Raw genomic sequence first — 139,125 nt, forward strand, 5'->3', positions numbered from 1 at the left:
GCAGCATGGTGACACTCACCCATCCAGAACATATCCTTATATGGAGGCAGAACAAGCCTTTTGGGAGGGTTACAGTTAGGGCAATTAGTCTGTAATTGGCACAAATGAGCTGACCCTTGCTGTGGTCAGCTATGCAGTTCAGTGGTGGACTGCATGGCATGGACTACAAACACTCATAAATAAATAAAAAGCTATGGTTTGTCCATTGCTATGTTTAGATGCACGCATTTGGTGCATATTTCTTGTCACAACCCAAGAGCTGCATAGTCTGCTTTATGTAACCCAGAAACATCTCATGCAGGGGCGTAGCCAGAATAATATTTTTGGGTAGGCCTAGAAAAATATGGATAGGCATCTTTTCTGGGGGTTTTTTTCCTCATTTACTTTGCGACGTGCAACCGGTGCATAATTTTTCGTTTTTGGGTAGGCCTTAGAACAAATGGGGTAGGCCTGTGCCTACCCAGGCCTACCCGTGGCTACGCCCCTGATCTCGAGTAACATCTATGGGACTTGTTTATCTGTGGACATGACCATCTGAGATGTTGTTGTTTTTTACACTAGACGGTCCCTGAGAGAGAAATTAGGCTGGCCTTGTGGCTCATATGACGTCTCAGAAACGCCTATGTGAAAGACCATGTTACCTTGGAAACTGTGAGAGCCAGAGCTTGTGCAGAGCCCTATCCAAAACACCGTAGACACTGTCGCTGCTTTGGTATAAAGATCTATTGATCTTTCTGAATCTGCACTTGAAGCTGCAGACCTGACCAGCATTGCCCAGTTGTGACTTGGTTGTCCCTATCAGATTGTTTAAGGACACGGTCATCGTTTGAAGAAAGTGCCTTGGTGATTATAAAACTGTAGCCTATTAAAACTTTGAAAACCTCAGATCTACCATTATCATAAGGGTGGTGAAAAAACACGGAAGGGGTAAATATAGTGTTAACCGTTATTCAATTGTTCCATTACTCACACTATGTTAATGCTATTCTAGAACCTAGTTGCATATACGAAAAATGGTGAATAATTTATCGTCCAATAATAATTTAGGCAATATGCTATTGAGGACCTAGACCTTCAACATGTGCCTTATGATCGCTAATGGCGGGTCATACGCCCGACCGCTGTTTATGAGCGCAGTTTACCAGAAGTTGTCAAGCCCTTTTGCTTTATCACGCCCCCTAGCCCAGTTTTCTGGCTTTGGATTAGTCGCTGTCAGGTGCAAAACCTTCCGATCTGCGCTTAGACAGCCTGCCTTTCGGAGCGGCCGCACCGTTACTAGGCAAAAAAATGGACCAGCGAACCGATTAGAGCTATAATCACAGAATCACTCCGGGGAGAGTGATCATGGCTAGTCAGCGAAAAGACAACCCTCGCATCCGCATCGGAGACAGTGGCGTCGACATAAAAACATCGAGGAAGCCGCGGCAACGGGATTCACCAAGCGAGGCAGGGGACTCAACCGAATCAATGACGGATCTACCACAATGGATGCGCCTGTATTTCTATGGGATGCACGGTGTAACTCTGGACATCCTGCTGTCCTCTGTACGCGGGTTTATGGGTAACCAAGACCCGAAACTATTTGGTTTCTCATCTCCTTATCTGTGCATCATGCATTCGCTGACCTATTTTGTATTAGAGAAAGTCTATATGCAAAAGAGGTGTTTTCAGGGACGACCCGCTGTTTTTCATCTAGTTTTCTACCCCTCGGTTTATATCGGGCTGCAGATTCTGATTGGGAATATAAATACTCTGACTGAGCAGGTTAGAATGGTGTCAGCGTCGCAGCTCGCAGTTCACTACATTCTAGCGCTGTACTTCACCCAAGTGTTCCACAAGGGGCTGTCGCAGCTTCAGTACGACGGCCCCAGCCAAAGCATCCAGGCTGATATCACTCAGGAGCTGCGGAGGTCAAACGGACTGCCTGGTGCTATGCGGTTCTTGTTTTTTGGAATGCACGGTTTTCTGGACGAGGTCGTGTTCACTTCAGTGTTTAACCTGGTGGAGAAATCCGACCGGACAATGAGCGGGCACACGTCCCTGTGGTCGTTTTTTATGTACGGGAGCTGCAGCTTCGTGGTGGAGAAGCTCTACCTGCACTTGCACTTCAAACGCGGCTGGGGAACTTGGAAGAGACTCCCTATCTACATATGCTTTATCTATACTTGGGAGTTCTGCTGGGGACTGGCTCTGCGTCAGTACGACGCTTGTTCGTGGGACTACTCGCATTACCCATTCAATTTCATGGGTCTAATCACTCTACTGTACCTTCCTGGATGGGTCTGCCTTAGCCTCTATCAAGACGTCCTGTCCAACGTTCTGCTGCGAGTCAAGTGCAGCACCAAAGATGAAGAGAGGGACCCGGGCGCCGGTGTCAACGGACGCCTGCTGCTGAAAAAGAAATGAATTAACTAAATTGAAAGGAGATATGAAAAAGAAAATATATCAGATAACCTTATCCCATAGTCCAATCCTATATGAATTAATACCGTTATAACGATATTAATGGTTGTCCACTGATTATTTAAGGCAGGGGTTTTCAACTGGTTTTGTCCCAGGGACCACCATTCTTACTGGAAAGTAATCCGCGGCCCACTGATGTGCCTTCGCGCGCGCGCGCCTACGTGTGTGTGTGCGTGCGTGCATGTGGATAGAAGGAGGTTTTAACATTTTGTTTTCCATGTAGCTTTTATTTAAAAACCTCAAACAAATCTAGATATATGTACTTAAAAACCTCAAACAATATACGTAGAATCTGAAAAATTGAAATATGTGTATGTGAGATTTTGAGCAATTCTGAAAAATATGTGTAAAAACCAACAAAAACGCATTTTCTTTTTGTAGTTTGTAGTTGTACTAATAGTTGTTGTTCTAGCCCCAAGCCGGTTTCATCACCTTTATATTATTTTAGACATATTTTTCTTATTTAAGATATTTTTCACGATATTCAAGACTAATCTGGAAATATGTCGAAATATCAAAGCAAATTTATAAAAATACAAAATCAATGGTAGACTGATCAACATGGGCTTGTGTCGCGGACCCCCTGCAATGCCTTCGCGGACCACCAGGGGGCCGCGGACCCCCCGTTGAAAACCCCTGATTTAAGAACAAGGTCTTCGTTTGATAAGAGAAGGCCTTTAAGACTATGATGAGTGTAACCTACTTACACTTAAAAATGTGTATTTCCTAAACGGAACAAATGGGTAGCTGTCAACAGCTTTAATCTGTGATACACTAAATATTGTCAGTCTGCGCACTCAAGCAAGGTGACACATTTCCTACTACAAACTGCCGTTTATAACTTGCTTGATTTGAGTGAGTCGTTACCGCTCTAATATTCCTAATATTTCAATTGAGCTGTTTTCTATTTTGATGTCGGTCTATTTTGATAGCTAATATTGAGTAGCAGCCTTAGATATGCATGATGGACTTTAACAAGAGATCGATAGCATGCTTTTCAACTCATTTTTTGCATGATATTGCCTGATTGCTGATGTTTTTCCTTCTCGAGAAACGCACGACGAGTAGAATTCGTTTGATAGACTGTACAGTCAGTGACAGGAAAGCAACCGAGCAAATGACCGAGAGATAACTTTACTGTGAATCTTTTATGTACCAAATCTGTTTCGGAGTGCCTTTCTGAGTAACCTTGGGCAGACAGAAAACAGCACTAAACTAGTTCTAGTGCAAGGCACTATCCTCCGTATTTTAGATGTGTGCAAAGGCGTTGACATGGAGGTCAATTGGAACTCACAGAGAAGGGTGTGGGAACATCGATAAAGCAGCTGATATGGTGATTGTTATCGTCTGCCTATGGTTGTGTGTTACTGTTAGGACCTGACTTGTCCAATTTGGGTGATGCTGTCACGGCCACAGCCATGTGTGCAGGATCAATACATGCATTGTACCGTATGAATTATTTTTGACCAGACCTTCATCACTTTGTCACTCTACCCAGACTATTGCCTTATGGTACTCTTTGTACGCACTAAACATAGTATCATATTTTAGAAAATGTACTACCATACAGATTGTAGTACCACATTTGAGAATATAGTACAGTGGACAGATCTGTGTTCTAGAGTCTTGTAAAATTGTCTCTCCTTCAGTACTTTGTCTAAAGGGGGCCATACCACAGACACGTGTCTGAATACCTTGCACTGTGACTTTGAAATATAAATAGATATTCAACTGGAACTTGAAATTGAAAATGTACCTTTGTTACACTGGATTACACTGCATGTTTGAATGAAATCTGTGTCCTGACCTTGTGTTGGGGCTACCTTGTACGCACTGGGTAACAAACCTTTTTTTCTGAAGACTCAGGTTGTTGAATAGGAGACCCAGTGTCCTAGACATGTGATGGAGACTGCATTTGTATATCTGACTGCCATTTCAAAACAAGCATTCCTATTGGTGGACTGTGTGCAGAATTGGTTCAGTTACCACAGAAGCACAATTTACAATATGATTATTCTGATGAGTTTGTTTCATAATAGTTAGTTACATGGACATCTGCTAAAATGTCAGCTAACATCGCATATCTAAGTATAAAATGACCGTTTTTAAACTATTAAAAAGTGTGATACCCAGAATGGGGGAATATTTAACATGGCAAGGTTGGCAGTGTGATATATATAATATTAAAAAATGACATTGCAGAGATTAATTTAATGATTGAATGAGAATTGTTTGTTAAGATTTGTTATTTATTTACTTGATTAAAAAAAATGAAGATCCACCACAAATGGTGTTCTTTGATGCTCTTATTTAATTCGTATTTTTACCATAAATATTTTCTCATTTTAAATCCTTTTAGAGAATGTGTAAAGTGTGTGTGTGTGTGTGTGTGTTAACCACTGTAGCTTTTGAAGCTTATCTTATTTTAGACCACTTCTCTAAATCCACACCAGACTGTCATCACAGATCCCTTTATTCTGGTCAGAATATAGGACACTGCTGGTTTAGACCTTCACTGCTGTTGAATAAAGGAGTAGGCTACATGTTAAATCATGTGGTGCCAGAGGCCACTAGAACAAATTCAATCTAATCTCGAAACTTGAGTTCCTATCACTTGGTCACCATTAAGTGTGGTCACAGAGACCATTCAGAATCTCTTCCATTAACACACACACACACATACACGCACACATGCTCACCATTATCAGAGGGAAGTTCGATTATCGCTTTAGGGAACTCCCCCTAAGTGTCGCACAGTAATATCTAAAGGGCTGGCGTGCAATCCCTGGGTGACTACATTGTGCTCTGGAACACTTATCAACCCCAACACTTCCTCCTTTTGGGAGCATGCGTAAGAACACACAAATATATCACTTTTAACACCACTTGTGGTGCTAACTTCTTTCGCACATCTCTCTAAAGCCTTTACTCCCAAAATAGCATTGCAATGCCGCAAACCCGCGATTGGGGCTTAGACACCAGAGATGGTTGACTTCCAAGGCTATTCTCTTCCCATTCAGAGCTTGGACATATCAAGGCCTTTCACAGTAATCACCTTTAGTAGGGTGTCACTTCAGATTCACTCAGTTCACAACAAGGAAATCATTCGGTTTGTCTTTACACACACAGTCAAATGGTACGCAAATGACTACAGGAACAATGTCGTCAGAGGTCAACTTTAGATATCCCATGAGCCCACATCAGTTTCTCCAATTAGCACCTAGGTTATTCTGTGGATTTATTATTTGTTCAAGTTGTGTTGCTCCTAGACACCGCAGGATGCACAGAGCAGATGTTACATTGTTTTAACACCACGAATAGTGTCTGTGTTCTCATTGGTGTACAGTATCTGTTTGATTGTTCGTGCGTTGAAGCAGCCCTCCCACGAATGCTATACGTTAGCACGCAATCCTTCCTTTGAATCACAGGCATACACTGCACGCCTATACTTTCTCCAGATAGCCAAGACGTGTCATTGCTTGAGTTGTTTTTTTCCTGTTCACCTTTTCCTTAACGTTGCTGGATTGCTCCAGGTGAGAAGTCACTTTCTTCTTCACAGTTTTGGTCTTCGTGGCATGGCCCTGCTTGTGCCTGTACAGCAGGGCTTTGGGCAGGTGTTTGGGCAGCTCGGGGGAGCAGGTGAGCCCGGCGTAACATTGGCAGGTGAACCTGCTGGTGAAGAACCTCAGATCGGCCGCAGAGGGTCGTCCCAGAGCCCTGTAGCGACCCCGGGAACGCCGAATGCGGAAGTTTCCGGGGCGGAGGTGGAGGTAGTGGTCAGAGTTGTAGTGTCGACGCACGCAGCGGCCGTTCCCCTGGCACAGGAAGTCGCTGCAGAGCTGGGCGGCGGCCGTCACGTTGGCGATGTAGGGGTTTAGCGTGGTGGTGAGGTAAGCGGAGAGGGCCTCGCATGAGGCCTGCGGGGGGACGGGGGGAGGGTAAAGAGGAAGAGAGGGAAAAAAAGGAGAAGAGGTAAACGTGTGACAGACATTGGACAAGGGACAGCAAGAGAAAGGGAGGAATGGGGAGAGCGGAAAGAAGAGAGGACAGAGGAAAAGGAGGGAAGGGGGAGGGCAAGGATCGGAGGGCAAGAAGGACAGACAACCAATCCAAGACGTCGTTGAGCGGGACGAGAACACAGACAAAAGGCTCTCATTGGTGAAGCGTTTGTGAATGGTGAGGCGCGGGTAGTCAGTTACCAGAGCCTTGTCACTGTCGGCCCACAGTAGCACTACAGCCGGAGTGTATTCTCTGTCAGTGCATCTCCAGAAAGTGGGGATGGGGCGGGGGGGTGTCTGGGGGTGTCAAATTACCTTGTCGTTGTAGTCAGCACTGGCTCCCCACATGACTGCCCCAGAAGCCCCTAGTGCTGCACTCTCCCCAATGGTGCTGACTAGATCCCTCTGGAAACACACAAGCACACACATACACGCACAGACAGCAGGGGGGCAAGGGTGAGGGGGGGGAGGGATAAGGATGACACAGGTCAGGTTGTTGTTACACCTCGAAACCAAACCCCCTGGAGGCGACCTTTATCTTTCCATCTCTCTGGATCTCTTTGTTTCTGACCTGGCTGAGGAACCGTCGGTTCCGGTCTATGAAGACGGGCCTTGTGTAGACAAACACGGGAGCGGTGGCGTGGTGCTTGGGCAGGGCCGACACCCTCAGGGCCTCGTGTACACGGTGTCTCACCAGCAAGGCGGCGCTGGGACTGTCCCCCAGAGAGGCCTGGCCCAGTTACAAACACAGCAACTCTCAACAAGGAACAACAACATGACTCGCTGTCCTCCGTAAGAGCCTACCAAGCCTCCAAAATACTGGATGCGTTGGATTTACTCCTAGTATTACTGTCCCAGTGACAGTACTAAAGGGATATATGCTAGTGTACCTGGAGGTACACTGAGGGGTAGAGGGCTGAGCTGGCCTCCCACAGCCAGAGCAGCTCATCGTTCTGGGCCCGGACCTCATGAGAGCAGCGTCCTGTGTAGCCTGGCTCCAGCCAGCCATAGTTGTAGCAGTTGGGGAACAGGTAGAAGCCCCACAGGTAGTTGGGCCGCAGTCTTCTGCCCAGGGACAAGGTCTCTGACATGTAGCTCCTGGCTGCTGCCTGGGAGGGTGGATGGGTGGATGGGTGGATGAATAAATAGATAGATTGATAAATTAATCAATTCTATATTATTATAATAACTGTAAGTGTATGAACAAATGAAATAATTAATGTATGGTCAATTAATGTGTGAGTGTTAATTAGTGAGTGCGTGGGTGGGTGAGTGGGTGAGTGGGGGAGGGAGGTAGGGAGGGAGGGAGGGAGGGAGGGAGGTAGGGAGGGAGGGAGGGAGGGAGGGAGGGAGGGAGGGAGGGAGGGAGGGAGGGAGGGAGGGAGGGAGGGAGGGAGGGAGGGAGGGAATTAGTAATGAGTGATTGAACAGGACAGTGCCGTATTCCTCTGACCTGGAACTGCTTCTTGGCCTGGATGTTTGCCTGGAGGGCTGTCAGAGAGGGTTTTTTCTGGCGAGCATGGCTCACTGACAGAGTCTTGTAGATATGCTTGGAGCCCCAGTTCCTCACCCACAGGGGGCGCCACTCCTCCCAGTCTATCACCGCCAGGCCTCGTCTGCTCCTGACAGGAAGAGAAGAAACAGGAAGCATGGAACTCCTGGACACTGACCTCAGTTCTGCATTCTTGTACGTTTTCACACCCATTTTTAAATCCTGTTTGTCATGGTATGCCACTATGCCATGGTATTTGGATAGGGAAAGTGTATACTTTTGATTTTTAACAAGGGCACATTGTTTTCTAGAAGGACGTTAAGCCTGTAGGCACTGCCTCTTATAATACTCTCAGTGTGACAAAACTCTCTTAGTGTTATGAAAATCGTTACATGAAATGAAAAGAAGCACTGTTGGACATTCTCAAAGCTAACTGATTTTATATTATTTTCCGGGTGGCTGCCATGTCCTCTAAGATCGGAGACCAGTTTAAACCAGTTATATCCAATTATCTGTATTCTAACTAGTTCACATCAGTTAATACCAATCCATCCCAGTTTGTACCAGTTTATGCTTGTTTCCCAGTTCATGAATCCTCTTTTATACTAGTTTATACCAGTTTGTACCTAGAGGGTATGTAGTAGATTATGTCAGAGCGGGCCTTGGCCAAACTGGCCCTCAGATTTCCCCTCTGAGGGATGCCGCCGTAGAGCTGTCGCTCTCCAGCCTGGACCACGCGGGGGTAAAGACCCAGACGGTCGGGATAGAAGAGAGACAGGAACTGGCCAGGGACCTGGAGACCAACCGACAGATTTATTTTTCCAGCCACTTCTGCAGCAGTGGTAGACAAAGGTAGGTAAAACGTGACATTTCACTCAAAATCTTTTGTCCTTAAATTAGAACAAGGAATGGGGAATGATAAGGAATAACAAGTGAAGAGAAGTATTGGTGCAGCTGTGTGAATTTGCACGTGGGTGGACGGACCGATGGATGGATAAGTTAGTTGTCTGGTTCCTGTGCTTTGCTCAAGACGGGTGTAGGCTGTTCATCGATTCGTCGTTTTTGCTCACCTTGGCCGGCGTGGCCACACCTTTAAAGGGCGAGCTGTCAAGGGTGACGTTGTACCGGTTACACACCAGTTCTGGGATGTTCCAGCTCACGATGAAGGGCTGGCGCTCAAACAGGGGGGGGGCTGTGTGGGGGAGGGGTGGCCTGGGGCGACGTGCAGGTGTGGGACGTTGTGGGGGGGTGGTTTTGGACGGAGGAGGAAGTGAAGTTTCGGGCCTGGGCGACGGTGAGTTTGAGGGAGAGGGGGACGTTTTAGGCGGGGGCGGTGAATATGGGGTTGTCAGGGATGAGGTAAGGATTGCCGTTGGAGGATGGGTAGGGATGGTCGTTGGGAGAGAGGAGGGGGAGGTTGTGGGGGGAGAGGAGGGGGGAGAGGCGGGGGAGGTTGCGGGGGGAGAGGAGGGGGAGGTTGCGGGGGGAGAGGAGGGGGAGGTTGCGGGGGGAGAGGAGGGGGAGGTTGCGGGGGGAGAGGCGGGGGAGGTTGCGGGGGGAGAGGAGGGGGAGGTTGTGGGGGGAGGGGAAAGGGCTTTTTTAGGGTGGGTCGAGGTAGGAGTGTTTGAACCTGCTGGTGTGGTAAAGGCAGGGGAGCTGGAGGTGGAGGGTTCTAGAAGGGTGGGAGTGCTGGTGAACAAGGAGGTAGCAGGAGCAGTGGTGGTGTGGGAGAGGGGTGGTATGGTGTTGGTCGTGGTGGTGGAGGCGTTGAAGGGAGTGGGTGTCGGGGCACCACCCAGGAGACAGAGGGCTAAGGTGGGCAGCAACAGCAGCATACAGCCTCCACTCTTCTGGATGAACCAATCCATCCTTTCCTCTGAGGGAAAACAGAAAACAGCAACAAAATAGCTTGGAGCTTGCAGTACACGACTGCTCATAATTCTACCGAACGGACTGAACACAAATCGACTCCCGTCCTGGACTACAATTGAAAAGACGCCAAATGACAAACTACAAATGCAAATGACAGAGAAGGATCCCAGATGAAGACCTGAGAGATCGATGCAGATTCTCCAAGGGCCTATTTCAGTTTCAAATGCATGTTTAATCTAAAACTTCAGCCGGGATCTTTAGCCAGGCCCGCGAGCCCGAGAAATCATCCACACATATCACTGAGGTGCAGCCTATGTATCAAAGATCTGCAGAGACACGCTGGTCAAGCTGAGGCTTGAATCTTGGCAGAGACAACACAATGCCATGAATCTCTGTCTAGAATCTCTGCCACCACGATCGACCGCTACCTCGCAATCCCCCCCCGTTTTCTCGCCCTGCCAAACCTAACCCACGGAAACGGCTGACAAATAGGGTAAATAGGATGAGTATGAAAACAGACACAATACCTGGACATCCCTCCAGCGCTTCGCCACAGGTACCTTGAGTCGGGAGCCTCTGTGTTCCAGGAGAACAGCGCCTCGCCAGCGGGCGAGGACGTCCAGTTTTCCCTCGCCGGTGCTGAAGGAGAGTGAGAGCGCCCCGGAGAAAGAGAAACAACTTTCTGGTCCGCCGCGCCGTCTGGTCAGGACAAGACCGGAGGAGAACGAGGCAGAGGGAGGAGGGTGGGGGGACGAGGGAGAAGGTGAAAGGAGAGAGGGAGAGAAAAGGGCCGTAGAGAGGAGAGGGGTCACTAGAGGGCATGGGAGGGGACAGGACTGGGCAAAGTGGAGGGACGGGGAGATGACAGGGGGGGCAGCGGGCAGGGGAGAGCAACCACACTGGAACAGTGCACAAGGACGTGGCCCGGATCGTGTTTGCCCATGAATATGTTGTTGTCTAGAGATAGTCTTGTTATGATTGCTCCGTGCCCAGTTTACCTTGGAACATGGGAGGAAGGAACACCCCTGTGTGAGGTTGTAGAGCTCTGCACTGAGTAGAGGCCTGGACCTTAGCCAGGGACGGAGGCTGGAACTGGGTCTAGGGAGGCTGATGGGACTGGGATTGGGGCTGAGGGCTGGTGTTGAGGCCAGGGTTGGAGCTGACAGCTGGATACTGGGGCTGGGATGATGGTTGATCAATTGTGCAGGGCCTGATTAGGCTTCCACAGGGATAAGAGTTTCGGCAAGAGACAAGATTAGGGCAGTGGCTTGAGAAAAGGGATAATAGGCTAGGGCCAGGACTAGTGTTAATAGCAGGGCTGGGACGAGAACTACGACTACGACGAGGACTAGGGCTAGGGCTAGGCTAGGGCTAGGGCTAGGGCTACTGGAACAATATTCATGAACAATTTTGTTGTTTTGATTCCACAGTTGCTTTCTAACAGTGACTCAAAGCCTCTGTCGCACAGAGGTGTGACCAGTCACACTAAACAGCACCACTGTACAACGACGTCACGGCAGTTAAAACAGGGTTGATTTGTGGCCAAAACCTGTATGTATTTGTAACAACAAAGCTGTGTTGCTCACAGTTATCTGTTTTTAACGTTTCACTGTATAGTGGGTAAATTAAAAGTCAGATATTACTCCATAACTCTAAAAGGACTGTAATATGATAAGTTACTAAATTGTTCTCTGTCTGTGTTTCGCTAGCTAGTGTCTTGTCCAGTTGTCAGACTGCCTTTCTCTTCAGACTGGACTGTCCTACCCTTGAGTGACAGGATAGCAGAATTACATACTAAGAACTTAGTTGAACCTACCTCTTGGCCACACACTGTTGTCAGGTTGTGAGGGTGCGTCACACTATGAAACGGTTGCAAATAACTGTTTTTGGCAGGGCGAGTTATAATCAGAACTGTGCAAGGTTGTTGGTTTTTCCCCTATAGGACACTAGAGTCTGTCTGACTGGCTTGTTGAACATGGTTGCCGCGTGGGCTGGAGAGTTCACAGACGCACGAGAAACCATAAACAATGTTTCTTCAGATGACCTTTGACCTCGTGAAGGTGGGTTAGGCCAGGGTTAGAGTCGAGGTTGTCTGGGGGGTTGTCTACGTGGAACCATTAATGTATGTGTGTGTGGAGGTGTGTGTGTGTGTGTGTGGAGGTGGTGTGGGATAGAGAAAGTCATTTAGGGGATGGAGCAGGCTATGAGATGTAGGGAGGGTGGGGTGAAAGACCTGGAGATGGTAATGATCAGACTGATGGGGGTGGGGAACAAGGGATATATTTTTTGAGGGGGGAGGGGGGCAGATGGTGATGTCAGAGACACCAAGAGCCTTCCGTCTTCGGAACACAGGGGGGGGGGGGGGGTTTGGGGGTTTGTCAAAAGAAGGGGCACCTGCTGTACCTATATAGCCTGTGCAAACATGAACGGTACATGTGACTTCTCTTGCTGTTCTGTCAAACACAGCCTCCTTAGTCACCACCAGAGGGCAGTCTCCATAACACGAATAAGGAACAGGAAGGTTTTTTTTTTAAATCAGAATCAGAATTGTGTTTGATGGCCAAGTAAGTTGTCACAAACAAGGAATTTACTTTGGTGGGCAGGTGCATACAATGAACACTTAAACATAGGGGGCCACAATGGAAAGGCTCAAAGTTCCCCCATTGACTCTCACCCAGTATGTGTCTTGCATTCTTCAAATGATCTACTCTTGAGAGTAGGGTCCTCTACTTGTGCCCTAAAACCATCTGCAATCCCCTAAGATATATATTTTGAGAGGGATATGGCCCCTTCATTATTCCTGGATCTTCATTACGGATAGTTTAAAAGGCACTGGTATACACAGTGAATACACTATGGGCTGCCACCTCTTGGCAAAAATAGAAAACTGTCACATGCACATATCATGAGCCTGTTCTATGAACATGATATGCCAACTTTCTGCCACTCCGAGCAGCCTTTGGTTGCGGATGTTACATTGGCATAACACATAAACATATCTCAGAGTTCATCAAAGTATATTTGGGGAACGCCTGTTGGCTCATGTCTTGGTGGGGCAGTAGTTTGGCCTCAGTGGGGGAGTCGGAAAGAACATACTGGAAGCATTATGACCTCAGACTTTATGATATACTATGCAGCAAAGCTACTTCAATCATCTGTAGTACTACTTAGCCTAATTGTTGTAAGATTGATTGTTTGAAAGAGCTTGGGGAGTCGACTGCCACAACTCATGGTATATTTGTCATATATTGCACTCCCGTGGGTGGACTATTACTGTTGTAAAACCGTTACATCATAGGGATTTAAAACCAAAGTGTGTGTTACATTGATATTGGTCATGTTGGGGTTTTACACAAGACCATGAGTGTGCAGAGTGTGTACAGGCCTGGACGGGTCGACAATGTGTGATGCACAACATTTATACTTGAGGACATGGCTGAATGTGTTGTTGTGATTGTGCGTGCATGATTCCCTTTGTGCGATCAATCTCATTTATCCCTGTCAGCTCATTGCTGCTCGTGATACCTACAAACTCATCCCGACTCTGCACCAGTGCATTATGTTTCTCTTATGACATTCTATGTAACACTTTATGTCCATTAAGAAAGGTAAGACGGTATTTCGATGGTCCATCTGTTGACACACTACAGGTTATCAGTAACTACTCAGTAGCATGTCAACAATGTATCTGCTTACATTCAACAAAACGGTTTCAACAGACATGTAGTTGTGCACTCAACTTACTGTCTGTAGATTATCAGGTGCATTTCAAGTGTTGATCTACAAGTTTGACTCAATGTGTCTGCTGACTTTCAAAGCTTGTTTTCAACAGGTCATTAACCAATATTCAACAAACTGTCTGAAGATTGTGTGTTGCATTTTGATCACCCATCTGTTGGCACACTTTAAGCTGTAAGCAGCTACTCAGTATCATGTCTACAGTGTGTCAGTTGACATTCAACACAGTTTCAACAGACAAGTACCATACATTCAACTAACTGTCTGTTGACTATCAGATGCATTTCAAGTGTTGATCTACAGACTTTACAAAATGTCTGCTGACTATCAAGGTTTTTTAACCAACATTCAACTAATTGTCAGTTAACTGATACGTTTACTATCTGTTGATAAAGTATTGATTCTCAACTAAAGATAATGTGCTTCTCTTCTTGATTTTTACAAACTATTAGTAGGCATTTCCACTAAATGTTTGTAGACGTGTTTTAGGACCATCCAATTAAAGTGAAAAAACGTTGGGTGTAGTAGAATGCCTATAAACTATCAACAGAACATGTATTAACCATTTGTACATAAAGAGGAAGGTTTTGCAAAACTGATCACTAACACTGGTTAGCTAAAGTCAATACCAGGGTTAGGGTTAGATACTCTGACATTTTGTAAAATATGTAGATCAACACTTGAAATGCCACCGACAGTCAGTTAGTTGAATGCATGGTACTTGTCTGTTGAAACTGTTGAATGTCGACTGATACATCGTTGACGTGCTACTGAGTAGCTACTTACAGTTTATAGTGTGCCAGATGGACTATCAAAATGCAACACACAATCTACAGACAGTTAGTTGAATATTTTCTTAATGACCTGTTGAAAAGAAGCTTTGAAAGTCAGCAGACACATTCACTTTCAGTCATTTAGCGGACACTCTTATGCAGAGCAACTTACATTCAGTCAAATCTTACGTAATTGAATGCATAACTACATATCTGTCGTTTTGTTGAATGTAAACGGATACATTGTTGACATGCTACTGAGTTGTTACTGATAACCTATAGCGTGCCTACAGACGGGCCATCAAAACAAAGTGTTACCTCAAGGAACTATTCTAAGACTGTAGTTGAGGAATTATAATGATTGCATTATTACTTTTCATTCACCATACATGGACGAGCTACTGTAATCTAGATGTTATTGTAGCACTGTTACGTTATATTTGGTTTATTGTGCCTGGTTACTGAGATGAGGTTCCTGTCCAATGTGGCCAGTAAATATATATAGTTTCTTGACTGATCACTGACACACTGGAAACATGGACACCTGATCCTTGATCTTCTGCTGTGCTCTGTGTAATATTTGTAAATAGCATCAGTATTTGAAGAGACACACCAGTGTTTTACACCGTTAAGTCAGATAAACATGTGGACTTTTGACAATATCTGAATGTCAGTGTTTACCTACAGTGTCACTCTAAGCTTCTGAGCCCTTAATCATTTAGCAGGATTCATTTAAAAAAGATTGTTTGGACCTGACTGTCTGATTTTCAGTTCCTGTTGACTTGCTTGAGAGAATGAATCCATGAAAAGGTTAACTTGGGAGGGGAGGAGCCTATTATCACTACTTCACTGAAACGAAACTAAAGAGATCCTTAACTCAGGAAGACACGTTATAATGAGTTTAGGTTGACAGTGTTTAGGTTATTTTATACACAGAGATCCAAGACAGCACAACAAGTACCAACAGGTGAGAAAAGATTCAGTCTGACCTGTTCAATTTAACCGTAGTTGTACATGTATTCATTTAGCAGACGCTTTTATCCAAAGCGACTTCCAAGACTGAGCTTTACAAAAGTGCATAGGCAGTGCCGCCGCTAGTCATTTTGGTGCCCTACGCATAATTCCTTTATGATGACCCCCCCCCTCCACCACCACCACAGCTGCCCTGTCAATGCATCCACATTCTGTGTTTGATATGATGCTGGTTACGGAGTTAATGCGAGCGCGCAATGCACGCGAGCGAAATGTTGGGGCCTTTATTTGAGTGCATAATAGTTTTTGGAGCATAAACAAAATATGTAAAATAAACAGTCGTTTTTCAATTGGTAGAACCTTGTCTTGTGAAGATGATGTATTTTTGTCTATTGATTTTTCAGCCCAACCATTACGTTTCTTAGCATGGTTTTCCAAATTAATTATAAACATTTAAAACTGAAAGCATGCAGCCAAGGAGCTCTCCACCTTTATTACTAATTTAAAAACTATTTGATCAATCGAATATAAAAGCATCATAGAATGTACAGTAAAGTAACATAGCTGGCGTCAGTTATTTCAAACGCATAGATAATGTTTAACAGTGAAATCTAAATTTAGTTTGCACCTAACATACTTGAGTGTGCTAAAATTAGCAATAACGTCAGCTAGTTCGAGGCGTATGCATAGGCTAACTATAAGTTAGCAGCACATTTCCCGTATTTAACAATAATTAAACATGGACTTACCTGAAAGTGATGCACGGGCATCATCTTGCAGTTGATTTCTTTTTCTGCCCCTGACTCCTGTTGTCTTTTTCAGGCCATTTTCGAAAAGTTTACCTAGCCTATACTGTCAAAGTTCGTCAGGCCACTGAGATAGGAAAGGGCACCCACGGCGAGCTTGGAAAGTTGAGTATTATTTTATTTTTTGTGGGGTGTGTGGGGGGGGGGGGGGGGGGGCACCATCGTAACGTTTTTTGAGCAATTAAGTATTTCTCTTGTTTTGTCTGTTTTGTGATATACATGCCTAAAAGGTGCGTAATATTTATATAGGCCTACTGAAATAATATCGGCATTATAATTAGGCTATAATAACTATGATGATTTTTCAGTTGGCAATTTTTTGGCAAAAAATTTGGCTGTAAAACGCTAGCTTTTCAACAAAGCTACCGGTCATACGTAGGACCGGTGATCGCCCTCTTATTGGCTCTGGTCTGTATCTTTGTCACGCCCCAGAATTTACATCCAGACCAGCCCGAGGTAGCGTCTATCTCCGATACTTGTATAGCTGCGCGCTGCTCTGTGTAAGCTACTTATAAGGAATTACAAAGAAGAACGTTTTGAATTATAACAAGGATATTGAAAATGGACCACGGTCGTAAATGCTGTGTTCCAGGCTGTAGCCTACAGGGAAGGCTACTCACAGTCATCCCAAGGAGCCAAACGTTCAACAGGCATGGCTGCTGAAGGTCCCGGCGAAGTTCGACACTCAATCATTCATTTGCTCTGAACATTTCCCCCAAGACAGTTTTGACAACCTTGGACAATTGCAAGCAGGATTTGCTAGGAAGCTGAACCTGGAAAGAGGTGCTGTTCCGACCGTATGCTCATTGCAACCGCCTATAAGGACAGTATGATGTTGTGCTAACAGTTATTAGCAATGCTAACGTTTCCTGTATAACTATAATATAGCATACCAGGTCGAATGCTAAATAAGTTTCTACACACATCAAATGACTCTAGCTAGACTAGCTGTAGGCATTAGAAGGGAAGCTTCCGAAAAATAGCCAGAAAACGAACAGCAGTCTGGCTTATTGCTGACGCCTGTCGAGATAATCTATTTGAAAGAACTGGAGAAAGGCAGGTGCTTGATACAGGATGCGGTAGCATTGCTGTTACTAGTAACACCTAGACTGTAGGCATGTAAACAAGTTTAGCTTGCTAAAGCAAGAGCATAGGTAGAATGTGTGATCATTTTGCCTAGTTTATTGGCAACGGGGCTAACGTTGATTCATGTTCCTGACTGTGTTTCATTCAAATAAATAACCTGTGTAATGCAAATCTACAATTCACGATGCATGTTTGTCTAGATCATGGTCATGTTATTTTTCAGCAAGTTATTTAGAGCTAGCTAGCTAACTGAAGCCGAGTAGAATCAGGATATGGTTTGGTTGCTAAGCTGTAGCCTAACGTTCTACCCACCCAAGTCAATCCAGTTTGCTTCAACAACAGAAGTGGAAACAAGTAATGTTATCATTTCAAATGATATCTAGTCAATCTGTTGAAAACAGTGTTGTGTAGACACAATAGATTTATTTGCACGTTTTTATTTCAAGTGTCCAACTTCGGTGTTTCAGCGAGTGCTGCTGTTTGCCGTGTTGCGTTTTTGCTCCCCAGCTTCACTTGTTGAAAACCAACCAATCAGCGCGCAGCTCATCTAAATATTAATGAGCATACCATAAAAGGAGAAAAGCTAGTTTATTTTCCCGGGAACATTTCAGAGGATCTGTCAGTGGGCATAGAACAGCACCCGGGCCATTTTCAACCCAACCAATGATACATACCCTATTTGGAGACCTTAAGGAACAGTGTGAAATACCCCCAAAAAACAGTCAATTGCCCCTTTAATGGTAAATGTTGATGGTAAATTGCTATTGGATAATGTAGATCCTGTGCTGCACATGTGACGTAAGTGATTGAGAATGAGAATATATGACTAGATTAGAGAGACGTGTGTAGCTGTGGAAGCATACAGCTTTTGACCATCATCCGTCAACGAATATTGAAGTGTGCAATTATTATTTTAGTTTGACATTGCAATTCCGTTCTTTGATGAAGAAGAAGACAATAAAATACATCAAAAGTCAGTCATCAGGGTCTTGTGAGTAGGAACTGTGGATCAAGAGCCACTGTAGAAATTGCAAGCTAGCCACGGATATGAGTCAAAACAACCTTTCATCTAGCACACATGAATAAGTGTCAAAATTAACAACTAAAATGTAAAGCCAAAATGTTGTCACTACATTAAGTTTATTTCAGCAAATATGACAAAAAGTGCATCTCAACAACATTTTCCAGCCCTGCCTGTGAGAAAGTACAATTTATACAATATACCATCAAAACTTTTTAATTTATGAGCTCATAGATTTACAAGATTCATCATTTAAGTTTTTTGTGTCATTCTAGAAATGGCTTCCTGCAGCAGTCTCCTGTCTGAAAATCAGTTCCAGTGTTCTATCTGTCTGGAAGTGTTCACTGACCCAGTCACCACTTCATGTGGACACAACTTCTGCAAGGGCTGTATTACTAAGAATTGGGACAGCAATGACCTGTACCAATGTCCATTGTGTATGAAGCATTTCTACAGAAGACCGGAGCTTCAAGTCAACATAGAATTCAGAGCTGTTATGGAACATTATAAAATCAGAAATTGTCACTTTGCCAAACCTGGAGAAATACCATGTGATATCTGCACTGGGCATAAGTTCAAAGCCCTGAAGTCCTGTCTGGTGTGTCTGACCTCTTACTGTGAGACTCACCTGGAGCCTCATCAGAGAGTTGCAGCCTTGAAGAAACACAAGCTGATCGACCCTGTGGAGAACCTGGAGGATAGGATGTGTCAGAACCATGAGAGACCCCTGGAGCTGTTCTGTAGGACTGACCAGATGTGTGTGTGTTTCATGTGCACGAGAACAGACCATAAGACCCATGACACTGTCACTTTTGAAGACGAGTTCAGACCAAAAAAGAGGTATCTGGTGAAGATGATGGCTGAGATGAAGCAGATAATGAAGGAAAGATCTAGGAAGGTCAAGGATATCAAACTCTCTGTACAGACCAGCAAGAGAGATGCAGAGAGAGAGATATCAGACAGTGTTCAGGTCTTCACTGCTCTGGTGCGCTCCATTGAGAAAAGCCAGGCTGAGCTCATTGAGGTGATAGAAGAGAAGCAGAAAGCAGCAGAGAAACAGGCTGAAGGGTTGATTCAAGCTCTGGAGCAGGAGATCACTGAGCTGAAAAGGAGAGGCACTGAGCTGGAGCAGCTCTCACACACTGAGGACCACCTCCACCTGCTCCAGAACTTTCCATCCCTGAGCACCCCTCCACACACCAAGGACTGGTCTGAGATCAGTCTCCACAGTGGTCTGAGTGTGGGGGCAGTGAGGAGAGCTGTGTCTCAGCTGGGGGAGACACTCAATAAAGAGATGGAGAAGCTGTCTGACACTGAACTGAAGAAGATTCAGCAGTATGCAGTGGATGTGACTCTGGACCCTGATACAGCATTTCTCTATCTCACCCTGTCTGAGGATGGAAAACAAGTCAGTTTTGGAGACATAAAGCAGGATCTCCCTGACAATCCAGAGAGGTTTGATCTTTGTCCCAGTGTCCTGGGAAAGCAGGGCTTCTCCTCAGGGAGGTTCTACTATGAGGTGCAGGTTGAGGGGAAAACTAAGTGGGATCTGGGAGTTGTCAGAGAGTCCATCGACAGAAAGGGGATTATCATAGTGAGTCCTGAGGATGGATACTGGACTGTATGGCTGAGGAATGGAGCTCAGTATAAGGCTTTGGGTGGCCCTGATGTCCTCCTCTCCCTGAGCCAGAAGCCCCAGAAGGTGGGGGTGTTTGTGGACTATGAGGAGGGTCTGGTCTCCTTTTATGATGTGGAAGCCAGGTGTCATATCTACTCTTTCACTGGCTGCACCTTCACCGAAAAAATCTATCCATATTTCGGTCCCTGTGCGAACAATGGAGGTAAAAACTCTGCCCCTCTGATCATCACTCCTGTCACACACTGATGAAAAAGGACGTGGATTTTGTGTAGATTTATTACATTCATTTTAGAAACCACACTACAATATTTTCTTGTAATAAAGACTACTGATTGTTTAAAGAATATTGCAATCAAGGGTTTAGTATCACTACAGTGAATGCTATGACTAATGAACAAATAAAAACATGTTTTGACAATACCAAAACTGATCATAATTGTGTATGTTATGAATGACAGATTTATGAATGTGTGTCCCTGATGTGTTACAGTAATCAATCATTATATTACGCACACCTCTCAAACCCATCCTCTGCTTGTATAACACACCTCTCAAACCCATCCTCTGCTTGTATAACACACCTCTTAAACTAGGATACATGTGTGTTCCCCACATCTGGTGTTGTCCTCCACTCTAGGTTCATCATAAGGTCAGGGGTCAGCAAGGTCAATCCTGGATCTACTGATGGTCCTCCTCTGCCCACCAGAGGGGACACATGTCAGGTCTTTGTTCTCAGTACCTCCATCTGGTCTGTCTCTTCCTCATCTCTTGTTCCTCTCTCTTTACTGTATACATGGAGCTCTCTGACCTTGAAGATCAGTGTCTACTCTCCCCGCAGTCAGTAAGACGCCTTTCCTGCATCTTTAACTTGGGGTGATTGACAGTTGATGTAGATGAGTCCGGTGTAGGTCTGTCTGACTCCTCCTGGGGCTCCTCTGACTCAGACCAGGGGGACGACACGGCCCAGAGGAGCTCAGCTCTGCAGCCTCCTGGAGGGCTCCCGTCCTGGCCTGCAGCGGCCTCCTTCATTCAGCTCTGATTTCTTTTTGTATTGTGGTGAATTTGTCTGCACGGGATCATGTCAGATTTGTACTTGTAAAAAAATTGAAAACCCCTTGACAGCAGTGTCACTGGTTTGGTCTATGAAGCTGGATGAACAAAGGTAAAGTCATACCCTGCAGAAGGTGGGTCAGGCTTCTCTGTGTGAACGTAAAAGCAACATGGAGAATGATGTATTGATGTCATGTTCTGGTAAACATGCCTCTGAGACCCCAAGCCCCCAACACAAGCCCCCTCTTCTAGAACATGTTAAGGTGCTGCGACGGGACGTGTGTCCCTGCTAGTACATAGTACAGTCTGGTTACGTGAATTACCACATTCTACCACTAGACGGCAGCAGTAGCCTGTACAGATGTTCAACAGATGCTAGGGGCCACTCACTGTCAACTCATTGAGAATCTCTTCTGTGCTGTGAATAATATTCATAGACAACACTCACACACCAATTTATATTGTAAGTGTACATTTTGATCCTTGCCATTATGCACCAGGCGCCAGACCGTTATGTATATCTGATTTCTGAGGTAAAGGGTCAACAACAATAAAGATCCTAAAATTGTCCTGACAGGACTACGCTGTATCTACAGTGATTCTAACAAATACACTGCAGTCATTCAATGCATTCAGTGTTTAAGCAAGGTTTTGTTTAGTCCACAGACTTGTGTGCTGAGAGTTTTGTAATTTCCATACCAACAAATGTGTTAGACCAATTGTAATTTTATGGTTGCTGCTTGTCACACTGTTTTGCTAATCTGTTTTGGATAGGTCACCGATTTCAGTTCATTTCAAATTTCATTTCGGTACAACACCTATACCTGTATTGTTTCGTCTCAGGCAAGGGCAGAGATTGCAGAATTCAAGGGGACAAACAATTGCCACAGGTGATTTAACTTGACTTTAAATTTGACCAAAGACCACAATGTTTTATTCTCCATCATTCAATGTGTTTTGCCCATACATAAATGAACCTCGCAAAGTCATTGCGTAAATTACTATACGAAATATTTCTTGCTTTTATGAGGAGGTGGCAGAACCTATCTATAGCACGTTGCCTGATGTCCAGTGTCCTTGGCTCGAGACGACACCAGCATAAAAGAGCTGAGGGAGTGCATTGACGCTGAACAAACTTGATGTGTGTGTTTTTTGAGGGGTGAGTCTTGCCTCATAAAATCATTCACAGCTGGGACACTCAATGATTCTCTAAAAAGAGAGAACGCTAAAAGAGAGAATCATTAATGAGTCGTGTATCTCAACACTTTTACCAAACTTAACATAAAATGATATTACATTGTACAGCATTATATCCATAGGAACTTGAATCAAAGTATGGTGTCCAAAATGAAGTCCTTATTAGAGAATTCGAAAACATGACCATGAAACTATAAACACTGTAATAAACTAAACAACAATAAAAAGAAATAGGTACAAATAATGCCTGTCTTGCTTGTTCTGGTTATTGATCTTCTGCTGTACTTTCTATGTGCACAATCTTGTGTTCATCAGAACTACTTTTATTCTTTAAATTACAGATACAGTTTCGAGAACAAACTGCCTGAGCTGCCCTCCACAGGTCTTGTCGTCAAAACAATAACAAACCAACCAATCTTACTCAACAATTGGGTCAAACTAATATTGAGGACCTTAATGGGTTTCTTATGAATTTACAAATATGTGCTTCAAAACTGAAAGGGGTCAGCCAGTGTTGACCAAGATTCTACCCAGTCTGACACAGATTGCCCTCCATTGTAACAGGGGTTGATGAAGAAAGTGTTTTGTCCGTCTCCATAAACGGAGTGACTAAGTTCAGTTGAGTTTTGGATTTTAATCTTTTTTAAGTATTTATCAATCTGCAGATTGGGAGAGAAAACCAGACCTCTAACAATAAATGACAACACAACACCAGGCTTAGGTCTTAATCAAGTCTCTCTCCGCTCTGAAGGCCGGAGGACCATCTTTTATAGGGCACAAGAATGTAAACATAGATAGTGACAGTCAGGCAGTAATAACGTTACAACAGTCTCAGAGAAAGAGATTGACAGCTCCCAACACATGACCACTCAGACTAAAGAGTTCATAGTTGGAGCTCTCCTTGTAGTCATGACAAGGATCATTTAGCCAGTACTTTCTCCTGATCTCAAACATCTATTAACCCTGACACATAGACACAATCTACTCTTATTACGTAATAGCAAGCTTACATGAGAACATACTAACTAGTATCCAATGACTAGTTCTCTTGATTAGTGAATAATGTAAGCACACAGGAAATCAAAATGTCTTCCACAGGGTAGAGTACCTTCCCTGTGTCCTGTCATGTTGGACTGTAGATCTGGTGTTACTGCATGTGCTGTCCCAGTCGGTGCAGGCCAGTAGTTCTTCCGGCTGTGGGTCACACAGAAGTTCTCTCAGGTGGTGACTGCTGGGACAGCTTGGCCCCAGACATCACTGCTTTAGGGTTTTTCTATTGTGGACACGCAGGTGACTCTTCAGATGGCTATTTGTTTTACCTGAATAGTCACAGAGGTCACAGCTGTAGGGCTTCTCCCCAGTGTGGATCCTGCTGTGAACTGTGAAACTGCTAACACTGCTGGATGTTTTACCACAGAGGTCACAGCTGTAAGTCTTCTCTCCAGTGTGGGTCCTATGGTGAATTGTCAATTTCCCACTCTCTTTAAAGGTTTTACCACAGAGGTCACAGCAGTATGGCTTCTCTCCAGTGTGGATCCTGCTATGAGCTCTGAGATTGCCAGCATGGCTAAAGGTTTTACCACAGAGGTCACAGCTGTAGTTCTTCTCTCCAGTGTGGGTCCTGCGGTGAATTGTCAATTGCCCGGTATGTCTAAAGGTTTTACCACAGAGCTCACAGCTGTAGGGTTTCTCTCCAGTGTGGATCCTGCGGTGACATGTGTAACTGCTAACATGGCTAAAGGTTTTGCCACAGAGGTCACAGCTGTAGGGCTTCTCTCCAGTGTGGATCCTGCTATGAGCTCTGAGATTGCCAGCATGGCTAAAGGTTTTGCCACAGAGGTCACAGCTGTAGGGCTTCTCTCCAGTGAGGATCATCACCTGCTTCTTGAGGTTCCTAGATGAGGAAAGGCTCTTCCCACATATATCACAGTGATGTGTCTTCATAACTCAGCTATCTCTGTGTTCTCTGCCTGGTCTCACTGGATCACGTCTTGTATAGTCTCTGGAAGCTTGTTTCTCTCATTACTCCTCTTTCTGGTTACTGCTGTTTCTGGTTGGGTCTCTCTATGGTTGAGTCTCTTTCTGTAGTCTCTCTGGTTGAGTCTGTGTAGTTTCTCTGGAGCCTTAAGATGTATTTTCTGTCTAGTCTCCGCCCATGACCAAGTATGATTGGTCAGTAGGGGATCTGGATGAAACAGTTCCAAGTTTGTAATGAGAATTCAGCTTTCCCATATGGAGGAACTCTTTTGTCTGTCATAATGTCCACTTTGCATATGTAATGTTGATCATTTGGTGAGAGGTGTATGTTTCTCTGGTTTATTTTTACTGGAGAAACACACATCACTTTGACTAAAACCGAGCGGCTGCCACCCCAATTTAGCCCCGCCCACCAAAAAAAATTGGTCGGCAAGTTGGGTCTGGGGTAGCGCAGTTGGGGAGCTGTACAGACCAATCAAATTGTCAGGGCGGGCTAATAGATGAAGGACAGATGATCAACAGGAACGTAATCAACCACGTCACCGAAGAGCGCTTGGGTTTTCAACAAACAACATATTACGTTGCTCTGATTGGTTGTAGGTCTATCCAATTTAGCTAAGAGGCATTTTTTCAGAGTTTGGTTGAAACACACTCCATACTCACAGCCCAAGGGAGCGGTTTCAGACTCATATTCTCACACACACACACACACACACACACACACACACACACATACATACATACATACATACATACATACATACATACATACATACATACATACATACATACATACATACATACATACATACATACATACATACATACATACATACATACATACATATGTGTTAAGTGTATGCTTAGAGTTTTGTAATTTCAGAACAAACAACAAATGTGCTAAACCCATTGTATTTTTTTGTTGTTGCTTGCTACACTGTTTGGCTAATCTGTTTTCGATAGGTCACCGATGTTGGTACAACACCTGTATTTTTTGCAATCTCAGGCAAGAGTTTATATTTACAGTTATTCTTGTCGTTTTGATAAAATAACGTATTTATTTTCGTCGATGTTATTGTTTGTTTGTTGAACTGTAATGTTATTTTTCACCATCAGTGATTGAGAACCGCACGGATCTGTTAACATTCAGTTATTGGAATAAATAGGCCTACGTCATAATGGATACGTCAAAAGTTAATATTATAAATGAAAAGACGAGTCACCAGTTATTGGACCTCGATCACGTTACGACCAATGTCGCGTTCCGTTGAATAATTTACTGCAAGAGAAGAAGAAAAACACAACGAAATCGCCAATTTAAATAACCGAATTTCTCAGGTAAGGCAGTAGGCGGTATGTGGTATTTTATTTAATGTAATAGGCCTACTTAAAAAGGTTAAGTCTTCTTTTCTATGTCAGTCCATAAATGTTGATTTGGGTTCATAGTATGTGGTTCAAAAGCAATCTCGGACAGGCCTGTGCTGTGCCGATATCTGGAAGTGAGTGTCACCTTTTGAACGTAGCAAGCAAAGCCAGTGATGAGCTCTGAACTAAATATTTGTTGGATAAGCTGTTGCGCTATGTTGTTATTAGGCTACCCTAAATTACTGCCGTCTTATTATTAGCAATTATGCCATATCAATTTAAGTCAATTTGTGGTAGAGGCAGTTTAAATGTTTGATGGACTAATGGCGCTGGTAGTTTCCCATGATTACAATTTTCAAACATGTAGGCAGCTTATATGAATGGACAGTATAAGCTATGGTTTATATAAATGACCCATACTGTGCATCATAACATTTATTTAGTTGGTATTATCATTGATTTCCACATCTAAATTTATGTAATTACCAGTAGGCTACCCTAATCAATATTCAGTTTCTCTGTACAGTTGTTTTGGTTTTGACAAGAACCATGACGCATCAATAACTGTGATGTCACAATGTCTTAATTTTCCATGATATCATTCCATTCTGAAGTACTAAAGTAAAAGCTTCTTTTTGTCCTCTTCACAACAGCACCAGCATTGTAGTAAACCGTATCTGCAATAGTTATCAGTAAACTGTAATAGACGTTATTTAGATATCTTTTTATAGACATTTTGATTGCCTATGTCATTCTTTAGGTAAATGACTGTTTCACCAAAATGGACAGTGAAGATGAATATGATGAGATTCAGGTAATATTACACAGTAGGAATTTATTTAAATCTGCTATTGCTGAATACTTAATATGTTAAAGATTAAGTAACCAATGCTTATTCAAAATGTAATGTGTCTGTAAAGAAAAGAAAAAGGCTCAGAAGTCATTATTTGAGTGACATTTTGGAGATGATTATTCAGTGTTAATATTTCAAATGTTGAATTCAGGAGGAGAACACCAAAACGCGTGAGCTAGTTTGTGAGCTGGAGAACATTCTCAGTGAAATGCAAGCATACGAACGTCGTTTGTCAGAGCTGTTTGACGGAAAGGTATGAATGACAACAGCATTCGTTTCTGTCCTTAGCCTCTCTCATGACACTGAGCAGATTTAGTTTGGTGACTAAAATATCTCAATTGGATCTCCTTATCTCTTTCTCTCTCCGTGAAGATCACAGTGGAGGGTCTGGAAACGTTCCTCCAAAAGATCCGGTCTGCGGCAGCTCAGGATGTGAGGACATGCCTCTCTCCGGCCTTGAAAGGCCTTCCTATTATGGCAACAGGGAGCATGAAGAGCACTTCCACATCATCGTCTGGACAAACTGAACCAGAGTCTTTAGCCCTGACCATGCCTAACTTCACCATGGGAGCTGAGGTCCTGGTCCCAAGCATGATGACCTGTTCCCTGAAACACCTGCTGGAGAAACCCGGAGAGATGGTTCAGCAGTCTCTGGCTAAGTTAACCATACAACTCAGTAACCTGGGCCTTGTCTCTGTTGTGGGAAAGAAGGCTGTGGCAGCCACTTGTGAAATCTATAATCTAGTCATGAGAGTAGTTTCCATCTTCCTGTCCCATTGTGGCAACTGCTCCAGGCACTTCTTGATCTCAGTTACAGGCATGATTGCAGGGGACAACATGGTCGGGGTGCTTCGGTGCTTCACAGAAACAGCCAAGACCTTCAACCAACTGGGCTTCAACAGCACCTTCTTCCAGTTGAGGCCTGTGGTCCAGGCGGCGGTGATCTATCTGGGAAAGATATACCAAAACAAAATGGCTGCTGCCTTCCATTTCCCGCTACCCGTGGCTGATGATTATTCCTCGGAGCTTGAGGAGCTTTGTGGGAAGATCGAGGCACCCATCCTTGTTGAGGAAGTCCCCAGTGAGCTCCTGGAGAAGGTGGTGGACTCAGAGCAGAAAATACATTTGTCTGACCTCTCTTACTGTCACAGGCCTATCCTGGCCAAACAGCTGGTATGAACCTAGACATATCTAAAGTTATTTTACCGGCCTTGTCATGTTCAATGTTCATATTGCAACATGTTCTATGTTTACGTTGTTTTTTTAAGAAAGAAGAGCTTGCTGCAGCTGGATACATCATTTATTACGATGATCCTGATGAACTCCTGGAGAAGACAGAGAAGAAGTCGGTGGAAAAGGGATCCCTGGCTGCTTCTGAACGTCTTTCCCTGGCCTTACTACCTCCTGAAGCCATACAGCTTGTGGCAACTGGACACATTGCTGATGTCCGTGCTGAAAAAGCTCTGGTGAAGGCTGAATCCAAGGAGTTGGTTATGGACGGCCTGAAAACTGCAGCTTGCAAAGTTGTGGAGGACCTCACAGCAGCAGCCAATAAAGTGGTTGGCATGGACACTCCCCTTAATACTGAGGTGAGGAATAATTACCTCAACATGGCACAGTCAACCTTCCCATTTTATGTTGGGTTTGTAGTGTTTTTTTGTTGAACAGATATATTTAATACAAATTTTTACAGATCTTTCAGACCGAGAAGGTTGCCCTCATCACTGGCAAGGCTAAGTCTCAGGTTACTACTGAAGATGTTCCTGATGAACTCCTGGAGAAGACAGAGAAGAAGTCGGTGGAAAAGGGATCCCTGGCTGCCATCTCTGAACGTCTTTCCCTGGCCTTACTGCCTCCTGAAGCCATACAGCTTGTGGCAACTGGACACATTGCTGATGTCCGTGCTGAAAAAGCTCTGGTGAAGGCTGAAGCCAAGGAGCTGGTGATGGCTGGCCTGAAGACTGCAGCTTCCAAAGTTGTGGAGAACCTCATAGCAGCTGCAGTAGAGATGGTTCACATGAACACTCCCCTGGATACCCAGGTCTGGCATCATTCATCAAAGCTTACTTTGCCGTTCAGACAACAGTACAAGTCTTTACACTGATTTGCTGTTTACAGATCTCTCAGACACGGAAGGTAGCCCTCATCAATGGGAAGTCTGACATTGCTGCTGAGGATGTTCTTAATGAACTCCTGGAGAAGGTTGTGAAAGAGTCAGAGAAGAAGAGATCCCTGGCCCTGATCTCTGTCTCTGACTGCCCCCCCTTGGCCACTCAGCTTCCTCAGGTAAGAGACAATATGGGTTGAGATTTTCAAAAGTTTGTGCACCTTGCTCTTTTTTACTAAACACCATCTTCACCTTTGGATGTTTTTACACATGTTCATTTCTGTGTCTCTGTATTCAGCTCACCGATCTCGTTCCTGAGCAGTGCAGTGGAGAGGCTGCAAAGTGTGCTGGTGAGTTATCCAAAGCTCCACGATGGCCTCCTTTTCGGCGTCCATTACCTTAGTTTGAAATGCGTGAAATGTATTCAGTGATGTATGCTGTTTTTATTCAGCAGATGAAGACAGACAGGTGAAGAAGGAGAAGAAGAAGAAGGGAATCCGTGCATTCTTCAGAGGGCTTTGGAAGAGGATGATATGTTGCTCTGGAATCCCAAAGGATGACTGAGGCCCTGTCACCTAGGAGTGTCTGTGCCCCTACAAGCAACACACAAAGTGTATTTTGAATCCAAAATAAAAGTTATTGGCATTTCCAAGAAGTTGTGATCCATGCAGAGATGTGTACACAGGTCAAAAAGTACTGGGGCTATATGTGTAGCGGGCTCCAGGATTGTAAATGAATCTTGCATCATGAACATAATTAAACTTGTATTTTATCCTCAACATATATGAAATCTCCATATCTGGTATAAATCAACTCGGTCTGTGCACAGTGTAAATGAAAACTTCTCATTTGTTTTTATATACATGGATTGTGCTGAAATGTAACATTAAATCTACTTTCTTGTTTTCATTATTCGGTAAAATACATTGGTGTATAGCTGCCTGTCTATGTTACAGCCTGAAAAGGGGAGATATCAATGAAGACTCTTGGACATGATGCATTCCTTCTGGCAGCTGCATTGAGAATCTGTATTATTTTCAAAATGATTTACATAGTTACAAAGGTTCTCAATAGATACAAGACACAATTTGGAACAATAATAAGCATATCTTTTACATTCCAAAGTCAACTTGCTAATGTAATTTTCTTATTCTCTTCCAGTAATCTTTTACAAGTAAATAAACAATAAATTGTAATTTCTTACTATTTTCTAAAACAGGTCAAATCAAATGTGACAGTATTCATAAAGATGATCTATTTGTCAATAACCAAGTTAAATTATAAAACATGTGTACTGGGGACAACCACAGAGATACCGCAAAACATTACTAGTCATTTGTCTACTCTATTCCTTGTTACCTACTATGGTTAATTCAGAAATGAACACACAACCACAAGTCATTAATCAAACACAAACATTGTCACAATATTAACACAATATTAACCATACACATTGCTAACCTCATACTCCATATGTCTTACTGAGCTAAACGCTATCAAAATGCATACAACACTTGTTATTCTCATGCCGCTTTGTACAGAGTTTAGCTAGGTGCGTTAGCGTCTCAGCTGGTCACATGGTCTGTCCACACTGAGGAAGTCACATGGTCTGTCCACATCACTGAGGAAGTCACATGGTCTGTCCCCACTGAGGCTGTTTTGAAGAAGGGACACCAGCGCCTCATCTTCTCGAGACGGAATAGAAGAGGATATTTGGAAAGAATCACCACATCCTCACGCTGTTCTACACCAGCACTGTGGAGAACCTCCTGACTGGCTGCATCGCTGTCTGGTACGGCAACAGCACTGCCCTCAACTGCATGTGTTGTGTATTTTATTGTACCTGTGTATTGTCTATACATATTGTAATTTGTTAGGTCCAATTTTTCACTAAAAAACTGAAAGAGGGAAATGTTATGACGATATGACTATGTGAAAACAGCAAGGTGGTGAGATTTTAATATAGATTGCTGTAAAAACGTTGATTTGTTTGCTACGTGAGAGCCTGTCAGCCTCCATTGACAATCGCGGCAGCAACAACAGTGTTGTCAACAGTGTTGTCAACAGTGTTGTCAACAGTGTTGTCAACAGTGTTGTCAACAGTGTTGTCAACAGTGTTGTCAACAGTGTTGTCAACAGTGTTGTCAACAGTGTTGTCAACAGTGTTGTCAACAGTGTTGTCAACAGTGTTGTCAACAGTGTTGTCAACAGTGTTGTCAACAGTGTTGTCAACAGTGTTGTCAACAGTGTTGTCAACAGTGTTGTCAACAGTGTTGTCAACAGTGTTGTCAACAGTGTTGACACTCTCGATCTGGGTCTGTTGAGTATTTTCTTAATTTCATACTAGGGTCAATTCTACATCTAAATGGACAGCAGTGTTTTAAAGATATGGCGATTACGAAGACAGCCAGCGGGTCAGCATAGTTTGTTATTTGTGTAAAACTTGGAATTTGAGTGAGACTGCTTCTTGTTTTGACGTTAGCCACAGAGTCACAGACTCGGCTCGCCCACTGGCAGTGTAGTAGGTTACAGTAATGTCTTCAATGCCACGGCTATGGCTAAACTTTATTAACTACTTACTAACCGAGAGCGAGGTCATGCCGGGAAATATCAAACTGAGGCTGGAACGTATAGACCGAGCGATAGGATATTGGATTTTTGCTTAATGTGTGTAAAAGTTGTACTTTATCTCCACATTTGCCATGACATTATACAAACTACAACAGTGATTTAAGAGAAAACTACAGCTCTGAATTAATCTGTCTGACAGGCCCTGAGCGTGGTGCACTGTGGGAAGGCCAGCGGTGCAGAGTGGTAAAAAAAACGCTGCAGTATGAACGCACCGTTACAGTAGCTTGTTTCAAAGGGGGTTCCTTGTTTCAAAGGGTGTTCTTAATGAATTATGCAATATGAGTAGGCTATATGTTTGAAATATCGAAAAGGGAAAACGGACCCACCTGCAACTGAAGCAAGCAAGCACACCCTACAATTTCCCCAGAAATTGTATCCTCTCAAGTTTAATCTGTCATATATCAGTACAATTGATCTTAGAAAGGGGGAGGTAGTGTTAAGGGCTTTGATATGACAGGATGTGATATAGCCCAGGGGGAGGGGCTGTAAAAGGGAGTGGAAATAAAAGCATGGTGCTTGACACTCGTCGGAAACCTCGCTCTGTGTTTATTTGTTAAGCTAGAATCACTTAACTCCACAATACCCTGCAGAAGGTGGGTCAGGCTTGTCTGTGTGAACGTAAAAGCAACATGAAGAATGATGTCTTGATGTAATGTTCTGGTATACATGCCTCTGAGACCCCAAGCCCCCAACACAAGCCCCTTCTTCTAGAACACTTTAAGGTTTTGCGACGGGACGTGCATGACTGCACTTCATGCCGCTCAGTGGGGGTTTTATAAACAATTTATTGCACACATGACATAGTACAGTCCACGGCCTGGTTACGTGCATGACCACAGTCTACCACTAGATGGGAGCGGTAGCCTGTACAGATGTGCAACAGATGCTCATGTACTCACTATGTCAACTCATTGAGAATCTCTTCTGTGCTGCGAAATATATTCATAGGAAACTCACACACCAATTGATATTGTATGTGTACATTGTGATCCTTGCAAGTGTGCGCCAGCTGCCAGACCGTTATGTAAATCTGACTTTTGAGGTAAAGGGTCAACAACAATACAGATCCTCAATCTCTAATTTTCCTTGCAGGACTCTACAGGTATTCTAACAAATTGCAGTCATTAAATGCATTCTGTGTGAAAGCAAGGAAAGCAGTATGCAAAGTTTAGTCCACAGACCTGTTGTGTTAAGTGTCTGCTAAGAGTTTTGTAATTGCAGTACGAACAAATGTGCTACACCAAAGTTTTTTGTTGTTGCTTGCCACACTGTTTTGCTACGCTGTTTTTGATAGGTCATCGATTTCGCTACAACTCCGTTGAAAATTCAAGCGACAAACAATTGCCTCAGGTGATTTAACTTTATTTTCAGTTTGACCAAATAACACAATGTGTTATTCTCCATCATTCAATGTAATTTGTAGCCTGGCTGCCAGCCAAACTTAGCCCCTCCCACCAAAAAAAATGGTCAGGAAGTTGGGTCTAGAGGGGCTCGTATTGGGGACAAACTATATTGGTTGGTAACAAGTAGTCACTGTTTTACAGATAAAGTGCACCAAACGGTTATTTTCTCAAATAGGCTGCCATGCAAAGTAATTTAGGCCTACAGTATTACGGTGCGAGATGACCAAATGAATAGTCGACTATAGTTTATTAGGCTGTTAACCATCAAAAAGCAACACCAAATGAAACACAAAATGATAAGTTTATTGAGAACAACATTTTGCATCTGTGATGAGTGAGAGAGAGAGAGAATGTGTGTGTGTAAGTGAGACAGAGAGGGAGAAATAGAGAGAGAAAAAGAGAGAGAGAGAGAGTGAGTGTGTGTGTGAGAGAGAGAGAGAGAGAGAGAGAGAGAGAGAGAGAGAGAGAGAGAGAGTGAATGTGTGTGTGTATGTGAGACAGAGAGAGAGAAATAGAGAGAAAAAGAGAGAGAGTGAATGTGTGTGTGTGAGAGAGAGAGAGAGAGAGAGAGAGAGAGAGAGAGAGAATGTGTTTGTATGGGTATGTGTAAGGGCGGAGTGTAACTGATGATGTCATGTGTGTATGTCTACATGATCTCTGTGTAGTGAAAGACAGAGAGAGAGAAAGAGCATGCATGATGTTTGTTAAACATCTGAACAACATCCACATTTGAGTTTGCTCGACAGCCACTGGAGAAACCTGTCAATCATAAGAAAAAACATAATATGTAATCTGCCATACCAGTACGCATTCTCCCATCCTTACAATGAGGGTCTTGCTGTCTTTACCCACATTCTACCACCCCCTCCATTTAGCCTTTCTGCTGTCTGTCCTCACCTCTTTCCCACATTCTTCTTCTTCTTTTTCTCCTCCTTCACATTGTTTTCAGAGTATTCCTCTGGCTGTTTGTTGCTGGCTTCCAACACAAGCAGTGGTTTGATATATGACTGGGTTTTGGCCGTCTTCTCCCCTTTGCCAGGCTTCTTCTTCTCCCCTTTGCCAGGCTTCTTCTTCTCCCCTTTGCCAGGCTTCTTCTTCTCCCCTTTGCCAGGCTTCTTCTTCTCCACTTTGCCAGTGTTCTTTTTCTCCCCTTTGCAGGTACTCTTCTCTTCCGTCACATCCTGAAAGCACAACACAAGCTTACATGGATGAATCACTGAGCTGAGAAAAAAATGTAACCAATGAAATCATGGTTCTTTTCCAGCCTCATTAGTCCGCAATGTATTTAATTAATTTAAATGTATTCATGCTTTAACAGTGAATATCATCATATATTTGCCTATGATGATCATGACCTACCTGTTGGAGCCCTTCCAGTCCTCCTTGGAGCAGCCTCTTTAGATCAGCGCTCAAGTGGGTGATTGGTGCCAGACGAGGGGGGGGTAAATACACCACAGCAGGCGGAGTCTCAGGCCTGCTCGGAGTCACAACTCCAACTGTGACACGGTTGAGGGGAGTCAAAGCCCGGGGAAGCTGCTGGTCGAAGAGGAGGGCCTCGGGAGTAGGAGGAGTCAGAGGGGGGGATTCCATGGCGTCCTCGATGGTGAAATAGACCACAGGAATGGTCTCTGTCTCAGACAGATCCTGGGGAGACACAGTCACAAGAGAAGACATCCCCTTTTAGCATGTGGGACCTGGGATCTTTCCATGGCTCTTTAGGATGATAATCAACAAACAGTGCCATGCCATACCTTGAATCAAACAAGAGCTGAATAAATGCATACGTACAGTACGTCTGTACTGATTACTTACAAAGCGTTGGATGGAGGGCTTTTCTTCCTGAGAGGGTTGGACCTGTGGTGGGGAACTACACACCTCGGGTGGTTGGATCCTCTCAGTGCAGGCCCTGCAGGCCATGCGTAGCTTCTTAACCTCTTCCTGCCAGTTCTTCAGGCCCGACAGATTGAAATCATCCATGCAGTCCTTCATCACCTCTTGGATCAGCGCATCGAAATCTTTGCTGACCCGCATATACTTCTGCGCCTGAATCTTCTGGAGCCTTCTCCCTCTGACGTTACAAACGAGTCTTCTCAGAGACGCACCCATCAGGCCTTTTCCCTGGCTCTTCACACGAGACATCTCTTTGAAGTACTCGTTGGTGTTCAGGATCTCCTCCTTGGCTGTCATAAGGTCCTGTTCCAGGGCAACCAGGGATTTTTGGAACCTTTTCATGACCTTTTCTCTTGTGAAACGGGACTTCGTGTCGCGCCTCTTCTGATCGTGTAGCATGGTGGGGTGCACGTCATTAGTGATGCAAGGCTCGGTCACGGCTCTCACAGAGGAAGGAAGAAGGCCCTGGGCTTCGTCATCCATAACGTGATTCTAGGGAGACCAAGGGTAAAGTACAATGTGCAGGAACAGGGCAGAGAGGAAAATTTGACTCTGGATAAGAGCGTCTGCGAAATTACTTCATGTAAATGAGGGAAAAACTGATTCAGCACTAATAGAAAAAACCAATTCATTGACCTTTTGTCACACACATACACATACCAGGCGTCTATCCGGAAGTGGATTCTGCTGGCTGTCACGGTCCTCATCAGACTGTGAGTCAGATGGAAACATATTGTTCACACAGTCTATCTTCAAAATGTACTGTACCTTGATGCTTTTGATGCACAAACTGACCAGAAAATCTCTCTCGCTGACTGAATGTATGGAGAGGTCATCGTAATCTTTGGTCTGACGGACAGTGTTCCCACCACGTTCCACTTCCTATATTAGAGACACAGTCACTCAGAGGTATTTGACCATGTTTGCTGTTTAACCATTTAAGTGTAAGTTCATACAAACTCTTATCATGTTTCATCCATTTCACTTATTACTATGCACAGACTTACCAGAAAATCTTCCTCGTCAAATGAATGGAGAGAAAGATGGTCCCCATTTTTCCAGTCATTGGGCTGGATAGTGGTCCCATCAAGTTCAACTCCCTACAATAGAGACACAGTCACTCAGAGGTATTTGACCATGTTTGATGATTAACCATTTAAGTGTAAAATTACTTTTCATAAATAAAATCTCTGAAAACCACTGCATTAGGCTATGGCCAATAACAGTGATCATGGGAAAGTGTTATTTGAGAGGAGCTGACCTGACTGGAAGAGTTTGGTATCGCCATGTTCGGCTCACAGTGATTGGCTGTGAAGCAATTGAAGAGGAAACTTGTAACTTTTGTAACTGCAATACTGTTGAGGTGTGGACTGAGTCTTGAGTCTCTTTTTATTGATGTGGTCAGTTATAACAAAACACAAAAAGAAAACCACGTATCAAAACTTGTTTTAAATGTATTTGATGCGGTGATATTGACGGTAACTGCATAACTAAAGTGTGGATTACATTTAGAATTAAATTATGTTTTACCTTTAAGATTACAATAAGTAGGGGAAACATTAATGTGTAAATAAGAATTACTCATTGAAAAGCACAATATTGTCAGGAACGCCTGAGAAAATCTTCTGAGAAAACTTACAATACAAGTTTTCAAGTTACTATTCACCTGCCTGTTCAGAAGAAATGTGATGTAGCTGTGTAATGTTTCATGCAAGTATAAATATCCATAGACATGTATATATGATGTGAATATCCATTATGACGTTTTTGTACGCAATCATGTGTAGCATTCAAACATACTTTTATACAGAACGTAGACTATGTCCATAAAATAAATGTGTCAATATTCTTCATTAGAAATGTGTAATTACACACAAGCATGTAGCTCAGATGACTCCATTAAATAATACGCAAACGATGCCCACTATGCAAACTACAACACGTAGGCTTCAAGTTACTATTCACCTGCCTGTTCAGAAGAAATGTGATGTAGCTGTGTAATGTTTCATGCAAGTATAAATATCCATAGACATGTATATATGATGTGAATATCCATTATGACGTTTTTGTACGCAATCATGTGTAGCATTCAAACATACTTTTATACAGAACGTAGACTATGTCCATAAAATAAATGTGTCAATATTCTTCATTAGAAATGTGTAATTACACACAAGCATGTAGCTCAGATGACTCCATTAAATAATACGCAAACGATGCCCACTATGCAAACTACAACACGTAGGCTTCAAGTTACTATTCACCTGCCTGTTCAGAAGAAATGTGATGTAGCTGTGTAATGTTTCATGCAAGTATAAATATCCATAGACATGTATATATGATGTGAATATCCATTATGACGTTTTTGTACGCAATCATGTGTAGCATTCAAACATACTTTTATACAGAACGTAGACTATGTCCATAAAATAAATGTGTCAATATTCTTCATTAGAAATGTGTAATTACACACAAGCATGTAGCTCAGATGACTCCATTAAATAATACGCAAACGATGCCCACTATGCAAACTACAACACGTAGGCTGTGCGATAATTGTTACTTGGTCCATCTGCACTACACTAGTTCCGTCATGTAGGACAGATATGATTTTGAAATCCATACAGCCAAGCACTCCTTTAAATTGGCAACATCTTTCTTGTCTGTATAGGTACCGACCAGAGCCATTAAATTATTATTATTAAGCTTTATTGATTGATTTATTATCAAAACTTGCTTTAAATGTATTCGAATTTTGAATCTGAGAGACATTTTCTTAGTTGTACAGCCATGACCTCAAATTATGATGTGGCGCATGCGCGAGCGGCGACACGGTCCCTAAACGTCTCCTGCCTGCATTTCTTTGTTAAGTTTAAATGCATGTTTTTAGACGCCGTAACCTTGTGGATAAATTGTCATAAACTAGTAACATGTTGGTTCGCTCACTATGAGGCCGAACCAAGTCATTATGAATTTCCTACTTGTGGATAATTAAGTTCGCCCTGACCTTGACCTTCATATTTAGCCTACGGCAACTGCATAACGAAAGTGTGAATTAAATTGAGCATAAAATTATGTTTTGTGTAAGATTACAATAAATAGGGGAAACATTAATGTGTAAATAAGAATTACTCACCAAAAAGCACAAAATTGTCTGAAGAGCCTGAGAAAATATTCTGAGAAAGCTTACAATTGTCTTCAAGTTAGCCTACTATTCGCCTGCCTGTTCAGAAGAAATGTGATGTAGCTAGCTGTGTAATGTTTCATTTAAGCATGAATACACCATTATGACGGTTTAGTGCCTACGTAATCATGTGTAACATTCAAACAGATATGGCCTTTATTTGAGCGCAAAATCGTTTTTGAGCTTCATGTAAAATAAACAGCCGTTTTTCAATTGGTAAAACCTTGTCTAGTGTAGGTGATGTCTTTTTGTCTCTTAATTTTTCAGCACCACTCGTTTCTCAGCCTGGTTTTCCAAATTATAAACTTTTAAAACTGAAAGCATGCAGCCAAGGAGCTCTCCACCTTTATTACTCATTTTAAAACGATTTGATAAATCGAATACAAAAGCACCATAGAATGTAAAGTAAAGTAACAGCTAGCTGGCGTCAGTTAGGCCTACTTGTAATTACAAGTAAACATTATCTATGCATTTTAAAATGCATAGATAGGGCCTAATGTTTAACAGTAAAATTTAAATTCAGCTTGCACCTAACATATTTGAGTGTGCTAACATTAGCAATAACGTCAGCTAGTTCGAGGTGTATGCATAGGCTAACCATTAAATTAGCAGCACATTTCCCGTATTTAACAATGATTAAACATGGACTTACCGGAAAGTGATGCACGGGCATCATCTCGCAGTTTTCTGCCCCTGACTCCTGTTGTCTTTTTGAGGCCTTTTTCGAAAAGGGGGGGGGGCACTATCGTAACTTTTTTTGATTAATTAAATAAAGCTCTTGTTCTGCCTGTTTCGTGATATATATATATATATATATATGCCTTAAAGGTGCCTAGTATTTCTATACTGACGTAATATCGACATTTTTATTATTACAATAACTATGATGATAAAGGGAGTTATGGTAGCTTCCCAATAAGCGCCGACAATTTTGAGCAAGAAATAGAAGGGTACTGCACATGTTTACCCTTCTGTTCCTTACTCAAAACGTCAAATAATTGTCCTAAACTTTTTTGAAAGTGAAAGAAAAAGGTGCAGTGGTCTCTCAATTTCTTCCAGAGCTTATGTCAAATGTACCTTCAAGGTAAAAATATTTACTGAACAGATGGGTGACCATGTCAATACAGGAAATGCTAGGACTTTTGCTTATCATGAAACCATTAGATTAGAATCAACTTTATTGTCATTGCACAGAGTACAGTACTGAGGCAACAAAATGCAGTTTAGCATCTAACCACAAGTGGAAAAACAGCAAAAAGTGCAGAGCATGTGTAAAGTGCAATAAGTGAACAAATAGACACAAATAGACAGTAAATACAAACAGCAATTGGGACAAGAATAGCAGCAATGAATAAGAAGTGTAAATAAGTATGCAAAGTGCAGGTGCAATATAGTAGTAGTGTAAGTGCAATGTTCAGTGCTGCAGGAGTGTGTGATGACAGTCAAGCCAGGGTGGAGGGGGGAAGTACAGTCACTGGTGGGGGGCTATCCCTGTGGAGTTTAGTAGAGTGACAGCCGTAGGAATGAAGCTGTTCCTGAACCTGCTGGTCCGGGAACGGAGGACCCTGTAGCGCCTCCCAGAGGGGAGGAGGGCAAACAGTCTGTGGCTGGGGTGAGAGCTGTCCATTTCGATGCTGTGTTCCCTCTGCAGACATCTCTTGCTCTGGACAGCCTCAATGGTGGGGAGTGAGGAACCGGTGATGCGTTGGGCAGTTTTCACCACCCTCTGCAGTGATTTGCGGTCCGTGACAGAGCAGCTGCCATACCACACTGAGATGCAGTTTGTAAGGATGCTCTCTATGGTACAGCGGTAGAAGTTCTCTAGAATCTGAGGAGACAGATGGGCCTTCTTCAGTCTCCTCAGAAAGAAGAGACGCTGGTGTTTTTTACCAGGGATGAGGTGTTGAGGGTCCAAGATAGGTCCTTGGAGATGTGGACACCCAGGAACTTGAAGCTGGCGACACACTCAACCTCCATCCCATTGATATGGATGGGGATGTGTGTGCCAGCTTTCTTCCTGAAGTCCACAATCAGTTCTTTGGTTTTTATGGTGTTGAGAGCCAAGTTGTTGTCGGCGCACCACACCGCCAGGTGCTGGACCTCCTCTCTGTAGGCCGACTCATCGTTGCCGCTGATGAGGCCAATCACCGTTGTGTCGTCTGCAAACTTTTTATTTAACGTTTTATTGGAAACACTGATAGACTCCATGTTTTCTACCCATACCCACCCAGAGACATACATTGTTGATTGATAGGCCTGGGATGTTTTGGTACATTGAAGTAAATATATTATATATTATATATTTTTTATTCCCCTTAGTATTAGCTAGACCCCCCTTAGTATTAGCTAGACTTTGCTCCTTTTGTATAGTTAGTCCACATATTTAAGTTTCAATATTCCTATATGTTTAATGTATTTCAGTCAAGACAATCGCGTATTAGATTTGAGCATTTATTGTTACATGACATGGACATGTAGATTTAACTTTGGCGGAGGATGATCTAAGGGAAGCACTCCCTGCCTCCTCGATGCAACACATACATACATGACATATGAGGCAGAGAGCAATAGAGATATAATCCCCCCAATGGATAGACATACAGACAGCATGGGGGAGAAGGGGACGGTGGAGGGTGGCAGCAGCACTGATCATACAACGACCGGGGTGAGTGTGTGCATATCCGCGCATCTTTTAAAGACGCCTTATCGGACGTGGCCCAATGGATATGCGCTGCTAACATGGGTGTGGTAGTGGGTGGAGTAAAGGAAGGTGGAGTAAGACGCCTTACGTCCCCGTTACATGAATGACGCGCGCTGCCCGATTGCCCTGCCAGAACTAGCTGCACTTATGCACCTCCCTGCCAAAGTAAATTCCTTGTTTGTGCAAACACTCATGGCGAATAAAATCCCTTCTGATTCTGATTCTAAATAGTGGAAATTGTGTTACATGGTGTGTTACAACTTCCTGGTCAAATCAGTGCCGCCCCGGAACTGAAACTGAGTGCTGTGTGCTGAGGTGTGCGTTATTGACCATTTAAAAAAAGACACATTGGCCCAGTGTTAGGATTATCTTGTGGGAGATGAGGGTAGGCCTAAATCGCGTAAAGACTCCACATTCTAACATAACGATTGGTAACAAGTAGTCACTGTTTTACAGATAAAGTGCACCAAACGGTTATTTTCTCAAATAGGCTGCCATGCGAAGTAATTTAGGCCTACAGTATTACGGTGCGAGATGACCAAGTCGGCTATAGTTTATTAGGCTGTTAATCATCAAAAAGCAATACCAAATGAAACACAAAATGATAAGTTTATTGAGAACAACATTTTGCATCTGGGATGTGAGAGTGAGAGTGAGAGAGAGAGAGAGAGAGAGAGAGAGAGAGAGAGAGAGAGAGAGAGAGAGAGAGAGAGAGAGAGAGAGAGAGAGAGAGAGAGAGAGAGAGAGAGAGAGAGAGAGAGAGAGAGAGAGAGAGAGAGAGAGAGAGAGAGAGAGAGAGAGAGAGAGAGAGAGAGAGAGAGAGAGAGAGAGAGAGAGAGAGAGAGAGAGAGAGAGAGAGAGAGTGAATGTGTGTGTGTGTGTGTATGTGAGACAGAGAGAGAGAAATAGAGAGAGAAAAAGAGAAAGAGTGAATGCGTGTGTGAGAAAGAGAGAGAATGTGCGGGTGTATGTGAGACAGAGAGAGAGAAATAGAGAGAGAAAAAGAGAGAGAGTGAATGTGTGTGTGAGAGAGAGAGAGAGATAGAGAGAATGTGTTTGTATGGGTATGTGTAAGGGTGGAGTGTAACTGATGATGTCATGTGTGTATGTCTACATGATCTCTGTGTAGTGAAAGACAGAGAGAGAGAAAGAGCATGCATGATGTTTGTTAAACATCTGAACAACATCCGCATATGAGTTTGCTCGACAGCCACTGGAGAAACCTGTCAATCATAAGAAAAAACATAATATGTTATCTGCCATACCAGTACGCATTCTCCCATCCTTACAATGAGGGTCTTGCTGTCTTTACCCACATTCTACCACCCCCTCCATTTAGCCTTTCTGCTATCTGTCCTCACCTCTTTCCCACATTCTTCTTCTTCTTTTTCTCCTCCTTCACATTGTTTTCAGAGTATTCCTCTGGCTGTTTGTTGCTGGCTTCCAACACAAGCAGTGGTTTGATATATGACTGGGTTTTGGTCATTTTCTCCCCTTTGCCAGGCTTCTTCTTCTCCCCTTTGCCAGGCTTCTTCTTCTCCCCTTTGCCAGGCTTCTTCTTCTCCACTTTGCCAGGCTTCTTCTTCTCCCCTTTGCAGGTCTTCTTCTCTTCCGTCACATCCTGAAAGCACAACACAAGCTTACATGGATGAATCACTGAGCTGAGAAAAAAATGTAACCAATGAAATCATGGTTCTTTTCCAGCCTCATTAGTCCGCAATGTATTTAATTAATTTAAATGTATTCATGCTTTAACAGTGAATATCATCATATATTTGCCTATGATGATCATGACCTACCTGTTGGAGCCCTTCCAGTCCTCCTTGGAGCAGCCTCTTTAGATCAGCGCTCAAGTGGGTGATTGGTGCCAGACGAGGGGGGGGTAAATACACCACAGCAGGCGGAGTCTCAGGCCTGCTTGGAGTCACAACTCCAACGGTGACACGGTTGAGGGGAGTCAAAGCCCGGGGAAGCTGCTGGTCGAAGAGGAGGGCCTCGGGAGTAGGAGGAGTCAGAGGGGGGGATTCCATGGCGTCCTCGATGGTGAAAGAGACCACAGGAATGGTCTCTGTCTCAGACAGATCCTGGGGAGACACAGTCACAAGAGAAGACATCCCCTTTTAGCATGTGGGACCTGGGATCTTTCCATGGCTCTTTAGGATGATAATCAACAAACAGTGCCATGCCATACCTTGAATCAAACAAGAGCTGAATAAATGTATACGTACAGTACGTCTGTACTGATTACTTACAAAGCATTGGATGGAGGGCTTTTCTTCCTGAGAGGGTTGGACCTGTGGTGGGGAACTACACACCTCGGGTGGTTGGATCCTCTCAGTGCAGGCCCTGCAGGCCATGCGTAGCTTCTTAACCTCTTTCTGCCAGTTCTCCAGGCCCGACAGATTGAAATCATCCATGCAGTCCTTCATCACCTCTTGGATCAGCGCATCGAAATCTTTGCTGACCCGCATATACTTCTGCGCCTGAACTCTTTGGAGCCTTCTCCCTCTGACGTTACAAACGAGTCTTCTCAGAGACGCACCCATCAGGCCTTTTCCCTGGCTCTTCACACGAGACATCTCTTTGAAGTACTCGTTGGTGTTCAGGATCTCCTCCTTGGCTGTCATAAGGTCCTGTTCCAGGGCAACCAGGGATTTTTGGAACCTTTTCATGACCTTTTCTCTTGTGAAACGGGACTTCGTGTCGCGCCTCTTCTGATCGTGTAGCATGGTGGGGTGCACGTCATTAGTGATGCAAGGCTCGGTCACGGCTCTCACAGAGGAAGGAAGAAGGCCCTGGGCTTCGTCATCCATAACGTGATTCTAGGGAGACCAAGGGTAAAGTACAATGTGCAGGAACAGGGCAGAGAGGAAAATTTGACTCTGGATAAGAGCGTCTGCGAAATTACTTCATGTAAATGAGGGAAAAACTGATTCAGCACTAATAGAAAAAACCAATTCATTGACCTTTTGTCACACACATACACATACCAGGCGTCTATCCGGAAGTGGATTCTGCTGGCTGTCACGGTCCTCATCAGACTGTGAGTCAGATGGAAACATATTGTTCACACAGTCTATCTTCAAAATGTACTGTACCTTGATGCTTTTGATGCACAAACTGACCAGAAAATCTCTCTCGCTGACTGAATGTATGGAGAGGTCATCGTAATCTTTGGTCTGACGGACAGTGTTCCCACCACGTTCCACTTCCTATATTAGAGACACAGTCACTCAGAGGTATTTGACCATGTTTGCTGTTTAACCATTTAAGTGTAAGTTCATACAAACTCTTATCATGTTTCATCCATTTCACTTATTACTATGCACAGACTTACCAGAAAATCTTCCTCGTCAAATGAATGGAGAGAAAGATGGTCCCCATTTTTCCAGTCATTGGGCTGGATAGTGGTCCCATCAAGTTCAACTCCCTACAATAGAGACACAGTCACTCAGAGGTATTTGACCATGTTTGATGATTAACCATTTAAGTGTAAAATTACTTTTCATAAATAAAATCTCTGAAAACCACTGCATTAGGCTATGGCCAATAACAGTGATCATGGGAAAGTGTTATTTGAGAGGAGCTGACCTGACAGGAAGAGTTTGGTATCGCCATGTTCGGCTCACAATGATTGGCTGTGAAGCAATCGAGAGAGACAACTTGTAACTTTTGTAACTGCAATGCTGTTGAGGTGTGGACTGAGTCTTGAGTCTCTTTTTATTGATGTGGTCAGTTACATTTACATTTATTCATTTAGCAGACGCTTTTATCCAAAGCGACTTCCAAGAGAGAGCTTTACAAAGTGCATAGGTCACTGATAATAACAACAAGATAGCCCCATAGCATTGCGGGTAGCCAAAAACAAGAAGTACATATTATTATTATTAGTAGTACAAGCAGAGTTATAACAAAACACAAAAAGAAAACCATGTATCAAAACTTGCTTTAAATGTATTTGATGCGGTGATATTGACGGTAACTGTGTAACAAAAGGGTGGATTACATGTAGAATTAAATTATGTTTTACCTTTAAGATTACAATAAGTAGGGGAAACATTAATGTGTAAATAAGAATTACTCACTGAAAAGCACAATATTGTCAGGAACGCCTGAGAAAATCTTCTGAGAAATCTTACAATACAAGTCTTCAAGTTACTATTCACCTGCCTGTTCAGAAGAAATGTGATGTAGCTGTGTAATGTTTCATGTAAGTATAAATATCCATAGACATGTATATATGATGTGAATATCCATTATGACGTTTTTGTACGCAATCATGTGTAGCATTCAAACATACTTTTATACAGAACGTAGACTATGTCCATAAAATAAATGTGTCAATATTCTTCATTAGAAATGTGTAATTACACACAAGCATGTAGCTCAGATGACTCCAATAAATAATACGCAAACGATGCCCACTATGCAAACTACAACATGTAGGCTGTGCGATAATTGTTACTTGGCCCATCTGCACTACACTAGTTCCGTCATGTAGGACATATATGATTTTGAAATCCATACAGCCAAGCAGTCCTTTAAATTGGCAACATCTTTCTTGTCTGTATAGGTACCGACCAGAGCCATTAAATTATTATTATTAAGCTTTATTGATTGGTTTATTATCAAAACTTGCTTTAAATGTATTCGAATTTTGAATCTGAGAGACATTTTCTTAGTTGTACAGCCTTGACCTCAAATTATGATGTGGCGCATGCGCGAGCGGCGACACGGTCCCTAAACGTCTCCTGCCTGCATGTCTTTGTTAAGTTTAAATGCATGTTTTTAGACGCCGTAACCTTGTGGATAAATTGTCATAAACCAGTAACATGTTGGTTGCTCACTATGAAGCCGAACCAAGTCATTATGAATTTCCTACTTGTGGATAATAAAGTTCGCCCTGACCTTGACCTTCATATTTAGCCTACGGCAACTGCATAACGAAAGTGTGAATTAAATTGAGCATAAAATTATGTTTTGTGTATGATTACAATAAATAGGGGAAACATTAATGTGTAAATAAGAATTACTCACCAAAAAGCACAAAATTGTCTGAAGAGCCTGAGAAAATATTCTGAGAAAGCTTACAATAGTCTTCAAGTTAGCCTACTATTCGCCTGCCTGTTCAGAAGAAATGTGATGTAGCTAGCTGTGTAATGTTTCATTTAAGCATGAATACACCATTATGACGGTTTAGTGCCTACGTAATCATGTGTAACATTCAAAAAGATATGGCCTTTATTTGAGCGCAAAATAGTTTTTTGAGCTTCATGTAAAATAAACAGCCGTTTTTCAATTGGTAAAACCTTGTCTAGTGTAGGTGATGTCTTTTTGTCTCTTAATTTTTCAGCACCACTCGTTTCTCAGCCTGGTTTTCCAAATTATAAACTTTTAAAACTGAAAGCATGCAGCCAAGGAGCTCTCCACCTTTATTACTCATTTCTAAATCTAAATTCAGCTTGCACCTAACATATTTGAGTGTGCTAACATTAGCAATAACGTCAGCTAGTTCGAGGTGTATGCATAGGCTAACCATTAAATTAGCAGCACATTTCCCGTATATAAATAGAAGGGTACTGCACATGTTTACCCTTCTGTTCCTTACTCAAAACGTCAAATAATTGTCCTAAACTTTTTTGAAAGTGAAAGAAAAAGGTGCAGTGGTCTCTCAAATTCTTCCAGAGCTTATGTCAAATGTACCTTCAAGGTAAAAATATTTACTGAACAGATGGGTGACCATGTCAATACAGGAAATGCTAGGACTTTTGCTTATCATGAAACCATTAGATTAGAATCAACTTCATTGTCATTGCACAGAGTACAGTACTGAGGCAACAAAATGCAGTTTAGCATCTAACCAGAAGTGGAAAAACAGCAAAAAGTGCAGAGCATGTGTAAAGTGCAATAAGTGAACAAATAGACACAAATAGACAGTAAATACAAACAGCAATTGGGACAAGAATAGCAGCAATGAATAAGAAGTGTAAATAAGTATGCAGAGTGCAGGTGCAATATAGTAGTAGTGTAAGTGCAATGTTCAGTGCTGCAGGAGTGTGTGATGACAGTCAAGCCAGGGTGGAGGGGGGAAGTACAGTCACTGGTGGGGGGCTATCCCTGTGGAGTTTAGTAGAGTGACAGCCGTAGGAATGAAGCTGTTCCTGAACCTGCTGGTCCGGGAACGGAGGACCCTGTAGCGCCTCCCAGAGGGGAGGAGGGCAAACAGTCTGTGGCTGGGGTGAGAGCTGTCCATTTCGATGCTGTGTTCCCTCTGCAGACATCTCTTGCTCTGGACAGCCTCAATGGTGGGGAGTGAGGAACCGGTGATGCGTTGGGCAGTTTTCACCACCCTCTGCAGTGATTTGCGGTCCGTGACAGAGCAGCTGCCATACCACACTGAGATGCAGTTTGTAAGGATGCTCTCTATGGTACAGCGGTAGAAGTTCTCTAGAATCTGAGGAGACAGATGGGCCTTCTTCAGTCTCCTCAGAAAGAAGAGACGCTGGTGTTTTTTACCAGGGATGAGGTGTTGAGGGTCCAAGATAGGTCCTTGGAGATGTGGACACCCAGGAACTTGAAGCTGGCGACACACTCAACCTCCATCCCATTGATATGGATGGGGATGTGTGTGCCAGCTTTCTTCCTGAAGTCCACAATCAGTTCTTTGCTTTTTATGGTGTTGAGAGCCAAGTTGTTGTCAGCGCACCACACCGCCAGGTGCTGGACCTCCTCTCTGTAGGCCGACTCATCGTTGCCGCTGATGAGGCCAATCACCGTTGTGTCGTCTACAAACTTAACAATGGTGTTAGAACCATGTACAGGTGTGCAGTCGAAGGTGAAGAGGGAGTAGAGGAGAGGACTTAGCACACAGCCCTGTGGCACGCCGGTGTTCAGGATGAGGGTTGAGGAGGTGTGGTTCTCTACCCAAATAGACTGGGGTCTGTTGGATAGGAAATCTAGTATCCAATTACAGAGGGAAGTGTTGATACCCAGGTTACTGAGTTTCGTGATCATGCCATGCCCAATCTCAACACCGATCTGTCCCAAGGATGATAACAAGCGTTTTATTGGAAACACTGATAGACTCCATGTTTTCTACCCATACCCACCCAGAGACATACATTGTTGATTGATAGGGCTGGGATGTTTTGGTACATTGAAGTAAATATATTATATATTTATATTTTTTATTCCCCTTAGTATTAGCTAGACCCCCCTTAGTATTAGCTAGACTTTGCTCCTTTTGTATAGTTAGTCCACATATTTAAGTTTCAATATTCCTATATGTTTAATGTATGCACCTCCCTGCCAAAGTAAATTCCTTGTTTGTGCAAACACTCATGGCGATAAAAATCCCTTCTGATTCTGATTCTAAATAGTGGAAATTGTGTTACATGGTTGTATAGGGAGACTGGAGGTAAAAAATAACACACTCAATCTGTCATGTTCCTCCTCTCTTTCTACCTGTCTCACACTTACACAAACTACATCTCCATCTATCAGAGGTATGGGACTCACATCCAGAACTGGCATGGAGCTGGCAGTGCCCACAGTCTTTCCCCAGGACAACCCTAGCATGCTGGTCTTCCTCCTGTTCCTTCTCACCCTCGTCTCCAACAACTTCCTGGTCAAGTCAGTGCCGCCCCGGAACTGAAACTGAGTGTTGTGTGCTGAGGTGTGCGTTATTGACGATTTAAAGAAATACACATTGGCCCAGTGTTAGGATTATCTTGTGGGAGATGAGGGTAGGCCTAAATCGCGTAAAGAATTCACATTCTAACATAACGGTTAGTAACAAGTAGGTCTAGTCACTGTTTTACAGATAAAGTGCACCAAACGGTTATTTTCTCAAATAGGCTGCCATGCGAAGTAATTTAGGCCTACAGTATTACGTTGCGAGATGACCAAATGAATAGTCGGCTATAGTTTATTAGGCTGTTAGCCATCAAAAAGCAATACCAAATGAAACACGAAATGATAAGTTTATTGAGAACAACATTTAGCATCTGTGATGTGAGAGTGAGAGAGAGAGAGAGAGAGAGAGAGAGTGAGAGAGAGAGTGAGAGAAAGAGAGTGAATAAGAGAGAGAGAGAGTGAATGAGAGAGAGTGAATATAACGACAATCAGGCAAAAGAGACAAATTTAGCCGTTTAGCTCCATAGGCTCCCATTCAACATGCATTCGCTCGCGATCACTCCCAGTGGAACTCTGGTGGAACTGCAACCAAATTCGGTACAATGGGGCTTAATAAATAGTGGAGTGGCAAGACTCTCCTTAAACAGGCTCTGGTTGCATGCTGAAGGTTCTGTCATAACTTGGAATGTAAATGAAGTCAGGGCTCTGAGAAAATCGCTTTGTTACTTTTGTCCCGATCGCCCCGCTTTTCCCTACACAATTACAATAATCAAGAATGTTATAGGATTTCCCTATGGATAGATAATGTATTATTTAGCTTTTAAACATTAAGGAATGATTTTTAAAGAAAGTACGGGCCACCTACGGCCATTATTTATTTTCAATGGCTTGTCTTTAATCCGCTTTGTTTCAGCGGATGTGTTAACTTCTTCAACGAGAACTGGGAGGGGAGGAGCATCTTCACCGAAACGAAATTGGCGATTGATGGATTCTCATTTCAGAAACAGTTCAATTTAATGTAGTTTTGAGAGCGTTTAGGTTAATTCATACACTCAGATTAGTCAAAACAGCAAAACATAAGAACCAACAGGTGAGAACAAAGAATAAATCTGACCTGGCCAAATGAACCCGTGGCGTTAACCTTCAGATGCATGAGTTCTAAATATTCCCAACGAGCACCGCGTGTTATTTTTCTGAAACGGCAGCTAGCTAGCTTATGTTAGCTTCCGGGCTAAATTACTTAGCATAATACTCAGAGCAATGCTACTACCATGTCAGTGTTACTTGTTAGCCTTTTCATATGTACATTTTGAAGCCATATTAAAGCGTTTGTCGCATAACTTTTGTCCATTGGAAAATATTCAATTATAGTATTCGAAATCACATATTTGTGATGTTACGCTGTGGGACCCACATTCGGACGATCAGATATTTGTGACGCTACTCTTTAAGAACAGTTGTTAAGTAGTGTGTTGTGTCGTATTTCTATTCTAGTTTTTCTATCATTATGTTTGCAAAAGTAGGCCTACGATGTATGTGCAATGTATTACAATTTACATACATACAGTATACAATATTTTCTTTCACATTGCATTAATAACACTATTTCCAGAAATGATTTTTGATGATTTAACTTTCTTGGTTTGTCTAGGTATGGCTTCTTGCAGCACCTTCTTGTCTGAAGATCAGTTCCTGTGTTCTATCTGTCTGGATTTGTTCACCTATCCTGTCACTATTTCATGTGGACAAAACTTCTGCAAAGCCTGTATCACCAAGTACTGGGACAACAGTGACCTGTGTCAATGTCCCTTATGTAAAATGACTTTTGATAAGAGACCAGATCTCTATGTCAATACTTCCATCTCTGAGATGGCTGCTCAGTTTAGCAAGTCAGAGCCACTGAAAGCTACCATCAGTCCAGTCCTGCGTCCTACTAAACCTGAAGTGTCATGTGACATCTGTACAGGTACCAAGCTCAAGGCCCTGAAGTCCTGTCTGGTGTGTCTGACCTCTTACTGTGAGACTCACCTGGAGCCTCATCAGAGAGTTGCAGCCTGGAAGAAACACAAGCTGATCGACCCTGTGAAGAACCTGGAGGACAGGATGTGTCAGAAGCATGAGAGACCCTTGGAGCTGGTCTGTTGGACTGACCAGACGTGTGTGTGTTTCATGTGCACGAGAACAGACCATAAGACCCATGACACTGTCACTTTTGAAGACGAGTTCAGACCAAAAAATGATGACCTGGCGAAGGTGATGGCTGAGATGAACCAGATGATGGAAGAAAGATCTAGGAAGGTTCAGGAGATCAAACTCTCAGTAGAGACCAGCAAGAGAGATGCAGAGAAAGATATATCAGACAGTGTTAAGGTCTTCACTGCTCTAGTGCGCTCCTTTGAGAGAATCCATGCTGAGATCATTGAGGTGATGGAGGAGAAGCAGAAAGCAGCAGAGAAACAGGCTGAAGGGTTGATTAAAGATCTGGAGCAGGAGATCACCGAGCTGAAGAGGAGAAGCACTGAGCTGGAGCAGCTCTCACACACTGAGGACCACCTCCACCTGCTGCAGAGCTTCCCATCCCTGAGCACCCCTCCACACACCAAGGACTGGTCTGAGATCAGTGTCCACAGTGATCTGATTTTGGCAGTAGTGAGGAGAGCTGTGTCTCAGCTGGAGGAGACACTCAATAAAGAGATGGAGAAGCTGTCTGAAGTCAAGCTGAAGAGGATTCAGCAGCATGCAGCGGATGTGACTCTGGACCCTGATACAGCACATCCCGGTCTCTTCCTGTCTGAGGATGGGAAACAAGTGAGACTTGGAAACATAAAGCAGGATCTCCCTGACAACCCAGAGAGGTTTGATCTTTGTCCCAATGTTCTGGGAAAGCAGGGCTTCTCCTCAGGGAGGTTCTACTATGAGGTGCAGGTTGAGGGGAAGACTAACTGGGGTCTGGGAGTGGTTAGAGACTCCATCAACAGGAAGGGAAAGATCACAGCGAGTCCTAAGTATGGATACTGGATTGTAGTCCTGAGGAATGGTAACAAGTATATAGCTTCTGGCCGCTCTGTCCTCTCCCTGAGCCAGAAGCCCCAGAAGGTGGGGGTGTTTGTGGACTATGAGGAGGGTCTGGTCTCCTTTTACGATGTGGAGGCCAGGTCTCATATCTACTCTTTCACTGGCTGCAGCTTCACTGAGAAACTCTATCCACTCTTCAGTCCCTTTCTGAATGATGGAGGTAAAAACTCTGTCCCTCCTCTGATCATCACTCCTGTCACATGCTAAAAAGAAAATACATGAACCAAACACTGTATCAAATTGTTTCTAGTAAGAAATTCAATTGATTGTTTCAGTTCTGTCAGTTCTGTTTGCTTGTAGTTTTGTCAAACACTGCCTCCTCTTCCACCACCTTTGTACCACGAATAAGGAACATGAAGGTATTTTTTGGGCCCTAGCAATCTTCTCCAGTAGGTGTCCCTCTTGAGTTATGAAAAATACACAGATATAGTCTAATCATTGTTTGCTATCTCAATGCATTGAACACATGGAGAGTAACACGAGCATTGGACTGCTTGTGCTATCTTATGCCAAATAGTGGGAACAATTTGCAACATAAGTTTACGTGCACAGTTGATTTGACCAGTTTTGTCATCATACCCAACCCTATTACCAATATTTAAGAATGTTGCTGAATGTTCCTATTATTACAGTTTGATCCTTTAGCGCTTAAACATTTTTTAAGAAAGTAAGGGGCACCTATTGGAATGTTTTTTATTTTCAATATCTAAGTATTGAATCAAGTCCTGTTCAGATGACTTGCTAGATAGAATTCAGCCATAAAAAACCTAACCTTGTTCAGGACAGAGAACTAGGAGGGGGGAGCCTATTCATTAGTTCACTGAGAAGAAACTTGTGATTGAGAGATTCTCATGTCGGAAACTGTTCTAACTCATTTTGTTTGAGAGTGTTTAGGTTCAATTTAAACACAATTGTACAGCAGTGGTGTGTCGTATTTTTATAGTGTACCATTTCTATGGGCTATTATTCTGTTTGTAAAAGTAAAATGTACGAGCAATGTATTACAATTGATACGTATACAATATGTGCTCAACAAGTCCTTTCACATTGCAAGAATAAATCCAGAAAAGGATCTTTCATAGTTTCACTTTTGGTGTATGTCTAGTTATGGCTTACTGCTACACCTTCTTGTCAGAAGAGCAGTGACAGACTTTACACACACACATTACCACACACACTCAGTCCTTTCTGGGGTGGAATTGTCCAGCTGTGGTCACGGTTTTGAACATCCTGGTCTGGTGATGTAGTGGAGTGGTCCAGTCTCTGGTAAGTCTTTCACCAGTCTGGTTCTGAAGAGGACATCCACTCTTATGGAATCAGTCAAGTGTAGCTCAGGCTGGTCTGAAGAAGTTCTTTATACAATTCAGTATGAGGCCATACCAGTTCTTTAGCTCTCACACTTCCAGCCATGCTCCTCGCAGCTCTGAAACACAGACAAAATACAGTCTACTGTCTCCCTATTGGTCCATGGTCATGGTTCATGGGCCAATCCTCAGGTCCGTGGCCCAGTGTTGTCTCTCCCCATTGGTCTTTGTTGTTCCTGTAGCTGGGACATCCTCAGGGGCGTCATTAGACCCTTTTGACTGGGGCACGTGCCCGGTAAAATCTAAAGTTTGAGTTTGAACAATGTGCTTATTAGTCGATGCGTTCATTTAGATTGATAATGCTGGGAAAAAATAAACGCAGTATCCCAATCAACACTTGTAAAATCAAAGCAGTTTAACCAAAAAAACTGATCCTGCAGCCGTTTCCTCTGGTCGTCACTGAGGGGCGCTGTGAGTGACTGGTACCAGACCACATCTGTGCTCTGGACACCTGCACACACAACACTTTGTGTTTGTAATATTCAAATGTAGCACATTTTATTATTGGGAACCATGCGGGGTTGAAGAGAGAGACAGAAAGAGGGTAACTGCAACAGAGATAGAGAGAGGGATTGAGAAAGTAAAATTAGGGGAGAGGGACACACTTGGGTTAAGATGGAAGGTGGTCTGTCTAAGTCATGTGAAGGGTTAACCAACAACATGGCAACAATGGGTGTGGACAAGCAGTGAGACGTCACCTACTTGAAGTGAAACTAAAGTAGAACTAATAGGGCTGTCATCATAGTGCAAAACAAGAACTAACTCCAACATCTTCCCAAATCTATCAAGAAACTGTCGTAGGCCGAAAACTGGATAAGACACCTCAAGGCTAGGCGTAAGTGGATGACCACAGGTCAAGCAAGCTTTGTCTTGACATTTGGTCTCTCGGCAGAGAAACAGGGACAGTAAGGGGAGGGGGCGCCGCTGATTCAAGATAAGCATGAATCAGCAGTTACAACGAGAACATGCATATTGACATAAAACGCTCACAAGAGATAACGACAGGCACTATAAAGCTGTCTGTATTACAATGTTAGGTGGGCTCTCTGTCTTGTACATGGAGTGACCTAACCATATGTGTCCCCTGTATGGATCAATAAAATCTTTTCCGTTTGCATCTGAAAACTTGGACCAACTCTCTGCGTTCATCCTTTGCACCTGTTCGGCTAAAAAGCTAGCCACCACAAACCTCAAGGCTCAGGTCAGTTAAAACGGGGACAACTGAAGGTATAGAGTCAATATAAAATCCCCTTTGTTATGGCTGTCTAGTAGACACAAGCTAAGAGAAGCAGCTCAAAGTTCAGGGGTATTAAAAGAAAGTCCCAATACTAACAATAGTGTGAATCAACAACACAAAAACTGAAACAGCAAACTTTGCAAACACAACATTTATGTCCCTGCAAATATGCAGAACCTGTAGTTCTCAAACTTTTCAGACCAAGCACAACCTCATTTTAAACTAAATTGTCCAAGTTTCACCCACAATATACTCTCAGAAATGCCACAAAACATTTAATAACCAGCGTAGCATCAATGTACTGAGGTTTAAGATTGTTTCTTCAAGCATTTAGTTTCGAACATTTAGCCTAATGTAGAAACGTGTCTCTGTAACACCAGACTGATCACCTGCAAACAGATCCCTCCAACTAATGAGTGAGCTGAGAAAAAAAGAGAGAGAGAGAGCGAGAGAGGGGGAGAGAAGGGGGGAAAGAGGAATGACAGAGAGAGAGGGGGGAAGAGAAAAGAGAGGGAGAGATTGTGATCAACAGCCATTTACTAGTTTACTATTTGAACATATTTGAAATTTTTAATACATTGACATTGAGACCTGAGGCCAAGAAAAATGGTCTCTTACTTGACAAGAGAGTGAGTGAACAAGCAGCTCCAGTAGCAGGAGAGAGAGGAGGGAACTACACCTGCTGATGTGTCAATTCTTTGTAGTCCTCCATGACAGTCAGTATGGTATCAATGATGACAGTTGAAAAGGTCTGTCATGAACCACTGATCAAGTAACAACAAATAAAGATTACAAATAAAGATTGCTATATGACTTTTATTTTGTATTATGTTCTGAATGTTCTGAAAATAAGAAACTATGTTTGATCCATACCCTGCTATTTTAGCTCATGAGAACCTTTGTGAGTCACCACCTTACCGCGGTGGAGGGGTTTGCGTGTCCTAGTGATCCTGGAAGCTATGTTGTCGGGGGCTTTATGCCCCTGGTAGGGTCTCCCAAGGCAAACAGGTTCCAGGTGAAATACCAGACAAAGCGTGGCTCAAAAAACCAACCATGAAGAAACTCGGCTGCAGAAGCTAGCTTTAGGGACGTGGAACGTCACCTCGCTGGCGGGAAAGGAGCCTGAGCTGGTGCGCGAGGTAGAGAGTTTCCGGCTAGATATAGTCGGCCTCGCCTCGACGCACAGCACGGGCTCCGGAACCAGTTTCCTTGAGAGGGGCTGGACTCTCTTCCACTCTGGAGTTGCCCTTGGTGAGAGGCGTCGAGCTGGGGTGGGAATACTTGTTTCCCCTCGGTTCGGTGCGTGTACATTGGGGTTCACCCCGGTGGATGAGAGGGTAGCCTCCCTCCGCCTTCGGGTGGGGGGACGGGTCCTCACTGTCGTTTGTGCTTATGCACCAAACGGCAGCTCAGAGTACCCACCCTTTTTGGAGTCTCTGGAGGGGGTGCTGGAAAGCGCTCCTCCCGGGGATTCCCTCATCCTCCTGGGGGACTTCAATGCTCATGTGGGCAATGACAGTGAGACCTGGAGGGGCGTGATTGGGAGGAACGGCCCCCCCAATCTGAACCCGAGTGGTGTTCTGTTGTTGGACTTCTGTGCTAAACATGGCTTGTCCATAACGAACACCATGTTCAAGCATAAGGGTGTCCATATGTGCACCTGGCACCCGGACACCCGAGGTCTCAGTTCGATGATCGACTTCGTAGTCGTGTCGTCGGACTTGAGGCCGCATGTCTTGGACACTCGGGTGAGGAGAGGGGCGGAGCTGTCAACTGATCACCACCTGGTGGTGAGTTGGCTCCGATGGTGGGGGAGGACGCCGGTCAGGCCTGGCAGGCCCAAACGTAATGTGAGGGTCTGCTGGGAACGGCTGGCGGAACCCTCTGTCAGAAGGAGCTTCAACTTCCACCTCCGGGAGAGCTTCGATCATGTCTCGGGGGGGGCCGGGGACATTGAGTCCGAATGGGCCATGTTCCGGGCCTCCATTGTTGAAGCGGCTGACCGGAGCTGCGGCCGCAAGGCGGTCGGTGCATGTCGCGGCGGTAACCCTCGGACCCGGTGGTGGACTCCGGAGGTGAGGGATGCCGTCAAGCTGAAGAAGGAGGCCTATCGGGCTTTATTAGCTGGTAGGACTCCTGAGGCAGCTGATGTGTACCGGCAGGCCAAGCGGAACGCGGCTCTGGCGGTCGCGGAGGCAAAAACCCGGGCATGGGAGGAGTTCGGCGAGGCCATGGAGAATGACTTCCGAACGGCTTCAAAAAGGTTCTGGACCACCATCCGGCGACTCAGGAGGGGGAAGCAGTGCTCTGTCAACACTGTATACGGTAGGGACGGTGCGCTGCTGACTTCGACGGGGGACGTCCTGGATCGGTGGAAGGAATACTTTGAAGACCTCCTTAATTCCACCAACACGCTTTCCGACGTGGAGGCAGAGTCTGGGGACATCGGGGGGGGGCCCTTCTATCTCTGGGGCCGAGGTCGCCGAGGTGGTTGAAAAGCTCCGCGGTGGCAGGGCCCCTGGGGTGGACGAGGTCCGCCCGGAGTTCCTTAAGGCTCTGGATGTTGTAGGGCTGTCTTGGTTGACACGACTCTGCAACATCGCGTGGACATCGGGGACAGTGCCTCTGGACTGGCAGACCGGGGTGGTGGTTCCCCTCTTTAAAAAGGGGGACCGGAGGGTGTGCTCCAACTTTAGGGGGATCACACTCCTCAGCCTCCCTGGGAAGGTCTATTCAGGGGTCCTGGAGAGGAGGGTCCGCCGGATTGTCGAACCTCGAATTCAGGAGGAGCAATGTGGTTTTCGTCCTGGCCGTGGAACAGTGGACCAGCTCTATACCCTCCGCGGAGTCCTGGAGGGTACATGGGAGTTCGCCCAACCAGTCTACACATGTTTTGTGGATTTGGAAAAGGCGTTCGACCGTGTCCCTCGGGGGCTCATGTGGGGGGTGCTCCGAGAGTACGGGGTACCGGATTCCCTGATCGGGGCTGTCCGGTCCCTGTACGACCGGTGCCAGAGTTTGGTCCGCATTGCCGGTAGTAAGTCGAACTTGTTTCCGGTGAGGGTTGGACTCCGCCAGGGCTGCCCTATGTCACCGATTCTGTTCATTACCTATATGGACAGGATTTCTAGGCGCAGCCAGGGTGTTGAGGGGGTCCGGTTTGGTGACCTCAGGATCGGGTCGCTGCTTTTTGCAGATGATGTGGTCCTGTTGGCTTCATCGGGCCGTGACCTTCAGCTTTCACTGGAGCGGTTCGCAACCGAATGTGAAGCGGCTGGGATGCGAATCAGCACCTCCAAATCTGAGGCCATGGTTATCGACCGGAAAAGGGCGGAGTGCCATCTCCGGGTCGGGGAGGAGATCCTGAACCAAGTGGAGGAGTTCAAGTATCTCGGGGTCTTGTTCACGAGTGAGGGAAGAATGGAGCGCGAGGTCGACAGGCGGATCGGTGCGGCGTCCGCAGTGATGCGGGCTCTGCATCGGTCCGTCGTGGTGAAGAAGGAGCTGAGTCGAAAGGCGAAGCTCTCTATTTACCAGTCGATCTACGTTCCTACCCTCACCTATGGTCACGAACTATGGGTAGTGACCGAAAGAACGAGATCGCGAATACAAGCGGCCGAAATGAGTTTCCTCCGCAGGGTGTCCGGGCTCTCCCTTAGAGATAGGGTGAGAAGCTCGGTCATCCGGGAGGGGCTCAGAGTAGAACCGCTGCTCCTCCGCGTCGAGAGGAGCCAGCTGAGGTGGCTCGGGCATCTGATGAGGATGCCTCCTGGACGCCTCCCTGGTGAGGTGTTCCGGGCACGTCCCACTGGGAAGAGGCCCCGGGGAAGACCCAGGACACGCTGGAGGGACTATGTCACTCGGCTGGCCTGGGAACGCCTCGGGGTCCCCCAGGAAGAGGTGGTGGAAGTGGCCGGGGAGAGGGAAGCCTGGGCCTCCCTGCTTAGGTCGTTGCCCCCGCGACCCGATCCCCGGACAAGCGGAAGATGACGAGACGAGACGAGAGAACCTTTGTTCATGTACAGGAGAGAAATCTATGAATTATGTTCCAGTTATCACAGTCATGCCTTCAGGACCCCAGGCCTGGCTCTGCTACCCGCCTCTTCCATCTGCACTGCACCAAGATGCTACTAGGAAATGTCTGTGACATTAGATTGTAGGTCAGAGGATTGTAGGTCAGAGGTCACGATATTAACAAAGTGTATAATACCATGCAACTTTGAATGAGAAAAATAGAAGGAAGGTCAAGGTTATTCCTAGGAGCCCTATCTAAAGAGAGAAATCTAAAAGAGAGAATCATTAATGATGTGTATCTCAACACTTTTGCCAAACTTAACATAAAATGATATTACATTGTACACCATTGTATCCAGAGAGAAGGTTGACTCAAAGTATGGTGTCAAAATGAAGACTTTAACTACAGAATCAAGAAAAACATGACCATGAAACATGATAATATATATAAAAACTTTTAATAAAGTTAACAACAAAAAAAGTGGTAAAAATAATGCCTGTCTTTCTTGTTCTGGTTCTTGATCTGCTGTTGTACTTCCTATGTGCACAATCTGGTGCATTTAGCGTGACTTACAGTGAATTAAATATAATGTAATGTCCTCAGACAGGTCTTTCCAAAGCATATGGGTGCTAATGGTAAAATCCTTAGCAAGCCCTGGATGGGTTTCTCATGAAATTACAAATGTGTGCTTCAAAACTGAAAGTTGTCAGCCATGTTTTTTCCATGATGTTGACCAAGATTCTACTCAGTCTGACACAGCTTGCCCTCCATTGTTACAGGGGTAGAGTATCGTCCCTGTGTCCTGTCATGTTGGACTGTAAATCTGGAGTTACTGCATGTGCTGTCCCAGTAGGTGCAGGCCAGTAGTTCTTCCGGCTGTGGGTCACACAGAAGTTCTCTCAGGTGGTGACTGCTGGGACAGCTTGGCCCCAGACATCACTGCTTTAGGGTTTTTCTATTGTGGACACGCAGGTGACTCTTCAGATGGCTATTTGTTTTACCTGAATAGTCACAGAGGTCACAGTTGTATGGCCTCTCTCCAGTGTGGATTCTGCTGTGAACTGTGACACTGCTAACACTGCTGAAGGTTTTACCACAGAGCTCACAGCTGTAGGGCTTCTCTCCAGTGTGGGTCCTATGGTGAATTGTCAATTTCCCACTCTCTTTAAAGGTTTTACCACATAGGTCACAGTTGTAAGGCTTCTCTCCAGTGTGAATTCTGCTGTGAATTCTGAAACTGATTTCAGTTCATTTCAAATTTCATTTCGGTACAACACCTATACCTGTATTGTTTCGTCTCAGGCAAGGGAAGAGATTGCAGAATTCAAGGGGACAAACAATTGCCACAGGTGATTTAACTTGACTTTCAATTTGACCAAAGACCACAATGTTTTATTCTCCGTCATTCAATGTGTTTTGCCCATACATAAATGAACCTCGCAAAGTCATTGCGTAAATTACTATACAAAATATTTCTTGCTTTTATGAGGAGGTGGCAGAACCTATCTATAGCATATTGCCTGATGTCCAGTGTCCTTGGCTCGAGACGACACCAGCATAAAAGAGCTGAAGGAATGCATTGACGCTGAACAAACTTGATGTGTGTGTTTTTTGAGGGGTGAGTCTTGCCTCATAAAATCATTCAACAGCTGGGACACTCAATGGTTCTCTAAAAAGAGAGAACTCTAAAAGAGAGAATCATTAATGAGTTGTGTATCTCAACACTGACCAAACTTAACATAAAATGATATTACATTGTACAGCATTATATCCATAGGAACTTGAATCAAAGTATGGTGTCCAAAATGAAGTCCTTATTAGAGAATTCGAAAACGTGACCATGAAACTATAAACACTGTAATAAAGTAAACAACAATAAAAAGAAATAGGTACAAATAATGCCTGTCTTGCTTGTTCTGGTTATTGATCTTCTGCAGTACTTTCTATGTGCACAATCTTGTGTTCATCAGAACTACTTTTATTCTTTAAATTACAGATACAGTTTCGAGAACAAACTGCCTGAGCTGCCCTCCACAGGTCTTGTCGTCAAAACAATAACAAACCAACCAATCTTACTCAACAATTGGGTCAAACTAATATTGAGGACCTTAATGGGTTTTCTTATGAATTTACAAATATGTGCTTCAAAACTGAAAGGGGTCAGCCAGTGTTGACCAAGATTCTACCCAGTCTGACACAGATTGCCCTCCATTGTAACAGGGGTTGATGAAGAAAGTGTTTTGTCCGTCTCCATAAACGGAGTGACTAAGTTCAGTTGAGTTTTGGATTTTAATCTTTTTAAAGTATTTATCAATCTGCAGATTGGGAGAGAAAACCAGACCTCTAACAATAAATGACAACACAACACCAGGCTTAGGTCTTAATCAAGTCTCTCTCCGCTCTGAAGGCCGGAGGACCATCTTTTATAGGGCACAAGAATGTAAACATAGATAGTGACAGTCAGGCAGTAATAACGTTACAACAGTCTCAGAGAAAGAGATTCACAGCTCCCAACACATGACCACTCAGACTAAAGAGTTCATAGTTGGAGCTCTCCTTGTAGTTATGACAAGGATCATTTAGCCAGTACTTTCTCCTGATCTCAAACATCTATTAACCCTGACACATAGACACAATCTACTCTTATTACGTAATAGCAAGCTTACATGAGAACATACTAACTAGTATCCAATGACTAGTTCTCTTGATTAGTGAATAATGTAAGCACACAGGAAATCAAAATGTCTTCCACAGGGTAGAGTACCTTCCCTGTGTCCTGTCATGTTGGACTGTAGATCTGGTGTTACTGCATGTGCTGTCCCAGTCGGTGCAGGCCAGTAGTTCTTCCGGCTGTGGGTCACACAGAAGTTCTCTCAGGTGGTGACTGCTGGGACAGCTTGGCCCCAGACATCACTGCTTTAGGGTTTTTCTATTGTGGACACGCAGGTGACTCTTCAGATGGCTATTTGTTTTACCTGAATAGTCACAGAGGTCACAGTTGTATGGCCTCTCTCCAGTGTGGATTCTGCTGTGAACTGTGACACTGCTAACACTGCTGAAGGTTTTACCACAGAGCTCACAGCTGTAGGGCTTCTCTCCAGTGTGGGTCCTATGGTGAATTGTCAATTTCCCACTCTCTTTAAAGGTTTTACCACATAGGTCACAGTTGTAAGGCTTCTCTCCAGTGTGAATTCTGCTGTGAATTCTGAAACTGTTAGCATGGCTAAAGGTTTTACCACAGAGGTCACAGCTGTAGGGCTTCTCTCCAGTGTGTATTCTACTGTGAACTGTCAATTCCCCAATCTGTTTAAAGGTTTTACCACAGATGTCACAGCTGTAGGGCTTCTCTCCAGTATGGATTCTGCGGTGATATGTGTAACTGCTAGCACGACTAAAGGTTTTACCACAGAGGTCACAGCTGTAGGGCTTCTCTCCAGTGTGGATCCGGCTATGATCTTTGAAATGGCCGACCTGGCTAAAGGTTTTACCACAGAGGTCACAGCTGTATGGCTTCTCTCCAGTATGGATTCTGCGGTGAGCTGTTAAATCCCCAGTTTGTCTAAAGGTTTTACCACAAAGGCCACAGCTGTAGGGCTTCTCTCCAGTGTGGATTCTGCGGTGATATGTGTAACTGCTAACACGGCTAAAGGTTTTACCACAGAGGTCACAGCTGTAGGGCTTCTCTCCAGTGTGGATCCGGCTATGAGCTTTGAAATGGCCAGCCTGGGTAAAGGTTTTACCACAGAGGTCACAGCTGTACGGCTTCTCTCCAGTATGGATTCTGCGGTGAGTTGTTAAATCCCTAGTCTGTCTAAAGGTTTTACCACAGAGCTCACAGCTGTAGGGCTTCTCTCCAGTGTGGATCCTGCGATGATATATGTAACTGCTAGCACGACTAAAGGTTTTACCACAGAGGTCACAGCTGTAGGGCTTCTCTCCAGTGTGGATCCTCATGTGCTTCTTGAGGTTAATGGATGAGGAAAGGGTCCTCCCACATGTATCACAGTGATGTGTCTTCATAACTCAGCTCTCTCTTTGTTCTCTGTCTGATCTCTCTGAATCCTGTATCTAGTCTCTGGAAGCTTGTTTCTCTTGTTGATCCTCTGGTTACTGCTGTTTCTGGTTGAGTCTCTCTATGGTTGAGTCTTTGTAGTCTCTCTGGTTGAGTCTCTGTAGTCTCTCTGGAGCCTTAAGGAGTCTCCTCTGACTAGTCTCCGCCCATGACCGAGTATGATTGGCCAGTAGGGGATCTGGAAGAAACAGTTCCAAGTTAATGAGAACTCAGCTTTCCCATATGGAGGAACTCTTTTGTCTGTCATAATGGGCCACTTTGCATATGTAATATTGATCATTTGGTGAGAGGTGTATGTTTTTTGAAGTTCATTTTTGCTGGAGAAACACAACAATGTGACAAACACTTTATAGCTGGCATAGAACTCCTCTTTATTTTAATTGGGTTTCTTCCAAATGGTAGGCTACACAATACGCATTACATGCAAATTAACCATAAAATGACTTTGGATTGGAATTGCAAAGTTTTAAATCCAATGATAACAATATACTCCTTCACTACTGCGTGTCTCAAGTTCTATTTATAAAATTGAGAATTTGTTGAGGAAAGTAATCTATGCTTCTATTTCATATGTTCTATGTTGTTGCTCTTGTTGGTTAGTGGTAACTGATTTAAATTGTTGTACTCGCTGTGATTTTTTTTTACTGTTGCTTGCTTTTCTACAGGTACACTTGCACTTAGCGGTTCATGTTGTTTAATTGTAACTTGCTTATCTACATGCTATTATGGTTCTTCCCTTTGGCACTTATTTTTGGTTGTTCACAATATGTGCTTCATGTTTTGGCTACCCGCAATGCTTTCAGGCTATCTTGTTGTTATTATCAGTGACCTATGCACTTTTTAAAGCTTTCTCTTGGAAGTCGCTTTGGATAAAAGCGTCTGCTAAATGAATAAATGTAATGTAAATGTAAATGCTGAATGATGAATATAATCTATGCTTCTGTTGGATAAAAATACAAATAATGCTTCGGATTTACAAAATGGGTAGTGACCATGTTGAACATATATTCCAGATACAATCAATGCGTCAGATAAAATAAGTAATGATTATGATTATGCACCAGGACATGACGTCTGCACGTGTCTGAGAGAGTAAGAAGAAGGTCATTCTCAGATAATGTATCCTTTACTGAGAAGACGAATGCAGTAAGTCAGCCTACTGGCAGGGAGGGGTGCACGGGGTGATGTGATTTGCTGCAGAGAATGTGGAAGTCAAGGCCCCGGATACCGGATAGGGAGAGGCGAGATTACCACACCATGACCGCATCATGACCGCACCACCATGACCACACCATGACCACACCATAACCACGCCACCATGACTACACCAAGGGACAAGGAGAGGGAACAATGGGCCAGGTGAGAAACACCAGGTGAGAAAAAAACAAAGGCTTTTGTCTTCTCTTACGATGCTAGACTGGTAACATTGACTGGTATCGCCGATCTAGATTGAGACACCATGGTGTATTCATTGTTTGATTTGCATAATTTATCATCTTATTAAATTATAAAGAACTTGGTCTGCCATTTCACCTGGTGTTCTTCTCCACCCAAATTAGAACCTCAACAAATGATGACCTCCGACGTGTTTGGGGGAGAGATCTGGAAGAGTAGGTCCCCGAGAAGGGAACCCAGCAGACCAGTAAGGGAGCAGGGCGGTGGTGGTTGACTGACACTCACTGGGCCCATCATAACCAGGTAAGCAGAGCCTGTTTAAATGAAACCTACATAGCTTAGGACCCTGTAGCTTTAGGAGTGAGTGTCTGTAAACTGCTGTTAGGCCTGTGACCAAAGACTGCTACAACCAAAATGACACTGAAAGGAAACTTTTAGTTCAGATAAACGTTGATGCAAACTCAAAGATAGATCATAATAGATCCCTGATGTAATTTTTATTTTAAAGAACAGCATTTTTATTTCAGAGCAGCTGTAGGAGTAACCAGACTCTGTGAGTCTTGGTGCGATATAGGATGAAATACTAGCACATATGACTGGGGATACAAGCCCAAAGCAACGCTTAAGAGGGTCAATGGGGGTACAAAACCAGCTGGAAAGGTTTTTCAGTAATCAGAGGAGGCTGTTAGAGATTGCAAACCCAAAAATGTGTAACTATTGAAGAGGTCTATCCTTAACCACTGATTAGTTTAACAATAATTAAACATAATGATTACTTTATTACTTCTATACAGTTTGAAATACTATAAATACAATAAATAATCTTTGACTTGTACCTTGCTATATTAAGCTAATGAGATCATAACCTTTGGTGAGAGAAATGTGCTTATCTATTAATTATGTTCCTTGTATCATTGATAAACCGTCTTTGTGCTGTTTTTTTATGCCTGCATGGCCATAAGTTAGTTATTTATCAGGTGCGAGTAGGAAAGGCCTGTGACACTTGCGTAAGTGAGAGGTCACAATTATACCAAAGTGTATAATGCTATGCAACTTTTAATTAGGAAAATAGAAGTGTAGTGTGGTTTGCACGGTTAAGATTAGCAATACTGAGTTTATAATAAAGTATAGTAGTTCTTGGGGCACCACCTCTGATTCGTGGAAGGGACAGAGGAAACCTTGCTTAATAAAATAGCACTCGTAATAATCAGTCTAATCTTAAGTTGTGAATTCTATGAAAGTAGAGCCGATCATATAACGTGAGAGATGAGCAAGTATTATACACAATGATTTATTTAAGGGAATGTAATTATAGTGAAGACATACCAGGTAAGTTATGGGTTAGTTGGGCTAAAGCAGTACAGTAGGCCTAGATTCTAATGCGAGCGCACTACACAATGGTTGCGTAGAGCGCGTGTGAAGGGGGAGGGGGAGAAGTTGAGGAAGAGGTAGAGAGGAAGAGGCTTCTATAGTAACAATGGACGATCAATGGAAACTGACCTAACGATGATTAAGTTAAATCATTTGTAAAATACAATCAAACATCAACAATTCAAACACAACATGCCAATATGTCACAAGTAAGAAATATTGCAAATCGCAGTTACTTTTGTCGGTTTGAAGAACGGAGTCAATGGTTCGTTATGTCCAACGAATAAAAACTGAATCTCTCGTCAAAGTTCCGGGCGCAAAGTGAATGTGCAGGTTATGAGGAAATAGACTAGAGTGTGCACTTCCAGTTGATCCTACGAACGAGCGGGGGTGATTGTATGTTTGGGGGTTAAATACCCCAAAGAACAGGGGGTCATCCCTGTGAAGGTGACCTCTCTCATTGGTCAGTTACTTCCACCTGGGCGTTGTCCTGGGACCTACCCAGAGGTGTGAAGTGGCTGATAGTTTTGAGTTCCATTATCTCAAATGTCCCTGGAATGCTCAAACTTCAGAATATAACAATACAACGTTCATAACTGGTTTTGTTAGTATGATACAATTATTTTGATGCCAAGATTGACTGATTTAACTATACCTGAAGGGAAGTTATAATCAAACATCAATTAACAACGTTCTAGGTAAATGAGACAAACACATTATAACACATTGACTACTGTCCTTGAATTAGTGTCCATGAGCCATGTAGTCCTTCAGAAAATGTTTGTAAGTCCACACAAGAAAGTTTCTCCAAGTAATTCCCTTTGTTCTGATAATGTGCAACCAAGTGGTCTCTGTTCCTGACCCCATGCTGGGTCAGGACTTTGACGCTCCTGCTCTGGCAGATAAGGACAAAGGGGAAGGACCCTTCCCTTGTCGGGGTAGGAGGAAGGTGTGGATGGCACCATGCTTTGTCTGTCGAGACTCTGCTACAGAAGGAACATCAAGGCCATTTCTAGGAGTCCTATCTAAAGACCTAAACAAAAGCTATTTAGCATGCAGCGTCCTTTTTTCAGTGCTTGTGATGGCTATGCTTATAGTCTCATATCCTTCCATATTGTGATACTATTTGAATCTATTTAACTCCCTTGATTTCCAGTATTCATTGTCCAGCCTTCTGAGACACTCAACTTGAGTGTATCAGACACCTGCACTTTACTGGATGTAGTCCAGGGTATGGTAAGATGTCTCTGTGGTACAGCCCCCTGCTCTGACACAGGGCCCAGTCCACTGGAAGTGCTTCTCATCTGTTGTGCATGGACGACCCCCACCCTACAAAGGACAAAGTTAACCTTGAGAGTCTGCGTTCCTGTTTCTGTGTTATGGTTCTACTGCAGTGTTGCTCCCCTCCAGCTTGCGCTTGCCTGCCCGGCCTTGTACACAGCTGTGCTTGCTGCAAGCTTTTACATTTACATGTATTCATTAAGCCGACGCTTTTATCCAAAGCGACTTCCAAGAGAGAGCTTTACAAAGTGCATAGGTCACTGATAATAACAACAAAATAACCCCAAAGCATTGCGGGTAGCCAAAAACAAGAAGTAGACATTGTGAACAACCAAAAAATAAGTGCTAAAGGGAGGAAACCATAAGAGCATGTAGTTAAACATGTTACAATTAAACAACAACAAGCTTTTGCTCCAGTATATCTCCACCATCCCTCCCACGCACCCAGCCTGAGATCCAGGCTGTAAAGGGTGGGCATTAGGGCAGGTTGGTCAAGGCCTGGGACTGTCAAAAAAGCCCTCTTCAAGCCTGGGGCTCTCCCCTTTGGTCCTGGGCGGGCTTGGCAACCACAGCTGTGGATCAGGGCTGTGCTGTGATGCTGTGGGGGTTGGTGGACAGAGGAATGAGTGTGGAGGCCAACGGTGCCATGTTTTCAATATGTGTCTCCTGTGTGTCGTAGTAACTATATGAACTACAGCCTGAGGACCAACGTGTTTGTGAGGTTCCAAGCTGAGACCATCGCCTGGGCCTGCATCTTCCTCGCTGCCAGAGCCCTGCAGGTGGGTGGTGTAGCTCTCTCCTCATCTCTCTTCCACCCCACCTCTTGCCCCTTCAGCTCTCTCACTGTTTGCAGATACTAGTTTGATCTCCAGTTGTATTTATTCTTGCTATCCTTCTCTCTACGTGCCCCTGCCCTCTAGACCTCACTGGTAGCTGCTATCCGGTGCCACTGACGAGGAGATCAAGGAGATCTGCTTAACCACCTCCAAACTCTACACCAGGATGAAGGTAACACACACACGCCTTCCTTGTTCAGTAGATTGGACTGCAGCTTGGTCCACTACCAGAGGATGACGCGTGTGTGTGTGTTCTATGTCAACATCATAGAACCTCACTTTGTGCCGCTCAGTGGGGGTTTCATTAACAATTGATTGCACACATGACGTAGAACTGTCTGGTTGCGTGCATGACCACATTCTACCACTAGATGACAGCAGTAAAAGCGTCTCTAAATGAATACATGTAAATGTAGTAGCCTGTAGAGATGTGCAACAGATGCTCATGTACTCATTGTGTCAACTCATCGAGTATCTCTTCAGTGCTGTGAATCATATTCATAGGCAACACTCACACACCAATTTATATTTTAAGTCTACATTGTGATCCTTACAGGTGTGTGCCAGCCACAAGACCGTTATGTAAATCTGACTTTTAAGGTAAAGGGTCAACTACAATATAGATCCTCGGTCTCTAATTTTCCTGGCAGGACTACACTGTCCTTTACAATGATTCTAACAAATAAATTGCAGTCCTTCAATGCATTTTGGGTTGCTGCTTACCACACTGCTTTGCTAATCTGTTTTCGATAGGTCACCAATTTCGGTACAAAACCTGTATTGTTTGCAGTCTCGGGCAAGGGCAGAGATTGCTGAATTCAAGCGAGAAACAACTGCCACGGATGATTAACTTTATTTTCAATTTAACCAAAGACCACAATGTTTTATTCTCCGTCATTCAATGTATTTTGCCTATACACAAATGAACCTCGCAAAGACATCGCAGATAAAAATTAAAATAAAACAGCTGGGACACTCAATGAATCTTTAAAAAGGGAGAACTCTTAAAGAGAGAATCATCAATGAGTTGTGTATCTCAACACTTTTGCCAAACTTAAAATAACATTTTAAATTGTACAACATTGTATCCATAGAGGAACTTGCCTTAAAGTATGGTGTCAAAATGAAGACTTTAATTAGAGAATCAATAAAAACATGGTCATGAAACTATAAACACTATAATAAAGTTAACAAAAATGTATTTAGCGTGACGTTCAGTGAATGATATATAATGTAATGTCCTCAGACAGGTCTTTCCAAAGCCTGGAGGTGCTGATGGTAAAATCCTTAACAAATCTTCAGTAGTGACAAAATGATCGGAGTTCATCAGAACTACTAAAATAGCACTCTACATGGAGACATGACACTTCTCGAATGTTCAGATACAGGATAAATACTTACAGAAATATCATGTATTTGATGATTCACACTTTACAAATGGGTTATTTGTTATAATTTATAGTTTGGACCAGATTTGAAGATTTCTAAAACAATGTATTTTCTATGTTAGCAGTAAAAATATAGTCAACTGTTTTTCTTTTTAATCTGGACTTTGCTTGTTTGCCCAAATATCAGCTTGTTGCACAAAGCAGATACTGTTTGTGGAATGCTTTGGAGGATGGTTGTTCAGGTACAAGTGTAAATGTTTTGGAATGTGGGGGTTGCATGTATGGTGCATTGTTCAGGGACAGGTGTGAATGTTCTGCAATGTGGGGTGTAAGAGGTCTGGGGGGTTGTATCTTCCTTTTAGAATGTTAAGTAGAAAGCAAATTAGGCCAACCAGGCAGTATTGTGTGCCTTCAGTGGAATTTGTGTGCCTTCAGTGGAATGTACTGCATTAATAAGATTAATTTGCATTGGAATTAGGTGTACTTGAACATACTCTAACTATTGTTTCAATTTCAGAATAACACCAGCAAGGAGAGTTTACTTCAGGATGCATGATGTCATTGATGCTATCCTAAATGGAGTGATGTTGACATGGAATCAGACACCAGTGATTCGAGTGAGGAGGTGGTTGAAAATGTTGAGGAAGTGGAAAAAGAGAATCAGAGACCCACTGCTTGTCTAACTAATGATGATGATGGTAAGGGCATCGAGCAAACCAACACAAGCCAACCAAACCCCAACATATGCGCTGTCAAGTGGTATGACAACAGGGCAGTCACACTTGTGTCATCCTTTGCTGGTATTGATCCTGTGCAAAAGATTAAAGGCTGGAACAAAGCCACCAATTCCTACATTGAAGTTGAGAGACCTACAAATACATGAGCGGTGTAGATTTGCTGGACTCATATGAAGCCAAATACAAGTTCCTCATGAAATTGCGCCGCTGATACAGTTATATCGTCTGGCACACTATTGTCATTGCTGTGATCAACGCCTGTCTCCTCTACAAACGGGACTACAAGGCTCTCAATATTCCCAAGAAAAAGATGTCGAACTGTAGACTGTCTCAGGCGCAACTACCTTCCTCTCCCATCCTGACAAACACAGCTGTCAACACACTAAGGAGAGGGCGGCCATCTTCAGCCAGTGGGAGCCCTTTGACGTTGACAACTGTGACACCTGTGAGACCTGTGACTGCTCAGAAGAGACGAAGTAACCAGCCTCAAGGAATGGGGGTGCACCAAATGGGGTCCCAGCCAAGAGGGCATGTTAAACCACCAACGGATGTGCGCAGGGACATGGTCGCACATTTCCGGTGAAGACAACGAGAGGACGTTGCAGACACGGCATAAAAGGATATTCCAATATGCCCTGCAGAAAGTGCAATATCCGTCTCTGCTTTTCAGAGGCAAGGATCTGCTTTTGGGACTACCATTGCACGTGAACAGTGGACCATGGGGTCTTTGAAGTTTTCTTTCAGTTTTTAGGTCAAGAGTTCACACTGACTTTAATGACTCCATGTCTTAAAACAATTTGCATTTTGCACTACGTTACAATTCCTGTAATATTTATATTTTATATTGTAAATTGGCAACTTATATTTTACTTTATGGCAACTTTTATTTTATTGTATATTTTATATTAAGTGCATTCCACTTAGTATTCCTAGTTTATGTATCCTTAGTATAGTTAGACCACATATTTAAATGTAAGATTCCTATATGTTTATTGTATGCACCTTCCTGCCAAAGCAAATTCCTTGTGTGTTCAAACTTTCATGGCGAATAAATCACGTTCTGATTCAGATTCTAATCATGTTTATCCAGTTATTTTTTTATATACATTTTGATTCATCAAAATTTGACTGTTGGGTGATCATTATGACTGTACTGTTATATTGCTATGTAAGCAATCCACACTCAAAATTAACCATGAGTTGATTTGTCTATTTGTTCTGACAGTATGAGAGCAAATGCTGAAATTCTGCTACCAACTAGGCCCAACGTTGCATTTTTAAGTTTCCCTAAAAACGTACAAAACATATTTTTTGAATAAACCCTTCATTATCTTCATCAGAAGACTCTTACAACATCATCTGACTCATCATCTGAAATTTGGGTCTTACAGGGTTAGAGGGGTCAGAGTGCACACACGCACACACTCCAACACGCACACACGCGCGCCAGGTACATGCAAGGGAGCCAATGAAGGAAGAGCTGTTCTGTTTAAATCGGTAGCTAGCACAAAATGCTAGCGGACAAACTTTGTAGCACAATGGCGTGTGATGTTTTGTCTCCTTGCGGCCGCAAGCAATAAAGCTTTCTTATCTTGTTCACCGACTGACTATGCAATGCTTGATGGATTAATATTTCTGACAGTCTCGTGTGTGTCGTAGGAACTATATGAACGACAGCCTGAGGACCAACGTGTTTGTGAGGTTCCAAGCTGAGACCATCGCCTGTGTCCGCATCTTCCTCGCTGCCAGAGCCCTGCAGGTGGGTGGTGTAGCTCTCTCTCCTTCTCTCTCCTAACCCACCTCTTGTCCCTTGAGCTCTCTCACTGTTTGCAGATACTAGTTAGATCTCCAGTTCCATTTCATTTTGCTATCCTTCTCTCTAGATGCCCCAGCCCTCCAGTCCTCACTGGTAGCTGCTGTTTGGAGCCACCGACAAGTAGATCAAGGAGATCTGTCTAACCACCCTCAAACTCTACACCAGGAAGAAGGTAACACACACACACAAACTGTCCGCATGAAGCCACATACATGTTCCACCACGCTGTTTCCTACCTTTTTGGGGCCCATGATTGCAAGGGCATCTTCTCTGTCTCTTCATCCTAACTACGATCATCTGGAGGAGGAGGTGGAGAGGAGGAAGATGTTCCTGCAGGAGGCCCAGCTGAAGGCCAAGGGGCTGAATCCTGACGGGACCCCCGCACTGTCTGCCCTAGGGGGCTTCTCCCCCGGCTCCAAACTTGTGATGGGAACCTTTTATTTTTCATTCAGCCTTTATTTAACAAGGAAAACCTGTTGAGACATTCTCCTTTGCAAGGAGACCTGGCCACGAATGGCAGTTGAGCATGACACTACAAAATGAGTATGCACCTACTTCCTATTATAACCATTGCCTTCCTAGTTCAGTAGATTGGACTGCAGGTTGGTCCACTACCAGAGGATGACGCATGCATGTGTGTGTGAGTTCTCCCACGATCTCCTAATGTTGTAAAGTCAAGAAGCAGCCTGACAACCCTGCGCTCCAAGAGCCCACACAATGCGTGAGACCCCTGCACACAAACATATACCAATTTTTTGGTTGCCGCTTGCTACACTGTTTTGCCAATCTGTTTTCGATAGGTCACCGATTTCAGTACCCCTACACACACCCCTACTCCCTACAATTGTTTAATCTCGGGCAAGGGCAGAGATTGCAGAATTCAATCGACAAACAACTGCCACAGGTGATTTAACTTTATTTTCAATTTGACCAAAGACCACAGTGTTTTATTCTCCATCATTCAATGTATTTTGCCCATACATAAATGAACCTCACAAAGTCATCACAGATCAAAATTACCAAATATTTTTTGCTTTTATGAGGAGGTAGAGGAACCTATCCATCTTATTGCTTGAAGTCTAGGGGCCTTGGCTCGAGCACTCACAACACCAGCATAACGGGGCTGAAAGGGTGCATAGACGCTGAACGAACTTGATGCATACGTTTTGGGGGGGTAAGTCTTGCCTCATAAAATCATTCATAGCTGGGACACTCATTGAATCTTTAAAAAGAGAGAACTCTTACAGAGAGAATCATTAGTGAGTTGTGTATCTCGACACTTTTGCCAAACTTAAAATAACATTTTACATTGTACAGCATTGTATCCATAGAGGAACTTGACTCAAAGTACTGTCAAAATTAAGACTTTAATTAGAGAATCAATAAACACATGGTCATGAAACTATAAACACTATAATAAAGTAAACAAAAACAATGAGGTAAGAATAATGCCTGTCTGGCTTGTTCTGGTTATTGATCTTCTGCTGTACTTTCTATGTGCACAATCTGGTTTATTTAGCAAGATGTACAGTGAATGAAATCAAAAGTTAGGTCCTCAGATAGGTCTTTTCAGGTGCTATTGGTAAAATCAGTTCATCAGAACTACTAAGTATTGTTTTCCTCAAATTACTGATACCGTTTCTAGAACAACCTGCATGGCCCTCAACAGCTCTTGTAATTAAAACAATAAACAATTCAACCAATTTTACTCAACAAATGAATCAAACTAATATTGAGCACCTTAATGGGTTTCTTATGAATTTACAAATGTGTGCTTCAAAACTGAAAGGTGTCAGCCAGTGTTTACCAAGATTGTAACCAGTCTGACACAGCTTGCCCTCCATTGTTACAGGGGTAGAGTATCTTCCCTGTGTCCTGTCATGTTGGACTGTAGATCTGGTGTTACTGCATGTGCTGTCCCAGTAGGTGCAGGCCAGTGGTTCTTCCAGCTGTGGGTCACACAGAAGTTCTCTCAGGTGGTGACTGCTGGGACAGCTTGGCCCCAGACATCACTGCTTTAGGGTTTTTCTATTGTGGACACGCAGGTGACTCTTCAGACGGGTACTTGTTTTACCTGAATAGTCACAGAGGTCACAGCTGTAGGGCTTCTCCCCAGTGTGGATCCTGCGGTGAACTGTGACACTGAAAGTGTGGCGAAAGGTTTTACCACAGAGGTCACAGCTGTAGGGCTTCACTCCAGTGTGGATCCTGCGGTGATCTGTGTAACTGTTAGCACGGCAAAACATTTTACCACAGAGATCACAGCTGTAGGGCTTCTCTCCAGTGTGGATCCTGCTGTGAACTGTGACACTGAAGGCGTGGCGAAAGGTTTTACCACAATGTTCACAGCTGTAGGGCTTCTCTCCAGTGTGGATCCTGCAGTGAACTCTGAAATTGCTTGCCTGGCTGAAGGTTTTACCACAGAGGTCACAGCTGTAGGGCTTCTCTCCAGTGTGGATTCTGCTGTGAACGGTCAAATCCCCAGTCTGTTTAAAGGTTTTATCACAGATGCCACAGCTGTAAGGCTTCTCTCCAGTATGGATCCGCATGTGCTTCTTGAGTTTAATGACTGAAGAAATTCTCTTTCCACATATATCAGAGTGTTGTGTCTCCATAACTCAGCTCTCTCTCTTTGTTCTCTGTCTGTCTCTCTGGATCCTGTGTTTAGTCTCTGGAAGCCTGTTTCTCTCTGATTGATACTCTGTCCGGTTACTTCCGTTTCAGCGTGAGTCTCTGTCTGTAGTCTCTCTGGTTGAGTCTCTCTGTTCTCTCTGGTTGATCCTCTGTCTGGTTACTGCTGTTTCTGGTTGAGTCTCTCTATGGTTGATTCTCTCTCTGTTTGACTGTCTGTAGTTTCTCTGGAGCCTTAAGGAGTCTTCTCTGTCTAGTCTCCACCCATGACCAAGTATGATTGGCCAGTATGGGATCTGGAAGAAACAGTTCCAAATTAATTAGAACTCAGCTTTTCCATATGAAGGAACTCTTTTGTCTGTCATAATGGGCCACTTTGCATATGTAATATTGATCATTTGGTGAGAGGTGACAAAAACTTTATCTCTGGCATACAACTCCTCTTTATTTTAATGCAATTGTTTTTCTTCACAATTATAGGCTGGATGATTAACCTACACAACAAGCATTACATGGAAATGAACCATAAAATGACTTTGGATTGGAATTGCAAAGTTTTAAATCTGTTGATAAAAATATACTCTGTCTCTATTGTATGTGTCTCAAGTTCTATTTAAAAACGTAGAATTTGTTGAGGAAAGTAATCTATGCTTTTATTTCATGTTCTGTGTCTCTGTTGAATTATGAATATAAGCTATGCTTCTGTTGAATACCAACACAATCAATGCTTCTGATATTCAAAATGTGACTCAAAGTACTGTCAAAATTAAGACTTTAATTAGAGAATCAATAAACACATGGTCATGAAACTATAAACACTATAATAAAGTAAACAAAAACAATGAGGTAAGAATAATGCCTGTCTGGCTTGTTCTGGTTATTGATCTTCTGCTGTACTTTCTATGTGCATCTGGTTTATTTAGCAAGATGTACAGTGAATGAAATCAAAAGTTAGGTCCTCAGATAGGTCTTTTCAGGTGCTATTTCAGGTGCTATTTCAGGTGCAGTGGTTCTTCCAGCTGTGGGTCACACAGAAGTTCTCTCAGGTGGTGACTGCTGGGACAGCTTGGCCCCAGACATCACTGCTTTAGGGTTTTTCTATTGTGGACACGCAGGTGACTCTTCAGATGGGTACTTGTTTTACCTGAATAGTCACAGAGGTCACAGTTGTATGGCCTCTCTCCAGTGTGGATTCTGCTGTGAACTGTGACACTGCTAACACTGCTGAAGGTTTTACCACAGAGCTCACAGCTGTAGGGCTTCTCTCCAGTGTGGGTCCTATGGTGAATTGTCAATTTCCCACTCTCTTTAAAGGTTTTACCACATAGGTCACAGTTGTAAGGCTTCTCTCCAGTGTGAATTCTGCTGTGAATTCTAAAACTGTTAGCATGGCTAAAGGTTTTACCACAGAGGTCACAGCTGTAGGGCTTCTCTCCAGTGTGTATTCTACTGTGAACTGTCAATTCCCCAATCTGTTTAAAGGTTTTACCACAGATGTCACAGCTGTAGGGCTTCTCTCCAGTATGGATTCTGCGGTGATATGTGTAACTGCTAGCACGACTAAAGGTTTTACCACAGAGGTCACAGCTGTAGGGCTTCTCTCCAGTGTGGATCCGGCTATGATCTTTGAAATGGCCGACCTGGCTAAAGGTTTTACCACAGAGGTCACAGCTGTATGGCTTCTCTCCAGTATGGATTCTGCGGTGAGCTGTTAAATCCCCAGTTTGTCTAAAGGTTTTACCACAAAGGCCACAGCTGTAGGGCTTCTCTCCAGTGTGGATTCTGCGGTGATATGTGTAACTGCTAACACGGCTAAAGGTTTTACCACAGAGGTCACAGCTGTAGGGCTTCTCTCCAGTGTGGATCCGGCTATGAGCTTTGAAATGGCCAGCCTGGGTAAAGGTTTTACCACAGAGGTCACAGCTGTACGGCTTTTCTCCAGTATGGATTCTGCGGTGAGTTGTTAAATCCCTAGTCTGTCTAAAGGTTTTACCACAGAGCTCACAGCTGTAGGGCTTCTCTCCAGTGTGGATCCTGCGATGATATATGTAACTGCTAGCACGACTAAAGGTTTTACCACAGAGGTCACAGCTGTAGGGCTTCTCTCCAGTGTGGATCCTCATGTGCTTCTTGAGGTTAATGGATGAGGAAAGGGTCCTCCCACATGTATCACAGTGATGTGTCTTCATAACTCAGCTCTCTCTTTGTTCTCTGTCTGATCTCTCTGAATCCTGTATCTAGTCTCTGGAAGCTTGTTTCTCTTGTTGATCCTCTGGTTACTGCTGTTTCTGGTTGAGTCTCTCTATGGTTGAGTCTTTGTAGTCTCTCTGGTTGAGTCTCTGTAGTCTCTCTGGAGCCTTAAGTAGTCTCCTCTGACTAGTCTCCGCCCATGACCAAGTATGATTGGCCAGTAGGGGATCTGGAAGAAACAGTTCCAAGTTAATGAGAACTCAGCTTTCCCATATGGAGGAACTCTTTTGTCTGTCATAATGGGCCACTTTGCATATGTAATGTTGATCATTTGGTGAGCGGTGTATGTTTTTTGAAGTTCATTTTTGCTGGAGAAACACAACAATGTGACAAACACTTTATATCTGGCATAGAACTCCTCTTTATTTTAATTGGGTTTCTTCCAAATGGTAGGCTACACAATACGCATTACATGCAAATTAACCATAAAATGACTTTGGATTGGAATTGCAAAGTTTTAAATCCAATGATAACAATATACTCCTTCACTACTGCGTGTCTCAAGTTCTATTTATAAAATTGAGAATTTGTTGAGGAAAGTAATCTATGCTTCTATTTCATATGTTCTATGTTGTTGCTCTTGTTGTTTAGTGGTAACTGATTTAAATTGTTGTACTCGCTGTGATTTTTTTTTTTACTGTTGCTTGCTTTTCTACAGGTACACTTGCACTTAGCGGTTCATGTTGTTTAATTGTAACTTGCTTATCTACATGCTATTATGGTTCTTCCCTTTGGCACTTATTTTTGGTTGTTCACAATATGCGCTTCATGTTTTGGCTACCCGAAATGCTTTCAGGCTATCTTGTTGTTATTATCAGTGACCTATGCACTTTGTAAAGCTCTCTCTTGGAAGTCGCTTTGGATAAAAGCGTCTGCTAAATGAATAAATGTAATGTAAATGTAAATGCTGAATGATGAATATAATCTATGCTTCTGTTGGATAAAAATACAAATAATGCTTCGGATTTACAAAATGGGTAGTGACCATGTTGAACATATATTCCAGATACAATCAATGCGTCAGATAAAATAAGTAATGATTATGATTATGCACCAGGACATGACGTCTGCACGTGTCTGAGAGAGTAAGAAGAAGGTCATTCTCAGATAATGTATTCTTTACTGAGAAGACGAATGCAGTAAGTCAGCCTACTGGCAGGGAGGGGTGCACGGGGTGATGTGATTTGCTGCAGAGAATGTGGAAGTCAAGGCCAGCGAGAGGTACCGGATAGGGAGAGGCGAGATTACCACACCATGACCGCATCATGACCGCACCACCATGACCACACCATAACCACGCCACCATGACCACACCAAGGGACAAGGAGAGGGAACAATGGGCCAGGTGAGAAACACCAGGTGAGAAAAAAACAAAGGCTTTTGTCTTCTCTTACGATGCTAGACTGGTAACATTGACTGGTATCGCCGATCTAGATTGAGACACCATGGTGTATTCATTGTTTGATTTGCATAATTTATCATCTTATTAAATTATAAAGAACTTGGTCTGCCATTTCACCTGGTGTTCTTCTCCACCCAAATTAGAACCTCAACAAATGATGACCTCCGACGTGTTTGGGGGAGAGATCTGGAAGAGTAGGTCCCCGAGAAGGGAACCCAGCAGACCAGTAAGGGAGCAGGGCGGTGGTGGTTGACTGACACTCACTGGGCCCATCATAACCAGGTAAGCAGAGCCTGTTTAAATGAAACCTACATAGCTTAGGACCCTGTAGCTTTAGGAGTGAGTGTCTGTAAACTGCTGTTAGGCCTGTGACCAAAGACTGCTACAACCAAAATGACACTGAAAGGAAACTTTTAGTTCAGATAAACGTTGATGCAAACTCAAAGATAGATCATAATAGATCCCTGATGTAATTTTTATTTTAAAGAACAGCATTTTTATTTCAGAGCAGCTGTAGGAGTAACCAGACTCTGTGAGTCTTGGTGCGATATAGGATGAAATACTAGCACATATGACTGGGGATACAAGCCCAAAGCAGCGGTAAAGAGGGTTAATGGGGGTACAAAACCAGCTGGAAAGGTTTTTCAGTAATCAGAGGAGGCTGTTAGAGATTGCAAACCCAAAAATGTGTAACTATTGAAGAGGTCTATCCTTAACCACTGATTAGTTTAACAATAATTAAACATAATGATTACTTTATTACTTCTATACAGTTTGAAATACTATGAATACAATAAATAATCTTTGACTTGTACCTTGCTATATTAAGCTAATGAGATCATAACCTTTGGTGAGAGAAATGTGCTTATCTATTAATTATGTTCCTTGTATCATTGATAAACCGTCATTGTGCTGTTTTTTTATGCCTGCATGGCCATAAGTTAGTTATTTATCAGGTGCGAGTAGGAAATGCCTGTGACACTTGCGTAAGTGAGAGGTCACAATTATACCAAAGTGTATAATGCTATGCAACTTTTAATTAGGAAAATAGAAGTGTAGTGTGGTTTGCACGGTTAAGATTAGCAATACTTAGTTTATAATAAAGTATAGTAGTTCTTGGGGCACCACCTCTGATTCGTGGAAGGGACAGAGGAAACCTTGTTTAATAAAATAGCACTCGTAATAATCAGTCTAATCTTAAGTTGTGAATTCTATGAAAGTAGAGCCGATCATATAACGTGAGAGATGAGCAAGTATTATACACAATGATTTATTTAAGGGAATGTAATTATAGTGAAGACATACCAGGTAAGTTATGGGTTAGTTGGGCTAAAGCAGTACAGTAGGCCTAGATTCTAATGCGAGCGCACTACACAATGGTTGCGTAGAGCGCGTGTGAAGGGGGAGGGGGAGAAGTTGAGGAAGAGGTAGAGAGGAAGAGGCTTCTATAGTAACAATGGACGATCAATGGAAACTGACCTAACGATGATTAAGTTAAATCATTTGTAAAATACAATCAAACATCAACAATTCAAACACAACATGCCAATATGTCACAAGTAAGAAATATTGCAAATCGCAGTTACTTTTGTCGGTTTGAAGAACGGAGTCAATGGTTCGTTATGTCCAACGAATAAAAACTGAATCTCTCGTCAAAGTTCCGGGCGCAAAGTGAATGTGCAGGTTATGAGGAAATAGACTAGAGTGTGCACTTCCAGTTGATCCTACGAACGAGCGGGGGTGATTGTATGTTTGGGGGTTAAATACCCCAAAGAACAGGGGGTCATCCCTGTGAAGGTGACCTCTCTCATTGGTCAGTTACTTCCACCTGGGCGTTGTCCTGGGACCTACCCAGAGGTGTGAAGTGGCTGATAGTTTTGAGTTCCATTATCTCAAATGTCCCTGGAATGCCCAAACTTCAGAATATAACAATACAACGTTCATAACTGGTTTTGTTAGTATGATACAATTATTTTGATACCAAGATTGACTGATTTAACTATACCTGAAGGGAAGTTATAATCAAACATCAATTAACAACGTTCTAGGTAAATGAGACAAACACATTATAACACATCGACTACTGTCCTTGAATTAGTGTCCATGAGCCATGTAGTCCTTCAGAAAATGTTTGTAAGTCCACACAAGAAAGTTCCTCCAAGTAATTCCCTTTGTTCTGATAATGTGCAACCATGTGGTCTCTGTTCCTGACCCCATGCTGGGTCAGGACTTTGACGCTCCTGCTCTGGCAGATAAGGAGTAGGGGAAGGACCCTTCCCTTGTCGGGGGTAGGAGGAAGGTGTGGATGGTACCATGCTTTGTCTGTCGAGACTCTGCTACAGAAGGAACATCAAGGCCATTTCTAGGAGTCCTATCTAAAGACCTAAACAAAAGCTATTTAGCATGCAGCGTCCTTTTTTCAGTGCTTGTGATGGCTATGCTTATAGTCTCATATCCTTCCATATTGTGATACTATTTGAATCTATTTAACTCCCTTGATTTCCAGTATTCATTGTCCAGCCTTCTGAGACACTCAACTTGAGTGTATCAGACACCTGCACCTTACTGGATGTAGTCCAGGGTATGGTAAGATGTCTCTGTGGTACAGCCCTGTGCTCTGACACAGGGCCCAGTCCACTGGAAGTGCTTCTCATCTGTTGTGCATGGACGACCCCCACCCAACAAAGGACAAAGTTAACCTTGAGAGTCTGCGTTCCTGTTTCTGTGTTATGGTTCTACTGCAGTGTTGCTCCCCTCCAGCTTGCGCTTGCCTGCCCGGCCTTGGACACAGCTGTGCTTGCTGCAAGCTTTTACATTTACATGTATTCATTAAGCCGACGCTTTTATCCAAAGCGACTTCCAAGAGAGAGCTTTACAAAGTGCATAGGTCACTGATAATAACAACAAAATAACCCCAAAGCATTGCGGGTAGCCAAAAACAAGAAGTAGACATTGTGAACAACCAAAAAATAAGTGCTAAAGGGAGGAAACCATAAGAGCATGTAGTTAAACATGTTACAATTAAACAACAACAAGCTTTTGCTCCAGTATATCTCCACCATCCCTCCCACGCACCCAGCCTGAGATCCAGGCTGTAAAGGGTGGGCATTAGGGCAGGTTGGTCAAGGCCTGGGACTGTCAAAAAAGCCCTCTTCAAGCCTGGGGCTCTCCCCTTTGGTCCTGGGCGGGCTTGGCAACCACAGCTGTGGATCAGGGCTGTGCTGTGATGCTGTGGGGGTTGGTGGACAGAGGAATGAGTGTGGAGGCCAAAGGTGCCATGTTTTCAATATGTGTCTCCTGTGTGTCGTAGTAACTATATGAACTACAGCCTGAGGACCAACGTGTTTGTGAGGTTCCAAGCTGAGACCATCGCCTGGGCCTGCATCTTCCTCGCTGCCAGAGCCCTGCAGGTGGGTGGTGTAGCTCTCTCCTCATCTCTCTTCCACCCCACCTCTTGCCCCTTCAGCTCTCTCACTGTTTGCAGATACTAGTTTGATCTCCAGTTGTATTTATTCTTGCTATCCTTCTCTCTACGTGCCCCTGCCCTCTAGACCTCACTGGTAGCTGCTATCCGGTGCCACTGACGAGGAGATCAAGGAGATCTGCTTAACCACCTCCAAACTCTACACCAGGATGAAGGTAACACACACACGCCTTCCTTGTTCAGTAGATTGGACTGCAGCTTGGTCCACTACCAGAGGATGACGCGTGTGTGTGTGTTCTATGTCAACATCATAGAACCTCACTTTGTGCCGCTCAGTGGGGGTTTCATTAACAATTGATTGCACACATGACGTAGAACTGTCTGGTTGCGTGCATGACCACATTCTACCACTAGATGACAGCAGTAAAAGCGTCTCTAAATGAATACATGTAAATGTAGTAGCCTGTAGAGATGTGCAACAGATGCTCATGTACTCATTGTGTCAACTCATCGAGTATCTCTTCAGTGCTGTGAATCATATTCATAGGCAACACTCACACACCAATTTATATTTTAAGTCTACATTGTGATCCTTACAGGTGTGTGCCAGCCACAAGACCGTTATGTAAATCTGACTTTTAAGGTAAAGGGTCAACTACAATATAGATCCTCGGTCTCTAATTTTCCTGGCAGGACTACACTGTCCTTTACAATGATTCTAACAAATAAATTGCAGTCCTTCAATGCATTTTGGGTTGCTGCTTACCACACTGCTTTGCTAATCTGTTTTCGATAGGTCACCAATTTCGGTACAAAACCTGTATTGTTTGCAGTCTCGGGCAAGGGCAGAGATTGCTGAATTCAAGCGAGAAACAACTGCCACGGATGATTAACTTTATTTTCAATTTAACCAAAGACCACAATGTTTTATTCTCCGTCATTCAATGTATTTTGCCTATACACAAATGAACCTCGCAAAGACATCGCAGATAAAAATTAAAATAAAACAGCTGGGACACTCAATGAATCTTTAAAAAGGGAGAACTCTTAAAGAGAGAATCATCAATGAGTTGTGTATCTCAACACTTTTGCCAAACTTAAAATAACATTTTAAATTGTACAACATTGTATCCATAGAGGAACTTGCCTTAAAGTATGGTGTCAAAATGAAGACTTTAATTAGAGAATCAATAAAAACATGGTCATGAAACTATAAACACTATAATAAAGTTAACAAAAATGTATTTAGCGTGACGTTCAGTGAATGATATATAATGTAATGTCCTCAGACAGGTCTTTCCAAAGCCTGGAGGTGCTGATGGTAAAATCCTTAACAAATCTTCAGTAGTGACAAAATGATCGGAGTTCATCAGAACTACTAAAATAGCACTCTACATGGAGACATGACACTTCTCGAATGTTCAGATACAGGATAAATACTTACAGAAATATCATGTATTTGATGATTCACACTTTACAAATGGGTTATTTGTTATAATTTATAGTTTGGACCAGATTTGAAGATTTCTAAAACAATGTATTTTCTATGTTAGCAGTAAAAATATAGTCAACTGTTTTTCTTTTTAATCTGGACTTTGCTTGTTTGCCCAAATATCAGCTTGTTGCACAAAGCAGATACTGTTTGTGGAATGCTTTGGAGGATGGTTGTTCAGGTACAAGTGTAAATGTTTTGGAATGTGGGGGTTGCATGTATGGTGCATTGTTCAGGGACAGGTGTGAATGTTCTGCAATGTGGGGTGTAAGAGGTCTGGGGGGTTGTATCTTCCTTTTAGAATGTTAAGTAGAAAGCAAATTAGGCCAACCAGGCAGTATTGTGTGCCTTCAGTGGAATTTGTGTGCCTTCAGTGGAATGTACTGCATTAATAAGATTAATTTGCATTGGAATTAGGTGTACTTGAACGTACTCTAACTACTGTTTCAATTTCAGAATAACACCAGCAAGGAGAGTTTACTTCAGGATGCATGATGTCATTGATGCTATCCTAAATGGAGTGATGTTGACATGGAATCAGACACCAGTGATTCGAGTGAGGAGGTGGTTGAAAATGTTGAGGAAGTGGAAAAAGAGAATCAGAGACCCACTGCTTGTCTAACTAATGATGAGGATGGTAAGGGCATCGAGCAAACCAACACAAGCCAACCAAACCCCAACATATGTGCTGTCAAGTGGTATGACAACAGGGCAGTCACACTTGTGTCATCCTTTGCTGGTATTGATCCTGTGCAAAATATTAAAGGCTGGAACAAAGCCACCAATTCCTACATTGAAGTTGAGAGACCTACAAATACATGAGCGGTGTAGATTTGCTGGACTCATATGAAGCCAAATACAAGTTCCTCATGAAATTGCGCCGCTGATACAGTTATATCGTCTGGCACACTATTGTCATTGCTGTGATCAACGCCTGTCTCCTCTACAAACGGGACTACAAGGCTCTCAATATTCCCAAGAAAAAGATGTCGAACTGGAGACTGTCTCAGGCGCAACTACCTTCCTCTCCCATCCTGACAAACACAGCTGTCAACACACTAAGGAGAGGGCGGCCATCTTCAGCCAGTGGGAGTCCTTTGACGTTGACAACTGTGACACCTGTGAGACCTGTGACTGCTCAGAAGAGACGAAGTAACCAGCCTCAAGGAATGGGGGTGCACCAAATGGGGTCCCAGCCAAGAGGGCATGTGAAACCACCAACGGATGTGCGCAGGGACATGGTCGCACATTTCCGGTGAAGACAACGAGAGGACGTTGCAGACACGGCATAAAAGGATATTCCAATATGCCCTGCAGAAAGTGCAATATCCGTCTCTGCTTTTCAGAGGCAAGGATCTGCTTTTGGGACTACCATTGCACGTGAACAGTGGACCATGGGGTCTTTGAAGTTTTGTTTCAGTTTTTAGGCCAAGAGTTCACACTGACTTTAATGACTCCATGTCTTAAAACAATTTGCATTTTGCACTACGTTACAATTCCTGTAATATTTATATTTTATATTGTAAATTGGCAACTTATATTTTACTTTATGGCAACTTGTATTTTATTTTATTGTATATTTTATATTAAGTGCATTCCACTTAGTATTCCTAGTTCATGTATCCTTAGTATAGTTAGACCACATATTTAAATGTAAGATTCCTATATGTTTATTGTATGCACCTTCCTGCCAAAGCAAATTCCTTGTGTGTTCAAACTTTCATGGCGAATAAATCACGTTCTGATTCAGATTCTAATCATGTTTATCCAGTTATTTTTTAATATACATTTTGATTCATCAAAATTTGACTGTTGGGTGATCATTATGACTGTACTGTTATATTGCTATGTAAGCAATCCACACTCAAAATTAATCATGAGTTGATTTGTCTATTTGTTCTGACAGTATGACAGCAAATGCTGAAATTCTGCTACCAACTAGGCCCAACGTTGCATTATTAAGTTTCCCTAAAAACGTACAAAACATATTTTTTGAATAAACCCTTCATTATCTTCATCAGAAGACTCTTACAACATCATCTGACTTAAAGAAAATTTTTTAGACATTATTTTTAAATTTGGGTCTTACAGGGTTAGAGGGGTCAGAGTGCACACACGCACACACTCCAACACGCACACACGCGCGCCAGGTACATGCAAGGGAGCCAATGAAGGAAGAGCTGTTCTGTTTAAATCGGTAGCGAGCACAAAATGCTAGCGGACAAACTTTGTAGCACAATGGCGTGTGATGTTTTGTCTCCTTGCGGCCGCAAGCAATAAAGCTTTCTTATCTTGTTCACCGACTGACTGTGCAATGCTTGATGGATTAATATTTCTGACAGTCTCGTGTGTGTCGTAGGAACTATATGAACGACAGCCTGAGGACCAACGTGTTTGTGAGTTTCCAAGCTGAGACCATCGCCTGTGTCCGCATCTTCCTCACTGCCAGAGCCCTGCAGGTAGGTGGTGTAGCTCTCTCTCCTTCTCTCTCCTAACCCACCTCTTGTCCCTTGAGCTCTCTCACTGTTTGCAGATACTAGTTAGATCTCCAGTTCCATTTCATTTTGCTATCCTTCTCTCTAGATGCCCCAGCCCTCCAGTCCTCACTGGTAGCTGCTGTTTGGAGCCACCGACAAGTAGATCAAGGAGATCTGTCTAACCACCCTCAAACTCTACACCAGGAAGAAGGTAACACACACACACAAACTGTCCGCATGAAGCCACATACATGTTCCACCACGCTGTTTCCTACCTTTTTGGGGCCCATGATTGCAAGGGCATCTTCTCTGTCTCTTCATCCTAACTACGATCATCTGGAGGAGGAGGTGGAGAGGAGGAAGATGTTCCTGCAGGAGGCCCAGCTGAAGGCCAAAGGGCTGAATCCTGACGGGACCCCCGCACTGTCTGCCCTAGGGGGCTTCTCCCCCGGCTCCAAACTTGTGATGGGAACCTTTTATTTTTCATTCAGCCTTTATTTAACAAGGAAAACCTGTTGAGACATTCTCCTTTGCAAGGAGACCTGGCCACGAATGGCAGTTGAGCATGACACTACAAAATGAGTATGCACCTACTTCCTATTATAACCATTGCCTTCCTAGTTCAGTAGATTGGACTGCAGGTTGGTCCACTACCAGAGGATGACGCATGCATGTGTGTGTGAGTTCTCCCACGATCTCCTAATGTTGTAAAGTCAAGAAGCAACCTGACAACCCTGCGCTCCAAGAGCCCACACAATGCGTGAGACCCCTGCACACAAACATATACCAATTTTTTGGTTGCCGCTTGCTACACTGTTTTGCCAATCTGTTTTCGATAGGTCACCGATTTCAGTACCCCTACACACACCCCTACTCCCTACAATTGTTTAATCTCGGGCAAGGGCAGAGATTGCAGAATTCAATCGACAAACAACTGCCACAGGTGATTTAACTTTATTTTCAATTTGACCAAAGACCACAGTGTTTTATTCTCCATCATTCAATGTATTTTGCCCATACATAAATGAACCTCACAAAGTCATCGCAGATAAAAATTACCAAATATTTTTTGCTTTTATGAGGAGGTAGAGGAACCTATCCATCTTATTGCTTGAAGTCTAGGGGCCTTGGCTCGAGCACTCACAACACCAGCATAACGGGGCTGAAAGGGTGCATAGACGCTGAACGAACTTGATGCGTACGTTTTGGGGGGGTAAGTCTTGCCTCATAAAATCATTCATAGCTGGGACACTCATTGAATCTTTAAAAAGAGAGAACTCTTACAGAGAGAATCATTAGTGAGTTGTGTATCTCGACACTTTTGCCAAACTTAAAATAACATTTTACATTGTACAGCATTGTATCCATAGAGGAACTTGACTCAAAGTACTGTCAAAATTAAGACTTTAATTAGAGAATCAATAAACACATGGTCATGAAACTATAAACACTATAATAAAGTAAACAAAAACAATGAGGTAAGAATAATGCCTGTCTGGCTTGTTCTGGTTATTGATCTTCTGCTGTACTTTCTATGTGCACAATCTGGTTTATTTAGCAAGATGTACAGTGAATGAAATCAAAAGTTAGGTCCTCAGATAGGTCTTTTCAGGTGCTATTGGTAAAATCCTTAACAATCCTTCACTAGTGACACAATTATCGTAGTTCATCAGAACTACTAAGTATTGTTTTCCTCAAATTACTGATACCGTTTCTAGAACAACCTGCATGGCCCTCAACAGCTCTTGTAATTAAAACAATAAACAATTCAACCAATTTTACTCAACAAATGAATCAAACTAATATTGAGCACCTTAATGGGTTTCTTATGAATTTACAAATGTGTGCTTCAAAACTGAAAGGTGTCAGCCAGTGTTTACCAAGATTGTAACCAGTCTGACACAGCTTGCCCTCCATTGTTACAGGGGTAGAGTATCTTCCCTGTGTCCTGTCATGTTGGACTGTAGATCTGGTGTTACTGCATGTGCTGTCCCAGTAGGTGCAGGCCAGTGGTTCTTCCAGCTGTGGGTCACACAGAAGTTCTCTCAGGTGGTGACTGCTGGGACAGCTTGGCCCCAGACATCACTGCTTTAGGGTTTTTCTATTGTGGACACGCAGGTGACTCTTCAGATGGGTATTTGTTTTACCTGAATAGTCACAGAGGTCACAGCTGTAGGGCTTCTCCCCAGTGTGGATCCTGCGGTGAACTGTGACACTGAAAGTGTGGCGAAAGGTTTTACCACAGAGATCACAGCTGTAGGGCTTCTCTCCATTGTGGATCCTGCGGTGATCTGTGTAACTGTTAGCACGGCAAAACATTTTACCACAGAGATCACAGCTGTAGGGCTTCTCTCCAGTGTGGATCCTGCTGTGAACTGTGACACTGAAGGCGTGGCGAAAGGTTTTACCACAATGTTCACAGCTGTAGGGCTTCTCTCCAGTGTGGATCCTGCAGTGAACTCTGAAATTGCTTGCCTGGCTAAAGGTTTTACCACAGAGGTCACAGCTGTAGGGCTTCTCTCCAGTGTGGATTCTGCTGTGAACGGTCAAATCCCCAGTCTGTTTAAAGGTTTTATCACAGATGCCACAGCTGTAAGGCTTCTCTCCAGTATGGATCCGCATGTGCTTCTTGAGTTTAATGAATGAAGAAATTCTCTTTCCACATATATCAGAGTGTTGTGTCTCCATAACTCAGCTCTCTCTCTTTGTTCTCTGTCTGTCTCTCTGGATCCTGTGTTTAGTCTCTGGAAGCCTGTTTCTCTCTGATTGATACTCTGTCCGGTTACTTCCGTTTCAGCGTGAGTCTCTGTCTGTAGTCTCTCTGGTTGAGTCTCTCTGTTCTCTCTGGTTGATCCTCTGTCTGGTTACTGCTGTTTCTGGTTGAGTCTCTCTATGGTTGATTCTCTCTCTGTTTGACTGTCTGTAGTTTCTCTGGAGCCTTAAGGAGTCTTCTCTGTCTAGTCTCCACCCATGACCAAGTATGATTGGCCAGTATGGGATCTGGAAGAAACAGTTCCAAATTAATTAGAACTCAGCTTTTCCATATGAAGGAACTCTTTTGTCTGTCATAATGGGCCACTTTGCATATGTAATATTGATCATTTGGTGAGAGGTGACAAAAACTTTATCTCTGGCATACAACTCCTCTTTATTTTAATGCAATTGTTTTTCTTCACAATTATAGGCTGGATGATTAACCTACACAACAAGCATTACATGGAAATGAACCATAAAATGACTTTGGATTGGAATTGCAAAGTTTTAAATCTGTTGATAAAAATATACTCTGTCTCTATTGTATGTGTCTCAAGTTCTATTTAAAAACGTAGAATTTGTTGAGGAAAGTAATCTATGCTTTTATTTCATGTTCTGTGTCTCTGTTGAATTATGAATATAAGCTATGCTTCTGTTGAATACCAACACAATCAATGCTTCGGATATTCAAAATGTGACTCAAAGTACTGTCAAAATTAAGACTTTAATTAGAGAATCAATAAACACATGGTCATGAAACTATAAACACTATAATAAAGTAAACAAAAACAATGAGGTAAGAATAATGCCTGTCTGGCTTGTTCTGGTTATTGATCTTCTGCTGTACTTTCTATGTGCATCTGGTTTATTTAGCAAGATGTACAGTGAATGAAATCAAAAGTTAGGTCCTCAGATAGGTCTTTTCAGGTGCTATTTCAGGTGCTATTTCAGGTGCAGTGGTTCTTCCAGCTGTGGGTCACACAGAAGTTCTCTCAGGTGGTGACTGCTGGGACAGCTTGGCCCCAGACATCACTGCTTTAGGGTTTTTCTATTGTGGACACGCAGGTGACTCTTCAGATGGGTACTTGTTTTACCTGAATAGTCACAGAGGTCACAGCTGTAGGGCTTCTCCCCAGTGTGGATCCTGCGGTGAACTGTGACACTGAAAGTGTGGCGAAAGGTTTTACCACAGAGGTCACAGCTGTAGGGCTTCTCTCCAGTGTGGATCCTGCGGTGATCTGTGTAACTGTTAGCACGGCAAAACATTTTACCACAGAGATCACAGCTGTAGGGCTTCTCTCCAGTGTGGATCCTGCTGTGAACTGTGACACTGAAGGCGTGGCGAAAGGTTTTACCACAATGTTCACAGCTGTAGGGCTTCTCTCCAGTGTGGATCCTGCAGTGAACTCTGAAATTGCTTGCCTGGCTAAAGGTTTTACCACAGAGGTCACAGCTGTAGGGCTTCTCTCCAGTGTGGATTCTGCTGTGAACGGTCAAATCCCCAGTCTGTTTAAAGGTTTTATCACAGATGCCACAGCTGTAAGGCTTCTCTCCAGTATGGATCCGCATGTGCTTCTTGAGTTTAATGAATGAAGAAATTCTCTTTCCACATATATCAGAGTGTTGTGTCTCCATAACTCAGCTCTCTCTCTTTGTTCTCTGTCTGTCTCTCTGGATCCTGTGTTTAGTCTCTGGAAGCCTGTTTCTCTCTGATTGATACTCTGTCCGGTTACTGCCGTTTCAGCGTGAGTCTCTGTCTGTAGTCTCTCTGGTTGAGTCTCTCTGTTCTCTCTGGTTGATCCTCTGTCTGGTTACTGCTGTTTCTGGTTGAGTCTCTCTATGGTTGATTCTCTCTCTGTTTGACTGTCTGTAGTTTCTCTGGAGCTTTAAGGAGTCTTCTCTGTCTAGTCTCCACCCATGACCAAGTATGATTGGCCAGTATGGGATCTGGAAGAAACAGTTCCAAATTAATTAGAACTCAGCTTTTCCATATGAAGGAACTCTTTTGTCTGTCATAATGGGCCACTTTGCATATGTAATATTGATCATTTGGTGAGAGGTGACAACAACTTTATCTCTGGCATACAACTCCTCTTTATTTTAATGCAATTGTTTTTCTTCACAATTATAGGCTGGATGATTAACCTACACAACAAGCATTACATGTAAATGAACCATAAAATAACTTTGGATTGGAATTGCAAAGTTTTAAATCTGTTGATAAAAATATACTCTGTCTCTATTGTATGTGTCTCAAGTTCTATTTAAAAACGTAGAATTTGTTGAGGAAAGTAATCTATGCTTTTATTTCATGTTCTGTGTCTCTGTTGAATTATGAATATAAGCTATGCTTCTGTTGAATACCAACACAATCAATGCTTCGGATATTCAAAATGTGTAGTGACCATATTGAATATTCCAGATACAATCAATGCTTACAGATAAAATAAGTAATGATTATGATTATGCACCTGGACATGACAGTGTCTGAGAGAGTAAGGAGAAGGTCATTCTGGGACAATGTATCTTTTCGTGAGAAGAGGAATGCCACGAGTCAGCGTACTGGCAGGGAGGGGTGCCCAGGGTGATGTGATTGGCTGCAGAGAATGTGAAAGTCAAGCCCCGTGAGAGGTACCGGAGATGACCACACCATGACCGCAGCATGACAGCACCATGACCACACCACCATGACCACATCATGACCGCACCATGACCACACCTGCTGCACCATGACCGCACCACCATGACCTCAGCATGACCGGACCATGACCTCACCATGACCACACCACCATGACCGCACCATGACTGCACCATGGGACAAGGAGAGGGTACAATGTGCATCACAACTCTTGAGAGTCAACACCAGGTGATTAAAAACCAAATACCTTTTTCTTCTCTACTCTGTCTACAGTCTCTAGACTGGTAACATTGACTGGTATCACCGATTTAGATTGAGACACCATGGTGTTATCCTGTATAAGAATGATTTTGTGTTCAGTATTCCTTGTGTTTAAAGAGAGGCCAAACCTCAAATCTGAACACTGGGTAACACTAGGCGTAGGCTTATGTAAACAAGGGGGGCTTTACTGCTAACTTACTGGAGAGGTCACAAAAGAGTTAATCATATGGTCAAGCTTAGCCCTGTAAGTCCCTTGTTGTAATATTACAACTTCACCTTTAGCTCTCCAAAAAACATATTTTCCTAATATAAAAATCACATTCATAGACAATGGGTCGTATTGTATAGCCCTGCAATGCCATTGGATACTAAATGTGTAGATCAATAGATTTTTTATTTTTTTATTAGCGATATTCGCTGTGTTTCTTCCAGTTTTTTTCACCAGTTTTCTCCCTTTCATTCCAACGGCAGTCTCCCATCACTAGAGAACTTCATTTTTGGAGGAGAACTAACCCTGACCCCCGGACCATTAGCAAATCTCACCCTACCACCTTGACTAACATATTTTCTGCGGGAAACCCTGAAGTTAACCCTTAATTCATGCATCCCATTTTATTTTCAGCTTGTTTTGTCTTTGTTGTAATTTTACAACGTTGGGTCAAAATGGTAGCTAAAATAACAATTGCACCTTGCGCTTTACATGGAGACATTACACTTCTCGAATATTCAGATACAGGATAATTGCTAACAGAAATATAATGTATTTGATGTTTCTTGTATCATTGTGCTGTTTTCTTATGCCTGCATGGCCAGAAGTTAGTTATTTGTCAGGTGCGACTAGGAAAATGCCTGTGACACTTGGTTAGGTGAGAGGTCACAATATTACCAAAGTGTGTAATGCCATGCAACTTTTAATTAGGAATATAGAAGGAACATCAAGGCCATTCCTTGGAGCCCTATCTAAAGACCAAAACAAAAGCTATCTAGCATGCAGCGTCCTTTTTCTGTGCTTGTGATGGCTATGCTAATTGTCAAGAAATCCTCCCATAATGTGATACTATTTAAATCTATTTAACTCCCTTGATTTCCAGTATTCATGTATTCCTTCTGAGACACTCAACTTGAGTGTATCAGACACCTGCACCTTACTGGATGTAGTCCAGGGTATGGTAAGATGTCTCTGTGGTACAGCCCCCTGCTCTGACACAGGGCCCAGTCCACTGGAAGTGCTTCTCATCTGTTGTGCATGGACGACCCCCACCCTACAAAGGACAAAGTTAACCTTGAGAGTCTGCATTCCTGTGTTATGGTTCTACCGCAGTGTTGCTCCCCTGTAGCTTGCGCTCGCCTGCCCGGCCTTGGACACAGCTGTGGCTTACCGCAAACCTTTGCTCCAGCCTATCTCCACCATCCCTCCCACACTCCCAGCCTGAGAGCCAGACTGTTTGGGTGGGCATAAGGGCAGGCTGGTCAAGGCCTGGGACTGTCAGAAAAGCCTGCCTCAAGCCTAGGCCTCTCCCTTCTGGTCCTGGGCGGGCCTGGCGACCACAGCTGTGGATCAGGGCTGTGCTGTGATGCTGTGGGGGTTGGTGGACAGAGGGATGAGTGTGGGGTCAAAGGTGCCATGTTTTCTGTATGTATGTCTCCTGTGTGTCGTAGGAACTATATGAACGACAGCCCGAGGACCAACATGTTTTGTAACGTTCCAAGCTGAGAACATCGCCTGTGTCCGCATCGTCCTCACTGCCAGAGCCCTGCAGATGGGTGGTGTAGCTCTCTCTCCTTCTCTCTTCCACCCCACCTCTTGCCCCTTCAGCTCTCTCATAGTTTGTAGATACTAGTTTGATCTCCAGTTGCATTTAGTTTTGCTATCCTTCTCTCTAGATGCCTCTGCCCTCCAGACCTCACTGGAGAATTGTAGTGAATTTCTTACACTGGTTTTTAGTCTGCACTTGTTCATGTCCGATTTTTACTCAGTAAAAAAACTAAAACCATGACAGCAGCGACAGTGGGTGCTGTCTTTGAAGCTGGATGAATGATGTTTCCTTTCAAGTCATACCTTGCAGAATGCAAATCAGGTTTCTCTCTGTGTGACCGTAAATGCAACATGAAGAATGATGCCTTGATTTCATGTTCTGGTATACATGCCTCTGAGGCCAACACAAGACCCCTCTTCTAGAACATTTTAAGGTGTTGCGATGGGACGTGTATCACTGCACTTCGTGCCGATCAGTCGGGTTATCATAAACGATTTATTCCACTTGTGACATAGAACAGTCTGGTTGCAGGCATTACCAAATTCTACCACTACATGGCAGCGGTATCCTGTACAGATGTGCAACAGATGCTCATGTACTCTGTCAACTCATTGAGAATCTCTTCTATGGTGTGAATTATATTAATCGGCAACACTCACACCAATGTATATTGTAAGTCTACATTGCAATCCTTGCAGGTCTCACACAATGTAACTATAATGATTTTAACTAAAACAATCGCGGTCATTCAATGCAATTCTGTGGGAAAGCAATGAAAAAAGTATCTAAAGTTTAGGCCACACACTTGTTGTGTTACGTGTGTGTTTAGAGTTTTGTAATTTCAGTACTAACAACAAATGTGCTAAACCCATTATAATTTTTGTTGTTGCTTGCTAGCTAATCATTTTTCGATGGGTCACCGATGTTGGTACAACACCTGTATTGTTTGCAGTCTCAGGCAAGAGCAGAGATTGCAGAATTCAAGCGACAAACAACTACCACAGGTGATTGAACTTTATTTTAAGTTGACCAAAGACCCCAATGTTTTATTTTCTATCATTCAATGTATTTTGCCCATACATAAATGAACCTCAATGTCATCGCATAAAATTACCATTCGAAATATGTGGAGGCAGTGACACTGATGTCCAGTGTCCTTGGCTCGAGCACTCACGACACCAGCATAACAAGGCTGCAGGGGTGCACTGACGCCGAACAAACTTGATTGGGTATGTTTTCGGGGGACACGTCTTGCCCCATAAAATCATTCTCAGCTGGGCCACTCAATGATTCTCTAAAAAAGAATCTCTAAAAGAAAGAATCATTAATGAGTTGTGTATCTCAACATTTCATTTGCCAAAATAAACATAAAATAATATGACATTGTACAACGTTGTATCCATAAAGGAACTTGACTCAAAGTATGGTGTCAGAATGAAGACTTAAATTAGAGAATCAATAAAAACATGCACATGAAACTATTAACACTATAATAAAGTAAACAACGATAATAAAGACATACAGCGAATTAAATATCATGTCCTCAGACAGGTCTTTCCAAAGCCTAGGGGGGCGCTAATGGTAAAATCCTTAACAATCCTTCAGTATTGACACAACTATCTGTGTTCATCATAACTAACAAAGCACAACTAACAAACCAACCAATCTTACTCAAGAAATGGGTCAAACACACAGACACTCTAAAAGGCTGCAGAGATAAAGAGGTCAACCAGAAATTAATTGAGCACCTTAATGGGTTTCTTATGAAATTACCAGTGTGCTTCAAAACTGAAAGGTGTCAGCAAGTGTGTACCAAGATTGTAGTCAGTCTGAGTAAAGCTTGCCCTCCATTGTTACAGGGGTAGAGTATCTTCCCTGTGTCCTGTCATGTTGGACTGTAGATCTGGTGTTACTGCATGTGCTGTCCTAGTTGGTGCAGGCCAGTAGTTCTTCCGGCTGTGGGTCACACAGAAGTTCTCTCAGGTGGTGACTGCTGGGACAGCTTGGCCCCAGACATCACTGCTTTAGGGTTTTTCTATTGTGGACACGCAGGTGACTCTTCAGATGGGTACTTGTTTTACCTGAATAGTCACAGAGGTCACAGCTGTAGGGCTTCTCTCCAGTGTGGATTCTGCAGTGAACTGTGAAACTGCTAACACTGCTGAAGGTTTTACCACAGAGGTCACAGCTGTAAGTCTTCTCTCCAGTGTGGATCCTGCGGTGAACAGTGTAACTGCTAGCACGGCTAAAGGTTTTACCACAGAGGTCACAGCTGTAGGGCTTCTCTCCAGTGTGGATCAGGCTATGATCTTTGAAATGGCCAACCTGGCTAAAGGTTTTACCACAGAGGTAACAGCTGTACGGCTTCTCTCCAGTATGGATTCTGCGGTGATATGTGTAACTGCTAGCACGGCTAAAGGTTTTACCACAGAGGTCACAGCTGTAGGGCTTCTCTCCAGTATGGATTCTGCGGTGATATGTGTAACTGCTAGCACGACTAAAGGTTTTACCACAGAGGTCACAGCTGTAGGGCTTCTCTCCAGTGTGGATCCGGCTATGATCTTTGAAATGGCCGACCTGGCTAAAGGTTTTACCACAGAGGTCACAGCTGTATGGCTTCTCTCCAGTATGGATTCTGCGGTGAGCTGTTAAATCCCCAGTTTGTCTAAAGGTTTTACCACAAAGGCCACAGCTGTAGGGCTTCTCTCCAGTGTGGATCCTGCGGTGATATGTGTAACTGCTAGCACGGCTAAAGGTTTTACCACAGACGTCACAGCTGTAGGGCTTCTCTCCAGTGTGGATCCGGCTATGATCTTTGAAATGACCAGCCTGGGTAAAGGTTTTACCACAGAGGTCACAGCTGTACGGCTTCTCTCCAGTATGTATTCTGCGGTGAGTTGTTAAATCCCCAGTCTGTCTAAAGGTTTTACCACAGAGCTCACAGCTGTAGGGCTTCTCTCCAGTGTGGATCCTGCGATGATATATGTAACTGCTAGCACGACTAAAGGTTTTACCACAGAGGTCACAGCTGTAGGGCTTCTCTCCAGTGTGGATCCTCATGTGCTTCTTGAGGTTAATGGATGACGAAAGGGTCCTCCCACATGTATCACAGTGATGTGTCTTCATAACTCAGCTCTTTCTTAGTTCTTTGTCTGGTATCTAGTCTCTGTTTGATACTGTGTCTGGTTACTGCTGTTTCTGGTTGAGTCTCTCTATGGTTGAGTCTCTTTCTGTTCTCTCTGGTTGAGTGTCTGTAGTCTCTCTGGAGCCTTAAGGTGTCTCTTCTGTCAAGTCTCCGCCCATGATCAAGTATGATTGGCCAGTAGGGGATCTGGAAGAAACAGTTACAAGTTAAAGGCAGTGCAGGCAGGTTGAGCAAAGCTAGCTATTTTAGCTTCTTTTTGACACGATTCAAACCAAAACATCCCACGTCCTCCCTTTAAAGCAACTCCCACATAACTACAGTAACGAGCATTGAGTGGAGAGGCAGAGTGCACGCTGGTAGGTAGTTAGACAGACAGGCAACCCATCCAATCATTTGGGTCCCCAGCTTAAAGGAGTCATTGATTGCAAAACCGATTTTACCTTGTCATTAGGGATGGGACTTAAAATGAGTTTTCATGTTCGATTATTAATTACGTTATTGAACAATTAATCGATTATTTGCTTTGGCATGACGTCACTCCCCCCCCCCCTTTGAAAAATAACACTGGAAAATAATTTTCAAAAGAAATATACACGGTTAAATCCATCCTTTTAAATGTCAGGCTTCTCGACGCTGGCGGAAGCCTAATTATTTGACAATTTAGTTTTAACCTTTAACTACGCTACTTAATGTAAAACTATGAGCGTAGTTGACTGGTCATCAGATTGGACACAAATACACAAGAATAATAACAAAACACGTCTTAATGCCATATTAAATCATTGTTTTAAACTGACAGTCGTGGCAACTTATTAGCAAAATGTAGGCTATAGCTACCTTACAGGCTAGCCTACTTTCGTTAGCTCGCTTGTCATCACACGTCCTCCTAGCTAGTGTAGCCTGAATGGTTTGCTGCCGTAGACCTCCGCTGGAATTTATATTTGTTAAATTATATATTAGCGGAGACGTTGAACTATGGTAAGTAAATACAGCGTCACAGTAACTGCAGTAGACTTTATCTTTCCTTGAGAAATGGTCCCACACTGCACTTCTCCTAGCCCGCTTCATCTTTGCTTGTCTGCTGTAGGAAATCGCGCTCGCGCAAAATACTGGAAGATGTTGTTTTCATAATGGGCGGCAATACAATAACGATTATTCATTAGGCTTGGATTTTTATTCTAATGAATTCTTAATGACAATTAATTGATCATCGATTATTCATTACCAACCCTACTTGTCATAGTTGAATAATGACAGTTTAGTGGGTAAAATGGACATACAGTGAACCTCAAAGTCCATTGACACCTCTTTCCTATGCATATCTCACAATTAAAAAATGTAGCTGTAAAAGGGTAGGTTTTGGTATCTGGACCAATAAGAACAGCATATTGGTCTAATTATAATACAAGTATAAGTAACCTTTTTTACCACCTGAAGCAAAATCACTCGTTGGAACATGCAGAAAGTGTGAGTTTGAGCCAAGATATTGATAAAAAGCTAGTTTTTTTAAAAGCTTGAGTTAATTGACCCCAGGTAAGTGCTCCCTGGCCGCAAACATTTGTCTCACACCGCTCTGCCTAAACTCAGACCTGCAATCTCCTCAGAGTAAAAAAGGTGACAGTGTCGGGGGAGGGGGCGGGGGGGGGTTTGCACTGTCAATTTAGTTTTTGAATAAAGGGTTGGAAATTAATGCTTTTTAAATTTGTTTTATCCGATTAATCGAAAAATGAATAGACAGATCAATCGATTAATAAAATAATCGTTAGTTGCAGCCCTAACATAGAACATCACCTGGGCCATTTTTAGCCCAACCAATGTTACATACCCTATTCGGAGACCTTAAAGAACCATGTGAAATACCCCCAAAAAACAGTCAACAATCACTTTAATGATTGGTCGTATTACAGTATTGCGACTAGGGATGGGCGTGGTTAATCGAATATCCGGATATCCTAAAGTAAGTTAGTATTCGAATACTTTTTTCGAATACTTATGAGCGTAGTTTAATAAAAAAAAATGTTTTTATGAAAAACCGTTGCGTCGTGTTGTGAATTCTAATAGTTGTGACGTTAGAAATGATGAAATCCATCAAAAAAGGTAGGCTACGCCTGCGTTCTGCTGCGAGTCTCCTTTCATTTTATTTGGCGCCACAAGAAGCATTGTGTCCTGGCTAAGCAGTAGGCTACCTCGCAGCAACCTCAGTTCATGCAGTTTTTTCTACGCCGGCCTGCTCGTAAATCGACTCCGTACTGGCCTCTCCCTTGAGCATGTTTACGTGCTCATTTTCCTGAATAAAATGCGTATGGCTAATTCAGTTGTGGCTTATTTATTTTCTTACCAGTAGCCATGTAGAGCTAGCGTAATCCGCTGTTTATGTTTGCATTGTGTGGTGGTGCACCGTATCCTATAGGATTTCGGTTCCAAGTTAATATCCAAGTTAATATGCAATATTTCTCCATGTGTGTCTTTCGTTTTTATCGAGGATAGCCTTCCCAATGTGTTTAATTTAGTCCAATGTAGCCTACTTTTTATTTCACATAATAATAGGCTATCGCTTTTCCGCCAAATTAAGAGCCTACGTCTGAAGACGCAGCGTTTTTTCAAGTTCACTGTCTTTTCGTCATGTTAATAAATTGATCTTTCATTTGTTTTCTTTATTCAACCCTTATTTAATCTAATAGCTGAACAGTCCCAATTATTGCCAGAATGTGTGGTGGTTCATGTGTTTACTGTATGCTTTGCGTCACGGCAGGCTAATTAACGGAACCACATTAACAAAAATTGATTATCCGGATATTCGAAAATAATTTCGGATACTATTCGAATAGTGAAATCAGTTAAAATCTCCATCCCTAATTGCGACGCCCACAGATGTTGGAATGATTTCATATTACCGTCAAACCTTTAGATATATTGGTTGCTATCAAGACTAGAAGTTACTTTCGGCAAATATGACAATAATTGCTTCTAAACAACAAGGCATGCCCTACCTTTAATTACTACACAATAAGCTACATGTACATTTACAATAAGTAGGACTTTGTATTGGAAGTTTGGAATCCAATAATATTAATATACTCTATTGCATGTAACAATTTCTCTTTAAAAACGGATAGTTGCAACATATAAAAGAAATCACGGAATGTTTACGAGCACTCAACTTATATTGTCTCCACAGCAGAAATACAGAACACAGCACACTATCTTCTTTACGCTGCCCACGAGGGCGCTCAAATGAAAGTTTACAAAACTGGAGTACGTACCTTGACACTCAACACTGTGCATCTAAATAGCATAACATAATATTACGTACACTTTTCACAACGTATTAACCCCCACCACCGAGACATTTAAGTATCGTCTTAAAACATATTTTTATTCTATGGCTTTCGAGTCAGTTTAGGGTCACTGGTGATTACTTGTGATGTTTGTCTGTTGTTCTTATTTATTGTTGTTTTGCCCTATTTGATGATTTTGTACAGCACTTTGGTTGGCATTGGTTGTTTTTAAATGTGCTTTATAATTAAAAATGATTTAACTTTACTGAACATCCCCATTAATGAAGACCAACACTGAAGCTAACAACACAATCGAAGTAAAGGAAGTGCTAGCTAGGTAGAGCTAGCACCGACATGAGTTTAAAAACAAGCAAAAGTCGCAAATCCTGGATACTGTACAACATCAAAAGCAACGCAGATAATGTTAACGATAGCACTTACCTTTATAGCTGTTAGAACTGAAACAGAGCTTTTGATTAACTACATTAGGTCTCAAAATCAACGTTCAAACGGTACACTTCACTTTACGTATCTCCATGATAAACTGAGCTCTAATCGATTTAGAGCAGGGTGGGGAACGTGGGGCCAAAAAATCATTTGGTCCGGCCCGCCATGGCACTGCAGGAACCATATTATTAGGTGCATTATTCGTTGGCAGCAGCACTATTTGAATGTGTGGAAGAGGACAGTGGAGGCGCCGATGTACCAAAACATTTCGGTGTCGCGCTCTGCCCGCTTGCATTAACTGTGAAATTCCTTTCTAGCAAATCAAACCCAGAATACGTTGTTGGTTTGGGCTAAGCCCCGAATGTTTTCAACGTATGGCTCCGCGCCTGATTACCACTCGTTGAGCAGACTCAAAAATGATAACATAATGGTTATATAAAAAAATATATGACCCCCTTCCGTAATCATGATGCCCCCCAGAAATGTTCACTGCCTCCCCAGTCAAAGCAGGCTGCATCCGGTGTTACGTCCCAACCATAGATCGACAACACAGCTGACAGGTCTCCCTGTCAATACACATGCGAGAAACAGTTTTGACTTGCCAATGTTGTTGCTAATGTTGCTAATGCTCTGACATTCTGGTTCTGCTTCGTATGCCATCAGGCGAGTTATGGGCAACAACGACTTACCCTGTAAGAAATCGAAAAGACATAAGTACTCGTTCATTCAACTTTTGACCTGTAATCCATGTTGAACATGCAACAACTATAATAAAATCTGAGATTTCTCAACGACAATCAGACGAAAGAGAAATTATAAACAAATAAACACATTTGGCGTTTAGCTCCATAGACTCCCATGTATTTTGCACCCGACCGCGATCACTCCCAGTGGAACTCTGGTGTAACTGCAACAAAATTCGGTACAATGGGGCTTGAAAGGGAGTGGGCAGGCTCTCCTTAATCAGGCTGATTCAGTCATGAAAGGGTTAATATGGTACAGTCAACACTTCCCTCCGGTGCTATTGCACAGATATAGCATAAAGCAATCGAATGTACAGTCGTGGCCAAAAGTATTTTAAGTAATTTCATTTGACTAGAACTTGCTGACACTTTCCCATGTGCTGATGATATGATTTATGAATCATCTTAGCTGGTCATTTTATCTTAGGGCTCAAATAACTGAAATGTAAGTGTTTGTGATACCAATGTGCATGTCAATGAAACTTTAAATGACATTTTAAAATGCATCTGATCACTGCCCAACAATCGAGTCGTAATGTGACTCAACACAACAACTGAAGCAACAAACTTTGCAAACACAAAATGTATGTCACTGTCAATAATTGGCTGACTAAGTATGCTAAACCTGTAGTTCTCAAACTTTTCAGACCAAGTACAACCTCTTTTCAAACAAAACTGTCCAAGTTTCACCTACAATAACCTCTCAGAAATTGACATTTACGTGGACCGTCCTTGTGAGTTCTCATGCAGTCAAACACATCCTCCTCTTCCACCACCTCTCTGCCACGAATAAGAAACTAGGTCGTTTTTGGGGGCCCTACAAAAACATAAAGATTACCCTACCAACTTTCTCCAGTAGGTGTCACACTTGAGTTATAAAGATTTTCAGATTTTGTCCAAATCATTGCATTTGCTATCTCAAAGCAATGAACGCATGGAGAGTAACACAGCCCTTGGACTGCTTGTGCGATCAATTGCCAAATGGTGGAAACACATCACAAATTATTCCAACAGATGTTTAACAATGTTCACAGTTGATTCGGCCATTGTTTGGTCATCATATCCCGCCATACCTGATTGTCCCTTGATGAGAGTATACAAGGGAAGGGTGGGTCAGAGGAGAGGATATGAACTGGAACTGGGTGTTTCAGAAAGTTCTTGCCGGGATCCTCCTCTCATTATTCCATTATTCCTTATTCTCATTATTCAATCATTCTCTGACTTTCCAAATAACATTCCCCTAAAGTGTGTTTTGAGAGTGGCATTGGGCCTAAATGATCCTAAATCGTCCTGGAGACTAGCTGTAAAGGCCCATTACAGTAAACTAGTATTTGCTGCCACCTTGTGACAAAGGGAGAAAACAATCAATTGTAAACAATCCAACAGGACAACTCATGAGCCCATGAATTTGCTGTGCCAGCTTCATGCCACTCTCATCAGCCTACAAAGATCTTCAGAATATTTGTCTGTCACACAAGGATTGAAATACCTGTCTTTCCAATAGAAGCAAGAGCTTGAGATCGTTTGAGAACGTGTGCTCATGGTCAGTACCGTCATGGGTGTTGGGCTTGACATGGTGAGCTAGTTATGGACATGAACATGAATGATGTATTGGGTTTGTTTTGAAAATGCTATGCTCATATTTGTGAATGGTTGTATCGGACATTTCTCCGAGCTCTCGCACCCTCTCTCTCTCCCTTACACGTTCTTTCCCTCCTCCTTGTTTAATATTAGTCGGTTACATAATCAATTATTTCTGTTCTGTGGGCATGTGAAGAATTGACCACTTTACTGCATTACCTCCCCCTCACTTCCCATCTCTGTATTTATGTATTGCGTGTGGGTATTTGTATGTGTGTATTTCTACATTGTGCACGTGTATTTCAGTATAAAATGTGTGTTTCTGTATTCTGTGTTGGTTTCTGTATTCTGTGCTGGTTTCTGTATCTGTGTATTTTATATGTGTGTATTTGATACGTATGTGTGTGTGTTTGAATGGTCACATGTGTCATACAATATATGCTGTGTATTCCAAATATGAAAAGTAATTCAATCTACATGATAAAAATGAAAAAAGCAAAAATGTTGACATTTCATTTTTTCGTTTTTTTTTGGTGAAACTACAATCATGCTAATTTGAATTTCATTGAAAATGGATTTGGAGAAACATGTATGTAGTGAGACATACCACTGATAACCTTTTCAGACCCCCTGATCTAGTGAAATAGTTGCTCAACTTCTAATGAAATCAGTCAGTTTTAAGAGGCTTTGATGGCCCCAATTAGTGTTGTAACTCCTGAGGTCGTACATCACTCCTACAACCAATTTGAGACTTTAAACAGAACGAGGGTTGTAGGCGAAGAATGAGGACAAGCTAAGCTTGGGCAATAAAGGCTGTGCGAAGGTTCATAGGTCAGCAAGAGGTCAGGGATTTTAGGAGTCAATTGTAGCTTGACAAACGTAAGATAAAATGGTCTTTTAGGAATTTTCTGTCTGTCTCTTGCTCTTTCTAGAGTCATCTTTCGCTTTGTCTGTTTCTCAGTGTATACCTCTACTTGTAGCTCTTATTATCTGTATCCATATCTATTGACCTATTTTCTTGTTTTTTCTCTTTTATATAAATACTGCTATAGGTGAGTGCTTTTACATCATCCTTAGAGTGTGTAGACAGAGGCAGAAGAATGCAGATTCTCAACTAACAACATGCATCGTGGGATCTCCAAAATACAACATTCAGCAGAGCTGGTGATGATCACGTGATCAATTATTCAATATGCTCACTCAGGGGGATGCCTCTGTCTTCCGGACCAACACACTAGACCCTTTGTTTTGATTTACTCTCTTGAATGAGTTATTATTTAAAACTGGGTAAAAGCACATTGTCCTCATTTAAATGGTGTGAAGTATCGTTATTTCACTGGGAAGAACTTGTGCAGGAAAAGATTTGTGTCAGGGATGCTCTCTGTCCTTAAACCCAGCAGGGGGTTCATTGAGGGGACACAAACCTGACAAGAGCAGCATTACTGAAGCTAAGCTAATGCTATGCTAAACCCAATAAATCACACCTTAGACAGATACTTAACAGTGTCCCACCAGGAGCCACCTGGCTGCCCCCAGACTCCATATGGTCTTCCTACATTCCCAAACATCACAAGTGTCAACAACGGGAATTCTAAGTCTTTTGAGAAACCATTCAGTCCAGCCTAACCTTGAGGCAAACGGAGTGAGATCTTAAGGCGTCTTGCCAGGAGTCAGTGCTTGACTAATTTGAAAGCTACGGGGTTTGAGAGATGGATGATGTAATGGGGTTTGAGGAACTGGCAGGACACTAGGAACTGTGTGCCATCTGTCCTAACCCTCAGACAAGACAGACTGACAGGGAAACAAACAGCCAGGCAGGGGGCAGCGCTACGGACGGACAGACAGACAGACAGACAGACAGACAGATAGACAGACAGACAGACAGATCAAATTGTGTGAATAAAGTGTAAATGTTCATAACTTTCCCACTCAGACCACCTGACATTGTCCATAATTTGATACAGATGTCATTGGTGAGAGCTACATACCAAGAGGGTGAGTTGTTGGTGTGGATGCCAGTAAACGCATAACACGTAAACATGACTCTGAATGCAGACTTTGTTTTTAGCCCTCAACCCGGTCACAGCATGACATGTAGGCATAGAACTGAGAATGTTCTGCAACCTAAAACAGTTGATGGTGTTGCATCAGATGACTTTTAAACAGGAAAAGCCACCACTGTGTTGTGCATTCTGGTTACCATGTCATATTTGTCATCATTATCTTCATCATCGCACCCAATCCTACTTCTTCTTCTCAGGCTCTCCTAACATACTCTCTCGCCTTTGTCTGATCCTTCCATTTCCTCTTCATCCTTCACTTTCCTCACTACTTTCACCTCCTCATCGTCATTAGGTATGTACATAAATGATCACAGAACACTGGTTGCCCTAACAGTGTTTGTGTGTGATGGAAAGAGAGAAAGAGTGACTGCAGAGGATCTCTGTTTGCTACTCTGTCGTGTTGTTCATGTCCCACAGAAATGCACAAAGCCTTTTAGGTTATACACAAGAATGAAAGTAGGTAAACATAAACTGAAATATATAATACAAAGTAAAAATGGAAAACAAAGCATTCTAACTGTACTTCTCTTATTGGGATAGCGCTCTGACAGTCAGAAAAATGTATATGGCCTTTTGTCAGATTGCTTTACCATCTATCAATCAAGGAGATGTGCGTGTGTGTCTGTCTCTCAGTATGTGTGACTCTTGTGTTATGGTCAGATGATAAGAATATTATCTTGGTGTTGCAAGATGGCAATTCATCTGTTAATCTTTCATAGCAACTACTCATGGATGTCAAACAAGTTTGCATGAAACATAAACATGCCTCAGATTTCAATCAAAAGAAGTATATTTTTAGACAGCCTGTGAGGCCTTGACAAGTCTTACTGTTCTGAATTAGTCAGTGTTAGTCAGTCTGGCCAAGGCCTTGTGGGGGAGTCAGAAAGAACATATTGGATGCATGTAACCCCCCCCCCCCCCCCCCCAGGATTTACGATAAAATATGCAGCAAGGCTACTTCCTACACTTGTTCTACTGAGTTGTTAAGGACAGTTGTGATATACATTGATTTCTTAATTTTTTCCAGAGCTGTATATACAAATTGTGAAATTGTAAATAGTGACTCGTGTCTGAGCAGTTATTCCAACCACGTCTCATGCACACGCACCATACGCACCCCAAGGCTATGTGTAGTAACTGGAGCACGTTAAAATTGGCGAATTTTAATTATTTATTAACGGCTTTGCTACAATGAAAGAACACAATTTCAGTGTCAGACAACAGATAGCCTTCCTGTGCATGACTTGCTGGAAAAAATAACGTATTTGACTTTTTTTTCCCAATACCTTGCGGCCATTAATAATTCAAGTGACTACGAATGTCCATATATTTATTTCACTATCAGTTGCTGCAATATCAGCTTTGTCAAGTTAATACATCCATTAACAACTACACAGTTCAAACAAAGCTAATGACACAGCATCATAATCGCAACCTGCGCGTTTTATGCCCTCTTCATTCTACTGTAGCCTCCTCGCTTGTTATGAAAGCCATGGGCGGACAGGACTGTACCATTCCAACGTTGGGGTGCTGCTTTATTAGGATTATTAACGAAACACTTGTGTACAATTTATAGTATTTATATACATCATACACGCTCTTTTACAATTTATAAATACGATTTTACTACTGCTTAATGTTCTTAGTAAGATCTATTCAGAGCGTTTTGGAAGTGTCCACTCCCGCTGCCACTAGGTTGGATTCTTCCTTATACAGCCATGTTGGATGGAGCTGCTTATTGACTGAACTCTCTCGCTGGAGTTCCGATGAAAGTTTAGACCTTGCGATTAGTCTTCTAGACGTCGCAAGAATTTTTACCTATTAAACTGTCAATGGAAATGCATTAAGTAGCGTTTCTAAACGACCGTCACGTTTATATACTTTCCAATAATATACCAGAAAGGGACCCGCACCGGTGTGAGGGTTTGGTAGCAGGCCACGGGACAATGATCACTGTTTGACTTTATTTTCTATCCTGGATTGAATACAACGAGTTAGAATCATAGCACACGTTTTGTTGATTATACACAATGAGCAGTCATCCGCCACAACGGCGGCCAACAAATGCTGGATCTATCGTGCTCACGCCGCAAGAAAACGATTGCCTTTTCAACTACCTTGGCAGGAAATGTATTGTAAGTTTATCGATTTTTCTTTCTTAAAAATAGCGAACATGTTGTCTTCTGCCCTAGAATTTAACACGTAACGCTATGTTGATGTTGGGTCTATACTTTGAGGTTTTCATGTTTGTTGAGAACATGGGAATGACTCTCCAAGGTATTTTGGCCTTGGAGCAAGAGGGTAGGGAGTGTTTACATCCCGGGACAGTATTTTACTGGCGGTTGAAACTTTCAGCCAAGCCTCGAGGCCTGGACGGTGCTTGACACACCTGAGAAGGAACGAAACTGGTGTCTTGTCAGACACTACATTCCCGCAATATCTGGAGTTACAGTTCAAAGTAATGCATCTGTTTAAGCCATTAGCTGTAAAACGACTTGGTTTATGCTGACATTACATAATGTCCTTGGCAGGTTTCAGAACTAAGACTGGTTTCGAACAATGTATCTACCAGACCTGGCAGAGTTTTGGCATAAAAGCGCCTGTAATTTAATTGATGCCTGTCTCGTTTTTGGGGGGATTCAGGAAGAAGCCTGTCTGCCGCAGAGTAGTGGTGATAATGCATGACAGAGTAGTTTTGCCAGTGCTACACTGTATCAAATTAGCATGAGACGCGAATTTTATTTCATCTAAGGGCCTTAAATTGATAGTTTGTTTCGAGTCTGTCTTACAAAGTATTTTATATTATTATTTTTATGATTTTATGTTTACGCAGTCATGTTGAACATTATCTTGTCTCATTTATGACTTGAACTTTCATTGCTGAACTATAGCGGCGTGGTCAATCTCTCTTTTTTGTCCTCGAACTTTTAATTGACAATCAGTGTTGTCTATGGTATTTTCTATCTCATTTAATGTCAGTGTTTGAAAGAATGCACACCAATACCTTTCTGGTTAAGACAGATTTCTCAAGAAGTGAGAACATCATATTGAGTGTTTATTCATAGAAGCACAGCCTAATCTGATCACAGGAATATGGGTCAGTCACAGTACCTTGCATAATGTTTTTTGACTATGTTTGGCTCCTTACTGCTTTTCATGCCAGGGCAGTCAAGTAATGTAGGCCTACTGCATGGGCCCTTTAATAGTTTCCATTGAGTTGAGTTACTTTTTGAGGTTCATGTTGTTTTAATTTGAAACTTGTATAACTGCATGCTCTTATGGGTCTTCCCTTTGGCACTTGTTTAGTTTTTCACAATGTATGCTTCATGTTTTGGCTGCTGGCAATGTTTGGGGCTACCACGTTGTCATGATCAGTGACCTGTCCTCTTTTGTAAAGCTCTCTCTTGGAAGTCGCTTTGGATAAAAGCGTCTGCTGAATGCGTAAATGTAAATGTTACTGTTTCTCCTTAGGAATTACTTTATTTACCACTCCCTGTGCTACTTTCTCATGTGACCTACCTAGTTTTCAACCTTGTCAGGTTATCTAACTCTTCTGCACCAAGGTAAGGTAGAGGAAGTTAAAATGTCACAAACTTTTTCTTGGTGGGCGCACAAGATGAAGCCCCACCTCAGTGTCAAGTCCTACAGCCTTACCTGTTTCTCAGGAACCACTCAAGGCTGTTCTCCCTCCCCCACACCTAGAGAAACCTGTACAAATCAGCCAATGACATGAGGCCTCAGACCTTACCATGTGACACAGGCATGGTGAGGAACATTCCCTTTATGCGTCTGTGTGCGTACATGTCTTTCTTTCACTTGGAGAAAAATTGAACGAGAACGTACATGAGGGCGTGAGTGCACATGACGTAATGGCCTCATAATGTAAGGAATGGCAGCGATGGCTAAGTAATCATTGTCGCTTTAGTTTCTCCAGCAGCAAAAACTCCCACAACCTACTTTAACTATGTTCTACTACTTGTAAACTTTGAATTCCACTTGTGAAAGGTCTTCTCCGCCAATATCTACAGCAAGTTAGGTCAGGCTACTAACAGCTATAACCTTATCATAGGACAATTACTGATGTGCTAGCTGTGCGAAAGCAACCCCTTCTAGCCTCAACCCTGGGCATAATCACACTTCAGTGCGCCCCAACCTGCGGGTTTCGCTCAGTCAGTCATTGGTATTCACTAGTGGAGTTTTTGCCATCAGCAGCAGCAGCAACGGGTGAGAGAGATGGAAAGCTGCCCAAATCTCACTGAGTGTGTGTGCGAGAGAGTGTGTCAGCATAGCAATGCACACGCACACACACACACGCACACGCACGCACACACACACACACACACAGAGACTGCCTGATCAGCAGTCTTTGCCTACAGGAAGTGCAGCGGTCGACCTCCTCCGATGTTTTGTGCTGGTGCTGCGGAACATGCTCCTGTTACCCTCCCTCCTTCTTTCCCTTTCCCCCCTTCATCCCTTCTCTGTGCCCCCCCCCCCCCCCCCCCCCCCACACAATTCTGGACCTCAACTGTCTCTCCACTTCATTCCTGTTCCTGTAATGTTTGGAGTTGCACAGTGCTGGTCTCTCTGCCTAAACTGACGGTCACCAATCGGGATCCTATACTGATTGGGAACCCAGGATATTTGTGTTTCACCAACCATTTACCACATTTGATCTCTGCTCTTTGCTGCAAAGTTGTGTTCAGCCTCTGGTCTGCACCTCTCTGTGTCACCGACTGTCTCTGGAGGAGGGGATCCCTAACTGAATTGCTCCTCCCAATGTTTCTTCAAATTTTTTTGTCAAAGATTTTTTGTGGGAGTTTTCCTTGTCGTCCTTGAGGGTTTAGTTTGGTTCATGTGCAGTTCTATGGGCCTATGTAAAGCCCTCTGTGACATTGCTTGTGAAAAGGGCTGCGCACTGCCAGTCTTTCTCCCCTCAATCCTGTTCAGCCAACCACCGCTCCTCTTTTCTCCCATCCCTGCCTTCACCCCCCCCCTTTCCAGTGTCTGCCTCTCCTCCTGTTTCAGGTCGACCTCACTTATAGGGGAAGTGGCATTCTCCCTCCAACCGTCTAAACACCTTCACCCGCCACCCCCACTGATTAACTTCCATGCTAAACCCTGAACTAGTCTACCACTCAGCCCATCCGGGCCTATGACTCAGCATTCGAGATGTTGTCAGTGGCAGCTTTTTTCATTCACCAATCTGCTTTATTTTCCCTCCTCAGGAACGATCAGCTCGGCCGTCTGTAGATCTGCTTACATTTTTGAGAGCGGTCAGAGTGAGTGAATAAGTGCCCAGGAGTCTGGAAGCCCAACAATGTGCAGGATCCCTAGCCGGTCTATGATGTCCCCAGTGGCCTGGCCTCATGGTAACATAGAGGAGGATGCAGCCTCCCGATCAATAAAGCCTTTCCTGTTTGCGCCGACGTCCGCGAATGAGGACCGATGTGCGGACGTGTGTCTGCGCGAGCGTACAAGGCAGGTGCCACGCTGTGGAACTGAATCGCAAGCTCGTCCCGGACCCAGGCTCAGTTTACTTTGCACCCGAGTCGCAGCCTCATGAATAATGCCGAGAACACCACTGATCGGGGAGCAGTGCTCAGAGCACCCCCCCCCCCCCTTCTCCTCGACCCCACCCCAGCCATCTGTGTGCAGTTAGGCCTGTCAGGGCTGCTTGTTCCAGGGGTTCACTTTTATCTATTTTTTCTTTTTTTACTGCTGTCTGCTCCAGCCTTTCATCTGGGACCGTAATGGGTCTGGGGGGGCCCTACGGTAGCCTATAAACCTGGGGGAGGTGTGTGTGTGTGTGTGTGGTGGATCTGTCCGGTTGGAGATTCTCGGAAGGACCGCCCCCCCCCCCCCCCCTCTTGCCGGGGGTCTCTTAGCCTGATACTTGGCTCCATAGCTCATCATAGCTGTGCTGAGCTGCTCACCACCACCTTCCTCTCACGCTCACAGCGAGCTAGCACCATGGTTTCAGGGAAGAGTCTTTCTCTCAGGTTACCAGAAGAAATTCTTCTCATTGCTGCAAGCAGAGTCACTAGGTAACGACCAGCCCTCACATTATGTGTTCCCTAATAGTTGTGCACATAGGCTACTGCAGCATGCGGTACTTCAGAGTTTGGCCGAGCACGGCTAGGACACAGAGATGGCCTTGTACCTTTTAGAACACAGAGGTAGCCATAGCACCTGTGGAACACGTACTGTAGGTGTCCCTAGTACCTTTTTAGAACACAGGTATCCCTCGTACCTTAAGCACACATGTATCACAAGTGCCTTTAGAACACAGAACTAGCCATAGTACCTTTAGAACACAGAGGTAACCCTAGTGCTTCTGGGAAAGAGACGGGGTGTGGTGACGACTCAGAGGCCGGGGAGTGGTCTCTGCAGTAAACGGCGTGGCCCAGTGCCAGGCAGGAACAGAGACGACGGCGCTATCATGACGGCGCTCACCGCCCTCCTCCCCTCTGTCTGTCTCTCGTTATGTGAAGTGAGCCAGTGTCCGCTCTGCCCTCAGAGCCAGTGGCAGCTTGGCCAGACTCCCTTGACGGCGTGTGGAGATTGCTAAGATGTAGCCTAGCGTCCCAGTGTGCTCTGTTGGTGGACTTAGCCCTGATTGGAGAGTGGGGGGGGGGGGAGCTGTTGCGGGTTTAATTTAGGGAAACGCAACAAGCATGCCAAATGGTCCATTTGTTAAATGGACGTCCACTGGTTGATGTGGCGAAAGCTAGATTTGATGCACTTGCGACTGGGTTATGGCTTGGCCAACCGTGTGTGTGTGTGTGTGTGTGTGTGTGTGTGTGTGTGTGTGTGTGTGTGTGTGTGTGTGTGTGTGTGTGTGTGTGTGTGTGTGTGTGTGTGTGTGTGTGTGTGTGTGTGTGTGTGTGTGTGTGTGTGTGTGTGTGTGTGTGTGTGTGTGTGTGTGTGTGTGTGTGTGTGTGTGTGTGTGTGTGTGTGTGTGTGTGTGTGTGTGTGTGTGGACAGTATTCCTTTGCCCAGGCTGTGTGAGTGATGACCAGCTCTGCAGTGTGTCCCCCCCAGCCAGTCTCCTTCTCTCTGCCTACCTCTTTGACCTCTCTCTCTCCAACTCGCTCACCCTCTTCCTTCCCACTATTTTCTCTTTCAAACCCTCCCCACCTATCCACCCGTCTGCTTCAACCATCCTCTTAAACTGTATCCCAATCGATAACATTTCTCCCCATCTCTCTATCTCCTTCTACCCTCCCATTATATTAGGGGTGGGCAATTCATTTTCCTGAAGGGCCACATGAGAAATTGGGACCGTTGTGGCGGGCCGAACCAATAGGCTAAACTTCATTCTGCTCAATAGAAATGTTCTTACTTTATATATATATATTTTAAATTATATGGTTTTGAGTTGCTACTGTTAATACATGTTACAATAAGGCTATGCCAATGTCAAGTGTTTATTTTTTATTTTTACATACCTTTAAACCTTCACAAAAATACATAAGAAAAAATACAGCTATTGATTCACTTTATACAAAAGCGCTTTTGATGTTTTCCATTTCAGTTCCGTTTTTCTTACTCAGTGAGAACGATCCAGTCCGTCTTGGGCTTGAACAAGTGCATTGTGTCTGGTTGAAGGTCTGAGGTAGTAGATGCAAAGGACAGCTGACAGGTGATCATCAGGGTCTGCAGCTTAACTAGCAAACCAGCAGCTGCCCGCGCCCACTCTGCATCAGTCAAGTTCTTGTATTTGTCCGCGTGTTTAGTTATTTATTGGAAGGAAGCACCCTTCCCTCCCTCCCTCCTCTCCCTCTCCAGTAATAAAACCAGTGCTATCTCTGGTTTCCAGTCAATGGCGTTCAATATGGCCAAAACCTGGCCCATAACCATGTCTGATGTCACCTCAGGTAACCGTGGTGGCACTAAGGGCTGACAATCTAAAGAAGTCTATTGCTGTATACCCAGAACTACAGTACCCAGGAGGCAGTTATTTTGCCCCCCCCCCCCCCCCCCCACTGATTGTCGTTTGTGTGTAACATATTTGTGTGTTTCCTCCAGTCGCTGTGCTCGGCGGTGGTGCAGGTGTACTCTGCGGAGAGGAACTCTGCGTGGACCAAGAGCTGTTGCGGCGTGGCCTGTCTGGTCAAAGACAACCCCCAGAGGTCCTACTTCATCCGAGTCTTCGATATCAAGGTGTGTGTGTGTGTGTTTGTTGATTAGAAAGATGGATGTGTGTATATGTTTAGAGATGATGACGCGTCATTGTTTTTCTCTCTCTCTCTCTCTCTCTCTCTGTCTCTGTCTCTGTCTCTGTCTCTGTCTCTGTCTCTGTCTCTCTCTGTCTCTCTCTGTCTCTCTCTGTCTCTCTCTGTCTCTCTCTCTCTCTCTCTGTCTCTCTCTGTCTCTCTCTGTCTCTCTCTCTCTCCCCTCCTTCATTTTCTTTTGTGCAGGATGGCAGAATCTTGTTTGAGCAGGAGCTGTACAACAATTTCGCAACCCACAACTCCAGATCGTACTTTATTACTTTTGCCGGAGACGTGAGTGCCCCTCCCAACACACACACACACTTTTCCCCTATAATTCCGTTCACATGATGCATGGGTGCTGGATGTTTACATAGCAAACAGCTTGGCAGTGCGGTGCAGGGAGAGACAAGAGAAGGGTATGTGGTAGGACAGGGACAGTATGAGATAAGGTTTAAAGAACCCGTTCTGCATCTGAGGAGACTACAGTGCCCCTAGTGGTTAAATACCACCAAGCACTGGGCACAGGTGTAACACTTAAATATGTAAATAAATGTGTTTGTATACAGTACCAGTCAAAAGTTCAATTTCAATTTCCAATTTAATTGAATGGGAAAATGTGTCCAAACTTTTGACTGGTGCTGTATATACAGTATATTTGGCTTTAACAGTATATTCTAAGATTGTGTGTGTTTTTGCAGACATGCCAGGTGGGTCTCAACTTTGCCAGCGAGGAAGAGGCCAAACGTTTCCGGAACGCATTGGCGGACCTGCTTGGGAGAAGACAACGGAAATCTGGTACCTTACCCCACCCATTCCACCATTTTTAATCACCCATGTCTGTCTCTCTCTCTCTTTCTCGAAAAACACTTCCATTACCTCCGCTCCGTTTTCCTCCTCTCTGTCTCTTCTGCTACAATCTATCAACCACTCTCTTCGTTCTCTCTCTGTCTCTCTTTCCTTACTAAAACTCTTACTTGGTGGGCAGAGTGCAAACTCGAAATCACACTCCTGCACCCAAATTGGACTTCTCTTGCGATTGGCCTGATACAATCACCTGTCCACGACACACATGCAGATCTCTGTTTCCGGTTTGTATCTCCAGCCCCCGCGTCTGTTTCCTCTCCTTTTCCCTCGGCTTCCTCTCTCTCTCATTCCGAGTCTGGTAGTTCCGGGGTTTTCTCCCGCCGTCCCTGTGAATGGGCGGCGCCACTCCTTCGCTGCCACCGTCCGTCCTCGCTCCTCAGCTCGCCGACTCCGTCCGAAACCTCCTTGCCGCCTGACAGAGCAGAATGCTCGCATTTACAAGCTTGGTTGTTCAAATATATATACGTGTATTTTCTTTCCAACCTCCTTGCAGCACCACAGCCTAGCGTCTCAACCCAGTGGGCTGCCCAGTCACTGTTGCCGGTGCTGGGGAGAGGTGCGCGGTTTTGGGATTGTGGTTGTCTTTGTGTGTTCTCTGCTCCTGTGTTCCTGTTTTTGCAATGTAGCTGAGATGTGTGTGTGTGTGCGGGCGCGCGCGTGTGTGTGCTCCGCCTACATACTAACACGCGTCTGCCTAACCCCTTCAAACCCCCTGCTTGAGTAATCGGCGACCTCTCAACTCGATCCCCTTCGGTCTCACTTTCACCTCCCCCCCCCCCACTCCCCTAACGCCTAGCCGACCGCTCGAAACACACAGCAGAAAGACATACGATCGAATCTCACACTCTCCCGTCTTGTTGTTTTGCAGAGAAAAGGCGTGACACTCCGAATGGTAGGTTTACGTTACCCGTTTCCCCTTCTAGTCTTGTTCATGATTCAATTATGATTTTGATTTGAGATGACACTCAATTGACGCTTATTTGAGATCAACACTTTGATTGGTCGGCCAATCAAAAGTTGTGATAAACCCACAGAGTTGTGATAGCGATGCGTTTACGGGAAGCTGAAATGTGTGTCTATCTATTCATCCGTGTTAGCAAAGACACAGGAACACGCAGTCACTCGAGGTGGGCTCCATGTCTCTCAGTTTAAGCCAGCGAGAAGGAGAGAGGGATAGGAGAGAGAGCAAGGTGTCTGCACCACATGTAATCCAGCTGTGTTGATCCCCTAATAAGTACCGCCCCCCTCCCTCCTTCTACGATCCTAACCACAGAAAATGTAGAGGATCTGGTGATCTCCCTGACCCCAGCTGATATACACACCTTCCGCATAAAGAGCAATACACATGCCAGTAGATAGAGAGGAAACAGACTTGCGTGCGCACACACACACACACACACACACACAGACAACCCCTGCCTTGAGCTGTTTTTTCCCTATGCTTATGGCTGGAACACATTCACACACATGCTGTGCTCGACAACACACACATACACCAGACAGCCAGTGGGGCAGGATTATTTGACCAGCTTCCTTGCCGTCATCCTAAAACACTGCATCTGAGCGCTGCTTGTGTGTGTGTGTGTGTGTGTGTGTGTGCGAGAGAGACACTGGGAGGCAGAGAGGGAGGCAGAGAGGGAGGCAGAGAGGGAGGCAGAGAGGGAGGCAGAGAGGGAGGCAGAGAGGGAGGCAGAGAGGGAGGCAGAGAGGGAGGCAGAGAGGGAGGCAGAGAGGGAGGCAGAGAGGGAGGCAGAGAGGGAGGCAGAGAGGGAGGCAGAGAGGGAGGCAGAGAGAGGGGCGTTCCACATTGAGGATATGTCACTTACTGCCACTGGTGTCCTACCAGAGAAACTGCAGCCAGGGTCTACCGGGAGATGATCTGGGATCAAGTGGATTGGCCTTCAACCTACAGCTTTGCCCCTCCCCTCCCCCCTTGTTGTGTAATGTATTGAACCCTGGTCGAGTGTTAAGTTGTGCACTCCAGGATGGATCCGATGAAGTACTTTCCAAATCAAATCTGTCCCAAGTACACCCGCCTGAATTTCTCTCAGCCCTGCTGTGTGCGTGCGCAGGCAGTGTGTTCGGACAAACAGACACACAAGGCACTGTTGTGTTTCTTTGGCTCTATATGGTTTACGGTTTTGCGTGACATGAGAGATGCCTCCGCCGCTTCCCCTGCCATCCCAGTTATGACACCCATCACCATGGTGATCTGAGAGGATTGGAACACGTGTGCTCATGAATCCAAACAGAAGCACAGCAGTGACAGCCATCCACCTTCTAGGCCCCTGGCTCTGCATGAGGCAACGAGAGGAGGAAAGGATAGAGGCCGCCTCTCTTTCTCCTTTTGCTCCTGTCTTTTGCTCTGCCCTCCTTCTTTTGCCCTCCCCTCTTACTCCCACCCTCTCTCTCTCGTTCTCGCTCATTCAGCCCTCTCCTCTTTCTCTCTCTTTCCATCGCCCTCTCTGTCTGACTTTCTCACTCTTCTTGACGACCTCCCTCCTTTTTTCTGACTTTCTCACTTTCCATATCTATGTCTCTTTCTCTCTCTTCCATTTTTCTTCCCATTGTTATTTTTTATTTTTCTTTCTCTCTATCCCTCTTGTCTTTCTCATTCTCTTCTACGTTTGTGTCCACCCCCCCCCCCCACCCCCCAGTGTAGCTTCCAAATATCCCCCCCCCCCCCTATACACACTCATCATGTTTAAGAACTGTCGGATTAGGTTGGATTAAAGTAGACAGGCTTTAATGGTTATGTAAAAAATCCAGCAATGCCGTAATTTACCCGGCTTAGAACGGGCGCTGCATGGGCGGAGTTTGGTTCTGGAGTGGAGTGAGAAAGAGGGAAGGGAGGGAGGGCGGGATGGAGTGCGAGTGATGACCTGTATGTGTTCCCTGCGGTGGAAAGGAGAGATGAGAGGCGGCTTTAGGGATGGATTGGAGGTGGAGCCAACTGGAGAGAAAAAGCAAGCTTTTGCCCAGCCCTGGTCAGCACGCAACGCTTAGAGCACCAGTGTGTGTCTACCGCTAGTTCCTGTGTTGGATTTGCTCTGTCTCTCCTGCCTCAGAATGCCCGACTACCCTGCTTTGCCCTTTGTAACCAGGAGCTCTCGCTGGACCTACGCAGCCCAATCTTAAGGACAGCTGATGGGATCTGTAGTCCTTAAATAGGCTTTTTCCAGCGTGGTTCTCTGGTCGTGTGCCTCAGTTTCGGCTCCGGCGTCTTCTTATCCTTCGCTAATCAGGAGGCTGGTGCCTGACTCGGGCAGGATCACCTGCCCCCCCACTGCCCACTCAACCCTCTCCTCATCCCCACTTCTTCTTCCTGGGTCTTTTGGTCCCACAGTCAAACAGACAGAGGCGGAAGCCGCAGTCTCTCGCCAGGCTCTCCTCTTGCGCGTCTCGTGTCGAGGCGGCGCGTCCATGCCCGCGCGGCGCGCGCCGGCGACATGATGTTCTGCACCACCTTCCTGTCCGCCCCCTCAGAGGAGCTGGGGGGCGACGGCGGGGGAGGGGTGACCCCCGGGGGCTGCCTCTCCACCCTCCACTGCCTGGTCCTCCCCCAGGAGGAGCTGTACGCACCCCTCCCCTCCTCCTCCTCCTCCTCCTCCTCCCCTGGCTCCTCCGCCTCGCGTTTCTCCCTGTGCCACGGCCAGCGGGCCTGCGGCATGGTGGGCAAGATGTTGCTGGACGTCAACATGGTGGCGTGCGGCGGGCGGGCAGTGGGGGAGCGGGGCAGGAGGCGCCGAAGTCGCTCTGCTTCGCCCCCGCCCAGGAAGAGCCCTAGTAGGGACACTCGAAAAGGTAGGCCCCGTCCGTCCCCCCCACCAATAGCCCCAAAATAGGCATTCGCAGGACGCCTCAGGTCCAGTGCCCAACTGTGATTGTTTTATTTGGGCGGGGGGGGCTTTCTTCAGTGTACTTTACCGGATGATTGTGCGTCTGTGCTCTGGTTATTGGAGTGGCTAGGAAGCAGGAGGAGCCTTGGAGGAATCCACTTTGGTTTAAGTTGCCATCTGCTGGATCTGTTATCTTTTTGAAGTGGTTCTGGTTTGTTTGCGTTTAAGAGAGAACCAGGGGGGTATTCCAGAAAGCAGGTCATGCGACCTAACGGGTAAGTTAACTCTCCAGCTGACACACAATGTTGCAGCAACTTCCTGGCAATGTTGCTACAACGCTAGGCGTCGGCTGGGGAGTTAATTTACCGCCCTGGCCAGGGAGTTTTAAGAGTGTTTGCAGGTGTTTGGATGCCGGTTTTATGAGTCCTATCACAGTGTCATAGAGGGCTTCACAGAGAGGAGAGACGGTTTTCATACGCTGCGTCCATCTGATAGCAAAGTGCTGCTGACCCTCTGATCCCAAAATCGAAACTCTTCCTCACTTCCTGTTTCCTGCTCACACTAGATCTAAGAACGCTGGCTGAAAGGGTTCTCACTGTATGGTGAACCGTATCGGTCAGATATGGTGGGCTGAAAATTCCCCTCGGCCCGCCCTCTGTATATCTTTAACCCCTTGCCGTCCTGGGACTGGTAGTTCTGAGCCCCTCTCTCTCCCCCCTCCGCCCCAGGTCCTGCCCTCCCCATGGCGACCGTGGACATCAAGAACCCAGAGATCAACAACGCGCCGCGCTTCCACAACAACGCCCAGGTCAACAACATCGTGCACTCGTCCTTCGCCAGGAAGGAGAAGAAGGTGAAGGGCAAGAAGAAGAGATTGACCAAGGCTGACATCGGCACGCCCAGCAACTTCCAGTGAGTGGGGGGGGTGGGGGGGGGTGGGGGGGGGGGCGGGGGTGCAGGAGGCTGTTGTCATTCAGAGGACTGCTGCGGTGGTTCGTACCACATTAGCACTGCACGACCTACCTCATCGGCAGTGTGTATTGCGTCCCGTTGAGACACTGGTTAGGGGCATGTCATATATCATCGAAGCCATAGTCTGATGTAATGCATGTATGTTACATGTGTAATAGGGATGAATTAATGATGGCAGGATAATCTGGACAGGATGTTTCAGGAACCGGTTCGCTGCGTAGAAAACGAGGGGGATGGGGCAAGGCTTGTTTTATAGTCCTGCAATGTTTACCCCCCACGGTTTGTACATGCCTACATATATCAGTGGTGAAACATGGCTCTGTTGGTAGGTGACTGGCCCAGGTTTCTCTTGGCGTCGTGTTAAGGCCTCCATCTCTCCTGTGTTTCCCTCCAGGCACATTGGACATGTAGGCTGGGACCCCAACACAGGCTTTGATGTGAGTATGGCTTCTTATGGTCTGGATAAACAATGGTCAAGGGGAGCTGCGTGTCGTCTCCTGAGCCAGGCTCTCGTCAGGGTCTGACGTCTGGAGGGCATCGGGAGGGCATCGTCGTTTTCTCCCCAGAAAAGCTTACATTTCCAACACAATTTCCCTGAGAAATTAAACTGGGCTGCCACAGTCGTCAGCAGAGTTACACAAGGCGATTTAGAGAAATAAACCTGTACCTCCTATAATCCCCCTGCCCCCATGATATAACAAAAATTGGGTTGCTACCATGGATTTCATTTCGTACACAAGATATTACGATGAGTTTTCATTGTTCTAAATAAATAAATCCAATAAAAAAGGATATATTTTCGTATGGCTTTGATAGAATTCTACCCCCGCTCCCCCCGCCTAATTAGGCCTTTAATTAAAGCATTTCTTCTCACAGCAGATATATGACCTAGAGATTTTCCAATCAACTGAGGTTTTTGCTATGCCTCAGTCTCCCTGTGCTGATTGGAGAAGTCAATTCACTACAACAGAACAAACAGACCCTGCTCTGACCTCCGGCTTTCTGCCAAGAGGTGGCATCTTAACGGAGCAGAACATTTGGGTAATCTGGCACGGTTGGCAGGCCACTAGTTCAAGCAAGCCTAATCTCAGTGTTCTGTTCTTCAGATTGGGCACTAGGCAGTTAGCCTGACGTTGTCGTACTCATAATTCTAGTCAGAATATGAGTCTGAAACCTCTCCGTTGGGCTGTGAGTATGGGGGGTGTTTCAAATGAACCCGGAAAAAAATGCCTCCGCTAAACTGGATAGACCTACAACCAATCAGAGCAACGTAATATGTTGTTTATTGAAAACCCAAGCGCTCTTTGGTGACTTGGTTGATTAAATTACTGTTAATCATCTGTCCATCATTGTATAAAGCCCGCCCTGACAATTTGATTGGTTCGAAAAGCTCCTGTTTGGACATACTTTTTCCCAAAACTACTTTTTCCCAAAACCCAGACCCAACTTCCTGCCAAATGTTGTGGTGGGCGGGGCTAAATTGGGCTGGCAGCCAGGCTACTAGACCTGACTACACCAGCACCACACCATGAGGTGGCAATACAGGGCCAGGCTAAAGCAGTGTGTGTATACATAGAATACTAGGAGACTCAATAATTTCCTTTTACCTTCCAGGTTCTGCTGAAGGGAAGTTGTAACCCTGTTCTTATAGATGATCTGAGTCTGTAAACATTTTACTCCTGTCCCTCACAGTTGAACAACCTGGACCCAGAGCTGAAGAACCTGTTTGACATGTGTGGCATCTCGGAGGCCCAGCTGAAGGACAAGGAGACCTCCAAGGTCATCTACGACTTCATTGAGAAGAAGGGAGGAGTGGAGGCCGTCAAGAACGAACTCCGGAGACAAGGTCAGAATCTCCAGTGAGGACCAGAGAGGATGTGTGTATGTTCAGAGGATGATGGCAGGATGTAAACCACATAGCAAACAAGGGTAATGTTATTAGTAGCACCATGGTTCAATATGAAATAATTCTATCAAACCATTAGACCTCCCCGCAACTAGTGTACAGATGTATATTTGGTCACGTGGCATTTGTTTTAAAGCCACTACCTCCATATCTTTCAGCATCGGTCTACTGTTAACCTGTGTGGTCTAGTCTAGGTCTGTTGTAAACCTGTGAGGGCTAGTGTAGGTCTACTGTTAACCTGTGAGGGCTAGTAGTGTCTACCTTTTACCTGTGAGGGCTAGGTCAGGTCTGTTGTTAACCTGTGAGGGCTAGTGTAGGTCTGTTAACCTGTCAGGGCTAGTGTAGGTCTACTGTTAACCTGTGAGGGCTAGTAGTGTCTACCTTTTACCTGTGAGGGCTAGTTTAGGTCTGTTGTTAACCTGTGAGGGCTAGTGTAGGTCTGTTAACCTGTCAGGGCTAGTGTAGGTCTACTGTTAACCTGTGAGGGCTAGTAGTGTAGGTCTACCTTTACCTGTGAGGGCTAGTGTAGCTCTGTTAACCTGTCAGGGCTAGTGTAGGTCTACTGTTAACCTGTGAGGGCTATTAGTGTAGGTCTACCTTTAACATGTGAAAGCTAGTCTAGTCTACTGTTAACCTTTAAGGGCTCATCTAGTGTACTGTTAACCTGTGTAATTGTGTTCCTCAGGTCCCCCCAGATGGAGTGGTAGGTCTGTCTGCATGGTTTTGCCGTGTGAGCAATCGATTATAGTAATCAATGATAATCAATTATAATGACCTTCCAGGATAATACAGTGTTGCTATAGCTTGATAATCATACATAAAGTGAAGCTTGTTATGGTCTCGATTTACATGTTATAAGATTACAAGCATGGATTGATTTAGGTAGTATGTTGTGGTATTGTGGTGATCCATATGTATTTGTCTTGCCGTTATCTGTTGCCTTACTGTGATAAGATGCACAGCAAGACATTTTAGTGTAATTTCTTAGGATTTAGGCTAAGAGTTGCTGGATTCAGTCAATCCCAAACAGCCTAATCCCTATCCCAATACACAGTCAGTCAGACTTTTAGGGTCTCTGTAAATTGCTGCGTCATGGTTAGTAAGTCGTGTGACATGGAGGTTATGCCCCTAGTGGCCTGCTTTTTGAACTGCGTGGTTAGATAAATGATATGAACAGCTCTTAAGGCCGTTTTGAAGCACAATGTGAAAAACGTGTGATGTTTCCTTGTCGTACTGACCAAAGCTCCTCCTCTTCTCATGTTCTCCAGCCCCTCCACCCCCGCCCTCCAGAGGTGGTCCTCCGCCCCCGCCCCCCCACCACGGCTCAGCCCCCCCTCCGCCTCCCCCTGCCAGGGGCCGAGGGGCTCCTCCGCCCCCTCCCCCGACTCGGGCCCCGACCTCCGCCCCCCCACCACCTCCGCCCTCCCGGCCGGGCATGGGTGCCCCGCCTCCGCCGCCTCCCCCCAGCCGGGGGCCCCTCCCCCCTCCACCGCAACCCTCCCACGCCAGCATCGCCCCCCAGGCACCACCTCCCCCGCCCCCCTCCTCCGCCCCAGCAGGCATGGGCTCCGGAGCGCCTCCGCCGCCGCCTCCCCCTCCGCCCCCGGGCCCGCCGCCCCCAGGGCCCCCACCACTGCCGGAGGCGAACGGAGGAGACGGGGGTGTGCCCTCAGCCCTGGGTGGGGGTAAGAATGCCCTGCTGAGCCAGATCCGGGAGGGAGCCAACCTGAAGAAGGTGGAGCAGAAGGAGCGTCCCGTCTCCACCAACACCGGCAGAGACGCCCTGCTGGACCAGATCAGACAGGGCACCAAACTGAAAAACGTGAGGGGACCCTGACCCTCTGTGACCCCAAAACACACACACACAGCGCTCACACAGAACCAGACGCCCCTTCATACTCCCTAACGTACCACAATTGACCTTTTTTCCTCTTTTTTTGAATTTGTATACATGAACACCAGATATGCCTACTAAAGACTGTTTGTGTGCGTTTCGCAGGTGCCAGACATTGCTGATTCGGGCCCCCCCTCCTCAGCCCCATCGGCCGGCATCGTAGGAGCTCTTATGGAGGTGATGCAGAAGAGGAGCAAAGCCATCCACTCCTCAGGTACACACACACACACACACACACACACAAAGCTAGCCACAAAGGCAGACACTACACTGTTTACTGGTTACTTATTCCAAAATGTCTCGCTCTCCCTAACTTCATAGATGACGACGAGGATGATGATGAAGATGAGGACTTTGAGGACGATGATGAGTGGGAGGACTAGCTCACCCCCCCCCCCCACCCCCCAGAGGAAGATTACCACACAATATTGTTTCTTGTCTCTCTGAATCTTATTCAAATTCTAATGTAAATGTTCTATCGATTTGCTGTACATTTTTGTTGCCTTTAAGCTTTTTTCTTTTTTTTTTTTTTTTATCTGTGCAATACCTCATGTAATCTGTAAAGGTTTGTCATGTATCTTTTTGTAAAGTATTCTCTCTCTCCCTCCCTGATGAACAATTTTACATCGAGGTCGTCTCGACATGTGGAGTTGAATGTTTCTTTTTGTGTGCTTTTGTCAGCAATTGGTATGGAGAGAGATCTATTGAACAAATTGACCGAAACACATAAATGTAATTCATTGTCAGTACAAATCGAGAACACTATTTTCATACCCTGCCCCTAATAACTTTTATTTTTGTGTACTCAAAGAATCCTAATTTAGCTCTCCTATTTTCCTAAAGAATCCCCTCTTTTTTTGGAAATATTTATCCCCATCTGCTGTCTATTGTAAATTTGTCTCCGAGTTTTTTTGGGGGAGCCTGTTATATTTTTGCACGAATCGAGAGGAAGGGAAGGGGGGCTCACTACTTGAGTACAGAGTCAACTTCCTGTCTTCATCTGAACCTGCTGGGTTACGCTTTAAAGGCTATGATGTAAAGTTCAGTTCAACATCCAGCACTCTACACTACACTTTGACCAAGGCTGTATACACACATATACTGTATACACACAAAATACCTGCAACGTGGTTTGTTTTATGGAGCTCAAAAGGTTCTCACTACGACATCCACCGTTCAGTTTTTCCGTTTTTAATCTTTCTTTGTATTCCTTAGTTTTGTCTGTCTCTTTACAGTAGCATTCAGACGTATTTTTTTGAATCAGGTGAGCTTTCGTGCAGTATACAAAGCTTGAGAGTAAAAGAAACACTTTTCAAATCTACAAAGCTGCTGTTTACCACTGTGTAACTTGGGGTCGTGATACTAAAACACGCCGTGGGAAGAATCGCAGAAAGAGACGAGATTCAAGCCCCCTTGACACTAACCCATCCCCCAAGCAGAGTAATACTGCATATCATAACAGGCAGCCTCGTCTATGGCAGCGCTAACTGACTGTCTCGAACCGGCTGTTATCACCTGTTTATCTCTTCCCCATTCAGCAGTTAGTGACTGTACTCAGTCGATAGGCCACGGACATCAAAACCCGTGAGAATAGGTTGGAAAAATAACGGACTATTAAATTGTACACTATAATAAATGTTAATATTTCCATAGCTTTGTTTCTGTGTATTTTTTTTTCATATTGGTGGCCAGATTGGGCGACTGAAAATCTTAGGGGGGGACACTAAAAACCAAAGCCATAAATTACATTTATTACATTATACTGTTGTACTATATAACCTACTAGAAAATGTATGTTAATATGAAACTTAAAGAGTTGCATACTTATTTTACAGTTAATGCAGCGATTGTATCAGTGTGCCCCCCCCCCCCCCCCCCTTGGGGGTGCCACAGTGCCAATCTTAATTGGCTAACATCCTAATGTTAGTGGAGCATAGTTTGGCACCCTCATGAAGCTGGTATTTCTTCACCTGAGGTACAGACAGCATGACTGATCAGGAAACAGCTGTGTGTGTGTGTGTGTGTGTTTGTCCTTGCTGTGGACAGTATTGAAGGGGATTACATATGGTACTTTCCACACTTCCAAGGTCATATCCAAACCAACAAACACAGGTCACAGTAGGTCACAGTATTCATCGCAGCCCCCCCCCCTCCCCCCTTCATATACAGTGTTTATAATATGTATAATACTATTATACAGTTGCATTATTCTGCGTTACTAGTATATCTGCTAGTTATACAAATGCAGTAGGTCATTTTCAGGTCATATGATTCTCACTGACTTTGGTGTATCAGAGATAAACGTATTTATTAGAGAGCGGGATTAAAGTTTCATAAGCACAGTGTTTCGCTAGGCCACGGGTTTTGGCCTACATTGGTGACTCAGCATTCTCATGACCTTGGGATGTTTACTGCAAGGCGCATCTCGTCTTTCGTGACTCAGGAGTAAGTTATTATGGAGCATCTGTACATCAACAATGTTAATACAGAAATGTAAAAAGCCAAAAGCAACATTCCTTCTTAAATTCGGTGTGCATGCCTGCACGCTCGTTCTTATCTATAAACTACTCTGAGTAGACTGCGTTATAGTGAGTAGCCTACAAGCCTTCAGTCACTTTACAGAGAAGAAAAGCATGATACAAACTACTGTAGAGACAGTGGTCAACTAAATTGTGGCGCTTTTTCGGTGCTTGCTGTGAACAGCTGCGCAATTCAAATGACTCCGGAGTTCTATCCAGCATCATCCGACACAGTATACGCTCGATCCTTTCCTTAAAACCTGTCGGGTGTACAGCGGGTCAGGAGATTACCTTTACCCATCTAAGCCTTAAACCCAGATAAGTTATTATCTGATTGTTGTAGCTTGTTACTGCCGTGCGCAGCTCATAATCCAAATGTGTTTGTGTGTCATGGAAAAATTCCCTGTTGGAGCACGTTCTGGGTTGAGAGCATTTGGCAAGTGTCCGGACAGTGGTTGGCTGTGTGTTGAGGTTAACAGTTGCCTAACCTGTATGAATGTGTTACTCTAATTGAATATATACAGTTTTCCTCACGCACAGTATCAACACCATTGAGGATGTTCAAACTGGACAGGACTGTCATTGCCTTATTATTTCTAATTCGTTGCCAAAACCTACCATTAACTAAATAAACGTAAAATCACACGTAAACTCACTTTTATGTTTCATAATATAGGCTACTGTGTAACCTCGCCCTCCAACAGCAGAGTATTTACATTTATACATTAAACATTTCAAATGATAAAATACGAATTCAGTAAACACTTTATACAAGTACAGTAACTTATTTGTAAAAAAATAAAATAAAAATCCTCCAAATGTATAGTAAAGGTAAGAGTAACTATGCACATTTCCAGTTTATTGTTGTAGAAATGTCTGATTTGTCTCTTCGTGGTAGCTCCTGATGGAATATTCACGATCTTCATTATATAAGAACGTTTGGAACCTCGACCTGCAATGGACAAAGAACGTTTGTCAGATCCTCCAGGTTCATGACCATGTGTGAGTATACTTCAGATACTACTTCAAACTGTCCAGAACATACCAAGCTACCATGAAGTCAGGAAAGGTTTCAAGATTGCTATTTGACAGGTCTGTCAGCTCTCATTTTATGTGTGTTTTTTTTTTGTAATACAATGTTTTTTTGCATACTATGTATGCTTCAAAATGGAAGTATGGTCACAATGCATTCGCTTGATCGCTGTCCATCAACAAGTGTATAGCTTTACAGTTGTCTGGCTCATTGATACAGTGTGTGCTGTGTTTTGATTACAAGGGAGGCAACTTTTATCCAAGGTCCAGTTAAATGGTTCTATTTATATCTGCATTAAGTGGCAGGGAGTTACAGCCAAGTGACCCTGGCATCTGAGGGCAAGACTGATTTTCCATTGTGGCCAACAACATTACTAGCTGAAACATCGTACAGAAATACCGTCTATACTGACTATAACAACATTGTTTTACTCTGTGTGGTAAGTCTTCTGATGACCATCTGTGTGTTTCACTCACTCACTCACACTCTCTATCTCTCTCTGTCTCTCCCTGTCTCTCTCTCACTATCTCGGTCTCTCTCTCCTCTCACTTTCTCTCTCTCAATGTCTCTCTAGAATTAGAACAGTCCAGTCAACCACCGAGCCGTCCAGGTCGAGGCGCTTATGTCACCTCAGAAATCTAAAGCACGTATACCAGTGAGTCAGGGGGCTGAGCGGTTAGGGAATCGGGCTAGCAATTTGAAGGTTGCCGGTTTGATTTCCGGCCGAGCAAAATAACGTTGTGTCCCTGGGCATGGCACTTCACCCTACTTGCCTCGGGGGAATGTCCCTGCACTTGCTGTAAGTCGCTCTGGATAAGAGCGACTGCTAAATGACTAAATGTAAATACCCTTTCGACAGTTTGACTACACGCTAAGGTACCCAGGAATCCCTTTATTTCCTTTCAACCAGCCTCTCATTCGGCAGATTCACTTTTATCATTTTTTCCCCCTCAATGACATAGCGTCTGCTTGCTTTCCTATATCCTGTTTCACAAATTCCCTAAATGGAGCGATGTTGGTTGTTTCCAGTGTTATGTGAGGCTGGTGGTGCAGTATTAATGCAGAATGTGCTGACCACATTCCCCTATAATGTGTGTGTGTGTGTGTAACTGGTAAACCCCTCTGAGGTTAGGTCTGTTCTGGTCTGTTAGGATCGGTTTCCTGGCGTTTCTTAATGAGGCATTACGTGGCAAAAACGTATCTTTCCTCTATGTTTGATGATGACGGGCGGACACACACACCCGACAACCACACACACACACCACTCACCCGTCGGAGGGAGTGGATGCTGCTGTTGCGGATGGACTCCATGAGCTGGTCACGGGAGGAGCGTAGCGGTGTGGACGGCCGGCTGGACTCCTCCCCCCGCTTCTCCACCACGGGCCTCAGGGCGTTCTTCAGCTCTTTTAGGATGCTGCTGGTCTCCTTTTCTTTCCCTCCAACCTTCTTCCCCTTCTTCGCCTTCCCTTTCCCCTGCTTCCTGCTGGACTCCTCGTGCAGCTTGATCACCTCGGCAATCTTCCGGGTCGGCTTTCTCTTCTCGGCTGGAGGAAGGCAGGGAGGCGGGGGCGGGGGAGGAGGCGGCGGAGGGGGAGGAGGTGGTGGTGTCAGGGGCACAGCCGGGTGCTGCCTCTTGGGCGGGGCCTTGGGGGAGGACCAGGGCGAGGTGCGGGGCGAGGCGGCCGGCGTGGCCCTCTGCAGTGCACTGGTGCGGGGGTTGAGTGGCCCCGTGGCGGGGCCGGCCCCCTGCTGTGCCTGCCGCTGCTCCTGGAGGCGCCGCTGGCGCTGGCGGTCCTGGTTCCGGGTCAGGATGCCCGTCATGCTCATCCTGGGGCCGGGTAAGAGGAACTGATAACCCAGTTTGATCAGGGTGTGGTTCTCTCTCAGGAGCTTCACCATCTCCATCTCCACCTGGGAGACGGGGGGGGAGAAGAGGGAGGGGAAGGTAAGGGAGGGAGGGTGAGGGTGAGAGGAAGGAGGAAGAGCGCAGAGAAAGATGTGACGGCAGGGAAAGTTTGTTTTGGAATTGTCTCCACATTGTGACATTGACATGCTAGGAATACATCAGACTCGACTCAGTTTTAATGTGGATGTGCGGAGACTGACCTGTCCTCCACACATGTGCCTCTGGTTGTGGAAGCGTAGCTCTGTGAGGGTGCTGTTCTCTGTCAGGGTCTGGACCAGCGCCAGGACCCCTTTCCCTGTCACAAAGTTGGACTCGATGTTCAGGCTGACGATGGAGCTGTTCGCTCGCAGCATCTTGGCGATGGCGAGCGCCACCGGGTCGTCAGCGTGCGTGTTGGCGAGGCTGAAGACGCGCACGTGGCTGTTGGAGCTCAGCGCCTCGGCGAAGCGGACCAGCGTCTCCTGGGCGACGTCGTCGATGTTGTTGAGGTTGACCTCGGTGAGCTCGGGGTCGTCGGCGAGGACGCGCTCCAGGGCGTCGTCCACGACCGTGGGGTTTCCGGGGCTGGCGTTGGGGTCGTTAGGGGGAGGAGGGGGCGGGGTTAGTCGCATAGGCTCCGCCCTCTGGGGTTTCAGAAGGTTAGGAGGAGTGTGCTGGCGTGGAGTAGGACCAGAATCCTCTGGGAGCTCCACTTTGGGTTCCTCTTCCGCCTGCTCTTCGTCGTCCTCTTCCTCCGTTACTGCTTCCTCCTCTTCCTCGCTCTCCTCCTCATCCTCACTCTCCCCCCCTTCCTCTTCCTCCTCTTCCTCTTCATCTTCGCACTCTTTCTTGTCTTTCTCATTCTCTCCATCCTTGTCCTCTGCTTCGCTGTCGCTCTCCGTCACACACTCTTCCTCACTCTTCTCCTCTTCATTCTACATTCAGACACAGTGGAAGTCTGTTCATTCACAAACTGGTACTCACCACCCGATATGCCTCAAAGCTTATCAGCTTACCCTTATCGCCCCCCACCACATATTTCCTCCTGCCCAGCCCAACTGGCAGTCAGGGACATGGAAAACGTCAATTGACTCAAATGACAAACGTTGGAAAGTTGCTTTGTTGATCCTGCTTATGTGTAAGGTCAGCTAAACTACTGTTAGATACATTAAACGTTTGGAAAAAGCTGGAATGATCACATCTCTAGTATACAAGGAGACCATGTATTTTTCCTGTCTCTATCACTGTCTGCTGTGTCCTCTACTTTGCGTGTCCCGATATGGAGATGTACATAAATAGCTCAAGTATTGTCTTCAGTTTTTTTTTTACAGAACATGCTATATACCAGTGGTTCTCAATCCTGGTCCTCGGGACCCCCTTACCTGCATGTTTAGGACATTTCCCCGCTCCAACACACCTGATTCATATGAATGGGTTGTTATCAGGCCCATTTATTTGAATCAGGTGTGTTGGAGCAGGGAAATATCTAAAACATGCAGGGCAGGGGGTCCCGAGGACCAGGATTGAGAACCACTGCTATATACAATGCAGACAAGTATTCATCAGAACAGTCTCCAAGTGAACCATCTGCTTAGTGGCTGACCTGCTTGGGGCTGCCCCCCTCCCTCTCGTCCTCCATAAGTTTCCTCGTCTCGTTCTCCCAGTACTGGAGCAGCGCGTCGCGGTCGAACGTCCCGGTGGGCGTCTTGTCCGTCTGGTCCCTCTGCCTCAGCCCGATGGGCACGTTGGCGTCGGGGTCGATGTCCGCCAGCTCCTTCTCCAGCTCGGCCAGCTCCTCGGGGCTGAGGGAGGCCAGGAGCTCGTCCTCGTCCATGTCCTCATACTTGCTCAGCTCCCTCCGGTAACCAAAGCAGCTCATGGTTCCAGGTTCTGCTATGTCAGGGTGTTCAGACTACTGGTGGAGGGTTGAGGGGGGGCCTCTGTTTGGGGTTAGGAGCCTGGCCTGGGTGAGGTCTCCCTGGGGTTGAAGTCCAGTCAGAGCAGGGTGGTCCCTCCTGTTTGGAGTCCAGACGAAGGGTCCAACCAGCCGATTGTGGGGAACGGTCACAGTGTTGAGTAAAGGGGACGTCTGGTTAGTGCAAGTGCGTGTCTGTGTGTGTCCCTCTCCTCTCTCCTTCGTAATCTCTCCAGCTGCCGCCTGGGCCTTAAAAGAGGGATCATTCAGGGGGGAGTGTAGGGAGGTGCGGGCCATGATGCATGGGCTTTTTTGGGAGGCGGTGGTCAGAGAGGATAGAAGCCATGAAAAGCATGTGAGCTCAGCGAGAGAGAAATGGGTGGGGGGATAGAGAGAGTAAGGGAGGTACAGAGAGAGAGAGACTAACTCGGCCCACTGGGAGGGACAGCCTGTTGTCTGTGCATCCTGAGTGATTTGTTCAAAGCCCAAAAAAGCCCAACTGGACATGAGAGCGATTGAGTCTAAGAGTAAGAGACCGACTTTGAAAGACTGTGGACCGCATGGGCAACATTGTTTAATCTGAACATTCATGCCAATAAAGCATATTGAATTGAAAGAGAGAGAGAGGGAGAGATAGAGACAAAGAGGAAGAGAAAGGGTGAGAGAGAGAGACGATAGAGAGTGATAGACTGAGGGAGATACGGTGACAGAGAGAGGGCAGAGAACTTGTGTCAAAGAAAATGTTAACATAAACGAAAAACACACATGATAGGAACATGTAATCACAGACCAGACACACAAACACAACCACAGTGAGGCTGTGTACAAAGACAGAAGTGACGTCCATTTTGGTTTGGTACTTCTTAAGTACCTTTATCAGCATTCACTCAACATTGTTGTGACTGACCATAGCCCTCCAAAAGATTAGTCTCAATATTTTACATACACAATAACACAACCTGGAAAACGATTTGATCTCTTCGTGTCCTCTGGTGGGATTTCATATTTTTAGACAATTAAAACATGCTCAAATCCTCACAATAGCTATTGTGGCGTACGTCAGCTGATAACGTTTGAAAAGAGGGTAAGAGATGCGCAGCTTCCACACTGAGCTGGCAGGGGATGCATGGCCTGGTCGGTATTTTCTCTGTTCTCTATAAGCAGAGACACTGGGGGTTTCAGACAGGTGTGCGTCCATCACATCACTCATATCCTGAGCCCGGTGTGCATGATCAAGTTTGGTCCAGTTGGTGACCTCATTGTGGACCTTTGAATGACTTTTAGCACGCAATCTTTTTTTTTTATTGCCATCATTTGCGCCTTGTATTTGTTTTGTTGTGTACTGTGTATAGCTGTATGTGTTGTGTTGATCCACCGTAGCTGGGATCTTGAATTAGAACACAGTGTGTAGAATCTACCACTTTGGTATTCGTTGTGTTGTAGAGTACAATGTCTTGTGTGTGTGTGTGTGCCAAAGAGGTTGGGTTCCTGTTGACAGGTCAGGAATGTTTAGATACCGTTGGTGAGAGAGACAACACTCTTTCCACATAACTCTACTGGGAGAGACTGTTGCTAGCCTTCGCTAGGACGTCGCCCTTAGTAGTGGGCATAGCGTGACCACAACAAAAACCTGATTAAACAAATTAACTCAGAGGGGACGCACACTTGACTAAAATAACATACAAACAGAGTAAAGGATCATTGTTTAATAAAATAAAAACCATAGTGTTTTACAAGGAGACAGGTGGGACAATGCATCCACAGCTGGGTTTGGTAGCTTGAAGTGCTAAACATTATTAGTTTCATTGAGTGAGCAAATAAACATTTCAAATGTCTTAAAAGCAGCTTATTGACTCCTGCAGCCGCAAACATGTCACTTGCACTACACCATGTTGGCGTCCTAATGTTCTCTTGGCATCATGTTAAGCTTCTTGAAATTTCTGTTGACTTGCTTTTTTGTAATGTGACCCAAGTGTGCAGTTAAGAGTGGTTTACAATGTGCTCTCAATGGGGACATCTTCACTCCATCTGTAAACATTCTAAACTGTACACATACTAAACATTTGCTATCGGACACCATAGTTTTGAGGCCTTCTCTGCCCCCTTGTGGCTAGTTACATTAACTGGGAACTGTAGACTGTAATTATACATTTTATTTAATGTTTATCCTGTTCTAACCTGACTGTATAAGCTAAACAGTATAAGAAGGGTTGCAGTTTCAAGGGTACCAATATAGTCAGATCCAGAGGATTACAATGAGGAGAGCCCAGTATTACAGTGAGAAGAGACCAGTATCACAGTGAGGAGAGACCAGTATCACAGTGAGGAGAGACCAGTATTACAGTGAGAAGAGACCAGTATCACAGTGAAGAGAGACCAGTATTACAGTGAGAAGAGACCAGTATCACAGTGAGGAGAGACCAGTATCACAGTGAGGAGAGACCAGTATTACAGTGAGAAGAGACCAGTATCACAGTGAGGAGAGCCCAGTATTACAGTGAGAAGAGACCAGTATCACAGTGAGGAGAGACCAGTATCACATTGAGGAGAGACCAGTATCACATTGAGGAGAGACCAGTATTACAGTGAGAAGAGACCAGTATCACATTGAGGAGAGACCAGTATCACAATGAGGAGAGCCCAGTATTACAGTGAAAAGAGACCAGTATCACATTGAGGAGAGACCAGTATCACAGTGAGGAGAGACCAGTATCACAGTGAGGAGAGACCAGTATCACATTGAGGAGAGACCAGTATCACAGGGAGGAGAGACTATTATCACGACGAATAGTAGTCTTCTAATGTGGAGAGACCAGACTATTATGGTGAGGACACACCAGTATTACCCATGTTCAGTTTAGCATCTGCAAAACAAACTTGTACATATAGATATTAAGTGGTGGATTCTTGAACAGATGAGGTTAACAAGTAGGTCAAGGTTTTCTGCTGCTGACACAACCCTGACACTCGACAGAGTGGGTCTAAATCTCTTCATTTTTGTGATATATCTGTAGCGGGGTTTTCTCATTGTAGAATAGAAATACTTTCAGTTTTGAATGCTCTGAATAAACAATGTTTGAACTTTACCCTGTTATGTTAGCCCATGAGGACATGGAACGTTGAGTCCATTTCTAGGAGTCCTATCTAAAAACCTAAACAAAAGCTATCTAGCATGCGGTGTCCTTCTTGTGTGCTTGCGAAGGCTATGCTAATATTCACCCATCCTTCCATATTGTGATACCATTAACTCCCTTGATTTCCTGTATTCATTTTTCAGGCTTCTGAGATGCTCAACTTGAGTGTATCACACGCACCACAAACTGGAGTTTTCTGGTTCTGATTGTGCCGGGTCAATGTAAGGTTGTTAAAGGCAGATCATTGTTTCAGATGATACTGTGTTGAGGATACATGGTCATTGTGATTCTGCACTAAGCTTTGCGGGTTACATACTGAGACTGCAGATGTGTTAGGCTGTACTGTGCTATAAGGATGGAGTGTTAAAATACAATAGTGCCTTTTTGGTGGATTTACCTGACTCTTTGAAACCGTTTTACATGCCTGAGGACATTTCAAATCCACATGTTTCTATGTGGGTGAACACTCCTCTTGAACAAAAGAACTTGGGGCCCATGGTAAGACGAATCAGGTCTGAACCAGATCACCTAGCTCCCTTTAACCAACAGGGGGAACTACCACAGCCTAGAGAGACCCAAAGAGATGTGACTTTTGCAATTCACTACTGCGAATGAGAAGCGCTGTAAATAGAGGAACAGGAATAGAACTGATCCTGTTCCTGATCCTGCCCCAGTTCCAGCCCCGGCCACCCCCACCATGGATCCCTGTGGCCCCGAACCACCACCAACACCCCCCACTAACCCCCCAACAAACAGCGTCAGTTTGCCCAAGACAAGTTGGTTGGCACAATGGGTCTGTTGTGTTGGTAAATAACTTTTAAGCGACCCCTGGAGGCCAAGCACATTTTGTTCAAGAGTGGACTAGTGAAATGTATCTCCCAGTGTTAACCCAAATAGACTCTCTAGAGACCTCGAAGAGAGGGAATGAAGACGTCTGGCCTTAACCACTGATCAATTAACAATAACTAATAATTACTTTATTACTTTTATATTGTTTTGAATGCTCTGAATATAATAAACAATGTTTGAACTTTACCCTGTTATATTAGCTCAGGATGACATGGAACGTTGAGTCCATTTCTAGGAGCCTTATCTAAAACCTAAACAAAAGTGCTTGCAAAGGCTATGCTAATCATCACCCATCCTACCATAACGTGATACCATTTAACTCTTGATTTCCTGTATTCATTGTCCAGTCTTCTGAGATGCTCAACTTGAATGTATCAGACACCTGCACTTTATAGATCTATAATAAATACATTGATTTTGTCTTCAACTTGGCGATTAATTTCCATTGACTTGGTACTTTAACAGCAATAGAGTACTATCTAATATGTCTTCAAAACCTACGTTTAGTATGTTCAGTAATCTGAAGGAGTGAATTTGTTCTGTGTAGAGCCAATCGTATCATTAGTGAACACGTACACGTCAAAATACATTTTACAATGATTTTATTAAAGTAAGGTAAATATGGATAGTATGACCAAGTGAGATTATGAATGTGATGAGATCGGTTTCAATGAACTGAATGAAACGGTCAAACTTAAAGAAGGACAGAAATTGTACAGTTAATGATTACATCCATATAAACCATGAACACAGCTCAGACTAATGCCATGTCAGAGAGGAAAGAGCGTTAGCCAAGTTACTTTGATCAGGGTTGATCAATGAGGTTGAGTGCGGTTCGAGGCCCATTTGAAGAATCCGAAGCATGGCTGCACTGCAGGAATCATCAGACTGAGTCTACGTAATTTCAGTCAGGTTGCAATTAGAATTGTGTTTTGGGTTGCTTCTGTGGAATTGTTCGGGTAGTGTTGCACAGGCACTAATCTTGTTGAATCCCAGGAGAAGCTTGGCGACATCCTTTGGAACGTCAATCCAGATGGCGTTCCCGCCTACCAAAGGTGTGAACTGCTCTCTGGCTGCTTCATAAGATTGTTCAACTATTGTTCTGGACATCTTTGTAAAGTTACAAAATATAGTTGAATGATTGTTTTATTATGTTAGTTTTGTGTAGATACCAAGGATGTCTTGGTTTTCTTTCAGGAAGAAGGAGTAGTTACTGGAATCAAGATTACAGTAAACACAACATGTATAAGGCAAGCACAAAAAAGAATTGTATATTGACATGCATAGCTTTTTCACTACCATCATCATGGAAATTGAACTCTTGATCACTTTATTCTGTCCAAGCCTTGTTTTAGGAGTCAATGTTATAAACCAGCAAAATCTATCTGCACGTTGCTTTGCACAAAGAGTATTCTAAACAAATACATTTGAATGAAACAAGACAACTTCGGGTTATCATATGTGTCTTTACTTTTGTCGGGCTCTAGGCTTCGTGCCATGCTGACGACATCTGGAGTAAAAAATTGCCAAAAGGAAGACAGAGTACTGGACTTTATTGTAAAGGGTTAGGAATAGTTTGTAACCTTTATGAAGGGTAATGGTGACTATAGTATTTTTTTAATATAATTAGCATTTAATGTAATGCTCTAATATGTGTAATATACAGTGGTATAGCATTATTATCACAATTTTTTGTAGTTATCTGAACCTCAAACCAATTCAGGCACTAGGTAGTGTCCAGACCACTGGTAGGTTTTGGAGATATTTGGCTAAATAATGACATGGATGTCATCATCTGTAATGTTAAGGTCTGATCAGCTCAATGTATGACGCTTCTATGACAATGAGACATTAAAATACAATTATTTGTTAAGTTTTTTTTGTGCTTGTTCCTTTATCAGATGTTTTGTGTAAAACGTCTCTTCTTCAATTGAAAATGTACAAAAACTATTGAGTGATACAGCATAAGCCGTATCCAAAAATATCTATTCTTTTATAATATATAGAATGGTTATTATTGTCGGTAATGCCATCGCCAGCTATCAGGGTCGCCCCATGATGGAAGGAGTGGAAGGGGGCATTTCTTCAGACCCTGGTGACAGCAGCTTGGAAACCCAGGCACATGTATGTTTCAAGTCATCTATGTGACCATGTTCAGTCAACAATTATTTATGAATATTGTAGGAGTGAAATGTATTACTGTTCTCTGCAGTGACAGGAAATACAGTGGTGTTGCTGCCACCACCCACTGTCGTCCCACTGTGCCATACAGAGGTAACAGTGAAACTAATAGTCATACGCCATATGTGGTTGTTGAATATTTATCTAATATGCCATTTACTTTCTCAAGTGGAGGTCTTAGATGATCAGGAAACTGTGTGTGGCTCAGGGAGAACACACGAGGATGGATTTGTTTAACCTTTTTCTACGTTTTGGTCTTTTTCTTTTACCTTTTTGTGGCTTTTTGTTGAGCATTTTGAGTCTTTTATGGGGGGTTTTACCATTTCTTTCTTTCAATGTCCTATTTTTTTTATTTGTTATGCTATAAAAGTGAATGAAACCATACACATTGTTCTTTTTGGTTTGAAATGTTTTGGTTGAAAGAAACATTTCTGATATGAAAATGATTAGAAAATGGCTCAAAGCAACCCAGAAAGGGTTAAGGGGAGACACCCCAGTGAATAGGGATGACACATTAACATGAAACCTCCCCAGTTGATAACTAATATTAGGTCAAATATTGTTTTCATTACTAGTTTCCTGTAAATGTATGTTTAAATGAGAAAATTATGCATTAAGTTGTAAAATATGATATAATCTGCATACATTTCCAGAACGGAAATCAGAACATTGAATGACAACGAAATAAAAGTTTCATTCTGTCAACGAATTAGAGTCCAAAGTTTTTACATAGGGCATTTGCAGTGGCATAACAATGACTTGGCAGGCCCGAGTGATCTCACCAACGGGCTCCTTAATTAAGCAATAAGGTACGAGAGGCAGTACACCTCAGCACCCATGTACTGCAACATGTCTTCTTTGGAACTGATTGACCTTGTTTGTGACTAAACCAGAGCTAGGATTAACCAAACAAGACGATAGAATGTGAGGGGGGGAAGTGGGATGTAGGAAGTGAACAAGGGAGGATGTTTTCAGAAAATTAGGTTAAATTAGGGTGTCATATCCAAGCCATATTATATCAATCAAGTTGAAAATATCCATGTCACAGATGGACTGCTCTCTTTCAATCATTGACAATGTACAGATTTTTTCAGTTGTCATAATATGAATGTACATACATGTCAACAACTTTTTTATTTTCAAAAAAATAGAGAGACCACTGCACCTTTTTCTTTCAAAAAGGTTTAGGACAATTCTTTGACATTTTGAGTAAGGAACAGAAGGGTAATCATATGCAGTAACCTTCTGTGTCTTGCTCAAAATTGTCGGCCCTTATTGGAAAGCTACAATAACTCCCTTTAAAATGAAACAGCACTGAACCTCTTCTCCAGCACGAACAGTTCACTTGGATTGGCGCAGCTGGCGGGGCCAGCTAGCGAGAGATGGTGTCATGCAAAGTAGTTATCTAAAATGTTTTCGAGGGAAACGTGGGCAGTCGTACTACTTGTCTTAAAAAATTAATAAAAGAAAAGCCAAGTAATAATAATTAAATGGCTCTGGGCGTAGCTATACAGACAGGAAAGATTTGGCCAATTTAAGGACCGCTGGCTGTGTATGGATTTCAAAATAAAATCTGTCCTACATGACGGAACGTGTAGTGCAGATGGGCCAAGTAACAATTATAGCATACTGTATTTATTGGGCATTTGTTTGCGTATTATTTATTGGAGTCATCTGAGCTACATACTTTGTGGTTGTGTGTACTACACATTTCTAATGAGGAATATTGACATATGTATTTGATGCGTTCTATCTGTATAAAAGTATGTCCGAATGCTACAAATGATGTGGCGTGCAAAAACGTCACAATGGTGTATATTCATACCTCAATGAAACATTACAGAGCTCCATCACATTTCTTCTGAACAGGCAGGCGAATAGTAACTTGAAGACTATTGTAAGCTTTCTCAGAATATTTTCTCAGGCTCTTCAGACAATTTTGTGCTTTTTGGTGAGTAATTCTTATTTACACATTAATGTTTCCCCTATTTATTGTAATCTTACACAAAATATAATGTTATGCTCAATTCATTAACACTTTAATTATGCAGTTACTGTAAATATCAAGGTCAAGGTAAACTTTATTATCCACAAGTAGGAAATTCATAATTACTTGCTTCGGCCTCATAGTGAGGACCAACACGTTACTGGTTTATGACTTAATTAATCCGCAAGGTTACGGCATCTAAAAACATGCATTAAAACAAAACAAAGAAATGCAGGTAGGAGAGGTGACCGTGTCGCCGCTCGCGCATGCGCCACATCATAATTTGAGGTCATGGCTGTACAACTAAGAACATTTCTCTCCAAATTCGAATACATTTAAAGCAAGTTTTGATAACAAATCAATCAATAAGCTTAATAATAATAATAATAATGTAATGGCTCTGGTCGGTACCTATGGAGACAAGATAGATGTTGCCAATTGAACTGATGAGCTGTATGGATTTCAAAATCCAATCTGTCCTACATGACAAAACTAGTGTAGTGCAGATGGGCCAAGTAACAATTATCGCACAGCCTACGTGTTGTAGTTTGCATAGTGGGCATCGTTTGCGTATGATTTATTGGAGTCATCTGAGCTACATGCTTGTGTGTAATTACAGATTTCTAATGAAGAAAATTGACACATTTATTTTACGGACATCACGTTCTGTATAAAAAGTAGACTACACATGATTGTTTACAAAAACGTCATAATGGATATTCACAAAGACATAGGCCTATGTCTATGGATATTCATACTTAAATGAAACATTACACAGCTACATCACATTTCTTCCGAACAGGCAGGTAAATAGCAACTTGAAGACTTGTATTGTAAGCTTTCTCAGAAGATTTTCTCAGGCTATATTCAGACAATATTCTGCTTTTCAGTGAGTAATTTATTATTTACACATTAATGTTTCCCCTACTTATTGTACCCGTAAACGTAAAACATAATTTAATTCTAAATGTAATCCACGCTTTCGTTATGCAGTTACCGTCAGTATCACCGCATCAAATCCATTTGAAGCAAGTTTTGATACGTGGTTTTCTTTTTGTGTTTTGTTATAACTGACCACATCAATAAAAAGAAACTCAAGACTCAGTCCACAAATGGCCTGTAAATCAAACCTCAACAGCATTGCAGTTACAAAAGTTACAAGTTTTCTCTCTCAATTGCTTCACAGCCAATCATTGTGAGCCGAACATGGCGATACCAAACTCTTCCAGTCAGGTCAGCTCCTCTCAAATAACACTTTCCCATGATCACTGTTATTGGCCATAGCCTAATGCAGTGGTTTTCAGAGATTTTATTTATGAAAAGTAATTTTACACTTAAATGGTTAATCATCAAACATGGTCAAATACCTCTGAGTGACTGTGTCTCTATTGTAGGGAGTTGAACTTGATGGGACCACTATCCAGCCCAATGACTGGAAAAATGGGGACCATCTTTCTCTCCATTCATTTGACGAGGAAGATTTTCTGGTAAGTCTGTGCATAGTAATAAGTGAAATGGATGAAACATGATAAGAGTTTGTATGAACTTAAACTTAAATGGTTAAACAGCAAACATGGTCAAATACCTCTGAGTGACTGTGTTTCTAATATAGGAAGTGGAACGTGGTGGGAACACTGTCCGTCAGACCAAAGATTACGATGACCTCTCCATACATTCAGTCAGCGAGAGAGATTTTCTGGTCAGTTTGTGCATCAAAAGTATCGAGGTACATTACATTTTGAAGATAGACTGTGTGAACAATATGTTTCCATCTGACTCACAGTCTGATGAGGACCGTGACAGCCAGCAGAATCCACTTCCGGATAGACGCCTGGTATGTGTATGTGTGTGACAAAAGGTCAATGAATTGGCTTTTTCTATTAGTGCTGAATCAGTTTTTCCCTCATTTACATGAAGTAATTTCGCAGACGCTCTTATCCAGAGTCAAATTTTCCTCTCTGCCCTGTTCCTGCACATTGTACTTTACCCTTGGTCTCCCTAGAATCACGTTATGGAGGACGAAGCCCAGGGCCTTCTTCCTTCCTCTGTGAGAGCCGTGACCGAGCCTTGCATCACTAATGACGTGCACCCCACCATGCTACACGATCAAAAGAGGCGCGACACGAAGTCCCGTTTCAAAAGAGAAAAGGTCATGAAAAGGTTCCAAAAATCCCTGGTTGCCCTGGAACAGGACCTTATGACAGCCAAGGAGGAGATCCTGAACACCAACGAGTACTTCAAAGAGATGTCTCGTGTGAAGAGCCAGGGAAAAGGCCTGATGGGTGCGTCTCTGAGAAGACTCGTTTGTAACGTCAGAGGGAGAAGGCTCCAAAGAGTTCAGGCGCAGAAGTATATGCGGGTCAGCAAAGATTTCGATGCGCTGATCCAAGAGGTGATGAAGGACTGCATGGATGATTTCAATCTGTCGGGCCTGGAGAACTGGCAGAAAGAGGTTAAGAAGCTACGCATGGCCTGCAGGGCCTGCACTGAGAGGATCCAACCACCCGAGGTGTGTAGTTCCCCACCACAGGTCCAACCCTCTCAGGAAGAAAAGCCCTCCATCCAACGCTTTGTAAGTAATCAGTACAGACGTACTGTACGTATACATTTATTCAGCTCTTGTTTGATTCAAGGTATGGCATGGCACTGTTTGTTGATTATCATCCTAAAGAGCCATGGAAAGATCCCAGGTCCCACATGCTAAAAGGGGATGTCTTCTCTTGTGACTGTGTCTCCCCAGGATCTGTCTGAGACAGAGACCATTCCTGTGGTCTCTTTCACCATCGAGGACGCCATGGAATCCCCCCCTCTGACTCCTCCTACTCCCGAGGCCCTCCTCTTCGACCAGCAGCTTCCCCGGGCTTTGACTCCCCTCAACCGTGTCACCGTTGGAGTTGTGACTCCGAGCAGGCCTGAGACTCCGCCTGCTGTGGTGTATTTACCCCCCCCTCGTCTGGCACCAATCACCCACTTGAGCGCTGATCTAAAAAGGCTGCTCCAAGGAGGACTGGAAGGGCTCCAACAGGTAGGTCATGATCATCATAGGCAAATATATGATGATATTCACTGTTAAAGCATGAATACATTTAAATTAATTAAATACATTGCGGACTAATGAGGCTGGAAAAGAACCATGATTTCATTGGTT

The 139,125-nt window shown here is 43.9% G+C and overlaps 15 protein-coding genes and 2 pseudogenes across 32 annotated transcripts in view; 6 read left to right on the plus strand and 11 right to left on the minus strand.

Moving 5' to 3' along the window:
- Positions 1-1,344: 1,344 nt before the first annotated feature.
- Positions 1,345-2,406, plus strand: tmem229a (transmembrane protein 229A). The gene has a single exon (XM_084701781.1). It carries the CDS (start codon positions 1,345-1,347, stop codon positions 2,404-2,406), a length of 1,062 nt encoding a protein of 353 aa, XP_084557907.1.
- Positions 2,407-4,716: 2,310 nt separating this feature from the next.
- LOC146276798 (hyaluronidase PH-20-like) lies at positions 4,717-9,155 on the minus strand (the record flags this gene model as incomplete). Its single annotated transcript, XM_084702028.1, has 7 exons — positions 4,717-6,380; positions 6,777-6,866; positions 7,033-7,191; positions 7,352-7,570; positions 7,915-8,083; positions 8,580-8,746; positions 9,024-9,155. Coding segments are annotated over 7 exons (1,410 nt in total), but the record flags the coding sequence as incomplete, so codon positions are not given.
- A 7,156-nt stretch (positions 9,156-16,311) lies between these two features.
- Positions 16,312-20,275, plus strand: LOC146276799 (E3 ubiquitin-protein ligase TRIM39-like). The gene is made up of 2 exons (XM_084701765.1): positions 16,312-16,897; positions 18,497-20,275. Exon 2 carries the CDS (start codon positions 18,499-18,501, stop codon positions 20,104-20,106), a length of 1,608 nt encoding a protein of 535 aa, XP_084557891.1. The 5' UTR covers positions 16,312-16,897; positions 18,497-18,498; the 3' UTR covers positions 20,107-20,275.
- Positions 20,276-23,308: 3,033 nt separating this feature from the next.
- Positions 23,309-24,051, minus strand: LOC146276800 (uncharacterized; annotated as a pseudogene).
- Positions 24,052-25,254: 1,203 nt separating this feature from the next.
- LOC146276801 (uncharacterized) lies at positions 25,255-32,926 on the plus strand. 3 transcript variants are annotated; one of them, XM_084701758.1, is made up of 10 exons: positions 25,255-25,422; positions 26,210-26,263; positions 26,454-26,555; positions 26,675-27,475; positions 27,571-27,891; positions 27,996-28,343; positions 28,421-28,588; positions 28,708-28,759; positions 28,861-29,022; positions 32,585-32,926. In XM_084701758.1, exons 2-9 carry the CDS (start codon positions 26,231-26,233, stop codon positions 28,971-28,973), a joined length of 1,938 nt encoding a protein of 645 aa, XP_084557884.1. In that variant the 5' UTR covers positions 25,255-25,422; positions 26,210-26,230; the 3' UTR covers positions 28,974-29,022; positions 32,585-32,926. The 3 variants fall into 3 exon arrangements, with proteins under 3 accessions (XP_084557884.1, XP_084557883.1, XP_084557885.1); XM_084701757.1 differs by lacking the exon at positions 32,585-32,926 and having other exon boundaries at positions 25,256-25,422; positions 28,861-29,192; XM_084701759.1 differs by lacking the exon at positions 32,585-32,926 and having other exon boundaries at positions 25,258-25,422; positions 28,864-29,192.
- LOC146276802 (E3 ubiquitin-protein ligase TRIM39-like) lies at positions 30,061-52,012 on the plus strand. Of its 3 annotated transcripts, none has more exons than XM_084701764.1 (2): positions 30,061-30,201; positions 49,505-52,012. In XM_084701764.1, exon 2 carries the CDS (start codon positions 49,507-49,509, stop codon positions 51,133-51,135), a length of 1,629 nt encoding a protein of 542 aa, XP_084557890.1. In that variant the 5' UTR covers positions 30,061-30,201; positions 49,505-49,506; the 3' UTR covers positions 51,136-52,012. The 3 variants fall into 3 exon arrangements, with proteins under 3 accessions (XP_084557890.1, XP_084557889.1, XP_084557888.1); XM_084701763.1 differs by lacking the exon at positions 30,061-30,201 and adding an exon at positions 46,256-48,005; XM_084701762.1 differs by lacking the exon at positions 30,061-30,201 and adding an exon at positions 48,496-48,943.
- On the minus strand, positions 32,892-34,475 carry LOC146276803 (uncharacterized). Its single transcript, XM_084701784.1, has 4 exons — positions 34,256-34,475; positions 33,803-34,087; positions 33,341-33,624; positions 32,892-33,202 (listed from the first exon to the last, which is right to left on the minus strand). The coding sequence occupies exons 1-4, from the start codon at positions 34,472-34,474 to the stop codon at positions 33,148-33,150; spliced, it is 843 nt and encodes a 280-aa protein (XP_084557910.1). The 5' UTR covers position 34,475; the 3' UTR covers positions 32,892-33,147.
- On the minus strand, positions 34,518-36,013 carry LOC146276804 (uncharacterized). Its single transcript, XM_084702029.1, has 6 exons — positions 35,595-36,013; positions 35,341-35,433; positions 35,129-35,215; positions 34,994-35,044; positions 34,574-34,825; positions 34,518-34,529 (listed from the first exon to the last, which is right to left on the minus strand). Exons 1-6 carry the CDS (start codon positions 35,619-35,621, stop codon positions 34,518-34,520), a joined length of 522 nt encoding a protein of 173 aa, XP_084558155.1. The 5' UTR covers positions 35,622-36,013.
- Positions 41,195-42,784, minus strand: LOC146276805 (uncharacterized). Its single transcript, XM_084701783.1, has 4 exons — positions 42,471-42,784; positions 42,018-42,302; positions 41,580-41,839; positions 41,195-41,441 (listed from the first exon to the last, which is right to left on the minus strand). The coding sequence occupies exons 1-4, from the start codon at positions 42,762-42,764 to the stop codon at positions 41,387-41,389; spliced, it is 894 nt and encodes a 297-aa protein (XP_084557909.1). The 5' UTR covers positions 42,765-42,784; the 3' UTR covers positions 41,195-41,386.
- On the minus strand, positions 42,764-44,549 carry LOC146276806 (uncharacterized). Its single transcript, XM_084702030.1, has 7 exons — positions 44,304-44,549; positions 43,810-43,856; positions 43,556-43,648; positions 43,344-43,430; positions 43,209-43,259; positions 42,811-43,040; positions 42,764-42,776 (listed from the first exon to the last, which is right to left on the minus strand). The coding sequence occupies exons 2-7, from the start codon at positions 43,834-43,836 to the stop codon at positions 42,764-42,766; spliced, it is 501 nt and encodes a 166-aa protein (XP_084558156.1). The 5' UTR covers positions 43,837-43,856; positions 44,304-44,549.
- Positions 52,013-58,409: 6,397 nt separating the features above from the next.
- On the minus strand, positions 58,410-61,564 carry LOC146276807 (uncharacterized). Of its 6 annotated transcripts, XM_084701775.1 has the most exons (3): positions 60,596-61,564; positions 60,380-60,387; positions 58,410-58,781 (listed from the first exon to the last, which is right to left on the minus strand). In XM_084701775.1, the coding sequence occupies exons 1-3, from the start codon at positions 61,562-61,564 to the stop codon at positions 58,481-58,483; spliced, it is 1,278 nt and encodes a 425-aa protein (XP_084557901.1). In that variant the 3' UTR covers positions 58,410-58,480. The 6 variants fall into 6 exon arrangements, with proteins under 6 accessions (XP_084557901.1, XP_084557900.1, XP_084557904.1 ...); XM_084701774.1 differs by lacking the exon at positions 60,380-60,387 and having other exon boundaries at positions 58,410-58,787; positions 60,594-61,564; XM_084701778.1 differs by lacking the exon at positions 58,410-58,781 and having other exon boundaries at positions 60,384-61,267; positions 61,436-61,564.
- Positions 61,565-72,141: 10,577 nt separating this feature from the next.
- LOC146276808 (uncharacterized) lies at positions 72,142-75,260 on the minus strand. Of its 6 annotated transcripts, none has more exons than XM_084701769.1 (2): positions 74,292-75,260; positions 72,142-72,926 (listed from the first exon to the last, which is right to left on the minus strand). In XM_084701769.1, the coding sequence occupies exons 1-2, from the start codon at positions 75,258-75,260 to the stop codon at positions 72,450-72,452; spliced, it is 1,446 nt and encodes a 481-aa protein (XP_084557895.1). In that variant the 3' UTR covers positions 72,142-72,449. The 6 variants fall into 6 exon arrangements, with proteins under 6 accessions (XP_084557895.1, XP_084557894.1, XP_084557898.1 ...); XM_084701768.1 differs by having other exon boundaries at positions 72,142-72,995; positions 74,277-75,260; XM_084701772.1 differs by lacking the exon at positions 72,142-72,926 and having other exon boundaries at positions 73,923-74,963; positions 75,132-75,260.
- A 10,293-nt stretch (positions 75,261-85,553) lies between these two features.
- On the minus strand, positions 85,554-88,919 carry LOC146276809 (uncharacterized). Of its 2 annotated transcripts, none has more exons than XM_084701785.1 (2): positions 88,026-88,919; positions 85,554-86,744 (listed from the first exon to the last, which is right to left on the minus strand). In XM_084701785.1, the coding sequence occupies exons 1-2, from the start codon at positions 88,503-88,505 to the stop codon at positions 86,199-86,201; spliced, it is 1,026 nt and encodes a 341-aa protein (XP_084557911.1). In that variant the 5' UTR covers positions 88,506-88,919; the 3' UTR covers positions 85,554-86,198. The 2 variants fall into 2 exon arrangements, with proteins under 2 accessions (XP_084557911.1, XP_084557912.1); XM_084701786.1 differs by having other exon boundaries at positions 85,554-86,675; positions 87,930-88,919.
- Positions 88,920-92,525: 3,606 nt separating this feature from the next.
- Positions 92,526-98,946, minus strand: LOC146276810 (uncharacterized; annotated as a pseudogene). The gene is made up of 2 exons (XR_014762485.1): positions 98,391-98,946; positions 92,526-94,857 (listed from the first exon to the last, which is right to left on the minus strand). The product of XR_014762485.1 is annotated as an uncharacterized LOC146276810 (transcript).
- A 5,558-nt stretch (positions 98,947-104,504) lies between these two features.
- Positions 104,505-122,126, plus strand: LOC146276811 (actin nucleation-promoting factor WASL-like). 2 transcript variants are annotated; one of them, XM_084701766.1, is made up of 11 exons: positions 104,505-104,918; positions 110,812-110,946; positions 111,204-111,290; positions 111,698-111,794; positions 112,732-112,755; positions 116,431-116,614; positions 117,069-117,111; positions 118,367-118,520; positions 119,849-120,402; positions 120,580-120,688; positions 120,796-122,126. In XM_084701766.1, the coding sequence occupies exons 1-11, from the start codon at positions 104,814-104,816 to the stop codon at positions 120,855-120,857; spliced, it is 1,554 nt and encodes a 517-aa protein (XP_084557892.1). In that variant the 5' UTR covers positions 104,505-104,813; the 3' UTR covers positions 120,858-122,126. The 2 variants fall into 2 exon arrangements, with proteins under 2 accessions (XP_084557892.1, XP_084557893.1); XM_084701767.1 differs by lacking the exon at positions 112,732-112,755.
- A 605-nt stretch (positions 122,127-122,731) lies between these two features.
- Positions 122,732-128,033, minus strand: LOC146276812 (leiomodin-2-like). Its single transcript, XM_084702072.1, has 4 exons — positions 127,515-128,033; positions 126,133-126,846; positions 125,296-125,937; positions 122,732-123,945 (listed from the first exon to the last, which is right to left on the minus strand). The coding sequence occupies exons 1-4, from the start codon at positions 127,788-127,790 to the stop codon at positions 123,919-123,921; spliced, it is 1,659 nt and encodes a 552-aa protein (XP_084558198.1). The 5' UTR covers positions 127,791-128,033; the 3' UTR covers positions 122,732-123,918.
- A 7,825-nt stretch (positions 128,034-135,858) lies between these two features.
- The window catches only part of LOC146276813 (uncharacterized), a 3,965-nt gene continuing 698 nt past the window's right edge, over positions 135,859-139,125 (plus strand). Inside the window, exons 1-7 of the mRNA XM_084701806.1 lie at positions 135,859-135,941; positions 137,164-137,210; positions 137,372-137,464; positions 137,590-137,676; positions 137,761-137,811; positions 137,980-138,549; positions 138,718-139,002. Of these exons, the coding sequence (XP_084557932.1) occupies positions 137,184-137,210; positions 137,372-137,464; positions 137,590-137,676; positions 137,761-137,811; positions 137,980-138,549; positions 138,718-139,002 (1,113 nt within the window). The 5' untranslated portion in view covers positions 135,859-135,941; positions 137,164-137,183. The remainder of the gene's footprint in view (positions 135,942-137,163; positions 137,211-137,371; positions 137,465-137,589; positions 137,677-137,760; positions 137,812-137,979; positions 138,550-138,717; positions 139,003-139,125) is intronic.

Source organism: Hypomesus nipponensis, chromosome 7 (genome assembly GCF_054491055.1).
Source record: "Hypomesus nipponensis isolate SF chromosome 7, ASM5449105v1, whole genome shotgun sequence".
Classification (NCBI taxonomy): domain Eukaryota; kingdom Metazoa; phylum Chordata; class Actinopteri; order Osmeriformes; family Osmeridae; genus Hypomesus; species Hypomesus nipponensis.

Coding starts and splice junctions, on each gene's coding strand:
- tmem229a (XM_084701781.1), top strand. CDS start 1,345: ATGGCTAGTCAGCGAAAAGACAACCCTCGCATCCGCATCGGAGACAGT.
- LOC146276799 (XM_084701765.1), top strand. CDS start 18,499: ATGGCTTCCTGCAGCAGTCTCCTGTCTGAAAATCAGTTCCAGTGTTCT.
- LOC146276801 (XM_084701758.1), top strand. CDS start 26,231: ATGGACAGTGAAGATGAATATGATGAGATTCAG. Junction 27,476..27,570: donor CTATCCTGGCCAAACAGCTG/GTATGAACCTAG, acceptor TGTTTTTTTAAG/AAAGAAGAGCTTGCTGCAGC. Junction 28,760..28,860: donor AGAGGCTGCAAAGTGTGCTG/GTGAGTTATCCA, acceptor GTTTTTATTCAG/CAGATGAAGACAGACAGGTG.
- LOC146276803 (XM_084701784.1), bottom strand. CDS start 34,474: ATGCGGGTCAGCAAAGATTTCGATGCGCTGATCCAAGAGGTGATGAAG. Junction 34,088..34,255: donor AGCCCTCCATCCAACGCTTT/GTAAGTAATCAG, acceptor GTGTCTCCCCAG/GATCTGTCTGAGACAGAGAC. Junction 33,203..33,340: donor AAGAAGAATGTGGGAAAGAG/GTGAGGACAGAC, acceptor TATGATTGACAG/GTTTCTCCAGTGGCTGTCGA.
- LOC146276804 (XM_084702029.1), bottom strand. CDS start 35,621: ATGGCGATACCAAACTCTTCCAGTCAG. Junction 35,216..35,340: donor TTGACGAGGAAGATTTTCTG/GTAAGTCTGTGC, acceptor TCTCTAATATAG/GAAGTGGAACGTGGTGGGAA. Junction 35,045..35,128: donor TCAGCGAGAGAGATTTTCTG/GTCAGTTTGTGC, acceptor TCTGACTCACAG/TCTGATGAGGACCGTGACAG.
- LOC146276805 (XM_084701783.1), bottom strand. CDS start 42,764: ATGGGTGCGTCTCTGAGAAGACTCGTTTGTAACGTCAGAGGGAGAAGG. Junction 42,303..42,470: donor AGCCCTCCATCCAATGCTTT/GTAAGTAATCAG, acceptor GTGTCTCCCCAG/GATCTGTCTGAGACAGAGAC. Junction 41,840..42,017: donor GACTGGAAGGGCTCCAACAG/GTAGGTCATGAT, acceptor TTGTGCTTTCAG/GATGTGACGGAAGAGAAGAA.
- LOC146276806 (XM_084702030.1), bottom strand. CDS start 43,836: ATGGCGATACCAAACTCTTCCTGTCAG. Junction 43,431..43,555: donor TTGACGAGGAAGATTTTCTG/GTAAGTCTGTGC, acceptor TCTCTAATATAG/GAAGTGGAACGTGGTGGGAA. Junction 43,260..43,343: donor TCAGCGAGAGAGATTTTCTG/GTCAGTTTGTGC, acceptor TCTGACTCACAG/TCTGATGAGGACCGTGACAG.
- LOC146276802 (XM_084701764.1), top strand. CDS start 49,507: ATGGCTTCTTGCAGCACCTTCTTGTCTGAAGATCAGTTCCTGTGTTCT.
- LOC146276807 (XM_084701775.1), bottom strand. CDS start 61,564: ATGAAGACACATCACTGTGATACATGTGGGAGGACCCTTTCCTCATCC.
- LOC146276808 (XM_084701768.1), bottom strand. CDS start 75,260: ATGAAGACACATCACTGTGATACATGTGGGAGGACCCTTTCCTCATCC. Junction 72,996..74,276: donor GCAGTGTTAGCAGTGTCACA/GTTCACAGCAGA, acceptor ATTAAACTCAAG/AAGCACATGCGGATCCATAC.
- LOC146276809 (XM_084701786.1), bottom strand. CDS start 88,505: ATGGAGACACAACACTCTGATATATGTGGAAAGAGAATTTCTTCATTC. Junction 86,676..87,929: donor ATCTGAAGAGTCACCTGCGT/GTCCACAATAGA, acceptor ACCTTTAAACAG/ACTGGGGATTTGACCGTTCA.
- LOC146276811 (XM_084701766.1), top strand. CDS start 104,814: ATGAGCAGTCATCCGCCACAACGGCGGCCAACAAATGCTGGATCTATC. Junction 110,947..111,203: donor TCCGAGTCTTCGATATCAAG/GTGTGTGTGTGT, acceptor TCTTTTGTGCAG/GATGGCAGAATCTTGTTTGA. Junction 120,403..120,579: donor AGGGCACCAAACTGAAAAAC/GTGAGGGGACCC, acceptor TGCGTTTCGCAG/GTGCCAGACATTGCTGATTC.
- LOC146276812 (XM_084702072.1), bottom strand. CDS start 127,790: ATGAGCTGCTTTGGTTACCGGAGGGAGCTGAGCAAGTATGAGGACATG. Junction 126,847..127,514: donor AGGGGGGCAGCCCCAAGCAG/GTCAGCCACTAA, acceptor GTCTGAATGTAG/AATGAAGAGGAGAAGAGTGA. Junction 123,946..125,295: donor GCATCCACTCCCTCCGACGG/GTGAGTGGTGTG, acceptor TGTCCATTGCAG/GTCGAGGTTCCAAACGTTCT.